General features: G+C 40.0%; 3 protein-coding genes, 1 long non-coding RNA gene and 1 pseudogene across 5 annotated transcripts; 2 read left to right on the forward strand and 3 right to left on the reverse strand.

Annotated features, from left to right (window-relative positions):
- Nucleotides 1-15201: 15201 nt before the first annotated feature.
- On the forward strand, nt 15202-60619 carry TMOD3 (tropomodulin 3). Its single transcript, XM_072808521.1, has 9 exons — nt 15202-15336; nt 20288-20444; nt 37518-37640; nt 39438-39527; nt 47920-48050; nt 49665-49772; nt 52687-52830; nt 53814-53958; nt 57667-60619. Exons 1-9 carry the CDS (start codon nt 15211-15213, stop codon nt 57699-57701), a joined length of 1059 nt encoding a protein of 352 aa, XP_072664622.1. The 5' UTR covers nt 15202-15210; the 3' UTR covers nt 57702-60619.
- Nucleotides 34096-36882, reverse strand: LOC140622790 (V-type proton ATPase subunit E 1-like; annotated as a pseudogene).
- Nucleotides 60620-63260: 2641 nt separating the features above from the next.
- On the forward strand, nt 63261-77165 carry LOC140622794 (uncharacterized). Its single transcript, XR_012022458.1, has 5 exons — nt 63261-64516; nt 69127-69288; nt 70587-70880; nt 73290-73354; nt 76591-77165. It is a non-coding gene; the product is annotated as an uncharacterized lncRNA (long non-coding RNA).
- On the reverse strand, nt 64000-80577 carry LOC140622789 (RNA polymerase-associated protein LEO1-like). Of its 2 annotated transcripts, XM_072808530.1 has the most exons (10): nt 78284-80577; nt 76107-76209; nt 75328-75473; nt 74559-74643; nt 72981-73075; nt 72358-72492; nt 70266-70401; nt 69159-69318; nt 68552-68638; nt 64000-64492 (listed from the first exon to the last, which is right to left on the reverse strand). In XM_072808530.1, the coding sequence occupies exons 2-9, from the start codon at nt 76185-76187 to the stop codon at nt 68556-68558; spliced, it is 921 nt and encodes a 306-aa protein (XP_072664631.1). In that variant the 5' UTR covers nt 76188-76209; nt 78284-80577; the 3' UTR covers nt 64000-64492; nt 68552-68555. The 2 variants fall into 2 exon arrangements, with proteins under 2 accessions (XP_072664631.1, XP_072664632.1); XM_072808531.1 differs by lacking the exon at nt 78284-80577 and having other exon boundaries at nt 76107-77951.
- A 134-nt stretch (nt 80578-80711) lies between these two features.
- On the reverse strand, nt 80712-117591 carry LOC140622784 (RNA polymerase-associated protein LEO1). Its single transcript, XM_072808520.1, has 12 exons — nt 117307-117591; nt 108268-109020; nt 105942-106046; nt 101469-101563; nt 100324-100469; nt 99466-99550; nt 93648-93742; nt 92955-93089; nt 91707-91842; nt 88957-89143; nt 86953-87050; nt 80712-80943 (listed from the first exon to the last, which is right to left on the reverse strand). The coding sequence occupies exons 1-12, from the start codon at nt 117362-117364 to the stop codon at nt 80839-80841; spliced, it is 1998 nt and encodes a 665-aa protein (XP_072664621.1). The 5' UTR covers nt 117365-117591; the 3' UTR covers nt 80712-80838.
- Between the last annotated feature and the right edge of the window lie 26588 nt (nt 117592-144179).

Consider the following 144179-nt stretch of genomic DNA (forward strand, 5'->3'; position numbering starts at 1 on the left):
CACAGTTGTTGATATGCAGCATTGCTAGAGGATAGGGTTCTACATACCCATGTATGTAAAAGGGAAATGGAGAGAGAGAGAAGAGACATTCCAGTGATGGGTTCTTTTCAGTGTGCCACTGAGGCTGTACCCTGATAGCAAAGTGGCAGGAAGGTCTGAGGGGGAGTCAGATTTACTTTTGCTGTATACCCAACTTTGCTGGTCACCACTTTTGAAAATTGAGAGAGCAACAGTGTATCAAAAGAAAATTAAAAAGTATTAAGTGTGTCCTGATTTTTAACATTAAATCTACACTTGAATATTATAGTCTCTGTGCCCTCTTTCTACTATCTTTGATTCTTGTGATGACTTAAGCATCATTGGGAAGCATTTGTGAAGTGGGGAGGAAAAAAAAACTTTTATGAAATTTTGTCATTCTTTTCCTCCCTTTCCTATGGTCCCTTTCTCCCCCCATATACCACCTCTCCAGTTCAATGCTCAACCCTACTCCAGGATAGTACGTTAAATGTAATAGGATTTCATGAATGTATACAAATATATTGATTTGAAGATGCAGCAATTGGTAAGGTTGAAAAGGGAGAACTTTTCAGAATAAAGAAAAAAGAATTTGATCTGAGCCCAGGAAATTCAGAAGGGATGAAGCCGAGGAAAGATTTTACCATTTACCTTTTGTTCACTGCGTGAAATTCAGCTTGCTCTCAGCATAATTTCTTCTAGACCTCGCCTTGTTTAAGATTTTGTATATAGTTCAATGCTTACTAACTTAGTGGATTAAGAAAATTCTTGCTAGAGGAAGAATGAGTCATAGCGATACTTCCTTTGGGAGAGAAAAAGAAAGAAAGCCCTCATGTTGGTCTCTCCATTATATACTTGGAATCGATTCAGCAGTTTGATTGATGGCTGAGTACTGTTAAGCTTCCCCACGCTACCTCATATCGTATCTGGTTTTGTCCACAGTATGACTGGTAGAAGGCTCTTTTAGGTTAACTAGCAAAGATAAAGAGCTCTGCAACCTTATTACCCCCAAGAGACATGTTCATATGATGTAATTTCTATTTTAAGATTTTTTTGAGTTTGCAACAGTTTTTAGAAAAGCTTCAGCATTTCCTTGCCTACCCAATCTACTTAACAAACCAAAAAGAAGAAGGAGGAGGAGAAGGCAATGACTGTAAAACATTTGCTTCTGAGAAACTGGGTGTGCTAAGGGTGTGACTGTTCTGGCATTCATCAGTGGTGTGCACAGAGTGGTCGCCTCTCTGACCTCGCCCTGGATCTCTGATGCCACAACACCAGCAAGAAGAAGAAAAAGCAAGGAGGTGGGCTAGGGCTGGGAGCTGGTTTGTTGCTTTGAGCTAGAGAAGGAAGTAGGGTGTGTGGGAGCCACAGAGTCTCTCAGCAGTTTGGCCAAAGATTGTTTTGGAAGTGCTATGAGCAACCTGTGAAGTATTTTTTTGTAGTAGTCACAGAAATTATCTGGCTCCTTTCTACTTCAAGGATGCTCTCAGTGACCTGCTTCCAATTAAATCTCTTCGTTTTTCTGGGCTGCCTTTAGACTTCAGATTTTATTTTCTTTCTTTATGCTTTTGGGATCTATAGATCTCATTTTTAAAATTATGCTTTTGGGATCTATAGATCTCATTTTTAAAAATTCGAGATGGCGGCAGTGGCAGGAAAGATGGGGCTACTTAACTAATCTTGTGTGAGTTGCTTCGTTTCCATGGAATTTTTACACAGAATAATCAGCCACCAGTTTCTCAAACTTCTGTGTGCAAAGCAGCTACCTCATTCAGATGTGCCCCCAACTGGATCAACCACTGCATCCCAGGAACTCCACAAAATTATTTAATATACTGTCTTTTAGGCTTCATTGCATAGAACATGTACTAAACAGAAGGATGGATTTAGCTTCCAATTTTTTCTCTTTGAAAAAGGTCTTATTTGCTATAAAAGTAATACATATTATACATACTTAGTAGTACATATTATATATAATTATTATAACTAAGAGAAAATAGTTTTTACTTTTTACAAGGTAAATACAGTGTGGATAGTGCTCTGGATGCAGTGGACACAAAGTACATGTTTTGGTTATAATTAGTGTTATCTAGAACCGTAAACTCATCAAAAGGAAATGACCTTATGAGACTCTTAAACTCCCTTGTAGTTGAGGAAGCTGCTGCACAGTGTCCCTGACAGATAGTCATACTCAGCCTCTCCTTTAATAATGCCAGGAATGAATAGATGACTTTCTTTAACTCCAGCCTTCTCCATCAAAGAGAATGTTCCTCAAACCAGCAGAGATGAAACTCAGGCCTGGCATCAAATAAAAGAGCATTTTAGATGTTTTAAATGTTAAAATCTCCAAGTGGAGTTAACTTACTTTAAAATTGTTTCCAGATTAATTCTGAAGTCAGGTTCAAACAAAAAAGAAGACGTAATGTTGATTTGAATTTCTTTTTAACCAAAGCAAATTGAAGCAGATACTTATGAAATTATTGGGTGGTGAGCTATAATCCAGTTCAAATTATTGGGTGGATATTTGGGGGATATTTTATCCTACCTACTATTATCTACTGTGTATCAACATTAAAATATTTTTTTAAAAAAATTAGCATATGTAATGGTTAAAATTTTTCTTTAGCAGGAAAAGATAATGAGACTATCAGTAGTATCTGAAACAAGACAAAGCTAAATAATACTGTGATAAGGGAAAGCTGTGCTGCTAGGTATAGTCTAAGCAGAGGAGACTACAATTTTTTATATAGGGTTTTTGGAAAATGTGGAATTCTAGGACTGGCAAACTTTTCCAAGGCCAAAATGACATCATCTGTAGAAGCATGATTATTCCGGTGAGTCTGTTTGGTTGGCACTGAGGAGTTTACTGGAGTGATTCTATTCCTGATTGGCTGACTTAAGAAGTGAGACGCTGACAGTGATTGATTGCTTGCTAAGGCAAATCCTTGGTTTTGGTTTTAGGGTTTTTTGATGACTACTTATTATCATGGCTACAGAAAAATCAGTCTTTTCTATGTTTATGGGAACTTTAGTACCCAACATCAAATGCATGTAATTACTTGCACAAAGCAAGTGTATATTTAATTTTGGGGGGGTATAACTTAGAGTAATGGAAGAAAATTTCAAGTGGACAGCTTAATAAATTGTATATACTTGTGTAATTATCACCCAGTTTAAGATATAACACATTTTCATCACTTCAGAGTGTTCTCTAAATTTCCATACTTAATCAGTTCCCCTCAATAGCTATTCTGATTTCCATCCCCATGATTAGTTTTGCCTGTTTTTAAATTTCATATACATAAAAGCACATAGTATGTATTTCATGTGTAGTTTTTTATATTCCTTTCAGCATAATATGTGTGAGGTTCATTCATGTTCTTACATGTCCAGAAATTTATGAGTGTTCTATTTTATGACTATACCATAATTCATTTGTGTATTCTCCTGGCAATGGACATTTACATCATTTCTAGTTTGGGATACTATGAATATCCCCATTAAACATTTTTTAAAAAGGTTTTATTCATTTATTCATGAGAGACACAGAGAGAGAGAGAGAGAAGCAGGCTCCATGCAGGAAGCCCGACGTGGGACTTGATCCCTGGACTCCAGGATCACGCCCTGGACCAAAGGCAGGCTCCAAACTGCTGAGCCACCCAGGGATTCCCCCCCATTAAACACTTTTGTACATCTTATTAACACACTAACATCTCTTGGGCATATGCAGTTGCTGTGTTATTATGGTACAAGTGTGTTTATTTCTAGTAGATACTGCCAAACTCTTCTCAAAAGTGTTGAATCATTTTGTATTCCACTAGCAATTTATGAGAGTTTCAGTTGCTTCACGCCCTTGTCACCACTTGGTATTGTCATCATTTTATAATTAGTTATACTGGGTTTGTATATTTATTTTTTAAAAGGCAAATTTTGAGGGCATCTGGCTGGCTCAGTTGGAGAAGTGTGGGACTCTTGATCTTGAGGTCATGAGTTTGAGCCCCACATTGGATGTAGAAATTACTTAAATAAATAAAACTTTTACAGGAGGGCAAATTTTGAAAAAAAACAAACCTAAGCCTACCAGCTTCACATGAAAAACTTAAAGAATATGGAGTGAGTTGTATTAATCGAGGGTTAAGTTTCCTATCAATTCTTACTGTAAAAAAGAAATAAGCATATCTTGATTTTTTTTTTTTTTTCCTTAAATAGCTTCCTAATTTAGAAAGATCTGATCTAGGGACACCCCAGGTGGCTCAGCGGTTTAGCACCACTGTCAGCCCAGGGCATGATCCTGGAGACCTGGGATCAAGTCCCACATCGGGCTCCCTGCGTGGAGTCTGCTTCTCCCTCTGCCTGTGTCTCTGCCCCCCTCCCCCCCTTGGTCTCTCATAAGTAAATAAACAAAATCTTAAAAAAAAAAAAAAAACTGATCTAGGAAGAATCATCCTAAAACAAAGTTACTGTCATATAAAATTAAGAGGTTAGTATTCCAATAATCTTGGATGATTCCAGGTTAGTTTATATGACTTATAAGTTTACCATTAGCATTGAAATTAATTATACTGGCTATTTTTTAGCACTTAGCATGTGCCACAGTCTATTCTCTGTTGAGGATTCAGGAGTGAACAAAACAAAGGCTTTGCTTGAATATAATTTAGATTTTAGTGACAGAATACAGATAATAAATACATAATGTCAGATAATGATATAGAGGGAAATATGGGGTAAGAAGAGATTGCCTAGAGCAGCACTGAGGGAGGGGCACCTGTGGTGTTTTTGTTTTATGTTTAATAAACAGAAGTCTTCTCTAATCAGTTGTCATTTAAGCAGAGACCTTAAGGAAGTGAGGGAGCAAGTTATTTAGCTGTGTTAGGGAAGAGTGTGCCAGGCAGAGGAACATTAAGGGCAAAGGCCCTAAGGCAAGCGTGTGCCCAATTTACTGGAGGAAGAGCAAGAATATCAAATGCTTTGAGCAAGGGTAGAAAGGTTAGAAACGAGTTGGGGCTTGCAGGGAGATCACGTAGGGCTTTGTGGACCATTTGGCTTTTATTCTGATTGAGATGAGATGCCCGTAGAAGATTGTGAGCGTGGAGTTAATGCAGTCTGACTAGTTAGTTATGTTCACACAGAAACCTGTACATGATTGTTCACTGATGCTTTATTTTTAATAGTCAAGAGCTGGAATTCATTCCCAACGCTTTTCGACGTCTGAATGGTTTTACTGCAGTACATACATATCGTGGAGTACAATAAAAAAGAATAAACTACTGATGTAGCAACTTGGATGAATCTCTAGAGATTTATGTTTAATGATATGTCAGTTTTTGATGGTTGCATATTGTATGATTCTATGTATATGACACTTTTGAAACTACAAAATTTTAGAAATAGAGGGCAGGGGATCCCTGGGTGGCTCAGTGGTTTAGCGCCTGCCTTCAGCCCAGGGTGTGATCCTGAAGTCCGGGGATCGAGTCACACATCGGGCTCCCTGCATGGAGCCTACTTCTCCCTCTGCCTGTGTCTCTGCCTCTCTCTTTCTCTGCGTCTCTCATGAATAAATAAATAAAATCTTAAAAAAAAAAAAAAGGACTGATCAATAGTTGGTCAGGGGTTAGAAAAGGAGGCGGGTGTGGTTATAAAACGGCAACACGAGGACTCCTTGTATCTTGACTGTGGTGGTGGATATACAAACCTACGGGGTGATAAAATTGTATGTGCACCCTCACCGCCATGAGTACCAGTAAAACTGGGGACATCAGAATAAGATCAGCAGACTATATATAAACATCAGTATGCTCACTGTGGTATACTATAGTTTTGCAAAATGTTACCACTGAGGGAAGGTGGACAGAGTATACAAGGGATCCCTCTGTATTATTTCTTACATATGAATATATAATTATCTCAATAAAAACTTCAGTTAAAAAGAACAAAATTGTTCTGCACCTTTGCAGAAGATAGACTAGTCTATATAGACTGTATGAGTGTTAGAGTGGGATTGTGGTCCCCAGTTAGGAGGCATGTAAGCAATGATGATGACTTGAACCTTGGTCGAAGCAGTGGAGGTAGTATGACATGATGTTTTAAAGTTAGAGCCAACAAGATTTACTTGATGAATTAGATGTGGCATGTGAGAGTAGTCAAAGTGAGCACTAAGATTTTTGGCCCAACCAACTAAAAGAATGGAGTTTATTTATTAAACAGTGAAAAATATAGTAAGATCAGGTACAGGGAAGAAAATTAGTATTTCTAAGTCTGGCATTCAGAAGAGGTCCAGATTGAAGATATTAATTCAAGAACTATCAATAATGAAGTCACCTGGGTAGAGAGTGTAGAAAGAAGCTGTCTGAAGAATTCAGTCCTGGGGATACTCCAACACTTACAGATAAGGAAAATGAGGAGGAACCAGTAGAGGAGAATGAGATGGGACAGCCAAAGAGGTAAAGGGTAACCAAGAGAAAACAGCATCCCCAAGACTGACTGAGGATGAAAGGAGTGATCTGTTGTCAGATGCTGATAGGGCTTATAGGATGAGGGATAAGAATGGACTGTTGGATTTGGAATTGTGCAGATGATTGCTAGCCATATCAGTTTGGGTGGAGTGAGTGTTGAGGACAAAAGCTAGGTTGGAGAAGGTTTGAGAGAATAAGAGAGGACTAGGGATACTGAATTTTTCTTTCACGGAATTTTTTTTCTTTTTAAGATTTTATTTATTAGAGAAAGCAGAAGTGAGGGGAGAGACGGAGAAGCAGACTTCCTGCTGAGCAGGGAGCTCAATGCAGAGCTCAGTCTCAGAACTCTGGGCCATGAGCTGAAGGCAGATGCTTAACTGATTGAGCCACCGAGGTGCCCCAAGGAGTTTTCTATAAAGAGGAACCAAAAAGTAAGACAGTATCTGGAGGTGGATATGAAGTCAAAGGAAAGGTTGTTTTTAATTTGGGGGATATATTACAGTCTGTATGCTCATGGCCATGATCCAGTAAAGAAAGGTCACAGTTACTGGAGCAGTCATTATAAAGGAGAAAGGGTGGGATGTGGTCACAAGAGGTGAGACTGGCCTTAGGTAAGAGTATAAACAGTTCATCTATAGAAACAAAAGTCCACCTGGGTGGCTCATTTGGTTAGACATCTATCTATCTATCTATCTATCTATCTATCTATCTATCTATCTATCTATCTATCTATCTATCTTCAGCTCAGGTCATGGTTCCAGGGTCCTGGGATCAAGCCCCACATCTGGTTCCCTGGTTGGTGAGGAGTCTGCTTCTCCCTCTCCCTTCCCATCCCCATGTTCTTTCTGTCTCTCTCTCTCTCTCTCTCTCTCTCAAATCTTAAAAAAAGGGGGGGCGGGGCAGCAAAAAGGAAGGTAGAGTATACAGGTATAGATGTATACCTGTAGGCTGGTAGGTGTATCAGTGGCAACTTAGATGTCCTTTTATGATTGTGTCTACAATCTCAGTGAAATATTAAGATTAGGTCTTTGAGCAGTAAGAAATATTAAGGGTTTGAGGAAGAAGAAGAGGCAAAATAGTTATATAAGAGAGTGAGGGGGAGAGTGACTGAGCTAGGGACATGCCATAGGATTACGAGGCAGCACTCTTGGATATTAGCGGTGATCAATTTTACGGCCATTCAGTATGTGTGTTTTTCTCCCACTTGATCTGTCACCCTGGTGCAGGGGAGGAATAGGAAGAAAGTTTTAACTAGGGTCGAGGTTTTGACAGAAGACTTCAGAGACAGAGGATCAAAGTTGTTGAGAGTAGTGGAGTGGTACAATTATTGATAATGATAAAGACTAGGTTACCACCATGGGAAGGTAGGTCTGAGGTAGGGCGGAGGACTGGACTATCAGAAGAGAGAAGGTCAAGGAATTCAGGGACTAGGTGTTGAAGGGTAGCTGTGTAGATCTTAAAATCACTATGATCACTGGGTGCCAAATTCATCACCATCTCTTTAAGCAGTTTGACTCTAAGTCTGGAAAATATTGGAAAGAAAATAAATTAGAGTGATTGTGTAGTATTTTTTTTTTTTAAATCATGACAAATTATTTTCTGGTTTCACTTTTTAGATTTAGCGCTTTGTAAAAGATAATACCAGAAATTGTATTAACAAAGACACGTGGGATCCCTGGGTGGCTTAGCAGTTTAGCCCCTGCTTTTGGCCCAGGGCGTGGTCCTGGAGTCCCGAGATTGAGTCCCACATCAGGCTCCCTGCGTGGGGCCTGCTTCTCCCTCTGCCTGTGCCTGTGCCTCTCTGTCTCTCTCTGTTTCTCTCATGAATAAATAAAAATCTTTTAAAAAACAAAAAACAAAGACACGTGCTTTAGTTTAGCATACGAATATATTAAAGGCCATAGCCAGCCATTGTTGTAATTAGTAATTTGCAGTTGGTTTATTTACTTTATTTGATTAGTTCATTGCTTATTATTATTCAAAAATTTGTCCAAAAATTGTTCAAAAATTCGTTCAGTAGTCACATTAGAATAGTTCACAGTGTGGATCTCAAAATCATTATGAAAATATTAACCAAGAGGGGCATCTGGGTGTTATAGTCGGTTAACCATCCAACTCTTGGTTTTGACTCAGGTAGTGATCTCAGGGTCATGAGATTGAGCCCCTCATCAGGCTCTGTGCTGACCATGGAGTCTGCTTTGGATTCTCTCTTCCTCTACCTCTGCCTCTTCTGCCTGTGTGTACCCTCTCTCCCTCTGTCTCAAATAAATCTTTAAAAAAGAAAAGAATAACCAAGAAACTTTTTTTAAAAAACAGACTGAGAAATAGAGGTGCCCTCGGCCATATTAAACTATTCAGAAAAAAATAGGTATGGAACAAAAAGATAAAACTAAATATTAACTGAAACTAACATTGGAGTCATCCCTTAGTGTATCTCTTGTCTTTACCCCTTAAAACTAATCTGTGAACAAGTCCTTTTAGTTTTGCTTCCAAATTATGCCACACATTTATCCACTTCTTTGCATCTTCACAGCTACAATCCTACAACCATTGTTTCTCACCTAGATAGCAGAGTTCTAGACTGGGAGAGCTGCTAGGGACCTTTTGGTCCTAGCTCAAAAGTCACCTTTCAGAACAGTCTTTCTGAATCACTTAAAGTAACCTTCTTGACACTCATCTCCCCATAGCATTGTCCTGGGTTTTTTCTTTATAATATTTATTGCTATCTGACATTATCTTGTTCCTTTGTTGTTTTTTGTCTGTATGCCACTTTCAAAATAAGTTAGAGCAAGGAACTGGTCTGTTGTATACAGTATATGTTTGTTGTTTGGAACAAGTCAATTCCTTCAAAATACTTGTTGAATGAACAGCAAATATATTGGAAAACAAATACTCATCCAAGATCTCCAGAGAAAATTTCTAAACTGATATATCAGCTTGGTTCAGCACCCAAGGGTCCTAGGAGAAGCCATTGAAGAAAAGACACACAGTCTTGAGCCTAGTACATCTGAAGAGTGAGGCGTGGTGCTTCCTGAGGAGGAAACTCATTTCTTTACCCAAAAGAAAATCAATTTTTCATTAGGGCTTATGTTTAACTCCAGAGCTCTGGTGACTGACCATCAGATGTGTTTTGTTTTAACTGGAGAAGATTAGATATTGGAGAACTGAATATCAAGCCAAAATGGGTTGACAGTGAGGGAAGAGAGGTGAGTGATGTAAAAAACGCACAGGATTAATTATATTAATTATCAAAGACTAATTATCAGTGCTTTTTAAATTGTGATAAGGGGAATAGAGGTAGGGAGCAAGACGGACACTAGATATATCTGGGGGAGGAAGAGGGAACTACCAAAAAAGGGAAGACTGATATATGATCCAATACAATCACATTTGGCTCAACTACCTACCACCAGGTACAATGTGCCTGGTGATGGCAACCCAGTAAGGAATGAGGTATAGGAGGGAATGTCTGTTCTTCAGGGGCTCTCAGAGTCTTATCTAGCAAGGAAGACTGATGAATGATGAATTCTAATATGTTATTGTTGGTTTGACACGAGATAGGTATCTTTAGGAGTGGCCGGCCAGCCAATCTATGCTTAGGATTTTACATGGTGGTCCTCAGCTTTGCCTTTTTAGAGACCTGATCTCAATCTACCAGCAGATGCCTAATCTCTTAAAAGTGGCCCATACTAACCACACTCATAAAAGAGTGGTACATAAGCCAAAATATCAGTTTATTAATTTACAGTGAGGAAAACTATGTGAATAGCCAAGTTTTAATGAGATTACTTGGTGAGCATGGAGAAGAATAAAGGGAAGTAATTGGGTGATGTAAGTGTTGAATGACATTAGGCTTTGGTGGCCTGATGCTTTTTCTCCATACCAGGACTGTAATTGGATGGGAGCCAGCCAGTCACATCTGCTGGTCAGGACACCGTGCCTCCCTTGTGTTTAATGAACATGGCCAGATCTTGCTTGATGACCCCCATTTTCTTTTTTTTTAATTTTTTTAAAAAATTTATTTATGATAGTCATACAGAGAGAGAGAGAGAGGCAGAGACATAGGCAGAGGGAGAAGCAGGCTCCATGCACCGGGAGCCTGACGTGGGATTCGATCCCGGGTCTCCAAGATTGCGCCCTGGGCCAAAGGCAGGCGCCAAACCGCTGCGCCACCCAGGGATCCCGATGACCCCCATTTTCTTACATCTGCATGCTTACTACCTGTTTTAATTACAATGCCATCATTCAGTAGTACTATATTCTATCCGCTTCTTTGGGAAACAATCTCTTACCATAGTATGTTGATAAATATCAGTTATACCCTTAAGTTTTGAAGATACTTAGGTGTAATTTGTGGTTTTAATGGAGGTGTATGCAAGGATAATGGCAAAATAAGTAAGAAAACCATTAAGACCAACATTTAGCTAATAGCTAACCTGTTAGCAAGGATGAGCAACAATGAATCGTCATGTACTGAATCTTCTAGGAATATAAATTGATACAACCACTTCAAAAATAGTTTAACATACCTCGTAAAGTTGAGTATTACCATATTGTTTCCCTAGCAATTCCATTCCTAGGTTTCAATAACTTGGAGAAACTCTTGCACATGTATACCAAGAAATAGATAACAAGATTGTTTATAGCAGAAAAATAGAGGGGAGAGACTACAAGTTCAGTCAAATGTTCATTTATACCATGAAATACTATGCAAAAATGAAAATGAAAGAAGTACAGCTCTAAGCATGAACTCAAAACAAGGTTGAGTGAAAAAAGCAAGTCACCAAAAGATACATGCTATATGGAGTCCGTTGGTATACAGTGCAAAAAAAGAACAAACCTTACCTGTTAACAGATATGTACATGTAGTGTAAAATTGTAGAAGAAAGAAAGAGAATGGTTAATTCAAAATGCGGTGCAGTAGCTACTTCTTTGGGGGAAAGTATGAGTCATTGTAATGTTCTCTTTCTGAAGCAAAGCAGTACATTTGTGAGGGTTCATTTTATTATTCTTTAAGCCATACTATAAATATGATTTGTGTGACAGAGTTTACTCTGAGATAAAGAGCAATCTGTTGGAGTAAGCTATTTACCCATTCCAAGGACTGTTGTGTTCTAAACCTGTAGAACCTGGGTGATAAAACATTGCCTTCGCCTCTAATATCCCATTCCTTTTATTATTATTATTATTTTTTTAATTGGAGTTCAATTTGCCAACGTATAGTATATCACCCAGTGCTCATCCTGTCAAGTGCCCCGTCAACCAGTCACCCCAACCCCCCGCCCACCTCCCTTTCTACCACTACCCCTTGTTCCTTCCCCAGAGTTAGGAGTCTCTCATGTTCTGTCTCCCTCTCTGATATTTCCGACTTATTTTCTCTCCTTTCCCCTTTATTCCCTTTCACTATTTTTTATATTCCCCAAATGAATGAGACCATATATAATGTTTGTCCTTCTCCAATTGACTTATTTCACTCAGCATAATACCCCCCAGTTCCATCCACGTCGAAGCAAATGGTGGGTATTTGTCATTTCTAATGGCTGATTTTTCTTTTTTTTTTTTTTAAGATTTTCTTTACTTATTTGAGAGACTAAGCGAGAGAGAAAGAGAGAGAGAGAGAGAGAGAGAGAGAACACAGGAGCAGGGGCAGAGAGGAAGAGGGAGAGGCAGATTCCCTGCTGATCCGGGAGCCTAAAGTGAGGCTTGATCCCAGGACCCCAGGATCATGACTTGAGCCGAAGGCAGACGCTTCACTGACTGAACCACCCAGGCGCCCCTCTCATATTGTCCGTTATAGTACCTTATTAATAGGATGACTGTTGAATTTATGGCCCATACTGGAACACTTTTGATAGTAAAGGGGAAGAGATGCTCAAAATAGTATTTTTTGAAATATTTATTGACTGAGAAATTGGCTTTATTATATACTGTAAACCTCAAAAAGAAATTCTGTCAAACTGCATTTAAAAACTTGTATAACGATTGTCTAAGCATTTAAAAATAGCATAAGCTAAATAATTACTCTTGGTGTGTGTTCATATACTTTTTATCAATTTCTTACCCTTATCTGTCTCAAATACCATTCATTAATATTTTTATGAAGGGGGTATCTCTTCCAAATGTTCTTATTTTTTTATTTCTTCCCCCCAAAATTGCCTGTCACCTTCTTTAAAATTGCATTTGATGGTTCATGTATTTGAAAATGCTTACCCCTTCTGTTGAATCTTCAGAGTGTATTATTTTTAACTGAGAAAGTATACTCTCAAGATACTTAATAAGCTTAGTATCTTAAAGTTGGAAGTATGAAGGGGAGATTTACCAAACTTAGTAATGACAACAATGATAATAATTTGTTAAAAAAAAATACCCATTAGAAAATCAGGGTAATTGCTAAACCAGATGAGCTGTCAAGTAGAACAGGTGTAAGCTAGATCTGTCTTGGGCAGTTACACAAAATGCCTGCAGTTTAACATCTGCATCAGCACAGTTCTGTTAATTTGCTTGTTATTGGACCCAGGTGGCTGCTAGTCAGGTCACTAGCTGACAGACCCTTGTGGTGAACCTTCCTTTCTTCTTAGGAGATGAAAACACGTAAAAGGATCCATAAACTGTTACTGGTTTGAGGAGGAAAATATATTTGTTTAAATATTAAGTCGGAAAAACTTGGGAGAAAGAGTATTAAAGGAAATATATATCCAGACTTTGAAGTACTGGGTGTTTTACAGAGAAAAATTGAGTCAAATCACTAAGTCAAGGATTATTTCTAATTCACATAAGAACATTTTATTTTTTTAAATAAATTTATTTTTTATTGGTGTTCAATTTGCCAATGTACAGAATAACACCCAGTGCTCATCCCATCAAGTGCCCCCCTCAGTTCCCGCCACCCAGTCACCCCCACCCCCCGCCTTCCTCCCCTTCCACCACCCCTAGTTCGTTTCCCAGAGTTCAGAGTCTTCCATGTTCTGTCTCCCTTTCTGATACTTCCCACTTATTTTTTCTCCTTTCCCCTTTATTCCCTTTCACTATTTTTTATATTCCCCAAATGAATGAGACCATATAATGTTTGTCCTTCTCTGATTGGCTTATTTCACTCAGCATAATACCCTCCAGTTCCATCCATGTCAAAGCAAATGGTGGGTATTTGTCGTTTCTAATGGCTAAGTAATATTCCATTGTGTACAGAGACCACATCTTCTTTATCCATTCATCTTTTGATGGACACCGAGGCTCCTTCCACAGTTTGGCTATTGTGGACATTGCTGCTGGAAACATCGGGGTGCAGGTGTCCCGGCGTTTCACCACATCTGTATCTCTGGGGTAAATCCCCAGCAGTGCAATTGCTGGGTCGTAGGGCAGGTCTATTTTTAACTCTTTGAGGAACCTCCACACAGTTTTCCAGAGTGGCTGCACCAGTTCACATTCCCACCAACAGTGCAAGAGGGTTCATAGGAATATTTTATGAAACAAATGATCCACATTTATGGCTAAAACTTACAGAAATACTTTATTTTTATTTTGCACATTTTGTGGGATTTATTTGAAGTATCTTTTCCTTATGGAACAGTTCTGCTGTACCTGGAAAGAGGCTGCCCATTTAGGAAAGATTAAGACAGTGAGGAAATGGCAAAGGTCCTGGTAGGGATGCCTGGGTGGCTCAGCAGTTGAGCGTCTGCCTTTAGCTCTGGTCCTGATCCTGGGGTCGAGTCCTGCATCAGGCGAGCCTGCTTCTCCCTCTGCTTGTGTCTCTCATGAATAAATAAATAAAATCCTTAAAAAAAGAAAAAAAAGAAATGGTAAAGGTCCTTTCCTATAGTGAGATGCTTGTGACCACCCTTGCCAGTCAGTGGGTAACATATCTCTGCATGGTTTGGAGTATGTTATAGAAACATTTTCAGAGGGATCCCTGGGTGGTGCAGCGGTTTGGCGCCTGCCTTTGGCCCAGGGCGCGATCCTGGAGACCCGGGATCGAATCCCACGTCGGGCTCCTGGTGCATGGGGCCTGCTTCTCCCTCTGCCTGTGTCTCTGCCTCTCTCTCTCTCTCTGTGTGACTATCATAAATAAATAAGTAAAAATTAAAAAAAAAAAAAAGAAACATTTTCAGAAAGCTGTACTTTTTCCCTTAAAAGCACCTTTTCAGAAAAGAATTTTTTGGTGTACATTTTCAAAACCAGTTTTTTCCCCTGTGCCAACTGTCCACTCCTCACTGGCAGAGTGTGTTGATATCCCCCTTATTAATATTGAGTCTGAAAATAATGTTCTCCTACACAATTTACAGCAAAAAAAAAAAAATGTGTCTTAAACGTGCTGCTTAAGCAATGTACTTTGGTAGCAATAATTTGAAAGTCATTGAAGGGAAAATTATTTTGGCACACATGATGAGTTCTTTCCTCCTAAAACTCAGTTACTAGAAATTCTAAATTCTACCAAATGGCTGTTTTCATAGATTGGAATTTTACATTCTCTCCTCCGCGTATTTTCCCAGTTGATTTTTTCATCGATGAAAAATAAAAGGTAAGGATATTGAATGATCCATAGAGGAGGGTAGTATGTGATAGATGGACAAAGAATATATGACAGGTGGAAATTACATTTCATTCCACCTAATGATAGATCTAAGTAGGTGGAGATGACTTAATATTTGAAATGTGTTTGTTCTCTCTATAGCTTTAAGAAAAAGTAGAAATCACTCTTGCCTGTACTGAACAGCAAAAAATTAAGTGACTTCCTGTACTGCAAATCATGGCACTACCATTCCGGAAGGACCTAGAAAAGTACAAGGACCTCGATGAAGATGAGCTCCTCGGGAATCTATCAGAAACAGAGCTGAAACAACTGGAAACTGTTCTGGATGATCTTGACCCTGAGGTAGGTGGTAATGAAGTACGTTTTCAAACCGTTTCAAACTAAGTAACTTCCTTTTGAGCAGTTAGCTTCTCCTGACTCCTCTGGCACTCCCCGCCTCCTGCGTCTCTCTCTATCCAAATGAACTTTCTGCCTCTTCTCAGTTCCCCCACTTCTGCCTCCACGCCTCCACTGATATGCCTATTCTGAACTATTTTCACTAACACCCTTATTTTCAAAATTCTGAAATCTTCTGTCCTGTAAGAAATGTTTTCTCTCTGGGCAGGCAGGAACATTTTTGATGTCATGAAGCAGGTGATTAGCTCTTTGATGTATGTCAACCTCTGTGCCTCTTCAGAACTTCTATACTTCTCTACTGTGTAGAGTGTCTCTAGAAGGTTCTTTGTGACCTTACCTGTTACCTTTCTGAAACATACTGACCAAATGGAATGTTTCTAGTCATTAGTAGACTAGATCTAACTAGATTCCGCAATACTGTAATACACGTGGAGCAGACCTGGATATATGTATATATGTTTTAATTTGCAGAGTGGGTGTTATTTGTCTTATAAATTACACAAAGCTAAGGTAATGCCCATGTGGCCTGAATTGTTATTCCCTGGTATATATGGTGGGGAGCGGGGGTGGGTAGTGATTGAGGAGAGAACCCAAAAGGTTACGGCTACTTAACCTGAATGTAAGGGTTATTTGCTAGGCTTCTTCTTTTTACAAATGTTTCTTTATGCTGAGACATTGATTTTTAGTGCCTTTTAAGAATTGAGATAGAGTTCGTTTTATAAAATTGTTCTTGTTACTACAACACATTTATTTCCTGCTGGAATGTTTTTGAATTTTTATTATGAATGATACTCCTTTTCTCAGCATTACTTCAGCACTTGGATAATGTATCTATACCATAGACCAAAACCCTTAACCATAATTGTTATCACAAGGAAAAGTTTGCAGTACTTTTAAGTCTGGGGGATAATTCAGGATAACTGTACTGTTTTGATCATGCCACAGCAATATCTTCTACAGGCAATTCAGACCTGTTTGAATCAAGTGGTTGTAGAACTGGCAGGCACTTAAGAGGTCATCTAGCCCAGAGTTTCTTACCCTTAACACTGTTGACATTTGGGGCTCGATAATTCTTTGTTTAGGGGTTATCTCCTGTGTGTTTTAAGTAGCATCTTGGTCTCTACTCACTATGTACCAATAGCACACCTCCCTGTTTAAAAGTGTACCTGGAATTTTGTTTTAATTAGCTGTGGTAAGATTACAAACATGGAGAAAGAGTTTATTATATACAGTTCCCAAGAGCAGGAAGCATACAGGGCCACAAAGGAAAAAGTACCTGTCTTGGTCAGGAAGCAGAAGCAAGCAGGAAGAAGCGAGTTTAGCCCACAACCTTTCTTATGGTTTCCAAGAGAAGGAACGGATGAGATAGGGTTGGCAAGTTTGAGCAAGTTTAGGATTGGATACTTAGTAATTTCAGTGGGCATTGGCCATAGGAGTAGTCTCCAGTTGTCCAGTTACCTGGTTCTGGGTGTTTTATGGCAGCAGGATGGGGCAGGAGGTGGAATATTGACTTGGACTGAGAGCAGTAAAGGAGCTAGTTTGAGGTATGAGCTCTGGATTGGTTGGTTTTCATATGTAGAGCACACTGTTGGGCAGGGGTAGGGAGAGAGAGTTTTTTGCATTAACAAGGCCCCCAAGATGGCAAAGTGTCATAAAATACAGAAGATGAAAAACTTAATACTTCCTCTCGTTAGTCATGACAACCAAGAGTGTTTTCCAGACATTGCCAGTTGTCCCCTATGGAAACACCTCGGTTGAGAAACATTTGTCTAGCACCTGTTAGGTGACTTGGCTCAGTTACTACAATCAGGGAAAGAACTGAGAGTGGATCCCTCACTGCCTTGCTGCTCTCTGGTAGAGTCTAGTGATCTTTCTTTTAAACTGCAGTGAGAAAAAAAAAAAAATAAAAAAAAAAAAAATAAATAAATAAACTGCAGTGAGACCCTTATTTTTTTTTTTTTTTTTTTTTTTTTTTTAGTGAGACCCTTATTAACACATACACTATGCTAGATGTGTATAAGCTGATGGTTTATATTTTCTTATTGGCAAAACCATGGCCTGCTTCTTGTATGGGGAAGCTTTGAGTTCTGATGTCTGGACATATTTTGCCAACTCCCCAACCCCAGTTGCAACTCCTCCAACCTCAGATGCTGTTTGTTGAGACCAGAAGAACAGTGATATTTATTGATAGCATGCCTCTTGTTGGGTAAAATTTGGGGGAAGAGTGCCAGTGAAAGATGATGTGAGGAAAGAGAACAAGGGTAGTAGCAGCTCCTTCAGGCAGAGAAACCACTGTAATGTATACAGTCTCAGAAGATAGTAAGAGAAGAACAGATAGAGGTTGTATATAGTTCCTTGTTATATTTTGGAGGACTATTTTACTCTCCTTATGCTTCATTCAATATTTTTATTTGGCAGCTTAGTGCATTTTTTCAAAATGTACGTCTCCAAGGACAGCCAGCCTAGGCAAAAGCCATTTTTTCAGTTTCAAGCTTGGAGTATATCATTACAACAAAATGCAACTGTGATGAAGAAACATATACTTTTTTAGTAGCAGTCATTCTAATGAGCTCTTTACCTGTTTCTTAAGTAATTATGATCTATTAACTTGACTAATGTATACTTCTAATAAAGTATAGTTGTTGATGGGATTATAGCCTCTAAAGCCTGATACCCATCATTTATTTTGTGTTCAAAAACTGTATTTAAGGAGTCTGGATTCCAGCTAACATATCACTTAGAACTTAAATGTTTTACATGGGCTTCAGCATGCAGGTGGAATAGTGCAACTCCATCATTACCACCATGAAAGAGCAGTTTACGCTATTAATGGTGATGGAAAGTAATTTTAATTCATTCGCCTCAACGAGCATTTTCCTTTAAAAGTATCCCCAAAACTTTATTCAGTAAATATTTGGGGGGGCAAACAATAGATTCTGATACTATATACTAGGCTTAGGAATATAAGAGTAAGCAAAACAAATATGGTCTTTGCCCTCACAATGCAGGCTAGTAGGAGTAGGGGGAGCTAGGCATTAATCAAATAATCATGCCATATTAATATAAGAGTATATAATGGAAGGTCTTGGGGGAAATGGAGCGGCAGTCTTAAAAATGAGTAGCCAGGGGCACCTGATTGGCTTAGTCAATTAAGTGTCTGCCTTCGGTTCAGGTCATGACCCCGGGGTCCTGGAATTGAGCCCTGAGTCAGGCACCCTGCTCAATGAGGGGCCTGCATCTCCCTCTCCCTCTGACCCTCCCTATTGTTGGTGTTCTTGCTCTTTCACTCTCTCAAATGAATAAATAAAAAAATCTTAACAAAATGAATAAAAAATGATAGACAAAAAATGTTTCTAGAGAAGGCCTCTGGTAGAAGGAAGTGTGTGGCAAGCACAAGAGAAGAATGAGGGCTGGTGTGGCTAGAATGGGGTGGGTGTGTCAGGTAAGGCTTAACAGATCAGGGAGTGGGAGTGAGGGATGAAGAGTATAAGACAACTGATCTAGGGAGACCAGTTGAGAAGCTAACGTGATATTCGATGCCAGCTTGATCATAGCTTGAACAACAGTAATGGTGTTAGAAGAAAACAGATGAATGAGTTTTTTGGGAAGTAAAAATGGGTAGGACTTGATGGTTCATTGGGAATGTATTCTTCATGTGTAGCTCTCTATTTAAAGTTGGTAGGTAGAAATCTTATTATGTTTCTGACAGTTTTGTGTTACAAATACACTCTTAGTGCAGGGTTAAGAACAGACCTTTGTGTTTCATATTTATAGGTGAGCTTTCTGTGTAATGCATACCATCACATGAGGAGAATACAAAGGTGAAGTTTATGAAAATAACGGTTCTCAGCAAATAGCCACAGTTGAAGTGCTGTATTTTCTAGTTATAAAATGTATATTCCCTATTATTATCTATATAAGATCTACCTTTATAATGAAAATTATACGGGAGATTCAGCATTATTGCCAACTTTGGGATGTGCTGCAAAAGAAGGCTGGCCCTTTTGTGTGACTTCTCAGGCTGCCTTCCATTTCCAAAGCAAAGGAATATCTAGGAATAGTGAGACAAGCAATATCACCACTTTGCCTTCTGTCAAGCAAAAGGATGGAGCTCATGTTGTCTCATCACTGCTTGTTATTCCTGGACTTGGTGAAAATTCAGAAAATTCTCTTGTAAGAGACAACTTTAATCCATTGCCTCCCACCCTTTCCCCACTCTCAGTCCCTCCAGGCACTCAAAAAGACTACCTACAAAAAAAAAAAAAAAAAAGACTACCTACATGAAAACCCAGGGATATAGCTCTTGCTTTGAGTACCTCTGGTGTGCCTTGATGCATGACTAGCAGTGACAGTGGTTGCTGCAAATACATCCTCTTACTGATGTGTACATACTTACATAAAAAGTTGAACCTTTTGTGTTTAAACACAAACAAGTGAACATTAATGTCCTGATATCTTACTGTACAACATACATGTTTTTATATTGAAAGGTCTTTACCATGAAATAGAAATCATTATAAAAGAATACGTGTATCATTTAAAATTCTTTTGTAATAGAATTATTTTCTGTATATGCATTTATGCTTAGCAGCTATTAATCATTAAGAAAACCTTTTTATGACCATCCAGGACATTTAAAAAGTAAAAGTATTCTTCTAGTAGAATACTTTCTGAAGAATACAGGTATATGCTTATTTTAAAAATGAGTGAATTCTGCGTAATAAATAAAAACTGTGTGTGGAACACTTTTACATTGCTACCCTAAAATCCTCTAATGAAGTGTTGTATGTTTGTGTCACATTCTGGCCTATAATTCTTTCTTAAATGGGTAATCTGTGGAAGCATATGGTGTTGGCATTCTTGGTGGTCATAATGGCTGATTCATTCTCTTTGGCAGAATGCCCTTCTGCCTGCAGGGTTCCGGCAGAAGAACCAGACGTCAAAGTCCGCCACAGGGCCATTTGATAGAGAACACCTCCTTTCATACCTGGAGAAGGAGGCATTGGAGCATAAGGACAGGGAAGACTATGTGCCCTACACTGGAGAAAAAAAAGGTAAACATAGAATTTTGAGGTCATTATTTTATAGCACTTGATTTTTCTTTCTCTAGGTAGGGTAGGTCTGGGGAAATAATGTTCTTACAGATGCATCATTAGTAGCCTTAAAGATTTGTGATGCTGTTGACTTAAAAACTTGTTAGGTAATCTGGTACTTTATTTTCATTTTCCATCAATTGGACCAGTAAGTTCCTTTTTAATGATCTGTAAGTGAGGTTTTATTATAGTGATTTTATATATAACCCTGTAGTTCTCTGACAAATTTAAGAGTGTGCTGAGGTAAAATTTAAAATTTGTGTGTGTTTCAGAATGCAAATGATGTCAAAGCACTGCTCCCCTCTAACTCCTCTCTTTAAGGAGAAATGCCATAAAATAATTCAGGCCATATTTTCAAAGACCCTTTTTTAAAGGCTATCCTACAGCATTCCTGAGTAAATCATAGCCATAAGTGTCAGCGTTTTGTACCCATTACTTTCAGGAGTGTTCTAGTCCAGATCTCTCCCATTGCAGACTTGGACCTTAGATAAACTCAGTAGAGACTGAGTACAGCTATATGTTTTCAAGTTCTGAATATAAAACAACATGAAGGAGGTTAAGTTTTTCAACTTTCAGTACCAATTGGCCTGAGAAGCCAGAATCTACTTGCACTCTTGTTGAGGGTATCTGTCTGGAGCACTGGAGAATAGTGGCAGTGGTTGCAAGATCTGAAGATTAGCTCTTCTGGCCACTGGTTTTACATCTGAATCCTTGGTTATCCAGACAGGAAGAACAGAGCATAGTGTTTCCTCCTAGTTAGGCTTTAGCTTTTTACTTGGGAAGGAAGCCCTCCTCAAGAATTTGGCCACAGCTCTGTCACATGGCTATCCTTAGTGGCAAGGGAAGCTGGAAAATTCATTTTAGCATTCTACTCTCTGTAATAGCAGAAATCTAGCAAATGACTTTTGAGTAGGTAATTCATGAGGTCTGCATTGAGCCTTTCAAAAATTATCTCATCCCCAACTCCTCTGCTCTTTCACTAGACCCCACAATTCCCTTATCTCTACTTCACCATCACTACCGTAGCTACTTGTATTAGAGTTTCCCAGAGAAACAGAAGCAGAACCAAAAAGCTGTGTATTGGTGAGGGGATGAGATTTATTTTAAGGAGTTGGCTCATGTGATTATGGAGGCTTTTTAAGTCTGAAATCTATACGATAGGCCAGCAGGCTAAAGACCTAGGGAAGAACTGCAGTTCAAGTTTAAAGGCAGTTGGCCCTAGAATTCCTTCTTGCTCAGAAGAGATCAGTCTTTGTTCTGTTAAGGCCTTCAGCTGATTGGATGAGGCCCACCACATATGGCTTTACTAAAAGTTCACTGATATAAATGTCAGTCTCATTAAAAAAACACCTTCACAGAAACACCCAGAATAATATTTGACCAATGATCTGGGCACCATACCCAGCCACATTGGTTCATAAAGTTCACCATGATACTACCGTTGAAGATGAGAATGTCTTGTCCCTCAGATATTTAGGGCCAAAAAAATGATTGAAAACCAATGCATAAAAAAAAAAAAAAAACAATGCATAGTTTTAAAGTGTGGAAAAATCACAAAGATGAGCAAAAGCACCAGTTCCTTTGTGTTTTTTATAGAAAAGACTACTGGTTATGTTTTCATCTGAATAGCCATACCTGTAACCACCCAGTGTTTATAGTTTCAATTCCGTTTATATAGGAAAACACAATTTTATGAGAATAAATAATTGGTTGATCACCTTTTACTATTATGTGTGTTTCAAGTGAACTTGGAGTATAACTAGTAAGAAGAATAGAGGTAGAAGCAGAGGGGGAAATGTGAGAAAAAGAGATGGCAGAAAAAAATGTGGAATTTGAGGACAAAGAGAAAATAAGAGATGTGAAAGAACGGAGTTTGTCCTAAGCTGACCCAGGAAGCTTCCCAGTATGCTCTTGTTTCATAATCTCCAGTTGCCTAGGAAAAGATCTTGGAGGATTAAAGGAAGTAGGAAAGAAGGTAGAGAAGAATTGTGGAAAACAAAATATTAGAGGGGAGAAATGATAGGGGCTTTCCAGGAATATGAGTGACAAGTCAAAAAACACTATCTTCAACTGGAGTGTATTAACTTTTGTTTCCTTTTATAACTTTTTAAAATTTCACCTTATTTCTTAGATTTTGGATGGATATGAAATAAACAGAAGTAATTGAGTTAAAAAAAGCAAGTAATTTTGCATTCATAATAAGTGGTTTTCTTTTTAAGATTTTATTTATTTTTTAGATAAGAGTGTGTGCACGTCGGGGAAAAGGGCAGAGGGAGAGGCTGAGAGAGAATCTCAAGCAAATTCCCGGCTGGCATGGAGCCTGATGCAGGGCTTGATCTTACAACCCTGAGATCATGACCTGACCCAAAATCAAGAGTCAGACAGACACATAACTGCCTGAGTCATCCAGGCGCCCCTCAGTAGTTTTCTTTTTATAATACACTCAGTATTTGCTGGTGGCTCAGTTGGTTAAGTGTCTGATTTCAGCTCAAGTCATGATCTCAGGGTCTTGGGATCAAACCCTGTGTTGGGCTCTGTGCTAAGCAGGGAGTCTGCTTGTCCCTCTGCCCCTACCCTGCCTTGTGTTCTCTCTCTTTCTCTCTGTCTAAAGTAAATAAATAAAATCTTTTATAAAAATACATTCAATATTTTTACTGTTTCTTCTAGCTGTGTATGTTTGTTAAATACTATTTATGGGCAGCTATGATACAGTGACTAAGACTGTGGCATTTTTAAAAATAACAAACATTTTATTGAAGCGTAACATGCTTACAGAAAATGCACAAATCAGAAGGATATCACTTAGTGGATTATATAGTGAGCTCAGCCATGTACGCAGCTGCTTCTTACTCACTTTTCCCCGTCTTCTCAGAGGTAACCATCATCCTAGCTTCTAATACGATAAGTTAATTCTACCTGTTTTGAAATTTCTATAAAAGGAATCATACAGTCTAAATATTTGCATTGCCTACTTCATACGGTTTTTGTGTGGACCAAAATTATTAATGAGTACAGTGAAACCACTGTAAAAATCCTTTACTATGTAGTCACTGTAAAGGATCATACGGGTGATGTTATTACCAAATGAGGGACTTCCATTTTTCTGTCTGAAGGAGTGGTCCAGAACCAAAGAAATGAGTTTTTGAATTTCAGCAGTCCATCTAATGGAAGCATATACTACCAGCCTAGATGGAGTATAGAGCTATACTCTGAATTTGACACTTGGAGAAATAATTTGCCCTGGTCTTTAATATTTCTTACTGACTCTCATTTTGCTTTTCTTTGCCAGGAGTCTTCCTCTGCATTTCTAATATCACACTTCACCCTTAACCTAGCCTAAGTTTTTCCCCTGAGTGTCACTTATTTCACGGGTGAACCAGAGCCATGCTGCATGCACTTTGTACACTATACTTAGGTGCACCAGAGAATTCCTTTTGAGCCCTGACTCACCCATGTGGGGCTCCTCCCTTCCTTGCCAAGCCTCGTGTTCTCCTTATTGGCCCTTAGGGTAGAGTCATCTATGCTTTTTTTTTTTTTTTTTTCCTTCTCCTTCCTGAGAAGGGAATGACTTTGGATTTCTTTCCCACAAACCGCATATGCCCTACCTTACCCTGCTTATTACTAAAGGTGAATTTAACCTTTAAAGTTTAGATTATTTTAAACTAAAAACTCCTCATACACTTTCCAAGTTATATATTGACAATAACATTAGCTTTCCAGAAAACTTACTGTAGTCACTTTCCCCTCACTTCCTTCACCTTGCTGAATACCTGATTTCTTTAGAGAAAAGGCAGGCCTCATCCCTCAATAAACTGGAAAGATGGTAATAATGCCTAAATCAACAGGATTTTGTAACTGCCAATGGGCAATTGGTTTCCACTAAATCCAAGATGCAGATGGGCTCTTATTTTTGTATTCATATCTTATGAGTCTAAACGTCCCTTATATGCACCTGGAAAAGGTGATTTTCCCTACCAACGAAGCTGATATTTGAAATGGGCTGCTTAAGTTAGTAATGCAAGATGCTGGTATCTCCTTTTCAGAATGGTCACTCTGTCTTTTGAATGATTCACTCATTACTCCTTTGGGGGTAAGGAGTTAGCCAGATGGATTATTCATCACTCATATTAAGACCTCCTTTCATGAGAAACTTTCCCTGGATAATCATACCCAGGGAATGAATATTCCTTTCCTTCTGATGTTTTTGTGTATAATTTATATACTATATTGAATACTGGTATTAATTGTTCCAGAATCATCTACTGTGAGGTTCTGTTATTAGTTGTTTATTTAGGATTGGTAAGTCCTCTTGATGAATTGACCATTTGTCATTAGAAAGTGATCTTCTTTACCCCTGGTAAAATATTCTTTACTCTGAAACCTACACTGTTTAATATTAAAACAGCCAATCTTACTTTTCATTAGTACATGGATGGTATATCTTTTCTGTTGTCCCATCAGCTCTTTGTTTCCTTTTTCCTCCTTTTGTTTTTTTCCATGTCTTCCATGCCTCTACTTAACTACATGAACCTATGGAATGTGATTATATTTATTACGTTTATTATATTTACCTGCTAACTTTACATCTGATTTAGCAATCTAAGTCAGTAATGGGTGGATTATTTTTCCTTCCTTATGGATCAAATATTCGGGCTTCTTACCGTACTGGTAATTTTTTTTTTAAATAAGATTCAGATGTTATGAATTAACTTGTTGGGTGCTGGATATTTTGGTATCTCTGTAAATATTCATGACTTTCATTCTGGGACATGATTAAGTTACTTGGGAACGATTTGATTTTTAGGGTCTTGTTTTTAAGATTTGTTTGCTGGGACTGGAGCAGATTTCATTGTAGGGCTAATTTTTTCTCTACTACTGGGGAAAGACCCTTCTGAGTTCCCTCCCCAGGGCCCTGTGATTTATGAGGTTTTACAGTCTGGCTGCTGGGAACAGGTCTTATTCCCAGCCCTGCATGAGCACAGGCACTATTATCTGGCATCTTCTCAGGTATGTTTTCCTTGGCCCAGGTAGTTTCCTCAACCATTTGCCAAGTACTGCTCTGCTGAGGACCTAAAGGCAACCCTCTGTAGATCTCCAGATCCTGCAGCTCTCTTCTGTGATATTTTGTCCTGCAGATGCCAACTGCCTTGGTCTCTCTGTCGGCTCTGTCTATTCAGTTCAGAATGTTCCCAGGCCCTGCCTGGGTTCCTGCTCCCCGTGCTGCAGCTGGACACTTTCTCCAGGCTGGAAGCTGAGCGGTCAGAGGACTCACTTTGTTTCTCATCTCTCATGGATCCCTGTCTTTAGTTGCCTGATGATTATTAGTGCCTTGAAAACTTCTTTCATATATTTGTCCGTTTTTGGGTTTCAGACATGTGGGTAAATCCTCTCTTTATTATTTCACTTTGGCTAGAAGTAGAACTCTCCAGAATCATATCTCCCCAAAGTAAAGATCTCTTATTTTCCTTACAGTGTCTCTAGTATTCACAAACTCAACTAAACATTTGTTGAATATATGAGTGTTTATTGGTGATCATATTGCAATATTGAGCAGCTATCATGTGTCATTGGGTAAAAACAAAAATGCCTTTCCAGGACCTGCCCTTCATTTTTTAATTTGGTTGACTTGAGGTTGGTGTGCATCTGCTCAACAGGCATATCCCAAAGTCCCTTGGAGATTAAAGTGGCCTAATTGCCTGTTTCTGTTCTGGAACAGGTAGCTTATAAACCAACAAGCAGTAAAATTATCTAGGACCTTTTACCTCTGTAGAAATATAATAAATAAGAGCCATCTCTGCTTCTTGTTATTATACCTTTTATATGCTCAACAAGGTTGGAAGCTATGACTAAGATAATTCTCAACATTTGTGGTAGCTATAACAGTGTCATAGCAAAAGAGATGAGGACTAGTGGAGAAAGATTCTGGCAATAAAATTGTTAACTCTGGTTAGCAATATCTCTTACTGATTTTGTGACAATAACAAGGGTCTTGGCAAGATCTCCCCACCCCCCCGCCCCCGCTTAGAGCAAACATGAGTATGGCTCAGTGCCATGCATTTAAATTGCTATTATATGAATTCTTATCTTGGTTTCTTGTATTTCCTTAGCTGTCATTCATAGTTGTATAAACATTACTGAACTATTTTAACATTCTTAGCAACCAAGAGTCATAATCCTATTTTTGTTTGTTTTGTTCCTTTTGGGAGTGGGGGTGGGGGGCATGTCATTTCATTTGTCTGAGATTTTTTTCTGATCCAGTCATTGTTTATTTTCTTATTTTGCTTTAATATAAAAAATAGTAATTTCAGTTTTTAAAAAATTCCAGTTTTGGACTTTTTCTGTGTGAAACAAGGAAAACAAAGTCATTTAGATAGCATGCTGGCTACTGAAGGACAAAAATGAACAGTAATTTCTTCAGACATTATGTTATTTCAGATAAATTCATATATTAATTTTAAGTCAGAGCTTTTTTACCATATTTCAAGGAGAGGAAAAGTACAATTAGATATAGTCCAGGATAACTCATTCTAGTCTTTTCAGAACTCTAATCATATAGATTAGTGGTTATCAATTTGAGTTATTAAATAGCTCACTAGGGAGCTTTTTCAAAAATATCCATGCCTAGCCTATTTTCATTCCCTGAGTTTAAGGACCACTGTAGAGGTACTTCGGACTATATGGTTTTCAGTCTTCTTGGGTTGTTAGTTTGTTTTGGAAAACTCCATCTCTGTCTCTGTCTCACACACACATGCAAGAAATTCAGGGGAGGGCAGCCTCGGTGGCGCAGCGGTTTAGTGCCGCCTGCAGCCTAGGGTGTGATCCTGGAGACCCTGGACCGAGTCCCACATCAGGCTCCCTGCGTGGTGCCTGCTTCCCCCTCTGCCTGTGTGTCTGCCGCTCTCTCTCTCTCTCTCTCTCTGTCTCTATGAATAAATAAATAAATAATCTTTAAAAAAAAAGACATGCAGGGGAAATAATTAATGTGTCTATTATGTTTATAATATACTAGTTCCTTCATATGTGTTAAATCATTTAACCAGAATGAGATGGAGATTTTTTTAAAGAAATAATCCATGATTTGAAAAAACAAAAAAGAATCGAGATGATCATAATAAAGTGGAATACTAATCGATTAATAGTTTTATGTAAAAGCAGTATCAAATTTGTTGTATATTTCCATACTCTACAAAAGCAACACCATAAAAAACACCTCTGTCTAATAGAAGCCTAACATTTCACTCATTCTGCAAGATATTGAGGGCACAAAACTGAACTATTATAAAGATCTATTATGTTTGTCAACATCTCATAGTCATTAAGATTTTTCGTTTAAATCTGATAAAAGACTGAATTAGGACACATGTTTAGAAACTCATTTTTTGTTACATGGAATCAATCCAGTAATTTGCTAATAATGATGTATTTCTCAGAAAACACCTGATTTTGAGTAAGAAGCACAAACCTGCTATCTGATTCAATATGCCTCAGAAAATTATCTTCTTTTTTTATATTTTAGGGAGTGAACATAAATTTCCTTGGGAAGACAGAAAACCCATATTTAATATATCAGCCCCTTAGTGGTTTTTTGAACATCTTTACTGAGATGCAATCCACATCATAAGATTACTCATTTGGAATATCCAATTTAATGGTTTTTAGTATGCTTGCAGAGTTGTGCAACTATTACCACAGTCTTCAGATTAGAACATTTTCATCACCCAAAAAGAAATCACGTACCTACCCATTAGCAGTCAATCTCCGTTCCTCTATTCCCAGCCCTGGGAAACCACTAATCTACTTTCTGTCTCTCTAAATTTGCCTATCTGGACGTTTTGCATAAATAGAATCATACACTATATATTTACAATGGGCTTCTTTCACTTAATAAAATGTTTTGGGGTTTCAGCCCTGTTGTAGCATGTGTCAGTGCTTCATTTCTTTTTATGGCTGAATCACATGTCATTTTATGGATATACCACATTTTGTCCTTTCATCAGTTATGGTCATTTGGATTGTTTTTACTTTTTAGCTATTATGAATAAAGCTGCTGTGAATATTTGTGTTCAAGTTGTTGTGTAGCATGTTTTCACTTCTCTTAGGCGTATGCCTAGAAGTGGAATTACTGGGTCATATGGTAACTATGTTTAACAATTTGAAGAACTGCCAAACTTTTCCAAAGTGGCTGAACCATTTTATATTCCCACCAGCAATATATTAGGGTTCCAGTTTCTCCACATCCTTGTCAGCACTAGTTTGTCCTTCTGATTATAGTTCTCCTAGTAGGTGTGAAGTGATAGTGTATTGTGGTTTTGATTTGCATTTCCCTAATGACTAATGATATCAAGTATTTTTTTCATTTGCTGTTAGACATCTGTATATCTTCTTTGGAGAAATGTCTCTTCAAATCTTTTGCCTATTTTAAATTGGGTTTTGAAAAATTACTTTGCTAGGTCCCTTGAGGCAAGGGAAACAAAAGCAAAAATAAACTGGGGCTACATCAAAGTAAAAAGCTTCTGCATAGCAAAGGAAACAATCAACAAAACTAAAAGGCAACCCACTGAACAGAAGAAGATACTTGCAAATGACATACCTGATGAAGGGTTAGTATCCAAAATGTATAAAGAACTTATATATCTCAACACCCCAAAACCAAATAATCCAGTTAAAAAATGGATAGAAGACATGAGCAGCCATTTCTCCAAAGAAGACATTCCGATGGCCAACAGATACATGAAAAGATGCTCATCACTCATCAGAGAAATAGAAATCAAAACTATAGTCATCTCATACCTGTCAGAATGGCTAAAATCAAAAACACAAGAAACACAAGTGTTGATGAGGTTGTGGAGAAAAAGGAAACCTCTTTCACTATTAGTGGGAATGCAAGCTGGTGCAGCCATGGTGGGACACAGTATGGGAGTTCCTTAAAAAGTTAGAACCCTATGATCCAGGAGTCATACTACCGGGTATTTACCTGAAGCATACAAAAACACTAATACAAATGGGGTACATGCATCCTTCTGTTTATAGCAGCATTATTTACAATAGCCCAAGTGTTCATCAATAGATGAATAGATAAAGAAGATCTCTCTTTCGCTCCTTTTCTCTCCCTTTTTCTGAAACACAGAGGAATATCAGCCATAAAAAAAGAATGAAATCTTGCCATTTGCAATGACTTGGATGGAGCTAGAGGATATAATGCTAAGTGAAATAAGTCAGTCATGAAAAGACAAATGCCATATGATTTCACTCATATATAGAATTTAAAAAATAGAACAAATAAGCAAAGGTGGGGGGACCAGAAAAAATGAGAAACAGACTATTATAGAGCAAACTGATGATTACCAGAAGCAAGGTGGGTAAGGGATGGGTGAAATAGACAATGGGGATTAAGTAGTACACTTGTTATGATGAGCACTGAGTGATTAAAACAAAACCTTAAAAAAAGTTATTGATGTTTTATATCAGTCAGTTGTTTTAATATTGATGAGATTTCAGGATCCCTGGGTGGCTCAGCAGTTTAGCGCCTGCCTTTGGCCCAGGGCGTGAGCCTGGAGTCCCAGGATCGAGTCCCACATCGGGCTCCCTGCATGGAGCCTGCTTCTCCCTCTGCCTGTGTGTCTCTACCTCTCTCTTTCTCTCTCGCTGTCTCTCATGAATAAAAAAAAATATTAAAAAAAATTAATGAGCTTTCTTTATATATTCTGTATACAAGTTCCTTATCAGGTATATGATTTGAAAAAGATCTACCATTCTGCAGATTTTCCTCTTCACTTTCTTGATGGTATCATTTGCCCCATAAAAGTTTTAAATTTTGGTATAGTCCAATTTATCTGTTTTTCTTTTGTCACGTGTGCTTGTGGTATCATATCTAAAAACCCTTGCCTAATTCTGGGTCATGGAGGTTTACTCCTACAGCTTATTCCTTTTTTTTTTTTTTTTTTTTTTTTTTTTTATGATAGTCACAGAGAGAGAGAGAGAAAGAGGCAGAGACAACAGGCAGAGGGAGAAGCAGGCTCCATTCCCCGGGAGCCCAATGTGGGATTCGATCCCGGGTCTCCAGGATCGCGCCCTGGGCCAAAGGCAGGCGCCAAACAGCTGCGCCACCCAGGGATCCCCCTACAGCTTATTCTAAGAGTATTATAGGTTTAGCTCTTAAATCTAGACCTATAATCCATTTTGAATTAATATTTCTATATGGTATGAGGTAAGGGGATGGCTTCATTCTTTTGCATGTAGCTATCCAGTTCTCTCAGCACCATTTATTGAAAAGACAGTTCTTTTTCCATTGAATTGTCTTGGTACCCTTGTAGACATTCAGTTGACCATAAACATAAAGGGTTTTTTTATTTCTGGACTCTCAGTTCTATTTGATTGATCCAGATGTCTTTCCTTATATACCATAACACTGTCTTTTTTTTTTTTTTTTTTAGATTTTATTTATTCATGAGAGACACAGAGAGGCAGAGACAGAGGGAGAGGGAAAAGCAGGCTACCTTTAGGGAGCCTGATGTGGGACTCAGTCCCAGGACCCTGGGATCATGACCTGAGCCAAAGGCAGATAGATGCTCAGCCTGCCTCAACTGAGCTACCCAGGTTGCCCCCATAACACTGTCTTGATTACAGTAACTTTGTATTAAGTTTTGAAATTGGGAAATGTAAGTCCTTCAATTTTGTTCTTTTTCAAGATTATTTGTCCTGGGTCCCTTGGATTTCCATATGAATTTTAGCATTACTTTGTCACTTTCTGTAAAAAAAAGTCAGCTGAGATTTTTGAAAGGGATTGTTTAAGTCTATAAATTAATTTGGGGGATCTCCTTAGACTTTGTACTTATAATATTAAACTTCATTTCTGTCTAGTTTATTCTTTCTTATAAAATTAAATCTCCTTACTATTTTCTATAACTAAACATATATATATGTTAAAAGATCATTTTTATAGTGTTATTATTAAACTAACCATGAAGAAATAGGAAGTAAAAACACAATATTCTACAATCTAAATACCTCTATATAGAGAGAATTTATTATAAAGAGGAGTGTCAGGTGAGGTACCAAACTATCTCAGGGCTGTATAAAACAGAATTTTATATCACAGGAAAATTTCCATAAGCCCTTTGAAATTTTATTGTTTTGCTTTGTTTTTTTATGATGAAATTCATTTTGTATATGTTTTAAGTATTATCTAAAGTTTACATATGGAAAAAATTAGTTATGAATAATGCTGCTAATGTAGATGAGGATTACAAAATAAACATTTTAGATTTTTATAATGCTTCAGATTCCATTGGTCCCTAGAATAAGGCATGGACAGCTATTTGATAGCTTGTGTAATTTTGTTTAGTAAGTGAATACCATAATCTGGTGGTTCTCAACCTTGACTGTTGTGCATTAGAATCCCAGGAGGGCTTTAAAAATCCAGATGTCTCATATAGCACACCAGGCCAATTAAATCAGAATCCCTAGGGTGGGACTTGTTTTAAGAATTGTTTAGGTTCCTCAGGTGAACCCAGTGTGTGGCCAATCTTTACAACCCCCCGCCACCATAGACTGTTGAAAATGTGGGTGAGACTGAAAATGTAATTATCCTAAAATGGCAATTAAAGGCATGAATTCTATGCCACTTTAATTATACTGTCAACCACTGAGAAAAGTACTATGGAGTTATCAGGATGTAATGATTTGGATTTACCTTCATCTGTGAACCAATAATAAAAGATTATCTAATAATCATTAGAACTCCAGAATTTGGTACTGAGATCAGTTATAGATTCCATCATTATACATAGGTATTTGTTTAAGGGGAAAAGTCCACTGCTTAAAAAAAATTAGATTTGAAAGCCACCAGTTTATTGAAAGAAGCACTGGATTAAGAGTTTGGGAACCTGTGTTCCAGTATTCAGTCTGCTGTGTAACTTGGAACCAGGGTATTTAAATTATACTTTATAAAATGGTGTAGTTGAACTGGAGATGATCACCAAATTAGTTATTCAACAAATTGACTTGGCTGCTGTGTGCTAGGCAAGGATGTAGCAATAAGTAGAGAACATAATAAACTATGCCCTTGAAAAGCTCACAGAAGACAGACAAAAATGCAGAATGTCTGTGTAGCTATATCAAAATGTTCAGGGAATCAAGGGAGCACAGAGATGTACTTCATCTGGTTCAATATTGAATACACTCAATAGTTGCCTGTGCAGTAACAATACACAAATCCCTTCATCCTGGCAGAACCTATCTCTGAAAGAGAATGAAAATGGCACTCCTGCGGATGGCACTCTTCCAGCGCTGGTCAGTGAAACCTGAGGAGAAATCTGGACAGCTTTCCTTTCTTATAAAAATTGACAATTATGTCCCTCCTTCCTGCCCTGACCTTGTTGCATGAGTACTTGACATTTAGTGTTGCCAAGGTCACCTTGAAACTGATGGCCTGAGAACAAAGGCCTCTATGCTGATGATAGCCAAAGAGAAAAATGGAAAGAGTCTGTATCTTTGATATCAGCACTGAGCTGCTGAACCAGGTGTACAACCACCTACATGTGGGTTTACTGAGATTATAAAAATACTTGTTGTTTTAACTCCTACTGCTTTAAAAGTGGTCTGTGGATCAGTATTGGCATTACCTCTGAGATTAGTCAAGATGCAGAAACTCAGATTCCACGTCAGACCTACTGATCAGAATTTGTACTTTAATAAGATCACCACATGAGTGAGGTATGCATTAAAGCTTGAGAAGGACCCGTTTAAACAACTTTTAATTGAGTATTCTATTATATGAAGTTAAAAACATCCTTACTAATACAGATACATTGTGGATTGACCAAATGCCATTTTTTAAATAATGCTTGACCAGGAAGATCTAACTTGGATGTAGAAAATTGCAAGAGACTATTCTTATATACTAACCCAAATGAGCAGCATAAACGCGGTATTATATTATATTATTATTATAGTTTTTAAAAACCTATCGGAGAGCTTGAGGACACAAACCTAAAATGACTCCAGAAAGTGACAAGCCCTCCATTAGATTAGTGATCTACTTCTATTCTCTTTTCTGACTGAGATATAAGGAGAAGCAGAAAGCCACCATGGAAAGGAGTCTGGAGAAATCAGCATAACTTTTAATTTTTTTAAAACCTTTTGTTTTAATAAATAAGACATATTCATGGCTTAGGTTTTAAATCACATTTACAGATGAGGAACCCTTCTAGGCCCAAACAGGCTAGCGGTGAAGTGACTACTGCTGGGAGGAATGCACGGCCCCCGTGCATTTTAAGCCTAAGAGCAGAGACTTTATGTCAGAGAACACCGTACACATCACCTCTAGGCTCAAGAACTGAAGCAGAGGACTGAAGGAAGAGCGGAGACTTGGTGAAGTTCCTGTGACCACCATGATACCCTCACCTTCATGCTACAGAATCTGACGAAAGTTGTGCTACTTTTAGATAAGCTAAAAGCTTTCCTGATTATATGAAGTGAAACTTTATCTCATTGTTACCAATTAGGATAAGAGCATTAGCTACCCAGAGTATTCACTGACAAATACAGACTATGAGAATGGCAAAGAGGAAGCCACACAGATATCTCATTTCTTCAAATATCAGAAACTTGCACACCACAGCAGGAGAGCAGTGGATGAACTCTACCTCTCCCAAAGTTTTAGTCCAAAAACTTCCTGTTGGCATTTGCACCAAATAAGGCTCCCAGTACTTCTGGCATCATCTGCTGGGCTATGAGGTCCAGCTGGCTTTCTGGAGTATTGGAAACCTTTATTTTATAATCCCCATTATAGATCTCCACTCTACCAGCTATTTCCTCAGGCAGGTAGAATTCCTGATCAATTTGGACATCAACATCTTTTTTTGGTGGCAATTTTGTACATAGGAATCACTTTTTTGCACTGCAGCCTTTACCAGAGGGAAATCCTGTTTCCTGCAACGAACAATCATTCAGGGCTCCAACAATTGGTACAAATTGTTCCAATCCAGTGCTGCTGGATAGTGCTGCTGGATGGAGGACCAGTCCATCCAGCAGCACTTGGTACCTGGTTGTATCTTTTACCACTTTGCGGAATCTGTTTTGCTTCATTTAGTAGGTCTGTAATAAGGTCATCTCTTGGTCTGCGGACTTGGAGCCTTGCTTGATTCATCAAATTAGACATCTGAATTTTCTTCTGCTCAATCTGCTTTTCTTTCTTCTCATAGTATTCCATAATCTTCAGTCTTTGGGTTTGCACAAGACAACCTTTCTCAATGTTGAACTCTTCCTCTGCCTTCTCATCTATTTCCTCTGCTTTCTTGTTGGCTTCTTGTTCAATAAAAGCCATTATATGCTTAATCTGCTTCTGCACGTCAGGATCGCTGAGGGCCATGGCGAAAGCTGTGCTAGGCCGGAAGGCCACTGGCTCGAGCTTAGTCTGGAAGGCGGCAGTGGAAAGCAGGAAAAGCACTTTTAATTTTTAATGATTATGTATGAACTGAATGATAGGTTAGAAATCCAGAGTAGCCCTACAGCAGTGCTATCCACTAGAACTTTCTACCTTAATGGAAATGTTCAGTATCTATGCTAACCAGTATGGTAGCTACATGCCAGCCAGATATAGCTATCAAGTACTTCAAATGTGTCTCCTGTGACTAAGGAACTGAATTTCTAATTTAAATTTAAATAGTCATTTGTGGCTAGTGGCTGCCATATTGGACAGTGCAGCCTTAGAGACAGTAAGACTGCACTACCCCCACTTCTTTTCTTCAGGTCTTCATTTAGGGCTAGGAATACTAGAAAAACAAAGGCAATGAAGCAGAGCTAAGAGAAAATTCCTGATGCATAGGTTTTCAGCTGGGAGACACTGAGGGAGAGGCAGGAGCTCTGGAAGACATCCCTTCCAGGCCAACCCCAACTTCACAGAGTGTAGAGTAGACAGATGAGGGGGCCTGAAAAATCTGCCAAAATTCAGGGAGTGGGACTGGAAAACAAAGAGAGTTCCCCAGTCATCCAGAAAGCTGGCAGCCTGGGCTGCATATCAGTAGAAATCTCTCTCAGTTCAAAAAAGGAGGGAACTCAGGAGATGTCCAGAACCCCACTAGGGTTGTAATCTGAGGCCTTGCAGAAGAGAAAGTCCTGATCCTATATTCAGAATGTTTGAAGCTAGTGAGGAACTGACTCAAAGTTGTGACAAAGCCCAGATTAAGCTCAACTGTGACTGTATTGATTCAGTCCTGACCTAGGGGACATGCTTCTAAGAAGAAATATCATTTCCTTCAGTCTCTGCTCTACTTTTATATAAAAATGCCTAGCATGCAAAGATCTTAAGACACATATTCCCCATACTCAAGAAAATAACAGTCAATGGAAGACTTAGACATGACCTAGATACTGGTGCTTCAGCTAGGAACTTTAAAATAACTATGACAAAAATGCCAAAGAATCTAGTAGACAAGGTACACAGCATGCATAAACAAATGAGGAATTTCAGCAGAGATGTGGAAGCTATTTTCTTTGATAAGAACCAAATGGAAATGCTAACCATAAGAAATGTATCAGAAATTAAGATCCTTTAGATGGCTTAGCAGAAAATACCTCAACAGTTTTGGCCAGATTGCTAGAAGCAGTCTGTGTTGTGGAAGGATTCCTTTTGGTTACACTGATTGATATCTCCCTTGGATAAAAAGTATACAGCACACGCTAGAATTATAAACCCACAGACATTCTTTTGATAGAGCACTGCATTGATTCATCAGGCCACATATTCTTGCATATTTTCCTGGTAGTTTCCTAATAGAAGAGAAAGTAATTGGCACTTCTGTAAATCTATGCATAGGCCTTTTTAGATCATTTAGTAAGACTTTCCACTTGTCTCGGGAGAGAAACCAGAGGTATTCTTCGTACCCAGTCCCCAACATATGTGAGTATGTCTTGTTTAATCCGCTTTTACTGTAGTTATACTGTTATCATTTTCCATTCCCTTCATGTTTTCAATCTTGTATGCTAATAAAATACTGATTTTCACATAATAAAGGTTTTAGTTTTCTAAAAGCCTATTAAGTAACCTTGTTAGTGTCTATTGAGGCTTAGAAGAACAATGACGTAAAGTTTTAGAATACCCCTTAAGACATATAGGAATTTCTTTACAATTAGATCTTGAATTTCTGGAATCATAAACTTGATTGTTGCCTCTGCCAACAGTTGTGTCACTTAAGAGTAAGAAAGTGGATCCTGGGATGCCTGGGTGGCTCAGCGGTTGGGCGCCTGCCTTTGGCTCAGGTCGTGATCCCCGGATCCGGGAGCGAGTCCCACATTGGGCTCCCTGCGGGGAGCCTGCTTCTCCCTCTGCCTGTGTCTCTGCCTCTCCTCTCAATCTGTGTCTCTCATGAATAAATAAATAAATCTTAAAAAAAAAAAAAAAAAGTGGATCCTGGTGGGTTTGTTTGTTTTTTTTATCTCTAAAGTTTTATAGATTTTTAAAATTCCTACATTCATCTTTTAATTCAGTATTTGTTGAGTAACTCATAATTACTCCAAAAAGAGCCTATTTTTATTTTCACAAATAGGACAGTATCTCAGTTGGGTTCTTTTTCCTTTATTCCATCTTGTACAGCCAAAGTATTGCTCTAGAAACTTAAAATATATATTGAGATGAAATATTATTGTAGTTGTTTATCTTGACTTTTTCCTTCAGCTTCGGTTATACATACTTTTCATAATTTTTGTTAAAAGAGTAAGGTGGGGGCAGCCCAAGTGGCTTAGCGGTTTAGCGGTTCAGCCCAGGGCATGATCCTGGAGACCTGGGATCGAGTCCCACGTCCGGCTCCCTGCATGGAGCCTGCTTCTCCCTCTGCCTGTGTCTCTGCCTCTCTCTCTCTCTCTCTCTCTCTCTCTCTCTCTCCTTGTCTCTCAATGAATGAATGAATGAATGAATGAATAAATAGATAGATGATAGATAGATAGATAGATAAATAAATACAATCTTTAAAAGAGTAAGGTGGTAATGAGTTCATAGCAGTAGTATTGAAATTAACAAACTGCTTTATTTTACAGGGAAAATATTTATCCCGAAACAGAAACCTATACAGACGTTCACAGAAGAAAAAGTATGTCTTGATCCAGAATTAGAAGAAGCTTTGACAAGTGCTTCTGATACAGAATTGTGTGACCTTGCAGGTATCTTCTAAAGTAATTTTGCGAATGAGTATGGAGGGGAGGGGAATACCAGCAGACACTTATGTGTCTGGCAGATGACCAGCAGACTCCCCCTGTTCCAGAATTCCAGCAGGAAGGCTTCCCAGGGGAATGGGGACTCCTTACCCGCTGACAGATCCCGAGTATGGCCCCAGCACAGTCTCAGATCCCGGCTGGGCCGTGGTGTCAAGAAGAAGGGGGACAGGCTAGGGAAACCGAAAGGAGCCAGAACTTGGAATAGTCATTTGTTCATCTGATCATTTCACAGCATCTCCAGCAGGCGTCCTGTGTGTGAGGTTATGAAAATGGAGTCTACTGGGCAGGACCTTGCACACAGTGACAATACAACATTAAAAAAAAAAAAAATAGCATATAGGTGCTTCCTTTGCTTAGCAAAGTGCTATTGAATCAGTAACCACATATTTGGCTTTGTTTTATACACTATAAATCTGACATAAAGGATTTCATATTTTAAAATGCTCTTAATGGTGAAATTTTTGTGTTACTGGAATATATTGTATTATTTGGCATCTTTTCCCATATTACCATATTTGAGAGTCTTTATAAAAATCTTTAGTTGGTGCTCATCTAGAAGCTGTCCCATTTTAAGCATTGAAAAAGAGTCTCTAGGGTCAACTGCTATTCCATTTTATCAGAAGACCCCAAGATGAAGGGCACCACTGGCTCAATCAGAAGATCATGCAATTCTTGATCTGGGGATTGTGAGTTTGGGCCCAGCCTTGGGTGTCGAGATTACTAAAAATAAGTAAAATAAACTTTGGAGAAAAAAAGGAAGACCCCAAATTGAGTAACTGGAAAGCAGATGAAAGTCCTGAGCTACACTCATCACTTTCCCTGCTTTCTGATGTATATCTGAAACACTCCACACCTCCCCATTATTTTCATCATTGCTGGTTTCTTATTTGGACAAGTATCTCCCCCACCTGCCTCTGTATGTACCCATTTTCCTAGGTAAAATAATATGACACCTGGGGATATTTAGCACCAAGGAACCCCAAAAGCTAACCTGTTTGAAAGGAAGAGTGATGGTTCTTCAGGAAGGACCCAGGAAAGGAACAATGTGTGGTGCTATAGCCAGAACAGGTGGCTTATTCCTTGGGCTGCTGAGGACTGTTCAGTTTGTAAATGGTGCTTTCATCAGAGTGGAAGGGGCCAGGGGCATACTGTAGCTTCTGCCATATTTATGCAAAAGGGCATTAAAACCAAAACCCAAATTTCTCTTTCCTGTCATTTTTGAGGAATGCTACTTTAAAGATGAAAATTCAGCTATACTTTTGGTGTTTTACTCTTAAATAAAATATGAATTTGAATTAACATGAAAGTTAAGAAATGTAAAAATAATGATTAAGTTGAAAATCTGCCTTATATTGCACTCTTCCTAGAACCCTCCTGAGAAGGATGAACAGCAAAAAATAGATCATTTCAATATTCTCTCTTAGCCACCAGATGGAGCTAAGTATAGATTTACCTTTAGGGTTAGGCTGGCTCCAGTTGTGTGTCTGAATTGAGAAGACAATTCTCAATGGGAGAATTGGGGAAATCTAAATATTAAAATGAGGAGGGGAAGTGATAGGGATATTAATAAAGAGATTGTAGGTGATTTTTAAAATCACATTGTTTCCTTTTTTGGCTGCAAAGTTTGTATTTAATTGAGTAGGAGAATGTTCAGAAAATGTTAAAATCTATTTTTTTGGTAATAAAATCAATTCTTTATGTTTAAAACTGATAGAAATAAAATTTATTTTTCTGTATTTATAGCTATTCTTGGGATGCACAACTTGATAACAAATGCACAGTTATGTAATATAGTGGGCAGTAGCAATGGTGTTGACCAAGAACATTTTTCAAGTGAGTACTTGCAATGCATTGTGATTCTAATCCTTTGTTAAATATATTTTGTCTTCTCCATGTATTAACTTCAGTGTATACATACCAAATGTTTTGTATATGTACTTGAAACCTAGGATTCTAGTTTGATAGTACTGACAGAGAAAACCATTATAAATAGAATATTAAATATTCTTAATAATGTCAGCAAATGTAATAGGAACCACTATAAAACGAATCAAACTTGGCTTTTGTTAACATTTTATTTTCAGTGTTACTGATTTTCAAGAAATCTACAACAATGCTGACAAAGAAACCATTTTATAAAATCAGATTCAGGAGAAACCACAGAATCATTGAATCCCTAAACCTTTTAATCTAATATTGATTTAAATAGCCCAAAGCAAGGCTTTTTAAAAAATTCATATATAGGATGTTTTAAAAGGGCCAAAGTAATACATACTTTTGTAACACAGTTGAACAATTCTTTTTTTTTTTTTTTTTGAGTTGAACAATTCTTAAGCAAATGAGATAAGAAGTGTCTCCCTTCATAGCCATCATGCCTTCCCCTCACCCCACCCCCAACCTTAACTGTTAACAATTTGGTATATATCCTTCTAGACTTATACTGTGTTCATACAAGCTTAATATATATGTATATACATACATATTATGTATATACACATATATACAAACATGTTACACATGGTCTTGTTTTTTACAAAAATAAGATCATACTATGGCTCTTTCTGGTAGCTTAATTTTTCAATAATAATACATTTAACCCTTAATGCAGGTTTGAACCATGTGGATCCAATTATACATAGATTCTTTTTTTTTTTTTCTTTTTTTTAATTTTTATTTATTTATGATAGTCACACACAGAGAGAGAGAGAGGCAGAGACACAGGCAGAGGGAGAAGCAGGCTCCATGTACTGGGAGCCCGACGTGGGATTCGATCCCGGGTCTCCAGGATCGCGCCCTGGGCCAAAGGCAGGCGCCAAACCTCTGCGCCACCCAGGGATCCCTTGAGTTTTCTATATACAGTATCATGTCATCTGCAAATAAGAGTTATACTTCCTCCTTATTGATTTGGATGCCTTTTATTTCTTTATATTGTCTGATTGCTATAGCTAGGACTGTGTTGAATAAAAGTGGAGCGAGCATTGTGTTGTATAAAAGTGGTGAGAGTGGACATCCTTGTCTTATTCCTTACCTTGGGGAAAAGCTCTGAGTTTTTCCCCCATGAGGATAGTAGCTGTGGGTTTTTCATAGATGGCCTTTATTATGTTTAGGTATGTACTCTCTAAACCTACGTTGTTGAGGGTTTTTATCATGAATGGATGTTGTACTTCATTAAATGCTTTGTCTGCATCAGTTGAGATCATATGGTTCTTATCCTTTCTCTTATTGATGTGATGTGTCACATTGGTTTGCTTGCAAATACTGAACCACCCTTATAGCCCAGGAATAAATTCCACTTGATTGTGTGAATGACTTTTTTAATGTATTGTAGAATTTCATTTGCTGGTATTTTGTTGAGGATTTTTGTATCTGTGTTCATCAGAGATATGGGACTTTAGTTCTCTTTTTTCCTAATGTCTTTATCTGGTTTTAATATCAGAGTAATACTGGCTTCATAAAATGAATTTGGAAGCTTTCCTTCCTTTTCTATTTTTTTTTTAATAGTTTGAGAAGAATAGGTATTAATTCTTCTTTAAATGTTTGGTATAATTGGCCTGTGAAGCCATCTGGCCCTGGACTTGGATTTTTTTGATTTCCTTGCTGGTAATCAGTCAGTTCAAATTTTTCCATTTCTTCCTGTTTCAGTTTTGGTAGTTTATATATGTAGAGGAGTTTATCCATTTCTTCTAGGTTGTCCAATTTGTTGGCTTATACTTCTTCATATTATTCTGTTGTATTTGTATTTCTGTAGTGTTCCTTATTTCTCCTCTCTCATTTGTGGTTTTACTTATTAGAGTCCTTTTATTTTCCTTGATAATTCTGGCTAGAAGTTTATCAGTTTTATTGATTTTTTTTTTTTCCCCAAAGAACCAATTCCTGGTTTCATTGATCCATTCTATTGGTTTTTTTGGTTTCTACATCATTTCTTTCTGCTCTAATCTTTATTATTTCCTTCCTTCTGCTGGTTTTAAGTTTTGTTTGTTGTTCTCTTTCTAGCTCCTTTAAGTGTGAGGTTAGGTTGTTTTGGGGTTTGTCTGTTTTTTTTGTTTGTTTTGAGATTTTTCTTGCCTCTTGAGATAGGTCTGTATTGTTATAAACTTCCTTCTTAGAACCACTTTTGCATCATCCTAAAGGCTTTGAACCCTTGTGTTTTCATGCACTTTTTAAGTTCTGATTTTATTTCCTGGTTGACCCACTCATTGTTTAGTAGCATGTTATTTAGCCTCCATGTATTTGTGGTCTTTCTAGATTTTTTAAAATATTGCACTTAAATTCAGTTTGCCAACATATAGCATAACATCCAGTGCTCATCCCATTGAGTTCCAGATTTTTTTCTCGTGGTTGACTCCTAGTTTCATAGTGTTATGGTCAGAAAAGATTCATGGTATGACTTCAATCTTTTTGGATTTGTTGAGGCTTATTTTGTGGCCTAATATGGGATACGTTCTGGAGAATGCTCTATGTGCACTTGAAAAGAATGTGTATTCCGTCTGCTGTTTTAGGATGGAATGTTCCAAATATATCTGTTAAGTCTTTTTGGTCCAGTATGTCATTCAAATCCATTGTTTCCTTGATGATTTTCTGTTTAGATGATCTGTCCATTGATGTAAGTGGGTTCAAAGCCCTCTACTATAATTGTGTTATTGATTAGTTCATGTTTGTTAATGACTACTTTATGTATAGGGGTGATAAATATTTACATTTCTCATATCTTGTTGGGTTGTTCCCTTTATGATTATGTGGTGTCCTCCTTGTCACTTGTTACAGTCTTTGTTTTAAAGTCTGTTTTGTCCAATGTAAGCACTGCTACTCCAACTTTCTTTTTGACATCCATTTGCATGATAAGTGTTTCTCTATCCTCTCACTTTCAATCTGCAGGTATCATTAAAATGAGTCTCTTGTAGGCAGCATATAGATGAGTCATGTTTTTTTTAATCCATTCTGTAACTCTGTCTTTTGATTGGAGCATTTAATCCATTTACATTCAAAGTAATTGTTGATAGCTGTGTACTTATTGCCATTTTATTGTTTTGTGGTTGTTTCTGATTTTCTCTGATCATTTCTTGTCTTTCTCTTTCATGATTTGCTGGTTTTCTTTAGTGATTTATTTGGATTTTTTTCTTTATTCTTTGCATATCTATTAGGGGTTTTTGATTGTGGTTATCATTAGGTATATAACATTTGCATATGGTAGTCTGTATTAAGTTGATGGTTGTTTAAGTTTGAATCTATTCTTTACCCCTCTCCTCCACATGTTCTAGGTATATGGTGTCCTATTTTACATCTTTTTATTTTGTGTGTTCTTTGATTTTTTTACAGAAATGTTCATTTTTTTTATTTTACTGCTTTTGTGTTTCCTACTCTTACAGTATCGTTTTTTATCTTTCTTTTCCACACAGAGTCCCCTTTTCTAGCAGGGCAGGTTTAGTGGTCATAAACTACTTTAGTTTTTGTTTGGGAAACTCTGTCTCTCCTTCCTTTCTGGATGATAGTCTTGCTGAGATACAGTATTTTTGGCTGCAAGTTTTTCTCATTTGGCACTTTTTAAAAAAAGATTTATTTATTTATTTATTCAGAGAGAGAGAGAGAGGGGCAAAGACAAAGGCAGAGGGAGAAGCAGACTCCATGCAGGAAGCCCGATGTGGGACTTGATCCCGGATCCCCAGGATCACACCCCGGGCTGCAGGTGGCGCTAAACCACTGCACCACCGGGGCTGTCCTCATTTGGCACTTTGAATATATTATGCCACTCCCCTCTGGCTTGAAAAGTTTCTGCTGAAAAATCCCAGTAGCTTTTATGAAGTTTCCTTTGTATAGTGACTGTCTTTTGTCTTGCTGCTTTTAATATTTTTTATCACTGTATTTTTCCATTTTAATTACAGTATGTGGTGGACCTTCTTTGGTGATTTTGTTGGGGACTCTCTGTGCCTCCTGGATCTGGATTTCAATATCCTTCCATAGGTTGGGGAAGTTTTCAGCCATCATTTCTCTTTCCTTTCTTTCTTCCTTTCATCTTCCTCTTTCTTTCTTTCCCTCCCTCCCTCCCTCCCTCCCTCCCTCCTTCCCTCCTTTCTTTCTTTCTTTCTTTCTTTCTTTCTTTCTTTCTTTCTTTCTTTCTTTCTTTCCTTTCTCTTTCTTCCTTCTTTTCTTTTCTTTTTTCTTTTCTTTTCTTTTTTCTTTCTTTCCTTTCTTTCTTTCCTTTTCTCTTTTTTCTTTTCTTTTCTTTTCTTTCTTTCTTTCTTTCTTTTCTTTCTTTTCTTTCTTTCTTTTCTTTCTTTCCTGATTTTATTATTCATTTGAGAGCGAGAGAGAGAGTACAAGGGGGAGGGGGAGAAGCAGACTCTTCCCTGAGCAGGGAGCCCAATGCAGGGCTTTATCCCAGGACTCCAGGATGATGACCTGAGCCAAAGGCAGACACTTAACCACCTGAGCCACCCAGGTGCCCCAGATTTTAGCTATTATTTCTTCAAATAAATTCTCTGCCTCCTTTTCATCTCTTCTACTTCTGGGACTCCTGTAATATGAAGATTATGTTTGGTGGAGTCACTGAGTTCCCTATTTTTGTTTTGGATAATTCTTTTTTCTGTCTTTCATTCAGCTTGTTTACTTTTCATTACTCTGTCTTCTGTGTCATTAATTCATTCCTCTGCTTCTTCCATTCTGCTGTTCATTCCATCAAGCCTATTTCTCACTTTGTTTTTTGAGCTCTTTATCTCTGGTATGTATTCCTTATATTTTGGCAGTGGTCTCACTGATGTCCTCCTTTTCTCAAGTCCAGTGAGTATCCTTATGATCATTGCTTTAAATTCTCCATCAGGCATGTTACCTATACCAGTTTTACATTGCCTTGTTCTGTTCTTTCATGTGAGACAAAGTCCTCCCTCTTCTCATTTGGTTTAATCTCTGTGCCTATTCTCTGTGTTAGGAAAGTTAGCTGTGTCTCCTGTTCCTATTCTCTGTGTTAGGAAAGTCAGCTGTGTCTCCTGTTCTTGAGGGTAATGGCTTTATAAAGAGGTCCTATAGTGCTCTACCACACAGTGTCCCCTGTTCCCCAGGGCTTGGCACTTCTAGGAGTGTCTCCAATGTGTGCTGTGTGTACTCTGCTGTTTTGTGCTGGTTTTATCCTACAGGCCAGTCGTCTGCAGAGGTTTTCTTTGCCTGTTGTGGGCAATGTTTAGTCCTTGGCCTGAATGTGCCACATTTTAACTAGATGTACTCTGATCTGCTTGTGAAATGAGACCTGTCACCACCACCACTACCTTGCAAAACATCCATGTTGGGAGACTTGGTATTGACAGGGGTTTGGGCCGGTCTTCTGGGAAGGGTGTCCGCTGTGCTGGGACTGAGATAAGTGTGCCAGGGAAGGGCAGATCCACCAGAGCACAGAGGGGTAGGGCTTGGTGTAAGCAAGTCAGGTAGTGAGTGTTGGTCCTATGCTTATGCTGAGGGGCAGAGGAAGGAAACTGTGCCTGCCAGTTTCTTTGTTCCCTGAGAATTATCTCTGTGAATGCTGCTTCTCTGGGTCACACTCTGAGATGAACAGCTAACCTCCCCACTGTGCCCCATGCATTCTGCAGATTGCTGTTTCCATGCTGTATGTCCACAAGCCGTTTCCCTGCTTTCTCTCCAATAGCATCCCCAAAGCCCTCTGAGATCTCCCACAGCCAAGCACACTGACCTTTAAAACTCCAGGTTTTAGGGGATCCCTGGGTGGCTCAGTGGTTTAGCGTTTGCTTTCGTCCCAGGGCGTGATCCTGGAGTCTCGGAATCGAGTTCCGCATCAGGCTTCCTGCATGGAGCCTGCTTCTCTCTCTGCCTGTGTCTCTGCCTCTCTCTGTGTATGTCTCTCATGAATAAATAAATAAAATCTTAAAAAAAAAAAAAAAAAACTTCAGGTTTTAAGCCCCACTGGTTGCAAGAACTCAAGAAATTTGGGCCCTCTTGCCTTCCAGGCCAGTTGCTATGGAGATTTGTTTTTCCCATGTGCTCGCCTGTGTGCTAGCCCGCCTCTCATCCTTCGCAACTGCAGCTCCTTCCCCACTGAGACGGCCGTGATCTGTTTCTCTCCCAAATCAAGTCTCTATACTTCCTACCTTCTTTGATGTGGCCTCTTCTTTGCCTTTAGTTGTGGAGTTTGTTCTGCCAGTCTTGAGGTCAATTTCTGGGGTATTTAGAATGATTTGATAGTTATCTAGTTGTATTTATGGGATGAAACAAACCCATGGTCTTCCTACTCTGCCACCATCTTCCCCTTGTGGTATCATTTTACTTATTTTTCTATCTTCTATAGTAAATAGTGGCTTTTTGAGATTCTGGTACAGTTTTTTTGTTTAGGGGCTTTAGGAGGGGCAAGAATGTTTCCTAGGTGATGATTGACTCACATTAGGAAGCATATCAAGTCTAGTCATTCCTCTTTGGGGAATGTGCCAAAATTCATCAGTGTATTCAGATGTTAGCAGCCCGATCCATCCATTTACAATGTCCCATGATGGGACACCTGGGCGGCTCAAAGGTTGAGCATCTGCCTTCGGCTGGGGTCCTGATCCCGTAATCCCAGGATCGAGTCCCACATCAGGCTCCCTGCATGGAGCCTGCTTCTCCCTTCCCTCTGTCTCTGCCTCTTTCTCTGTGTCTCTCATGAATAAATAAATAAAATCTTAAAAATCCTTTTTTTTTTTAAACTGTCCCATGAGCCTTTCTTAATAGTTTCAGCATCCCATTTGCTGGATCCATTACTTCATTCAGAAGCAGTGCTCTTTAAATGCACAATTCTGCGGAATAAGGAAAGAAATCTTTTGGTTTTATAAAATTTAGTATTGTGATAGAACTTACTCAGTTTTCTTTGTAGTAAGGAGGCTCTTCTCCAGCCTCCTTGATCTATGGTCTTGAAGAAGATTACCTTGCTGAACTTAGGTGAGAAGGAGCCTACTCTGTCCTTAGAGCAGAGCTCTGGTAGGAAGCTTATCCTTGTATTGAACCAAATTCTGCCTCCAGGCAGTCTATACCTGTTCTAACCTAGCCTTTCAGAACAACTTGAAATTTCTCTCTTCCCCTTCTGTAGGATAAATCTGAAAACAATGAGCATACTTTCTTTGAATATGTACTTTCTTTTAATATGTATGTCTAGGCTAGATATATCCAGATCTTTCCACTTTCCTCAGGAAAAGAATTTTCAGACCATCATCTAAATTGATCTCCTCAGGATGCTGTGTGTGTGCATGTGTGTGTTGTATTTGAAAAGAACAAGATACTGTCAGAGGGAATTTATTCAGTATACTTTGTCTTGAGGGAAATTTTGCTCCTAAAAGCTAGAGGAGGACAGAAAGGAAGAACTACAAGAGAGTGACCCTGTCAATCTTTCTGTCAGTTGCTCTTAACTTTTTGGTCATTTGCCATGAATCTGATGCTATAGGTTTTCTCCCAGAAAATTTATCCATAAAAGTTTGCCTATTATACTGTGTTGATGGACCTTCATATTCACATCAAAGTGCACTTACATGTCATTAAAGGATTCAAGGCTCCTGGGTCTTCTTTCAGCTTTGCATAATTGTATTTTGGCCATGTATGTGGATATGGTGAAAGATTGGGGGATAAGAATGAAGGAGGGCAGTAATTTGGGGGATTTCTGTCTTAGTAGCTCTTCTGTGTACCATTACCTGTCTCCCCATTCCCTATTCCTACTCCCCCTTTTCCCATGCATAGTTCTCCCCATAAGAGAAAGAAGTCATGTGTCCTTCCATCACCTCATTCTTCTCATGGAGGCTTTGTCTTCAAGTCTGTGATTCATATTGCCCTTACAGTAATTACAAGTTAAATCTCAGAGAAAATGATACAAGAGGATAACAGTTTGAGTGCTTTAAATACGTGTCAACATGTAAAGGATCTTTTAGAAATTGTGGGGAAGGGGCAGCTGAGTGGCACCATTGGTTAAGCATCTGCCTTCGGCTTGGGTCCTGGCCCCAAGGTCCTGGGATCGAGCCCCACATCAAGATCCAAGGGTAGCCTGCTTCTTCCTCTCCCTCTGCCCCTCCTGCTGCTGTCTCTGCTCTCTCTCTCTCTCTCTCAAATGAATAAATAAAATCTTTTTAAAAAAGAAAAATTGTGGGGGAGAACGTTCTGGTTAGTTGTATTGAACGTGCGTGTATATTCTTTGTGTTATCAAGTTCCTATATGCGTTCACTATTTTAGTATCAACCAGTGAGACTCTCCTTTTCATTTGTTACTGCAGATGTGGTAAAAGGTGAAAAGATTCTTCCAGTATTTGATGAGCCACCAAATCCAACCAATGTTGAAGAGAGTTTAAAGAGAATTAAAGAAAATGATGTTCGTCTTGTTGAAGTTAATTTGAATAATATAAAGGTACGTGTGCTAAGCAGACAATAAAGTTTTGAGTTGCTTTGAGTAAGATCTAGGATGAGAGTTGGGCAGTTTTGAAATAGTATAATTCTTTTTACTTAAAGGCAAAGGTTTTGCTCCTAACAGTATGCTTAGATTCCTTTATATTTCAGAAGTTAAAGTATATGCTTCTGACTTGCTTTTTAAAGAGTACCATATATAAATGTCAGCCACACAGATTGTCAGCATAAATCTTTCTGGCTTCCAAAGTACTGCCTACTTCTGAGAGTATTTCGTGTTTGGGGTTTTATTTTTTTTTAATCAGGTTTCTTTAGGTATTCCTTGCATTAAACCAAAGTCTGATACATAGTGAAACTCTGCCTATTTAGTGTATACTTTGATGAGTTTTGACAAATGCATAAATTGTACAGCCACCACCACAGATGTAGGACATGTCACTCCCCTTTGTTGTCATTCTCTGCCCCCAGCTCTAGTCCCTGACAACCACTGATCTGTTTTCTTTCCCTTCTCCATTTGCCTTCTCCAGAATGTCATATGAATGGAATCATATAGTATGTAGCCTTTTGAGTCTGTCTTCTTTCACTTAGCATGATGCACTTGAGATTCATCTGTGTGGTTGTATATGTGGTAGTTTGTTGAACAGTATTCTGTTGTAGGGATATGCTACAATTTATTCACCAGTTGATAGACATGGATTCCCTCTGGTTTGGATGATTATAATAAAGCCACTAAACACATGTGAACGTGTGAACCTATGTTTTCGTTTCTGTGGAACCTAGTAGTGGGCTTTCTGGGATCTTGAGTTTTAGAAAATGTAACTCTTCCTTAGAGTAAGGAAGAATAAGTTAGGAGGGCATAGGGGTGATTAATTACCAGAGTGAATTCAGATTATCTCTTGAGTATTGGTCATTGTATAATAGCTGCATTAAGAATTCCTCATTTTAAATCTTGATTTATCTGAATTGAGGGCTGAGAGAGCATCTGGGAATTACAAGAACATAGGGAATAAGACCTCTGTGCTCCTTTAGCAGGCGTTCCTTCCTGTAAGCAGAAGAAAGCAAGCCTTGGAAAAAGCTAACATTCCTAGTTGATCACTAATCTTAACTTTAAAAAATTCAGTCCTTACATATCTAAATCAATAATAAAGACCTGAAAATAACCAGACTACAGGGAATTGCAGTCTTGGTATTGAAGGGAGAAATTAGTGCCTTCTAAAATTGTATCTTTCCACATTTCAGGTAATGTAGGGTTAATCTCTCTTAATGCCTTGTAGCTTAAACTAAGTAACATCTCTCTCTCTCTCTCTAGAAAAGTGGATCCATTTTGAATACTCAGGTGTTGACGTTTTATAATCCAAATAGTTAAGTGTAGGATAATGAACAATATTTTAATCAAAATGCTAGAGAAATAGTGATACATACTCTGCTGTAGGCCAGCAGTTTGTGCAAATGTACCATAATAGAGAAATGAAATAGATATGAAGGAGGCTGTTTTCACCTGTAGACTAAATGTTTTGTTTATATAGTTTCTGAATACATTTAATGAAAAAATAGTAAGCACATTTGATTAATGGACCAAATTTCCTGAAAACTAAAATGTCATATTTTGTCTTTCAAGAATATCCCAATTCCAACCCTAAAAGATTTTGCAAAAGCTTTGGAAACCAACACACATGTGAAATATTTCAGTCTTGCGGCCACCCGGAGCAATGATCCTGTTGCTGTTGTAAGTAAGCTGCTACTGATAATACTGAAATTAAAACGCTGGCATGTTACAGAGGTGGCTAAACTGATTTTATGATCACAATTTACTTTCTTTTTTCAATCAGTGTTTAGCTCACTATTAGGCAAAGCATTATTTACTATTTTATGTTTATTTTTTCCTATTTTTCCTCCCTGTAATTTTTAAAAACATAAGTCATACAATATATGCTGTTTTGCCACTTAATTTTTCAGAGAACAGTATATCTTAGAGATCTTTTCATATCACTACATAAAGTTTTACACCATTCTTTTAACATCTGCAGAGGATTCCATTTATGGATCTACAGTATTGGATTTTGTCAAATGCTTTTCATGTATGTATTGAGGTGGTCAATGGGTTTTGGCCTTAATTCGATGTATTACATTTTTAATTTTTGCATATTAAGTCAACCTTGCATTCCTGCAGTAAATCCCACTTGATCATGGTATGAACCTTTTTCTTCACTTGGCTTTGAGGACATCACCCCCCCCCTTTTTTTTTTAATTTTTATTTATTTATGATAGTCATACAGAGAAAGGCAGAGACATAGGCAGAGGGAGAGGGAGAAGCAGGCTCCATGCACCGGGAGCCCAACGTGGGATTCGATCCCGGGTCTCCAGGATCGCGCCCTGGGCCAAAGGCAGGCGCCAAACTGCTGCGCCACCCAGGGTTCCCAACATCACTCCCTTTGATTCTCCTTCCTCCTCACTGAACATCCTCACTGGTCCCTGTGTTGGTTCCTCCTCATCTCCCTAACCCCAAAGCATTGGAATGGCCCAGGGCTTAGTCCTAGGTCCTCCTCTTTTCTCTGTCTACACTCACTTTTTGGATGATGTCCCTCTCTTGCATTGCTATGTTTTTGACTCCTAGGATTGTTCTCCCCAGGTCATACCCCTCTCCTGAACTCCATGCTCATGTCCACCTACCTACTTAACACCTTGCTTGGCTGTCTAACAGACATCCCATGTAGTCCCAAACCAAACTTCTGGCTTCCATCTCACACCTGCTCCTCTTCCACTCTTGCCTGTTTCACCAAAAGACTTAATTCTTTTATTTGCTCAAGACAAAAAGAAATGGATTTATCCTTGACTTTCCTTTCTCAACAACGCTAAGTGTATATCCAGCTTTGTCTTCCAGATATTCCAGAATCTAACCGTTTCTCACCATTTCTCAACTACCATGCTAGTCAGTCTAAGCCACTATCTTCTCTCATCTGGATTATTGCAGTAGCCTCCTTACTGAGCTGCCTGTGTCCCATCTTTCCCACTTCAAAGCCAGTTTTTTTATATAGCATCAGAAGGGATTTTTTAAAAAAAACTTTAGTTACCTCATTCGTATACTCAGAACCCTCTAGCAGCTCCCATCTCACTAACAATAAAAATCACAATCAGTGATTTTTTTCAGTGGTCTTATACTTGCCCCCTTTTTCTTTTTAATATTTGTTTATTTGAGAGAAAGGGAGCAGTGAGTGCGCAGTGGTGGAGGGGTAACGGAGGGAGAGAATCTCAAGTGGAACTCCTTGCTGAGTACAGAGACTGATGCGGGGCTCGGTCTCATGACCCCAAAATTAGACCCGAGCTGAAACCCCAAGAGCTAGATGCTCAACCAGCTGCTCCACCCAGGCACCACTACTTGCCCGTTTTTACATTCTACAGCAGACATACAGCCTCTTGCTCTTCCTCAGACAAGCCATGCATGCCCCTAACTTGGGGCCTTTATCCTTTTTTTCTTGCCTATAACTCTCTCCCTAAAGATATTTCATATCGTTTTATGTCATCCCTTTGAGTCATTCTTCAAATGTCACCTACCTGGTGAGGCCTTTCCTGACCACCTGATATAAATTAGCAACCCCACCTCTGCCCCTCCCCCCAGCACTCCTCTCTACCTGGTTTCTTCATCTATAACCCTTTTACCATCTTATTATCCTGCCCCCCCCCCCCCACTAGAATATAAGTTCCATCAGGCAGGGACTTCTATGTTTTATTTCTAAATCTACAGAGCAGTACTTAGTCAAATAATCAGCCACCAGTAATATTTGAAGAAATGTGTATATATACAGATGGATGGTAAGGGATTTGTTCTACATAGCTAGTAGTTACCAATAAAAAGTACATGTGTATGGGTATCTGTCCCAACTTGTTTCTAGAATCTTTGCCCCCTCTTGCCTTTTCATTTAACTTGACTTTAAGTTCTGGCATCTGCCTTAGGCATCCCTTCCCATCTCAGCCTTGAAAATCAGTCCATAAATTATCTTCATTTTGGCTGCACAGTAACCCAGCTGCAGTAGGACTCAAGTAAGAAAAGTTATTCCAAAGAGACCTTGATGAAGTTAGTCCTACATAGAAACTTAGAGAAAGTGTGAGACACAGGAGAAAGTAGGAGGAGTTAGGGTATCAGTGAACATAATAGCATGAATAGCAGCAGAGAATATCACCAACAGAGGATTACATGTGACACATCTAAATTCTGTGACAGGGATCCCTGGGTGGCGCAGCGGTTTAGCGCCTGCCTTTGGCCCAGGGCGTGATCCTGGAGACCCAGGATCGAATCCCATCAGGCTCCCAGTGCATGGAGCCTGCTTCTCCCTCTGCCTATGTCTCTCTCTCTCTCTCTCTCTCTCTCTCTCTTTCTCTCTGGGACTATCATAAATAAATTTAAAAAAATTTTTATAAATAAATAAATAAATAAATAAATAAATAAATAAATAACTTCCTTCTGTGACAGGGTATGTGTGAAAAGTAGATACACATGAGGCCTGTGACATAGTGTGTCCAGCCAAAACAATCTAATGAGAAACATCAAAGCAGTTATGCTAATTATTGTATCTGTCTGTGGCAGGTAGAGTATGTGATAGACACCATCAATTTTATCTCTAAATATGTTCTTTAACTTCTAGGCTTTTGCAGATATGTTGAGAGTGAACAAAAATTTGAAGAGCTTAAATATGGAGTCCAACTTTATTACAGGAGTTGGGGTTCTAGCACTGATTGATGCTTTAAGAGATAATGAAACCCTGGCAGAGCTCAAGATTGACAATCAGGTTAGTGCTCTACAGCAGTGACTGAGGAAGCCACAGCCCATTCTGCCATGGAGGGGCTTGGGACTCAGGAGGTAGGAGGGGGTCTTCTGGGGGAGCCTTTTGGGAAGGTGGTGGCCTAAAAGGAGATGAGGACATTTGAAGCATCCAGAATATTAACTTAATATTTTTAGTATGGGTTTGAACATATTTATAGACTTGTGCAGCCATCCCCACTAATTCCAGAATGTTTTCAAAAGCCCTCCCCCCAACCTCTGGCAACCACTAAGCTACTTTCTGTCTCTACACATTTGCCTGGTTGGAGAGCTCAGATACATGCAATGATAGAATATATGGTCTTTTTTTTTTTTTTTAATGTGGTCTTTTGTATCCACCTTTTTTCACTTAGCAAATTATTCTGCAGGTTCATCCATGTTTTAGTATAGATTAATAGTTATACTTTTTTATGGCTGAAATATTATATGTGGGTGGTTTCTGCTTTTTCAGTATTAGGAATAATGCTGATAGAACATTCACATACAAGTTTTTATATGAAGATATGTTTGTTTTTTAATGTTTTCATTTCTCATGGGTACATACTTAGGAGTGGAATTGCTAGGTCACATGGTCACTCTGTTTAACTCTCTGAGGAATGGCCAAGTGGTTTTCCATAGTAACTGTTCCATTTTACATTTGTCCTAGCATGTGTGAAGTTCCTGATTTTTCCACATTTTTGCCAACACTTGTTATTGTCTTTTTGATTATAGTTATCCTATAAAAATGGGTATGAAGTGGTATCTTGTTGTGGTAATCCAGTTTTTTGATGTCTCTATGAACATATACTGAGCTTTAAAGTTTTGTTTCTCTTAAGTATGTGTGTACATTGTAAGAATTGGGAAAATTTTAAATGACCAACAGAATCAGCATGTACGTGAATGTCTCAGTCTTGACTTACCTTGAAAAGTATTTTGATCTAGTTTATTAATACTGCTCTTTAATTATTCCAGAGGCAGCAGCTGGGGACAGCTGTAGAATTGGAAATGGCCAAGATGCTTGAGGAAAATACAAATATCCTTAAATTTGGATATCAGTTTACACAGCAGGGACCTCGAACCAGGGCAGCTAATGCTATAACAAAAAACAATGACTTAGGTAAGACATATGCATTTCATAATCAAATTTCTGAATTGTGTCATTAAGCTAATGTATTAGAGGAATTTTAAAACATTTTTACAATAAACTTCAACACAGATTTTTCTGGCCTTTGTTTTTAAAATCTGCATAGTCCTTTTTATATTGATTGAATTAGAGTTTGAGTTTACACACAGTGGTAGTGATTACTGGGTGAGTGAAATCTTCTGTCACGAACATTTCACAGCTTTAAGTGAACAATTTTCTACCATAAATGTGATAAATGCTTCCTGAAACAAATATTTTGTTCTCAGTTACAAGACCCCTCTTGGAGCTATCAAATATTTCAACATTTCAGGAAAATTTTTTGCCCTTTTTATCAAGCAGGCCTAGATAGAAATTAATTTTTACATGAAAAAATATGCATTATAGTTTTGATCCAGGTTTTATAGCATGTGGCACGTGTCTATCATCCTTACTGGTCTCCCTGCACAGCCACGACTGGGCAGTTTGTCTTCTTGCTGTACATATACGCCAAGGTCAGCCATTGCCCATTTTTTCCCTGGTTCCTGCTGAAAATACTGCTGAGGCTTGTGCTTCTATGTGAAATAAGTTTTCCAGCCAAGGCTGAATTAAAGAATACTATGTAGTTTTGTTTCTACAGGTTTCCAGTAATTGACTCTTTTAAGTTTGGTGTTTGTCTTTGAAATATTTTAAAGATGTGTTTAGACAAGAATTAAAGTAAGACTTCTTAAAGGGAGTAACACTTCAAAGTGATGCAGTTCTTCTAAGCTTCAGCCATATTCAAGTTTGCATTCCTTAAAGGTTTTTTTTTTTTTAATTTTTTAATTTATGATAGTCACACAGAGAGAGAGAGAGAGAGAGAGAGAGAGGCAGAGACATAGGCAGAGGGAGAAGCAGGCTCCATGCACCGGGAGCCTGACGTGGGATTCGATCCTGGGTCTCCAGGATCGTGCCCTGGGCCAAAGGCAGGCGCTAAACCGCTGCGCCACCCAGGGATCCCTCCTTAAAGGTTGCTAAAGCTGAAAAGTTACAGCTTCCTTGCCTTCACCCAGATCACTGTGAAGAGCATTAGTTGAAACCTTTCTGTCTTTGATGACTTAGTTTCCCATAGAAGATTTTAGCCTCTTGCATTTTAGAAAATTGGTGTGTGTGGTGTACTGTTGATTCGCAGTGTCCTTTGCAGTCATGCTATTTCCATCGAGAATCAACAGTGTACCAAAAGATGAGAGAACCCCGGAGAACTGTTTCCTAGGCTGCTTTATGTTGACACCGCAGCTTAGTGAGGAGGGGTCCGTGTGTAATGGAGGGTGAGGCGGCCACACTGTAGGTGCAGTCTGATGCAAAGCAAAACCAGGAGAAAGCAGTTTTTTGTGTGGGTAGCTCTCAAGACCCCCACTTCCTGCTGTTTAGGTCTGAACCAAGCCAGAGTTTCAGACATGAAATGAGAATAAAGACATTTGTGGAGTGGGGAATTACATGGATAAAAGCTCTCATTTGGGATCAAGCTAGTTATCTATATGCTGAGGGCAGCTTGCAGTTTTGAAAATGGACTCTCACTGCAGGATGCTGCCTCCGAAGTAAACTTTCAGTAAGAACTTGATGCTTGAAGCTAACACAATGGAAAAATGTTGCCACCAGATTCAGTGGGAATGCTGGCCTCTAGAAGGCACTGAAATGAGATGAGAAGAAACTTAGTTTCTTTGGATTTTTTGTGAGAGGCATTTGAGAGCCATTATTGGCCCCTGAATGTCTGATTAAAAGGATACTTCAAAAAAAACCTCTACTTTCTATTCTTGTAGGGATAGGACATGAGGTTAGAACTTACTTGCAATTGATCATAAAGTATTGAGAACATATATTAATGAAGTGGGATTTGGCAAGATATTGCCAAGGAATTGTTAATAGGGCCAAATTTATAAGCCTCTCCTGTAGGGGCTGAACGGAGGAATTGCTGGTAGCAAGGAGGGCACCGAGTGAGAAAGAGGCAGGCCCAGCACTTTGCCCAATCTTCTGCTGCGCGTGCACATGGCAGCTTCAGCTGGTTTCTCCAGCCCCACGCATTGACCTCTGCGCCAGCTCAGGGCGGCCAGCATAAAGGCCGCTTTCTTACCTGCAGTCTAACATGAAGCCACCAGAAAGACCCGTCAGACCTGTACGAAACTTGAAGCATGTATCTCCTGGGCATATAGGTTTTCTTCACCTTGCAAATGGGCCTATATCAGATCTTTAGTGTTGATTTTGATAATGTCTTACCTCTCACTGTTTCCTATTCATTGAAATAATCCCACCTACTCCCATCTCCCCAGCCGAGAAGCATCCTAGCTGTTACCAGCAGAGAGGTTCTGTGGCACACATGCAGTAGTTGCTTGAACTCGAGTCTCCTACTACTGTCCTGACACCAGCTAACCACATCATTTCGTACCTTTTTTGTTGGCTCCACGGTCACAGATCTCCTTTATATGTATACTTTTTATAACATGCGTTTTAACATCTGAAATGGTCTGTCGATAACATCCAAATTCTGCTGCAATTCAACATTTTCTTGGAAATATTCTGCCCTAAAGGGCTAATGTGATTAGCTTTTCAAATATTTGTGTTTTTCAGAGCTCTATATATATGAATTAGATTTTTATTTGGGGACTCAAGTCTTTGATTTTTTTCCCCTTTTTTCCCAGTAAACATGCAAAACTTGCTTTTCGTTAACATGGGCTAAAATTAGAGTGAAGGTTGTACTTAATTAGCTAAGTATAAAAAGGTTCATGGAAACCTGATACTTTAGCTCTCCTGGTTTTTACTTTCTAGTAGGCACCCAGCCAATGGCTGGACAAGCTTTAATACGCGTAAACTTGAATGTCTGCTTGAAGGCCCTATCTATCCTACTCTGAGTACGGCCTGCTGGTTTGGGGGTCACCAGTCTGAATTGGCTGGGGGCTCCTGAAACATATGCACCTTTCTTTTACTCCATCCGTTGAACTAGTTGAGCACTTCGGTGTCCAGTTTATACAATCGCCAGATATGATCTTACCACATCGCTAGGGTCTGAGAGTTCATTACTTTGTTTTGTCAGAACATGGTTCATTTTGTAGGAGACAGTAGAAGGAAAATTTGGAAAGCGGTAGCAAGTCATTTACCTTTAAAATGGTAAAATGAAAAAAATAAAATGGTAAAATGGCATGTTCTTTCACAAACTAAATAGGTTGCAGTGCCTAGTCAGGAGAGCATGCAAATCATTACTTTTAGTACTTTCTCTTCCCAGCTATCTGAATGTCACTTCAGAATTTAACACAGTAAATTTATAAGTCATTGTTTTATTTTTTCTTCCATATCTTTTGTGAATTTATTTTTATGTGTATAAGTCAGTTTTAATAGGTATCAATGCTTATAATAATAAATGAGACAGATACAGTGATGTGAAGTTGACTGCAGAGCAGTAGTTTAGATTTCCCCCACTCCTGTGGGAGTTCAGGTGAGATGAGGACACATGGTTCTCATTTTGAAAACCTCTCAGTTCTCAGCAAGGAAATGGCAATGATGAAGGATGTGAATATTCCATTTTAATGGCCTTTTATTTTTTTATTTAACTACAAATGGACATTTATGTGCAACTCTAACTGTATTGATTATATAGAAACTTGTTGGTTACAGGCAAGTTAACATTGTACAAAGTAACAGGGATTTCTAACCTTTCTTTTTTTTTCCTCACAGTTCGCAAAAGACGAGTTGAAGGAGACCACCAGTAAGTCCACCAAGATACAATCTTTGGGAGACTTTTAAGAGGTCACCAAGAGCTCATGTTGGTGGTGTCAGATGTAACATTTTCCTGGGTAGAAGGGAAAAGACTGGAAATCTTTTTTTTTTTAAACTACATGTATCTTCTTTCTAGTTTGTTATTAGTTTCAAATTGTAAAATCAATAGTAGGTGGTATTTTGTATTTTATAACATTTCTTCTGCTAAAATCAATTTTAATTTAGCTTATTAATTAAATGGTTTGTGATGAGTCATGAGTTTAAAAATACAAATGTAGAAGTTTAGGAAATCATTTATGTAGAATATGAACATTTTAGGGACCAATCTTTTTAAAATCAAAAAGGGACATTACTGATATGAGAATTGCTATTGTACCTGTTAGGTACAAGACATTCATCAAAGCTTTCTTTATTCCATCACGGGGAGCCCTTTCCATGTTTTAGAATACGTGAACTTGGCAAGAGTATGCTTTTTGCCTCTATCAAGAAAGCAAAATGCCAGGATTTTAAAACAGAGGACTCCAAATCAGGTCATCTGTTCAGGAGTAAAAGCACATCTCTGGGAGAGAGAAAGGTGCCTTCTGCATGTTCCAGGTCATTGCACTTGTCTGGTGTATGTGCGTCAGAAACACCTGGACTTGTTTAAACAAAGCCATCAGCACGGCCAGGTTACATACGTCGTTTCAAAATGTCTAAATTCATTGTAGTTTATCTTAATTGGGCATTATTAAATTTTTGTGAAAGGTCATATAAAAAGCATGTAAGTAGGCAAGCTATTTTCTTCCCTGTAAAAGGCATGTTGCCAACTCTTGGTAATTTAAGAAAAAAAAGGCTATTAAACATGTGTAATCAAAGATAATAAACGTGATGGAATTGGAGTCTGAGGCATATGCAAAATGGTCATCAAAACTGATGATTACTGTAAATTAGAAACTGGCCTGGGTTTGAATTACTGTTGCACAGTATTGTGAGAATTCGTGCATGTGCTGCAGAATTGCAAAGACAGTAGTGACTCAGGGCTCACTACAAATTGTCTGACCAGTAAGGAAAACTGTCCTTCATAAGCCTAATTTTTATTATGTTTCCTTTCATCTTATCTTTTTTGGTCCACATGGTGTAAAAGTAATCTCTCCTGAGAAAAGTTTCTTCCTACTACTCCTGCTCACAGTATTCAAATGAACACTTGAACAGTGTCGCATGGTGAAGGCTGCCTCCAGTGCAGGCGGAGTGACGGGATTTGAACCTGGATTCACCCCCTGGCTCAGGGCAGCTCCTGGAGCAGAAGGGCGCAGAGCTATCACAGCTACAGGAGACAGGCAGGAAGAATTCAGGCCTGGCTATATCATTTTCAGGGAGTAAAGGGAAGAACCCCATTTAAGAGGAGGGGGATAGGTCTATTGATTCTTTAGGCAAGGATTTTTTAAATTGAATTACAAAATGTTACTCCTTTGGCTTGGGCTGGACAGTTTACTTAATGAGCTAGGTAGGCAGTGTCTTCTGTGCTCTGGTTATAGGCCGCCTCAGCAGGCCAAAGCTTCCCTTATAAGAACCGAATGTCTTTGTTGTGTTAAATCAGTATCCAGTGTTTCCAAGGGGCCAAAGACAGACTTTGCACTATTACTTTTCAGTTAGAGACAACTGATATATATTTTCTCCAAGTTAGCAAGTGTTTTTGTGTGTGTGTCTCTTCATATACAACTTTGGAAATGTTCTTGATTTTAGAGACTGTACACTTGCAGCAGGGTGGAGAGTCAGTGTGGAGAGAGTCTAAGGCTACCCGTTATACTTCCAGCAAGGCTTCCTTGCTTGCACTGTCCTGTAAGTCAATGAATTGAGAAGTATGTTACCCCTTCTACTGTGAGTTTTTTTTTTAAAAATATACATAGATGGGGCCCTACACAGTCTATGTATGTACTTGAGGCTAGGATCTTTTTCATTTGTTACTTACCACAGTAGGAAGAAGTGTTTTGCTTCTACCATTCTAGTCCTGAGCTATGACAGTTCATTTTATAGCTGAAGAAACATTTCTTCATAAATATCTTTAAAAAGATGAACATTGATCCAATTGAGGACAGAAAGTCAAGAATTGTAATTACAAGGGAGAAAACTGATGTTTACTTTGATCTTTAAAATTCTGGCACCTAACCTTTCAGTAACTTCCAGTGTTCTTGTATAGCTTTAAAATGTTGTAATAGATTAGGGTTCTGAAATAGTCTTGATTTTTTTAAAACCAAAGATTTTCTAAGACCTTAAAACATTCTGTACACTAACCAGTTTAAACTTATCTAGTTATCTCATCAAAGGATATTCTTTGCATTTTTAAATTGCCTTTTTAAAGAATCTTTTAATTTCCCCATTTTGTAAAATTTTACATTCCTATTTGTCTGAAGTTCTAATTTTGCAAGTATGTCTACATGAAATTGTATGTATTGAAAAAAGCAATATTAATAACTAATACTGATATTGTTAAAAAGGATTTTGGTGCTATAAACTTGTAGCTTAAATCTAGTAGAAGTCTTAAGTATAGGCAAAATACATTTCCAAAGGGTGCCTGTCATTTAAAAGACCAAATAAACATTTTGTGTTTTAAAAAAAAACTAGCAGATTGTTAGTAATTTCAAGGAGAAATTATCTTGGTCATTAAGTTGCAAATTCCTATTTAAATGAAGTAACCCACATACTCCCTTTGTGCAATAGGTGCACTCTGGAAAAGTTACATGTAAATAGAACTTTGTAAATTGTTTTTCCATTGACAGTATCTGATGTATTTTCACTTAAAAAGGGGATTCCATGATAAAATAAAAATTTTAAAAGAAAAAATGTTTTGATAAAATGTTAATCCTGTTCTGTTGTACATTATATTTAATCCTTGCTGCCATTAAAATAAATAGTCTCATGAGGTTTCATAAAATCTGATATTTTTGGTTCTGTGCTCCCAGAGCGTGTCTTACTTCCTCTTCTTGCAGATCTGAGGGCTGTGCTTTCTCTGGAATCCTTAGCAGTAAGTTCAGTCCTATCCTTTTGTTCCTTTATCCCAACTTCATAAAAGTCTTTAAAATATTATTGAGATATAATTAACATAACTGTATTAAAGGTGTACAACATGATTGGACATGTATATATTGCAAAATATCTACCCCCAAGTTTAGTTACTGTTACCTCTCACAGCTAAAAAAAAAAAAGATTTTTGCTTATGATGAAAAATTTTAAGATCTACTCTCTTAGCAACTTTCAAATATGTAATAAGGTATGGTTAATATGTCACTATGCTGTACATTCCGTCCCCAGGATTTCTTCATCTTCTAACTGGAAGTTTATAGCTTTGACCACCTTCACCCACTCCCCGCCCCTGCCTCTGGCTATTCTGTTTCTCTGAGTTCAGTTTTTTTTAGATAGTCATATAAATGAGATCATACAGTACTTGTTCTCTGGCTTATTTTACTTGGCACGATGCCCTTATAGCCACTTCATGTTTGCAGAGCATTAACTGACCACATGGCACCCACGAGCCAAACTCATGGACATACCAGAACAACTCCTGTTGCCCTCAGACAAGGGTGTAAGTTCTGGGGTCTAATGATCTACAGAACTATCTTCTCTGTCACCTTTCACTGAGCATTCATGTTTCTAGATAATTCTCACCACAAGACTTGCTTACTAAAGAAATTCTTCACTATTTTTTAATCAAGAAAACATATTAGCAAAGATTTTTCTGTCATTTTAATTTGGTCATTCTTATCTCTTCTGCATTATAATTCAGCTCCAAAGTCTGATGCTCAAATGTCATTAAACTTGGTTCATAATAGTGAAGTTTCTTTTGAAAACTGTACTATAGGCATTTAGAACTTACCACATCATACTGAAATAATTTCAATAAAGTCTATCAAATATTCTATAGACTTGGACTTTTTGAAATATCCCTTTAGTTCCTGTGTTCTAAACTTTCTTACATACCCCTTCAGGAACAAGCTTATTTCCTGTAATTATTCTATCCTGCTCTATGAAGCCATATAAAATTGTTAATACTTCACCATTTTTACCCATAAAAATAGTAATTTCCTACAGTTGAAATCCCACCAGTACTGTCTAGTCTGGCCATAAAGGTGAATTGACAAAACATGAAGAAACGGTTCTGTGGACCTGACAGGAACCAAGCTTACGATAACCAAAGATTATTTTTACAGCAAAGCAAGAACTTTCTTACCTGGCACCCAAAGCCACCAAGCGAAAGAGAAAATCTGCGTAATGTGTTATAATGGGTTTGAGGAATCTGGTAAGTGTCAGAGGAATGAAGACCTTTCCCATGCATCTTTACTGTTGGCCGGCCTTCCGAGGATGGCTGTTGGGCTGACGTTCTCCTGCAGGAGGTCTTGATGCCCGTCCTCTTGGGCAAGTAAGGAGGCTCTGGCACTCCAGCTCCTGTGAGTACGAGTGGCCCTGGGACACAGTGTCCTCATGCCCAGCACGGTGGCCCCTGCTCTTTTAGGGACCAAATGATGAGCATGGCCAACCATATGTGGGTCAAGTCATCAAACATCTTTTGTCCTTTGTGAAGCTTTCCTTCATGTCTGCCAGGCCTGAGGGCCTAGAGATCCCAGCCTCAGGCCTGTTTGCAGGCCTAGCAGAGCCTCAAGGCCAACCCCTGTGAAAAACAGCTGACCTTACAAAGAAACGGTGCTGGTACCTCTTGGCGTTCTGAAGGAGTCTAGCCTTTCAGGAGGTAGTGCTAATTATGGATGTTTACTATACAACCATGAAATTATGCTTTTAAAGTTATAAAAGGAAGGGAAATACAATTCTGGAATTTCCTGCATGGTGAGATGATGGGCCTTTTTTTTCTTTGACCATATCTATTTAACAATAAGACATTTTAAAAGATATATCTAATTAGTATCAATTTTCAGAGATCAAGAAATGTAGGGATCCCTGGGTGGCGCAGCGGTTTGGCGCCTGCCTTTGGCCCAGGGCGCGATCCTGGAGACCTGGGATCGAATCCCACATTGGGCTCTCAGTGCATGGAGCCTGCTTCTCCCTCTGCCTATATCTCTGCCTCTCTCTCTCTCTCTCTCTGTGACTATCATAAATAAATAAAAAATTTTTAAAAAATCATTTAAAAAAAAAGTAAATATTGAATCATGAGGGATTTACATGGTCAATCAAATCCCAACCCCAGTGAGTTGAGGAAACCTTCAGAAAAGTCATATAACTTACCCAAGATAATACCGTTGGCTTGTTGGTTCAATAAATACTAGGTACCTGCTATGTGTTCCAGCTAGTGCACCAGTCACAAAGCTAGGAGTCAAATCTAGTATTTTCTTGCCCATTACCCTTTCCTCTAAATTTGATGATGACATTCATCTCAGGTATTTTGGGTCTTTCTCCATAAGGATCTACTTAACACTGTGATTGCTCCATATAAAAGATCATGACCCTTCTCTCTAAAATGCTTTTTTTTTTTATTTGGGAAGAAAAAGCTTTGGACAGAGGTCTTTTTTTTTTTAATATTTTGGTAAAGATTATTTATTTATTTATTTATTTATTTATTTATTATTTGAAAGCAAGAGAGGGAGGGAGTGCACAGAGGGAGAGTGAGAGGGAGAAGCAGACTCCCTGCTGAGCAGGGAGCCCAATGTGGGACTTGATCTTAGGACCCTGAGATCATGACCCGAACTGAAGGCAGACACTTAACAACTGAGCCACCCAGGCACCCAAGAGTTTATTTTAGAGAGTGAGCATGTGAGCGGGAGGGAGGGGTAGAAGAGAGTCGCAAGCACTCTGCACTGAGCTTGGAGCCCAACACAAGGCTCGACCCCACTACCCTGAGATCATGACCTGAGCCAAAGGCAGACATTTAATCGACAGAGATACCCAGATGCCCCCAGATAGTCAAAGTTCTTTAAACCTCAGCTTCCAAGTCTGTAAAATGGAAACTAACGATACCTGCCTTTCAAGTTGTTCTGAGGATTAGAACTGGTAGGGCCAGTGCAGCACTTGGCAAAGCACTCAGTGTCCTTAAGCCCTTCCATGCTCTACCTGCGCTGACAGGACTACAGAGCAATGTGGCCGAAGGTAGGTTAGTGCCACGCCCATGGAAATAAATGACAAAACACAGAAGGATTCCAAACCCAGCTAGGCAGGACAGGAGGACATCCCAGAAGAGGCGATGCCTGGGCCCAGCCAGGAGAATGAGGTGAGTAGAGCAACCAAAATGCACAAAAACCTAAGACCCAGAGCAAACAGTTACCAAAATAAGCTTCTTTTGGGGGAAAAATGGGCTTTCTAAAGTCATAGTCTTGCTTCTGAATATTCTTTATTCACAAGTAGGATTATGCAAAAACGACTCAATTCATCATTTCAGTCAAAACAAGTCGTGTCATCATTGCTTTAAAAGACACTTAATAATATACAGTTGACTCTTGAATAATGTTGGGGTTAGGAGTACCCCCCACTCCCCACACAGTTGAAAATCCAAGGAAACTCTAGCCAACTACTGACCAGAAGCCTTACAGATAACATAAACAGTTGATTCATACATATTTTGGTTGTTAAATGTATTATATATTCTTATAATAAAGTAAGCTTAAGAAAACCATAAGGAAGAGAAAATACATTTAAAGTACTGTACCATATTTATTTTTTAAAAAATAGCTGTAAGTGGACCCAAGCAGTTCAAACCTGTGTTCTTCAAGGATTAATACAATGTATACAACGAGCGCACATTTCATACTTCAGTCATTTTCTTCCTCTTCACCTCCTGCTTTTCTCTTTCTGGAAGCCTCAACTCCTGAACAGATACAAGAGATAAGAGGTAATATTCAGTTTCAAACATTTCTAGAAACTTTGTCTATAGTAGTTTTGAGCTATCCTCAACAAAACAGTAGCAAAGCAAATCCAACAATATGTAAAAAAAAAAAAAAAAAAAAAAATCCACTGATCAAGTGGAATTTATTCCTGGGTTGCAAGGGTGGTTCAATATTTGCAAGTCAATCAACATGACACATCATATTAATAAGAGAAAGGATAAGAACCATATGATCATGGAGCACCTGGGTGGCTCAGTTAAGTGTCTGCCTTGGTCATGATCTCAGGGTACTAGGACTGAGCTCCTCATTGAGCTCCCTGCTTAGCAGAAGTCTGCTTCTCCCTCTGCTATGCTCTCTGGTTCTCTCTGTCTCTAACAAATAAATATCTTTTTAAAAACCCATATGATCGTTTCAGTAGGTGCAGAAAAAGCATTTGATAAAAGTACAACATCCACTCATAATAAAAACCAACAAATAAGTTTAGGGAGAATGTACCTCAGTGTAATAAAGGCAACCTATGAAAAACTCACAGCTAACATCATCCTCAGTGGCAAAAAAACACTCAGCTGTTCCCCGAAGGTCAGGAATAAGACAAGGATGTCTACTCTCACCACTTTTACTCAACATAGTACTGGAAGTCCTAAGGACAGCAATCAGATAACACAAAAATAAAAGGCATTCACTATTTACAGACGACATGATACTGTATTTAGAAAACCCAGGACTCCACCAAAAAACTGCTAGAACTGATACACAAATTCAGTAAAATTGCAGGATCCGAAATTGATATAGAGAAATCTGTTGCATTTCTATACACCATAATGAAGCAGCAGAAAGCGAAATTAAGACAACAATCCCATTTACAGTTGTCCCCAAAATAAGATAACTAGGAATAAACCTAGCCAAAGAGGTGAAAATTCTGAACTCTGGAACTATAAAATACTGATGAAAGAAAGTGAAGAAGACATAAAGGGAAAGCCATTCCATGCTCATGGGTTGGAAGAACATATATTGCTAAAATGTGTATACTACCCAAAGCATTCTATACCTTTAATGCAATCCTTATCAAAATACCAACAGCATTTTTCACAGAAATAGAATAAACCTAAAATTTGTATGGAATCACAAAAGACCCTGAATAGCCAAACCAATCTTGAAAAAGAAAAGCAAAGGGGCACCTGGCTGGCTCAGTTGTTGAGTGTCTATCTTTGTCTCAGGTCGTGATCCTGGGGTACTGGGATCGAGTTCCACATTGGGCTCGCTGTGAGGAGCCTACTTCACTCTCTGCCTGTGTCTCTGCCTCTCTGTGTCTCTCATGAATAAATACATAAAATCTTAAAATTCTGGACTTCAAGTTTTATCTCAGAGTTGTAGTGATTAAAACAGTATGGTAGTAGCACAAAAATAGTCACATAGATCAACAGAACAAAATAGAAAACCCAGAAATAAACCCATGATTATATGGCCAATTAGTCTTCAACAAAGTAGGAAACAATATGCAATGGTGCATATTCAGCAAATGGTGTAGGGAAAACTAAACAACCATATATGTGTGTGTGTGTGTGTGTGTGTGTGTGTGTTAATTCAAAATGGATTAAAGACCCGAATATGAGACCTGAAACCATAAAAATCCTAGAAGAGAGCACAGGCAATAACTTCTCTAACATCGGCCACAGCAACTTTTTTTTTTGAGATAGGTCCCCTGAGGCAGGAAACAAAAGCAAAAATAAACTATTGGGACTTCATCAAAATAAAAAGTTTTTGTACAGCAAAGGAAACAACAAAACTAAAAGGCAACATACTGAATGGGAAAAGAGATTTGCAAATGACATATCTGATGTATATAAAGACCTCATACAACTCAGCACCTAAAAACCAAATAATCCAATTGAAAAATGGGCAGAAGACATCCAAATGGCCAACAGACACATGAAAACATGCTCATCATCATTCACCATCAAAATCAAAAACTGAAGAAACAAGTGTTGGTGAGGTTGCGGAGAAAAACGAACCCTCTTGCACTGTTGGTGGGAATGCCAACTGGTGTAGCCAGAGCAGAAAACAGTTTTAAGATGCCTCAAAAAATTAAAAATAGAACTACTCTACCATCCAGCTACCATCCAGCAATCGCACTACTGGGTATTTACCCAAAGAATATAAAAACACTAATTCAAGAGGATACACGCACCCTGATGTTTACATATAGCAGCATTATTTACAATAGCCCAAGTGTCCATCACTAGATGAATGGATAAAAAAGATGTAGTATATATACAATGGAATATTACTTAGCTCTAAAAATGAATGAAATCTCGACATGGAACTAGAAAGTACAATGCTAAGTGAAATAAGTCAGAGTAAGACAAATACCCTATGATTTCACTCATGTAAAAGTTAAGAAACAACAACAACAACAAAATGAACAAAGGAAAAAACAGACAACCCAAGAAAGAGGCTCTTAACTATAGAGAACAGATGGTTACCAGACAGGAGGGGGGGTTGGGGGATGGGTGAAACAGGTGATGGGGATAAAGAGGGCACTTGGTGAAGTGCTGAATCACTATATTGTACACCTGAAGCTAATATAACACTGTTAATTAACTGGAATTAAAAACTTAAAAAAAAAAAAAAACCTTAAAATAAAGTGGTCTGAACTGATGGAGGAGCCAGCCCTTCACATTGGAAGGCCACCCCGCAGCAACAACCCAGGTCCTCAGACACGATGTCTAGCTGGTCAGGCCCCATGAACCCGGGCTTCCCCTGGGCAGCTGTCAGGCCAGGAGGGACAATTCCTCCTCATTATACTGACTGACATTCTGATCATATTGCTTGAAATACATTCCCCTGCTTCCTCAGTATTTCGTTTTTTTCTATCTAAAATTTAGTATTTTAAAGCCTGTGGAAAAATAAAATAAAAATAAAAAAATAAAGCCTGTTGGTTTTAAAAAAGGACTGCTTGCATTTTATGTGTTTTCATTATACTTTTAAAGTTTTTTTTTTAAAGATTTTATTTACTAATTTTAGAAACAGAGCAAGTGAGCAGGGGTAGGGGTGCAGAGGGCAGTGGGGAGAGAATTTCAAGCAGACAGCACTTGCATGGACCCCGACTTGGAGCTCAATCTCACAACTCAAACCAAAATCGTCAGACACTCAACAGACTGAGCCACCAGGTGCCCCTGAAGTTTTAAATATATATTTTTATATGAAAAGTGAATGTCTCCCTTAGGTGACCAGTGCTTAACTGACATGCTTAACATTTCTGTTACTGTGATGTTTACTCTGATCTGTGACTCCAAACCTAGAGTGAAGCATGTTAAACATTCAGAAAGAAAACAGTGAATCAATTAAACTGGCATATGGGAAATACAGTGATTCCCTATATATTTAAGACTTAAAATTTATTTGTAGGGACGCCTGGGTGGCTCAGTGGTTGAGCGTCTGCCTTTGGCTCAGGGTGTGATCCCAGGGTCCCAGGATCAAGTCCCACATTGGGCTGTGTGGAGCCTGCTTCTCCCTCTGCCTCTCTCTTTGTGTCTTTCAGGAATAAATAAAACCTTTAAAAAAATGTTATTTGTACTTATGACATAGTGGAAAAGGAAATAATTAAAGGAAAAATATTTCAATAATGTGAAAACGGAATAACCCTCAATTACTATTATACCCAAACAATAAAGACACCCAGTTCCCAGGATGCTTCTTGCTCTACCACACTGAATTACTACTGAGCGTGGTGGTGCCTCAGGGCCCCACACGTTTCCTCACAGGCCTTTCCATCCCCCCCAGGACGCCCTCCAGGCCCAAGTGCCCTGCAACCTAAGACTTTGCTCTGAGGTCTCCTCTGAGCAGCCTTCCAACACCCACCTGAACAAAGGATCAGACTCTCCTCTGGCCACTCCTGGTCCAATCACTGCACTTATCTCCCTGAGTTTCAGTGAAGTGTACAGACATCTGTCCGTGCTCCTGGGCTGGGAGCTACTCTTCATTCCAGGAGTGGACTGAGGAAACGGTAAACCTCTAGCATCCAATAAATTTGGTTTTACCTCATCACTGGTCAGTTTCCTTGCTCTCAGTAATTTCTTCTTCTGATCCCTCATCACTGTCCGAAGTACAGATTTTGGCTCGTTCCTCTGAAAGCAAAGGAACTTCAGACGTGAGATTTTCCCTCATAGACAAAGACCTGTGTATTCCTGAGCTTTTTTCCCTGTTGTTGCTTCCCACTATACATTTTCCCTTGAGGAGCCGACAACATCTTTAAGGTTTTGATGAGATGTATATAACTTTCAGACATGCTAAAATGACTTTGATTTGAGAGATTTTGTTCTGAGAGAGAGGCAAGGCTTTTAAACACCTAAAAGGGTTTATGCACACATTAAAAATTACAAAGTTTAAATACCGGCTCAATACACAAGCAGGCAAACTGCTCATCACACATTTTCCTCTGTAAGGACATAAATTATTTAATTGACTTTACTTTGGAGGTGCCTTATTTTCCCAGCTAAGCTCTTCTGTGGGAAAGTAGCCCTAACTAAAAATAAAAGGCCTTTGTACTACTGTTCTAAGTAAATCACAGCAGGACGGGGAGTAAATGCCCATCATCAACCTCTGTGGTCCTCAGGTGATGAAATCGGATCTCCATGCCCAACTCACCTTGGAGCTCCCGTTGGTAATGGTTTTTAATGGCTTTGGCACCATCCTCCTCCTCATGGATGCTGTTGGGGTCCTGGTAGGGGACACTCAGCCGCTGCTGGCTCTGCTTCTCCCACAGATGGATTGTCTGGTGAGTAGAAGCCCTCAAACGTTCTTCTTTCTATAAAGAAGCAAGCCAACTTTTTAACTGAAAAACAACTACCATTGTGCCCATTTGAACCTACATTTACTATATTTCTTGTCTTCAGAGTACAGCTCTCTCCATTCCACACCTGCTACCAACACAGAGATCACTTTGTAGAGTTTAATTCTAAGGCGTGAAGGCAACAGGGTGAGGAGGCAGGAGGCTCCTCCCTCGCGCCAACCGCCCAATCAGGACTGGCACAGACGTGGCCTTGGGAGCCGCAGAATCCCCTGCGCCACCAGCCACTCTGGGCCACCAGCCACTCAGAGCCCAGAGAGCAGCAACCAGCCTGAGGAACCTCATCCATGCCCAGTGTGTTTCTGCCTGGGGGAGGCTGTGTCTGCCAACCCCTGAGACAGACCTCCGGCTTGATCAGGCGCCACCAAACAACACTGGTGCCTAGATGTTCCTGTCTGGGCATCTCACTCCGGAGACCTTCCCCAGAGCTCTGGATGACAAGATGGGGAGATGCTGGCATAGGGGAGGGTCCCTGAGCCCAAAGCAGAACATTCATACCCTTCCTCTGCCTGGCAATCCACACACTGCTGTTCACAAGCAGAGCCAGTGTTGGGTCAGGAATGTCTTTTTGACCTTCCTAGCATTTCCTGTCTGGCTAACAAAGTTTTATGGTATCTGTCAAAGTTGGTATTTTCTAAATTATCAGGTTTCCCCTGAAATCTCATCAACTGGAGAGTGAGCCCATGAGTGGCTGGTTTGCTCTATCCTACCAGTGGCCATTGACATGACTATGGTTAACTACACACTTGGTTTAGGTTGGCTCCCTGATAACTGTAAGAAATAAAATGGTTAGGCATTAATTGTGAATTAATATTCTGGAAAGTACAGCTTTTTTTTTTTTTTTTTGAAAGTACAGCTTTTAATACCCCCCAAAAAAATCCCAGGATAAAACATAGCCAATGTACCTTAATCATTTCTGTGCGCTGGCACTCAGGATCACAACCAGCAATTGGTAAGATTCTAATCCTCTGTGTCTTTGAGCATCTATTACCAAGTGGCAGGGTCATCTTTCTCTGTGTGGCACAGTCTATAGAATGAGGTCTGCTGGGACATGGACAAGAATGTGTCACTGTAGACTAAGAACATTTAGAGGTGATTATCTCAACGGCACAAACAGCTGTGGACAGTGACCACTTCCCCTGCAGCAGATGAGGGAAGCGGGGCACAGGTCCTGGGGCTCTGAGGCTTCCTCATTCTCTGGTTCCAACCTCCGTCCCATTTCCCAGGAGATGCTGATGGGGTGAAGTGCAAGTGGAGGAAGGAAGAGAACAGGTGGCAGGGTCAAGGACTTGTCCAAAGAAACCCCCGACAACAATCAGAGACAGAAAAAGGATATGAAATCTCAGTTCCATGAGGGTGCTGCAGAGGCCAGAAGTCGCAATTCAAGAAGTAAAGAAGAGTCTCTCCATCTGAATACGATCAGAAGGAGGGTCAAAGCAAGGAGGCCTCAGGACAGCCCAGGACAGTACCAAGAACAGGAATCACTGGTGCGGAAAACGTACATTCCTGACTAAAGGAAGGTAGGTTTTAGTACATCAGAAAGAAGAAAGGGTGATCCTCAGGAGGGGGTCTCTGAAGCTGTAGAGAGATGGGACTTAAGGAATGTGGAAAATAGGCCACAATGGAAAAAAGCAGGCTGTAGAATCGTTTGTCTTTTATAGCAGCATTTGAGAAAGCTCATTAAGAGGCTGGACTTGAACAGCATTTATTATGCCAGGTCTCTGCACTGCATGACATCTTATGTATTATTTGACTTAACTGACAAAATATCCCTGTGAAGTAGATATTATCGCCATTTTGTAGATAAGGAAACTAAAATTTAGTGAGAGTGAAGGGCGTCTGGATGGCTCAGTAGGTTAAGCATCGACTTTTGGATTTCGGCTCAGGTCATGATCTCAGGGTCGTGAGATTGAGCCCCCTGTCAGGCTCTGTGCTGAGAGTGGAGCCTGCTTAAGGTGCTCTCTCCCTCTCCCCAACTTACCCTCTCTCTCTACAAAAATAAAAGAAAAAAAAAGGTTGTGAGATTGAGACTCTTCTTCAGCTTAAACAGAAGTGAGGCACACCCTCAAAACTGTCCATTAGTCTTTAAAATGGAGTAACATTATATTGAGCATAATTTACATACCATCAAATTCACTCATTTTAATACACAATTAAATGATTTTTTAAATTACAAAGTTGTGTGACCATTATTATAATCTGATTTTATTTATAAAGATATTATTTGAGAGAGAGAGAGAGAGACAGAACACAAGTTGGGGGTGGGTGAGAGGGGCAGAGGGAGAAGGAGAAGCAGACTCCCCACTAAGCAGAGCCCGACACAGGGCTCCATCCCACGACCCTGGGATCATGACCTGAGCCAAAGGCAAACCTTTAACAGAGCTACCTAGGAGGACCTACAATTTGCTTTTAAAACATTTTCGTGATCTCAAAAAGAGACCTTGTGTACAGGTAGTCTGTTAAGTGCCCCACTTCAAGGAGAGCCACACGAAGGACAACAGCTCTGTGTCCTTAGAGGGAAGGTATGCTAAGGAGCGCAGGGAGTAGTGTCCAGTGAAGAGGCTGCAGCACAGACAGGGAGCACCTGCCTGCCTGGGGTCAAACTGCAGCCCCTCACACCATTTAGCCCTTTCCTCTACTCTGTGCTCACCCCGACAACATGCTCATGATCGGCTGGCCTCCCAGCTGAAGGGAAAGGACACAGACCGGCTGAGCAGCACAGACCAGTCTTCTAGGCCTCCTGCCAGGTGCACCAACCAATGTGAATTCATTCACTGGTCTGGTTTACACAGTGGTCGCCTGCCAGTTTTGACATTAACTGGCTCCCTGAGAAACAGCAATTCGTAGTAAAGGTGAAAAAAGAGTGTGGGAAACAGACCACGTCCCTGGTGAGCACCCTGAAATCATGTCAGTCAGGGCCAAGTCAGGCTCTCTGCACAGCTCTCAGCCCCACTGCTCTCTACCTACCAGGAACAAAATGTCAGCAGGAACGGTTACCTAAAGGTGAGTTTGGACTTAAAGACGGCTCGTCCCTGTAGACCAGTGTCTTCTCGAACGAACAGGTGATTGTGATTGCCCTGCATTGGGGCTTTGTAGACATCAAACACTTCATTGCCTAGATGCAGGGAAAGGCTGCAAAGAAGAAACCGTTCAGGACTGGGGGGCGGGGCACTGAACAAATCCTACCATCTCCATGTTCCCCTCCTGGCTTTACTTAAAATGCTATGGGACTGTATACTCAATTCATGAGAAAAACAGAGATGCTATCAATAACTTACTCCCTTTAAAGCAAAAGGTGGTAAAATGCATCCTTCTTTAACCTGAAATTGTTTTTGTCATTTTCCCAATCTCTACCATGTCGTTACTAAAACAGAAACATTTCTCCCCAAAATACCAATTTATACTGTGCAATGGCACCTCATGCATGTGAGCTAGCATTACGCTTTCACCCCAGTAAGGCAACTACCATGAATCTGATCACATCTTGAGCCTACTCCTAAAGTGTCCTCCTCCCAGAGGCCTAGATTTTGTTAATTCTTTAATGGAAAGATGGCCCCAAAGTAAGGTCCTGCACAGAGAACTCTGGGTCTTTCAGTGCTCTTCGGGTATTATGGGCTCACCTCTCATCTGACCACTTGACCACCCGAGCATTGCTTTCCTTAATTTCATTTCCGTCCTCATCCCAGCGTTTCCTCCATCTTATCGTATTTTCCACCTGGTTCAAAACACAAGGGCATTAGAAAACCAATGTAACTAAACTGCATGTTCTTTTTTCCTCAAGTGACTTATAATCATGTGCCAAGAATTCATAGGTAGTGACAAAGGAAGCTCACAAAATAAATAGCCCATCAGGCAACACTGAAACACTCCTGCCACAAATATCTAGAAATATTGAGTAAACTAACCATTTTGTTTAAATCTTTCCTAAGCTCTAGTTCACAGCAGTGGAAGCAGAAGCTGAGTACAATGCAAGATGGAAGTATTATCACACACAGTAAGAGCTTCTTTTATTTTTTTTTTAATTTATTTATGATAGTCGCAGAGAGAGAGAGAGAGAGAGAGGCAGAGACACAGGCAGAAGGAGAAGCAGGCTCCATGCACCGGGAGCCCGACGTGGGATTCGATCCCAGGTCTCCAGGATCGCGCCCTGGGCCAAAGGCAGGCGCCAAACCACTGCGCCACCCAGGGATCCCAGTAAGAGCTTCAAAAGAGAGAAGATGAGACTTTGGGTCCACGTGAGGTAGGCAGTTAAAATGGAAGTCTGCCTATTGCAAGTCTATGAAGGGCTATGAGCCCAATGAAAGAGGGACTAGTAAGCCTGGCCTAGTAAGACAGGGAAGCTCTGGGCATTAAATTAAAAATAAAATAATAAAAGAATGTACAATTAAAAAATTAACAAATTAAAACCTAACACTTACACTTTGCCCTGTTTTTAGCTCAAATTTGTCCTACCCATGTAGTAGGAACTCCAAATCACAAAGGTAGCAGAAAAATTGGTTCTGCCTGGGATGCCTGGGTGGATCAGCGGTTGAACATCTGCCTTCGGCTTAGGGCGTGATCCTGGGGTCCCGGGATCGAGTCCCACATTGGGCTCCCTGCATGGAGCCTGCTTCTCCCTCTGCCTATGTCTCTCATGAATAAATAAATAAAATCTTAAAAAAAAAAAAAATTGGTTCTGCCTGTGACAGAAGCTCATACGCAACCCCAAGCAACAAGACAACATCCCTGTGACAGCACTGGAGTGTCCTGCCATCCCAGGCCTTCCTGAGAGGAATCGCCTGAAGAAAAGGCATCTCCTTGTGCATAATCTGAATTCCATAAAGAGTCTGCGAGATTTCTACTGTCGGAAGTTGTGAGAAGCTACCCACTATAAAAGTAGAGGCAGTTCCATATACCTAACTATATTTATCCTAAAGGAAGTAGCTAACAACTTTCAAGAATTTTTATTGTTACTTTAATTGAAAAATTACAACTGTGAGAAAAAGGTTAGAAGAGTGACAACTGCAGGGATTAAAAAGAGTATGTAACTTCTCCCCTAAAAAGATTCTGAAAAGACATTTCAGTCCTTGTTCCAAACAGTTATTTGTTGACTGAAGAGTAAACATAAAAGAACATTTCATAATCTCAAGTCTCAAATCATTATCTCTGTTTTAATGAAAAACCTCAAAAAAAAAAAAAAAGGAAGTATAGAATAGTACCTTTAATTTCAACCTGGTTCTATCTTCCTCATCAAGCACTTTCTCACCTTCAAATTCATCTTCATAATTCTGAGGATCAAAAGGTCTAAAAATCGTTTTTTAATCACATATTAGCCATATTTAGTAATGAATATTATTAATGCCATAAAATAATCTTTACAACATGTACCAATATATTAAAAATCACAGGAGGCAAAGAGCTTCATGTATGCCAGTTTGCATACTTTCTTGAAATTTGATTTTAAAACATCTGAAATAAAATCCAACTGTGACTAATAATTTTAAGTCTTGTTTGAAGAAATGTCTTCTAAAATAAGACATAGTCTACCTTTCTATTTTTTTAAAGAAAAGGTATCCTGTTTAAACTCATGAACCTTCATGAGAAATACTCATCAATACTATTTTGTTGTCCAAAATCGTCTTTTCTAGTTACAGTGGCTTTTGCACTGAATATTTATGATTTCTCTAGCAAACTTTGTCAATCTCATTTTCTGATTTTTCAGCTTTATACTAATGAAAAACACCTTTACCAGCTGTCAAGTCTGTTTATTTATAAGTGCCAAAATGCTGGAAGAATCATTCACTTTAAAATTCTCACATTAGTAACTCATCATTTTTCTACCACAGCGCATCCTAAATTTACTTTTCCAGAGGTATATGAGGAATCCCCCTTCTTTATAATTAGCCAACTCATGATAAGAAAAAACATTTATATTCCACATGTTTTTATTTAAGATCTTGAAAATAAAACTTTAATCAGCCCTCTTACTTGGGTTCTATGCTGAGAAATTTAGGTAGTTTAACAAAGTACAATTCATTTCCTAAATCAGAGTTGATACTGGGGATTTCTACTTCTATTCTGGTTTCAGAAATCTGCTCTTCCTCCTGTTGGTCCTGAGGCAATCCATGTTCATCCTAAGAGAGGAATCAGAATGTGAGGGTTTGAAGTGAAATTAAAAATGCTCCAGCTCTTCTCTGGTACTAGGAGATGTAGGTATAACCAGAAGTAAATTCAGACGCCATTTTAGGGACAAAGCAGTCCATAACCCCTTCAGGCCTCTCCCTAAAATTTCATCCTCTCCCCCAGAAATACCACCACAGAAACAAGATCTGTTAGCCCTCATTACCAGAAAAAATATCTATTTTGTTGACCTATCTAGTTTGCATAAGACATTAAATGAAAGAACTGTGGAAATGTGTAACCTCTCAGTACTATTAAAATCAGAGCAGAAAGTCAAATAGCACATGCTTTCTGGCACAAGTTTGTATTAAGAAAAACTTAAAGGTTTTCAAATAATGAGTCCTCACAGTTTAGCCCCAAAAGTTTGGCATCATCCTCATTTTGATCAGTTTTTCTGTGCCCTCAAATGCCCACAATTCCCAACAGAGCTGAGAAAGTCACCCTGATTCACCAAGTGTTTCAGACCACTACTCAATTCTACTCAATTATCAATGTCCTCTTTTCATAGGAGGCAGACCCTTCAGCCTTTGAAACTTTCTTTTTAACCTTGAATAATGGAACCTGTTGAGGTTAGTGATTGTACTTACAACAGCCTGCCTTGGAATAGGTTGCTCATTGTCCCCATCACTCTCTGAAGAAATGTCATCTATGTCTCCAAACAGATCCATGGTCCTACTATAATCTTCAATGCTGGGAGAACACGTACAGTATTAATTTCTCTGACTGAAGTTCTTTACACAGTTCTTAGCCCATCACTTCAACATTTTCTCAAGATTCAGAAACCAAATCTCCACTAAGCCAACCTTGATCTGGCTCCCTGAGCCTAGCCCCCAAAAGCATAACAAGCATCTATAGAGAAGGAAGGTGGCCAAGATGGTTGGTAGAAGGCAAAGCTGCTGTGATAGCCAGTTTTCAACATAGTTCCTGGTGGTTCCTGCCTGATATTCCTGCCCCCTGCAATCTCCTCCAACACGTGTCATGGTTGGTTTATGTGATCAACAGAATATAACTTCACTTCCAAGGCTAGGCCACGACATTATGGTTTTTCTGCCTTGCTCTTTCTCTCCTTAGGTCACTTGCCCTAGAGGAAGCCAGCTGCCATGATGTGAAGACACTCAAACTGCTATGGAGAGGCTCATGTGGCGACAAACTGAGGCCTCCTGCCAAGAGCATATTAGTGAGCTGTTTTTGAAACAAATCCTTCAGTCCCAGGCAAACCTATAGAGAATACATTCTCAGAGCCAGTATCTTGATTGCCACAAAAACCCGGAGCCACAACTCTCCTGCTAAGCCAATCACGACCGTCAGAAATTATAAAATATTAAATTAAATGTTTGTTGTTTTCATCTGGCCTTCTCAGGGGATGTAACTGGAGGTGAGGGGGTGATACGCATGTAACATAAGACATGTCTAATCCAACTCTTATCTCCCTACGCCTTTGGATTCCCTCCACACAATGCCAGGGAAGCTTCATTACAAGTAGGCCACCAATGAGTTTGTTTAAGCTAACCAACTATGGAGCCATGTCTTGCTATGAAAACATCGGATCCTGAATATATAAGTGTGCCCAAAGCAGTCAATTTGGCCCAATAGTCTGTCCTTCATCTCACATTCTTAAATACGCTTCCACACATATTCCCTCGGCTTCTCCCTATATCAGCAAAGGCTTGTAGTTCTTTTGGTATATAAGCTATTTCTTCTTCAGAGTTTGTGCTTTCTCTGTCAGAGTATGCAGAGATCCTAGTGATGGGTCTACTGGTAACAAGTGGGTCAGACAGCATGCAGCTGGCTGAGTCTAGAGAATGGAAGCTGCCCCAGGTGACATTACAGTGTTTTCAAGCAAGGAAAACCCAGTTTCCTCAGGTACAGGGGAGCAAACTGCTTCTCATAGGTAAGGGAGGCTCAGGGTGACTAGGAAATTGAATTAGGAAATGTGTCATGAGTCCAAACAGATATCTCACTCCCAGCTTCTTTCTCTATGTCCTTTCGGGGTGCCTGGAGGAGCTCAGTCAGTTATCCATCTGCCTTCAGCTCAGTCCATGATCTTAGGATCCTGGGATAGAGCCTTGCATCCAGCTGAGGCTGAGCACGGGGCCTACTTCTCCCTTTTCCTCTGCCCCTCCCCACAGTTCATGTGCTCTCTCAAATAAATAAAATCTTAAAAAAAAAAAAAATTAAAAAAAAATGCCCTTTCATATGAGACTTCAAAATGCTGGGAATTCAACTAATGTTGCAATTCTGTAACCATACAATTAAATGTTTAATATTCAGTTATCTCAGCCCTCTGACTATGAGATAGGAGATTCTTTTAGGGCTGTTAGGAAAGCTCACTGGTTCTCTGACCACGACCTGAGCTGAACACGTTTAAAGACCTAAGCTTGTAATTTCCTTCTGTAAGGCACTCAGAAGTATCTACCCCATACCACAGTCCACACAATCACTACTGCCTAAGCCACTTGAGCCCTCAACCAGGGGGGATAATCTGATTTATCATGCCACCATACCATGCATTACCACCACACCCTTTCACACCTTTCAGACCTGCATTGAAACCCAAACTAACCTACAAATCACATCTTTAAGGATTTGTCTCGACTACTCAATTAGGTCTGAGTTGGGCAACAGAAAACACCAGCTGTCTGTACATATAGAATTTAAAAATTTTTTACTTAAATTTTCCACTCACTCCTAGAAATGAGGGAACAAAATGAAGAGGTGGAATTATTAAGCTTAAAAAATTACAGTATGGAGCTGAAACTCATACCTGAGGAAGAGAAGTATCCAGCTGGCACTGATGCCTCTGGGGGGCGTAGGGGGGGGGTGTTTGTCACTGAAACTGGCTCTCCAAGTGTTGGTAAAGCTGCAAACTGTTTGAGCTGCTGTAGAAAAGAACTGCTTCTGCTGAGGTAATGAAGTGTTTGTGGACCCTCTTAGAAAACCTGCAAGTTGACAGGAAGCTTCCAGAAAGTTCCATAAACAAACAGGAAGGAGTAATCTCTTCGTTGTTATTCAATCTTCCAGTCTCCCTCCAGCGCCCCCTAACAGGGGGCAGCTGGCAAAGATGAAATGTGCTTGCAGAAGCACATCTTGCCCCAGTATCACTGAGCTTGCTATAAAATGGGTCGGTTTGGAGATGAAAGAAAAGAGCTTAGTAACAGATACACATGACTATTAGTTAAAAACAAATACAAAAACAAGAAGTATATTGCCTTAAAAAGGACAGCCAGGATAAAGGCTCTTAAAAGCCAGGCATAGGAGTTTCAACTTGATAAGCCAACAAACAGCAAGAGACTGAAGAATGGCATAAGGAAAATGGCACATTGGTGATTTAGGACCTTCTTCTTTTTTGATGTCATTTTTCTTTCTCTATTGCTAGGCTTCAGGTAAGCCTCCACAGCCACCACCCCAGATTGTACCAACAGCACTAGAAAGGAAGTAGGGTAGTCCATCTGTAAGGGAAAGATTAATTAGTACATGTACAACACCACAGAAAAGACAAGTATGTGTGGTAAACTTAAAACATACCTGCAGGGGTGCCTGGGTGGCTCAGTTTAAGTGTCCAACTCTTCATTTCCACTCATGATCTCAGGTTTGTGAGACTGAGCCCTGGGCATTGGGCTCCACACTCAGCAGGGAGTCTGCTGGAGTTTCTCTCTCCCTTTCCTTCTGCCCCTCCCTGTACTTGTGCGCATACGCTCTCTCTCAAATAGATCAATAAATCTTTTTTAAAAAATCAAATTAAAAAAATACCTTTACCATTCCAACCATCAAGAGGTACCAAATTTCCCTCCCTTTGAATAAAGGCTCACCTTAAGGACTCACTTTAAATGAAGAGATTGTGTTGGATTTTTTTTTTTTTAATTTTTATTTATGATAGTCACACAGAGAGAGAGAGAGAGAGGTAGAGACATAGGCAGAGGGAGAAGCAGGCTCCAGGCACCGGGAGCCCGATGTGGGATTCGATCCCGGGTCTCCAGGATCGTGCCCTGGGCCAAAGGCAGGCGCCAAACCGCTGCGCCACCCAGGGATCCCTGTGTTGGATTTTGATGTGACTTTCCGTGCTAGCCAGAAAACCTAAAAAAGGTAATACAGCTTTTATGTGGTTCCCTCTCTGAGGTTGCTCATCTTTGCATCCCAGCCATCATGCTGTGAGAAAGTAGGGCCAGGACTGGGATGCACAAGTGAGACACTTAACCTTGGGTGAAAAATATAAGGGGTGCCAAAATCTCAGTCATCAAGATAAATGATACTGCAATACAATCTTTTTAAAACTTCATTTGAAAAAAAAAATTAAAATAATAAAACTTCATGTGAAAAACCATGAACAAAATATCGAAAGTTTAATTGAAGTGGGGATCCATCCAGCTCTGTATTTGTGCAGCTCTAAGTTGCCTTACCCTAATTCCAGCCATCAGATCCTTTTTACATAAAATTCTGACATTTTGTCCATCATGGTTTTTTGCATTAGTCCAATTTTTTAAAATGTTGTATCACAATTTTATTTATCTTGATAACTATAATGGGCTAATGAGGGGCACCCTTTCCTCCCCCTACCCCACTCTGCCGCCAAGTTCATGTCTATCCAGAACTTCAGAAACTGACTTTATTTGGCAAAAGGGTTTTTGCATATAATTAGTTAAGATTAAGTCCACTGAATTAGGGTCAGTCCTCAATCCACTGATTCCTTCGAAAGAGAAGATCTGAAAGCATACAGAGACGCAGAGCAAACGAAGTTTGGAAATGAACCATGTGAAGACCAAGGAAAGACTGGGGTTATGCAGCCAACAGCCAACGACTGCCAGAAACCCCCAGAAGCTAGGACAAACCACAGCAGCATTCTTCCCTAGAGCTTTCAGAGGCAGCCTGGACCTGTCAATACTTTGATTTAGGATTTCTAGGCTCTATAACTGCAAGAGATTACATTTCTGTGGTTTTAAGCTACCCAGTTTGTGGTACTATGTTATAGCAGCCCTAGCAAACTGAAATGATTAGGGGTTCTTTTGGGGCCCCCTTTAAATTCTGCACCTCAGAGGAAAGCCTCGCTTGCCTCACCTGGCCCCAACTAGGAGACTTCTCTGGGGTGGACAGGGGAGAGGCAGAGCAACAGGAACTCACTGAAACCTGAGATTTCCTGCGAGGCTGACACAGAATCAACTTGCTTTAAGAAAAAAGTAGATTTCCTGAACAGATACTTGCTTTAAATTTTTTTATTACAATTAAAATTACACAAAAGCAAATCAATTCATTTCCATCAAAATAACTCATGTTTACATATTTAATAAACTGTACAAAAAATACATAGTGTTTCCACATTGTGCTTCAATCATCATCTTCTTCTTCTTCATCACTGATTACGTACTTCTTATGCTTTTTACTGGTTTTATCATCATCTTCAGCTTTTCTCTTTCCAGATGGTTCCCCTTCCTAAAATAAAATTTTTAAAAATCTAAAAGTCAATAGAGAACATTTCTAGGAAGATTTATCAAAAGTAGCTCTAAGCTGAATAATTTTCTGAAAACACAAAATAATTTTTTAAATAAGAACATTCACCAGATAAATAAAACCAGTGGTAAAGGTCATGGCCAGTTTCCAAATCTACAAGTACTAGAAGCATTTAAAAATGACAATTATCCAGAGCTAATTACAAACTAAATATAAACAACCCAACTTCAGGACTACAAGGACGAGCTAAGAAATTATAAGCAATCTCTTGGAAGGAAAGCCTTGTACATGGAGAGAAGGGGCATATACGAAACCAGAAACTAGGACTGGGAAGAGTCAGGGCTGTCCAAAGAAGTCTGCCTGTATAACCACTGGCCCTGACAAATATTTTTATTATGAACAGGCAATTAATTAAAGTTCCCTCTGCTTCCTTAGCATTTCACCTCTTCATTATCTAAAATTCAGTATTTTAGGGCATTTGAGTCAGTTAAGCACCTGCCTTCGGCTCGTGTCATGATCCCAGGGTCCTGGGATTGAGTCCCACATCAGGTTCCCCGCTCAGTGGGGAGTCCGCTTCTCCCTCTACCCTTCCCCTCTGTTTGTGATCTCTCTCCCACACATGCTCTCTCTCAAATAAAATCCCTGCTCAGTGGGGAACCTGTCTTTCCCTCTCCCCCTGCCCCCCTAACCCTAATGCTCTCTCTCACTCACTCTGACTCTCCCTCTCAAATAAATAAAACCTTTTTAAAAAGTAAAAGTTCAGTATTTTAAAGACCAATTTTTAAAAATAATGATTTCCTGTTTTGAATATACTAAAAACTCACATCATACAGGTATAAAAAATATTTGAAGAAATTAAAGGCCTATTATACAAGTCTGCATTATTTAAAACCATGTACAATGTTCTAATAGAAATAATTCAGGAAGTTATCTAAAAACAATTTTTACAGACAGAATATATCAATATCTAAATAATATCGAATATTGACTAAAATGAATTGATAGAGAATATGACACTCCAGATTTGCCCTAACTAGCTTCCTCAGCGAAAATAAAACAGGATGAATAGCCTGAAGACTAAAGTTGGGGAAGGCCAAGCACCTCTCACGATGACCAGAGAATGCTTCTGGATGTACAAGCTGGCATATCTATTTTTTCTGATGGTCTCTATGGCTGGCTCTCTGAAGAACAAGATACCATCCCACACTTGTTTCCTGCCTTCTTATTCCAAATGTATCTCCACAGACCTGAAGTGCCATAGGAGAATTCAAAGGGAAAGTTATGAATCCAGAAGAGACTCAGATGTCCTCCTACACTTAGTTCTTCCCAGGTGACAACAGTGAAGTTATCCAAACCTAGGTGTCCCTGGATACCACTTTCTAAGTAATCCTCAGCAGGTCACCTGCTCTACCTAAGAAAGCTGAGGACTGGTCGTGATCCTTTCTTTTCTGTTTTCTTTGTGTTTCTTTACACTTGAGTCTTTCTTTTTCCAGTTTCTCCTCTTACCCATTTTTCTACCTTTCAAGTTATTTAGGTTTTCTAAAGTTGTTATTGCTTACAAAAATAAGGAAGGATAAAAAAAAAAAAAAAAAAAAAAGCTACTTTTCTCCTTTCTTGTAACTTAGACCCTGTTGGGGAAGGGAAACTAATATTTCCTATTCAGATACTACATGTCACTGAACTAAGTACTTTTGTATGTGTTATTATTATGCAACAACTTTGCAAGCAGCAAGCATAAATCCCATTGAAGAGAGGAGGGAACAGACATAGAAATGTGAGAGGACTTGATCAAGGCCATACAAGTGACCAAGATTCAATAATCCAGTTCATTATAATCCAGACTCATACCCTTTCCCCCCCCCATATCACAGAAAGCTCTGCTAATAATGGTAGTTCTCTGGGAACTTAGAATCTGCAAGCTCCCCTGCATCTCACCCAGGCTCATGCTGTCTGGATGGAGCTTAGTGTACAAACAGGGAGAGGGACCTAAAGCAGGTTGGAGCCCTTAGCCTCTCTCTCCCACGGTCACCCACAGGAAAGACTTTAGTGAGGAGAAAGTGGCCACAGGATGTGAGGTCCAGGCAGAAGAAATACATCTTCGTTGTCATGAAAGGGGAATGGACGGATATAGGAAGACCTACCAGAGTATTTGGGTGAGGAAGGTAGAGGGTAGTTCCCATAATATGATAGCTAGGAGGCATTCACAAGAGGCATTTTTAAGTCAGGCAATTACAGGTTTTAACCAGCCTAGAAGGCAGATATTTGATGGATCACATTTAAAAATCTCATTTCTGAAAATACTAGAGATAAACAGAAGTTCCATGGCAATTCTCAATTTTCATTCACAGCTCCTGCTTGCCAAGAAATAAAACAGTAATCTGCTTACATGAGGCTTTCCACTTGCCAACAGTGCAACACACTATAAAACCATCATTAAGATGTTTCCTACCTAATTTAAAACAAGTGCAGAGGGACGCCTTTGGCTCAGGGCATGATCCTGGAGTCCTGGGATCGAGTCCCACATTGGGCTCCCTGCATGGGGCCTGCTTTTCTCTCTGCCTAGGTCTCTGCCTCTCTCTCTGTGTGTGTCTCATGAATAAATAAATAAAATCTTTAAAAATAAAAAAATAAAAATAAATAATTTAAAACAAGTATATTGCAGAATAATGGCAATTTCTGTCCAGTTATCTTCCATAGCATGCCTCTTCCAACAATGACTGGCAAACAGTAGCTGTTGTGATTAACCAATAATAATGCAACACAGAATTCTGCTTCACATAAGAGTGTCATAGAAGTTTATAGTTCTCAGAAACCAAAATGATCAAAATACATTAAAACCATGGATAACAGAAACACAACATCTATTTCCTTCAATATGACAAAACAATCCCTCTCTCCCATGGAAAATAACTAACAATAATGAAAATATAAACAAATCAATATGATGGCAAGAAAATAAAGTATAATGAAAGAGAAGCCAAAAATTAGGTGAAATCAAGAGGTAAGTAGAGTACTAACATGGGCTTTGTCCTTGAAGGCCTTTACCAAACTGTCAACATGAGCTTTGGTTTTTATGCTTTGTGGGTGCTGGGGACAGTAGACAAAGGCCAATTGGAGCAGATTATAGAGCAGACCCCAAAGCACTAATGCTTTAGTATAAAGGCAAACCAGAAATAAGCCCAGGCTCACATCTTTGAGGAAGCGGTCAGTGAATTTTTTTGGTAAAGGACCAAATAACAAATGTCTTAGGCTTTAGTGAGACATACAGTTTCTGTTTTAACTACTCAACTCTGACACTGTAGCAAAAAAAAAAAAAAAAAAAAAAAAAATCTATAGACTACATAAATGAATAAGCATGGTGCTTTCTAACAAAACTTTACTTAAAAAAATGGTTGGCAGGCTAGATTAGATCAGTGAGCTGTAATTTGCCATAAGCAAATTTGTATGAGCAAAGCATAACATATACTTGTTGAATCACTATATTATACACACTTGAAACTAATGTAGCACTGTGGGTCAACTATACTTCAATTTAGAACAAAAAGTTGGCATTCTCAATTTTCTCACATATACAAGTTTGTGTGCAATTGAGTTCTTTGAAGAATGAACAGGATTCTGGAGGAAAAAGAATAAACTAGAACTAAATACTATGAGAAAGCTGCTTTCACAGAATGAGAGTTAAAGCCACTGTTCACATCAAAGAGTTATCTGTCATCATTAAAAAACAGAAAAATTAACTAATTGATTCTGGGAAGATTAATAACTTCAAGTCAGAACTCTTATTTCCAAGTAATCTAAAAAGACTTCATTCCAAGAGTATATATTTTAAAGTGATCCTGGGTGGCTCAGTGGGTTAAGTGTCTGACTCTTGATTTCAGATCAGGTCATGATCTCGGGGTTGTGGGATCGAGCCCCATTGGGCTCTACACTAGGTGGAGACTGCCTGAGATTCTCCCTCCCTCTTCCTCTCCCATTCCCCCTCCCTTAAACAAACAAAGTGATCCTAGGTGGCTGATGCTTAACACAACAGCCAGAGGCAAATATAAATCATCTTTATAGGAACCCATCAACCTAGGTCTCAAAAATTCTCATTGATCTAAGTAAGTAAATCAATCATTTAATCACAGAACACAGAGAAATAAGTCATCAAGAGACAGAGCCAGTAAATAGGCAATAAAATCACATTTGTCAAGATTTCAGACAATGGAATTATCAGACATAAAAGACTATATATATAGGTTTAAAACACTTAGACATAAAAAGGAGAAATTGGTAATATGAGTTAGGGGAAAGGAGTTTTTAAAATGACCAATTTGAAAAAGAAACAGCAACTAAACATTTTTTAAATGGCCGATTTGAGAAAGAAACTAAACCTCTACAGATGAAAACTAAAAGTAAAAATTCAATGACAGAGATTAACAACATGAGATACAGCTGAAGACGGGGGCAGTGAACTAGAAGGCAGCCCTGAGAAAATATCACAGAATGCAGAGACCTTTAAAGACAAGGGAAACATGAAAGTCTGAGAGGCATAGAAGACAGAGAAGGAATAACATGCATTTCATCAGTTTCATAAAGAAAGGACAGAAAGAATGAAGAACTGATGACTGAGAAATTTTCAGAACTGGCAAATTCACATTCAGGAACAAATCCCAACCAGAAAAATAAAAGGAAATACAAAATAGGTATCACAGTACAATTTAAGAACATCAAAGATGAAAAAAGATCTAAGGGGCACCTGGGTGGCTCAGTCGGTTAAGCGTCTGCCTTCAGCTCAGGTCATGATCTCAGGGTCCTGTGGTCAAGCCCCAAGTTGGGCTCCCTGCTCAGTGGGGAGTCTGCCCCTTCCCCCCACTCATGCTCTTTCTTTCTCACTTGCTCTCTCTCAAATAAATAAATTCTTAAAAAAAAGAAAAGAAAAAAGATTGAAAAAGGTTCCATTAAAAGAAGTCCTGGCAATGTAAGGTACAGCATGGTGACTATAGTTATTAATAACATAGTATTGTATATATTTGAAAGTTGCTAATAGTATAGACCTTAAAAGGTCTTACTACAAGAAAAAAAGTTTGTAACTATGTGTGATGAATGTTAACTAGACTTACTGTGGTGATCATTTTGTAATATATACATGTATTGATTCAATCATTATACTGTATACCTAAAATTAATGTCAATTATAACTCAAGAAAGACTTAAAACTTTTCAGCACATTTACTCTTATAATTTGGAAAGAATACTGCTAAAAATATATTTTTAAATTACTTTGAAATATTATTTTAATAGCATTTTAATTTATTGAATTACTCAATACTATTCAAATACTACTTCCTTTAAAGAAAAAGAAACAGGTTTTTCTACCCGAAGAATTGTTTCTATAATTTAAAAAAATATATTGATGGGGGGCCTGGGTGACTCAGTTGGTTTAGCATTTGCCTTTGGCTCAGGTCATGATCCCAGAGACCCAGGGTCAAGCCCCACATCAGGAGCCCTGCTCAGGGAGGTGTCTCCTTCTGCCCTTCACCTTGCTTGTACTCACTCACTTTCTCTCTCTCATGCTCTCAAATAAATAAATAAAATCTTTAAAATTAAAAAACATTAAAAATACATAGAAAACAAGAGAAAGACGACATAAACCCTCTGATCTACCCGCACTGAATGATTTCTAGTCACTAGTCAAGTCCTAATATCTCAGGGCCCCACACGTTTCCTCACAGGCCTTTCCATCCCCCCCCAGGACGCCCTCCAGGCCCAAGTGCCCTGCAACCTAAGACTTTGCTCTGAGGTCTCCTCTGAGCAGCCTTCCAACACCCACCTGAACAAAGGATCAGACTCTCCTCTGGCCACTCCTGGTCCAATCACTGCACTTATCTCTCTGAGTTTCAGTGAAGTGTACAGACATCTGTCCGTGCTCCTGGGCTGGGAGCTACTCTTCATTCCAGGAGTGGACTGAGGAAACGGTAAACCTCTAGCATCGAATAAATTTGGTTTTACCTCATCACTGGTCAGTTTCTTCGCTTTGAGTAATCTTTGAGCCTTATCTTCTTCTGATCCCTCATCACTGTCTGACGAATAGATTCTGGCTCGTTCCTCTGAAACCAAAGGAATGATTTGTGAGTGACTTTCAAAGACAATGATTTGTTCACTTCTGGATTTTTCTTCTGACGGATGTCTTTAGGTCCTTCTGTACATTTTTTCCAAAAGAAACAGATCATTAAAATATTTTTGATTTAAAAATGTAAGATTTAACATGTTGAAATAAAGCACTTACCCTCTCCAAATACAAGAATGGTTCATCTGACCAGTTTTAAGTATTAAAAAGGCTGTGTGCAATGTCACTAAAGACACAAACACCACTACTTCTCCAGAACAAGCTACTGATACCCGAGTCATTCTTTCATGATGGATAACTGAATTTCAAAATAAGCTTTGAAGATAAAATCAAGTGGAGGCTTCCTAGTCCTATAAAGACCATTTGTTGTCTGATGGACATTTCAAAAGGAGAGAGACAAGTACAGTCTGCACTGATACCCCAGGCTAGATGAACCTCAGGATGGAATAAAATACAACTAAACTGACTTTAGACCAACCCCTTTGCAAGAAAACCCAGAGCCTTCCATGGAACTGAAAGCTAATGAACATATCAGTTAGGTTTATAATCTCTGGTATTATAGATCTCCCTCCCTAAGAGCACCCTCAATTTTTTTGTTTTTTAGTTTTTATGTGGTTTACTTCCACAATTAATCATTTCTGCGAGAAATCAGCACTAACAACAACAAAAATAGTCTCTGTACTATAGTCCCAAATTAATAAGTAGGCAGGAAGGGTGTAATAGCTCACCAGAACAAATGCTGTCACTAGAAGAAAAGGAGAAAGGAGTTTTATAGATGGTAGAGAAGGGAAATTTGAGTGTTCTTAAAATTTGTCACTCGATAGGGACAAAACTAGGATGCATGGTCACCTGTGGTATACCTTACACTGTACAGTGGTTCCAAAAGCTCTATCAGGCTAATCTAGAGAAGATTAGAATTTCATTTTACAGATGGGAAACACGATATTCAGAGATATGAAGTCAATTGCCTGAAGCTAACAATTGGTAAGAATAGTAACAATGGTTTTAGGTTACATTTATTTAGAATTCATATGTGCCAGGTGCTGGGCAAAGTATTTTATGTGTATTATGTCATTTAATTATCAAAACAACCTCATCTTATAAGTACTATTATTATTAATAGGTTGGTTTTCTCCTGATGAGGTAACAGAAGGTATGTATTACAACTTTCCAAAACTCATTGCACTAAAAAGTGGCAGAACTGAGAGCAGGCAAGGTCGGGTCAGGGATCCAGGCCAAGTCTTCTACTTTAGGTTAAGTCTACTTTTCAGCATGTCACCTTGATGCAGGGGAAATCCGTGATGTGGGGAAATCCCTGGATGCCCGATTGTGGTTAAGACAGATGCCTCAAAAAAAAAAAAAAAAAAAAAAAAAAAGGATGCCTCAGAAGTCAGATGACCCTAACTCAACAACTGTCCACTTACCAACTCTGTCTTTGGGCAAGTTACTCAACCTCCCGAAGTCTCTGTTCCCTCAAAAAGAACAAGACAGCAGTTCCCACCCTTTCAGGCTCACCAAGAAGAATTCTGCAATGTCTTACTTAGTTCAGTAGCCCTTGAAATGTATCACTCACTGACACTGGTTCCTTAAAAGTAAAATGTCCAGGAGCACTGGGTAGCTCAGATGGTTAAGTGTCCAACTCTTGATTTCGGCTCAGGTCGTGATCTCAGGGTCGTGAGATCAAGCACCAGCTCAGGCTCTGTGCTGGATGTGGAACCTGCTTAGGATTCTCTCTTTCTCCCTCTGCCCCTCCCCCCTGCTTTGCTCTCTAAAAATAAATAAATAAATAAAATACAATGTCCAGTGACTGGGCATTCAGAGTAGGCCAAATGCAAAAATAAATTCCTGAACCCAGAAATTATGAAATGTAAGCTCTACATACTCACCTCGAATGCCCCCTTTATATCGGTTTTTAATGGCAGCCAAGCTGATGGACTCCTCGCCTTCCTCCTCCTCATCATAGCGATCAGGTTCTAGGTAACTAGCACTCAGTCCCCGCTGGTGCTGTTTCTCTCTCATTCGGCGCTGCTGAGATTCCCTACGAATAGAGGCCCTCAAACGTTCTTCTTCTTTCTGTAAAGAAGCAAATAAAATACTGAACTTTAAAAAATGAACTAGCTTAGGGACACCTGGGTGGCTCAGTGGTTGAGGATCTGCCTTAGGTTCAGGGCATGATCCCAGTCGGGAGATCGAGTCCGTATCAGGCTCCCTGCGAGGAGCCTGCTTCTCTATATGTCTGTCTCTCTCTGCGTCTATCATGAGTAAATAAAATCTTTAAAAAAAAAGAAAAAGTGAACTAGGTTACTGACCACTTGAAACTACTTTTACTATAAAGAACACGTAAATGCCCAGCCCAGGATAATACCTATTTCTGCAATTCTCTCCATTTTAACCCTATTACCATACAGAGCGATCCTGTTTAGTTTTAAGGAGTGAAGACAACACAGGATGTGGAGGCAGTAGGTTCCCTCGCGCCAACCACCCAATCAGAACTGGCACAAACGTGGCCTCGGGAGCCGCAGCATCCCCTACACCACCAGCCGCTCAGAGCCCAGAGAGCAGCAACCAGCCTGAGGAACCTCATTCATGCCCAGTGTGTTTCTGCCTGAGGGAGGCTGTGTCTGCCAACCCCTTTGACAGACCCCCGGCTTGATCAGGCACCACCAAACAACACTGGTGCCTAGATGTTCCTGTCTGGGCATCTCACTCCAGAGAGCTTCCCCAGAGCTCCGGATGACAGGATGGGGAGGCGCTGGCATAGGGGAGGGTCTCTGAGCCCAAAGCAGAACACTCATACCCTTCCTCTGCCTGGCAATCCACAAGCATTTATAAGGTAGACAGAATAAGAGAGGTCAAGGATATTATAGCATTTCTTTGAATTCTTAATTTAATTGCTCTGTATTACTGCACACAACTCTATGTTGCTAGACATTCCATGCAGCAACTTTTTCATTAAGGTTATACAGAGTATAGAGTAAAAATCACTATTGGTAAAAGAGGTAGTAAGAACAAACTAGCTCACAGGGTACCTGGGTGGCTCAGTAGTTAAGCATCTGCCTTTGGCCTAGGCCGTGATCCAGGAGTCCTGGGATTGAGTCCCACCATCGGGCTCCCCACAGGAAGCCTGCTTCTCCCTCTGCCTATGTCTCTGCCTCTCTGTCTCTCTCATGAATAAATAAAAAAAAAAAAAAAAAAAAAAAACTAGCTCATTCCTTGTGCATTTCCATGGAAACTGGGGAAGTGGAAGAGGGCTCTTCCAATAATGCTGAGACTGAGGCCTAAAGGTTCCTACAGCTACCTTGGCTTGAGGAGAAAAGGTAGGGAAATGGAGCAAGAAGTCAGGTTCCAAAGTTAATGCACCTACATACCACTGGGTTAGGGAGTGCTGTGAATCTACTTTAGTTAACCTGCCTCTATGAATGAAACATGAGGATGAAGAAAAAGCAGGTGCGTAGGGTCAGACCATCAGCAGAGTCTGACAGTGAACCGGTAAGAAATACCCTGAGGCAATCAGCATGTCTTCACCTCCCTGGTGCACAAGGGAACAGAACTACATGAAAGCAGGCAGGGAGATCCAGCAGTTATCAGAGAAGATGGAGAAGACAGAGAATAAAACTATTCTGCTGCATTCGGCTTCTTAAAGCAAGTGCTGCACAAAAGGCCAGTGGTGTTGATACAAGCCTACGCTCCCATCACTGACAGTGCCCCAGAACTGAATTTGTGCCTAACTGGTAGCTGTGTCTAAGTCTGAAAACCTAACAGGTAGAACATTATAAATGGACCTTAAAAACTGCCAGCTGCTCTTTGTTTGATTCTCCTTAGGCATATTCCCAAACTTTTGATCTATTTTTATTCTATTTTACTACATCTCTAGCATTTTCACTAATTATTGACACAGATTCTAAGCCAGACATAGCTCTCTAAATCATCTTTGAAATGATATGCCCAAGCTCAGATCCTTTAGTCACCAGCTTGTTCCTGAACCGTCAGGACCTAGTGAGAAAAAACCCAAGCCCTTGTGTGTTTTAGGACCATCATCACACCACTCGTTTGGCAAATGCTCAGGGAATTAAACCAGCTCTCAGTTCACGCTGGCGAGAAAGAGAAAAGGTGGGTCAATAAGAGATGGAAACAAAGTTCTGGGAAATGCTATTCTTAACATACAGCTATATTTCATTTTAGTGCACTTTGCAGATACCGTGTTGTTGTAGTTTTTACAAATTGAAGGTTTATGGCAACCTTGCACCGAGCAAGTCCATAGGCACAATTTTTCCAACAGTTTTTGCTAACTCTGTGTCACATTTTGGTAATTCTTGCAATATTTCAAACTTTTTCATTATTATATTTGTTATGGTGATCTGTGATAAGTGGTTATGACCTGCTGAAAAACTCAGATGATGGTTAGTAAAAAAGTTTTAAATTAAGGTCCATACTTTTTTTTTTTTTTTTTTTTAGACATAATGCTACTGCACACTATGGTGTAAACATAACTTTCACATGTACTGGGAAACTAAAAAATTCATTTGATTCATTTTATTGTGATATTCAATTTATTGCAGAGGTTTGAAACCAAACCTCAAGTTTTTCTGAGGTATGCTTGCACCAAAAATCCCAGGATAAACCTTAGCAAATGTACCTTAATCATTTCAGTACGCTGGCATTCAGGATCACGACCAGCCATTGGTAATATTCTAATCTTCTGTGTCTTCGAGCACCTATCTGCAAGTGACAGGGTCATCTTCCTATGTGTGGCACTGTCTGTAGAGTGAGGTCTGCAAGAAATGAACAAAAATGCCTGTTTACCAGGTACATCTGTGAGCCAGTCATATCGATATCACAAAAACAAGAGACCAGAGACCATTTCCTCTTCCCTAGAAAAAAAAAAACAAAAACGGGCATATACCAGGTGAAGGGATTCCAAACTTTCCCCACTCTGTGACTCACCGAGACATTCTTATCTTACAAGTAAAAAACAAAAGCTGGAATAAATAAGTCTTTGTAGCACACAATTACCCTCCAGAATCATAAATACACAGGTTCGGGGAGCATGTACTGAAGACTAAGTGCCAAGAAATGTGCGTCACATTTTACAGGTTCTACATCTTCACTGTCACAGCTAGCCTATAAAACAATTATTACATTTTATATGTATTAGGAAAGTGAAGTAGAGGGGTTGAGAAAGTTGCACAGGGCCACACAAAGGGAAATGGGACAGACATAGAGGTCTGATTCTGAAGCCTCTACTTCTGACCACAACAATTCTCAAAAAGCTAAGTCATCAAGATTACTGTGCCCTCTGTAAAGATACCCAAGGAGGAAGATCTGCTTCGAGTCAAGAAAAGAAAAATATAGACATTTCAGTGTAGTGTCTACCACTTTAAAGAAGGGGAATGCTCTCTCACCAGCTGACCTGAGTGTCCTGGGCTGCTTGGGGGACACATCCCTGGAGAGGTATTGGATGCAGCAGCCTCAGGAGGATGACCCCGGCCTTCACACCTGACTCACTGCCTTTGCTCTGACTGCATGCACACTACCAGCCTCCAGTTATCAGTCTTTCAGATCAATTTAAAAAAAAAAAAAAATAAGACACACTGACCAGCAAGTATTCTAGGCCCCCTGGCAGTTAAGTAATCACTGGAATTAATAAATTAACACTGTAGTTTACATAATAGTCTCTTTCAAGTTTGATTAGCATGACCTGGTTCCTTATGAAACAGCAACTTTTGGTGCGCTTGACAAAATAGCCTTTGAACCTTCAGAGTTGAGAACCAGAACTTGGTCTTTGGTGAACTATACAGAAGATTGTCAATCAGGCGTGAAATGATTTTGGACAGTATCTATATTCACTGCTTTTACTGTAAAAATAGTAGTTGACAACAGTTACCTGAATGTGAGTTTGGTTTTAAAAACGGCTTGTCCCTGTAGACCAGTACCTTGTCTTATAAAAAGATGGTTGTGATCTCCCTGTAGTGGAGCTTTGTAAACATCAAACACTTCGTTGCCTAAATGCAGAGACATGCTGAAAAGAAGGAACACTTCACGTATTAAAGTCATAAAGCTTTCATTCTACCATTTTACTTTAAATTGATTCAATTGCTACTATCTCTCCTTACACAGAGTTCAGAAGAAAAAAGGAGGCATGATGTGAAAACCATCTACATAGAAGTAAAACATGTTGTATGTTTATGTTTAGACACACAGCATGTTGAGAAGAAAACCGTGCTCCAACATGTACTCAGTCTCTATTACTTTCCCAGTGAAAGGGAATTTTACTAACATGTCATCTTACAGTAAGTGGCTTGCAATGGGGAGGGGAGATAGTTGAGTATTTCCAAACCACTATGCTACAGCTAGAGAGGATGACCACGTTCTTGGCCTACTTTAAATGTCTTTCACCACCCTGTCTGACCCTCAACTACCTATTTACTTCTTTCAGGTCTTCTGTGCAATGGCAGAGACCAAGCAATAGAAATGCTTTAATATGAGATATGCCCCAAATAAGGTTTTATTGTGAAGTTTGACCCCCCACTAGCCACATTCTAGTATTTCAATTCTCTTCAAGGCATTTTGGGCTCACCTCCCATCTGACCACTTGACGATCCGAGCATTGCTTTCTTTGATTTCGTTTCCTTCCTCATCCCGGCGTATCCTCCATCTTATCGTATTTTCTACCTGGTTCAAAATACAAGTGCCTTAGAATGCTGTAGTTTATGATTCTTTTCTCCTCAAGAGACACATAATCATAGAATTTCTGTCACACACTGACAGAAAAACAGACAACCTCAAAACCCTCTTGTTTTAATCACCTAGTGACGTTGAATAAATTAACAACAGGAAAAACAATTAGCTCAATTTCTGAATTCCTAGAGCTGGAATCACAAAGGAAGTGTGTGCCAGAGCATTTGAGCTAATGCTAAATCCATAGTAGCACTGGGATGTGTTACGAAACAGTAAGAGCTATAAGAACAGAAGATAAGGCTTGAGGCCATAGGAGGTAACAGTTTAGATCTATTAAACAGGTTTTCTCACAGAGCTGAAAACTGAAGAAATGTGGGACCAAAAATCTTGCCCAGGGAAAAGAGGGAAGCTCCCCAAATATGGGTTAAGAAAAAAGCAACACCCTAGGAAGAATAAAACCTCAGGTTTTTGAGGAGGTTTAGAGTCTAACTTTACCTTGATTGCATGTGGAGGAAATACCAGGTAGTTCTGGAAATCATTCAAGAGCTTCCTAAAATGAAAATCACTGCTACTGAAATTTAAAAACTCAGTGGGAATGGGATGCCTGGGTGGCTCTAAGCATCCAACTCTTGATTTCAGATCAGGTCATGATCTCAGGGTTGTGAGATCAAGCCCCGTGTCGGGGCTCCATGTTTAGTGGGGTGTCTGCTTGAAATTTTCTCCTCCTCTCTCTGTCCCTCCCACCACCCCCTGCTCAGACTCTCTTTAAAATATATAAATATGGGCAGCCCCGGTGGCCCAGCGGTTTAGCGCCGCCTTCAGCCCAGGGTGTGATCCTGGAGACCCGGGATTAAGTCCCACGTCGGGCTCCCTGTGTGGGGCCTGCTTCTCCCTCTGCCTGTGTCTCTGCCTCTCTCTCTCTCTCTCTCTGTATCTGTCATGAATAAATAAATAAAATCTTTAAAAAATAAAATAATAAAATAAAATATAAAAGAAAAATAAAAGAAAAAATAAATTAAAAATAAAATAATAAAATATATAAATAAATCTTTAAATGGTAAACTCATCTTCAACAAAGCAGGAAAGACTATCCAATGGAAAAAAGACAATCTTTTCAAAAAATGGTGTGGGAAAACTGGACAACATGCAGAAGAATGAAACTAGACCACTTTCCTACACCATACATAAAATAAATTCAAAATGGATAAAAGACCTAATGTGAGACAGGAAACCTTCAAAATCCTAGAGGAGAACACAGGCAGAAACCTCTGTGACCTCGGCTATAAACAACTTATTAGACACACTGCCAAAGACAAGAGAAACAAAAACAAACTACTAGGACCTCATCAAGATAAAAAGCCCTGCACAGTGAGGAAAACAAACAAAACTAAAAGGCAGCTTACAGAATGGGAGAAGATATATGCAAATAATATATGTGATAAATTATAAAGGACTTGCCAAACTCAACACCCCCCAAAAAGAAATTATCCAGTTAAGAAACAGGCAGAAATGAAGACACTTTTCCAAAGAAGACATCCAGATGGCTAACAACATATGAAAACATGTCTACATGACTTATCACCAGAGAAATACAAATCAAAACCACAAAGAGATACCATCTCACACCTGTCAGGCTAAAATTAACAATACATGAAACAAAAGGTATTAGTGAGGATGTGCAGAAAGTGGAACCCTCTTGTACTGTTGGTGGGAATGCAAATATGCAGCCACTCTGGAAAACTTTTTAATTTAAGAAAGTTAAAAACAGCTATCCTATGATCAATTGCATTACTAGGTATTTGCCCAAATGATACAAGCGATATTGAAGGGGTACATGCACCCCGAAAATTATAGTAGCATTATCAGCAATAGCCAAACTATGGAGAAAGTCCAAGTGTCCATTAACTGATGAATGGATAAAGAAGATGTGGTTTATATATGTGTTTGTGTGTATGTGTACGTATAATAGAATATTATTCAACCATCAAAAAGAATGCAATCTTTTCATGCAGTGACATGGATGGAGCTACAGTGTATTATGCTAAGTGAAATAAGTCAGAGAAAGACAAATACCATATAATCTCACTCATAAGTGGAATTTAAGAAAGAAAACAGCATATGGGAAGGAAGAAAACAAAAAAAAGGGGAGAGAGGAAACAAGCCATAAATATCTCTTAATGACAGGAAGCTGAGGGTTGATGGTAGGTGGAGGATGGGCTAGATGGGTGATGGGTATTAAAGAGGGCACTTGTGATGAGCACTGGGAGTTATATGTAAATGATGAATCAATGAATTCTACTCCAGAAACTGATCACTGTATGTTCACTAACAAAAATTTTTTTAAAGTTAAAAAAAATTAAAAATAATAAATCTTTAAAAAAACACTCAGTGGGACCTAGCAGGAAAATACAGCACATGAAATGCATGTAGTTTATCACTGCTGCATCCTGGAAACCCAATGAAATGGCAGTGAAGAAATTTAAAAAGGCTATAATCACAAGAATAGAGACTATGAACCAAGATGGCAACAAAAAGAAGTCAAGCCCATGCTTCCCTATGCCTATCCCCTCAACCTGAATAGCAGCAGCTCCCTTTCCCACTTAGATTTCCTGGATCCCCACTATTAGCTGAGAATGTCTTTGCAACAGGTCCTAATGGTTCTCTTCCAGTTTTTTTCCCTTTCCTCTTTATTCCTCACTAAATAAACAACTATGGGGGTGCCTAGCTGGCTCAGTTGGAAGAGCATGTGGCTCTTGATCTCAGGGTTGTGAGTTTAAGCCCCACACTGGGTATAGAGATTACAAAAAAAAATAAACTAAATAAATAAATAAACAACCATGAAGCTAACTGATGAAAGAAATCAATATTCATTAATTAAATATGATATATATCTGAGATTGTTTCAAAAGTCTGGGTAAGGTGGGGTAGAGAATATAAATAAAACAAGACTGTTCAGGCACCTAGGTGGCTCAGGTCGGTTAAGCATCTGCCTTCAGCTCAGGTCATGATCCCCGGATCCTGGGATCAAGTTCCATGATCAGAGCAGAGAGCCTGCCTCTCCCTCTGCCTCCCTGTCTCTTATGAAAAAATAAAATCTTAAACAAGAAAAAAGAAACAAGACTGTCCAACCTGACAATCACTGACATGAGTGATGGATACATATAAGAGTTCATTATATGGTTCTCACTTATTTGTAAGGTGTTTAAAATTTTCCTTAATAAAGGGATAAAAACAAAACAATCACTATTCCTACCTTCCTTCTGACACAAAAAATATGCCCACACATATGGGCCATTACAAACTGAGAAGCCATTTTGAAAAATGCTATTACATAAAGTGATTCAAATTGTAATGATGCTATGATAAGATACACTGCTAGGTCTTACCCTATTGGGGTGAAAGACACAATAAAGTACCTTTAAGACCGAGGACCTCATAGAGATATGTAAACTATACCTGGTTCCTTATTATTTACTTTTTTTTAAGTTCATTTTCTTTAGTACTCTCTTACCCAACATGGGGCTCAAACCCGTGACCTCAAGATCAAGTGTCGCACACTCTTCTGACTGAGCCAGCCAGGACTCAGGTTCCCTATTCTTTAAAGAATTAAACCACCAACCCACTCTCTAGGAATGGTCATCCTGGGGGGCACCTAGGTGGTGCAGTTGGTTCAATGTCCAACTTATGGTTTCGGCTCTGGTCATGATTTAGCAGTTGTGAGACTGAGCTCTACTTCAGACTGTGCGTAGTGAGGACTCTGCTTCAGATTCTTTCTCCCTCTCCCTCCTTCACCCCTCCCCTGTGGTGCTCTCTCTCTCTCAAAAATGGATAGTCTTTTTAAAAGAATGATCATCCTCATCTCAGGAAATTCACTCAAGAAACAAAGGGCCCAGGGTTATTTTTGATCACACACCCAGGCTTAAAAAAACACCAGTCTGTTATACACTGACCTTCTGTACTCTAAGCACTGAGGGTTTTTTTTAAAGACTTATTTATTTAAGAGAAGGGAGAATGAGCACACGAGGAGGGAGAGGAGCAGAAGGAGGAGACAAGCAGATTCCCTGCCCAATGTGGGGCTCAATCCCAGGAACCTGATATCACGACCTGAGCTAAAATCAAGAGAGGGTGCTGGGGCAACTGGGTGGCTCAGTGGCTGAGTATCTGCCTTAGGCTCAGGTCATGATCCCAGGACCCTGGGATCAAATTCCGCATAGGGCTCCCCGCAGAGAGCCTGCCTCTTCCTCTGCCTATGTCTCTGCCTCTTTCTGTGTGTCTCTCATTAATAAATAAAATCTAAAAAAATAATAATAAATCAATTAAAATAACACTTTCTAAAAAAAAAAAAAAAAAAAGAGGATGTTTAACTGAATGAACCACCGAGGCACCCCTAAGTATCAAGGTTTTGGAGTAAAATACTCATTTCTAATCTTTGATGCCTATTCTAGTCTGATACTATATGGCCTGAAAATAGATATATTGATATTTCCTGCATCCTAATAGAAGGTAAGACAAAACTGCAAAAATCAATATAGAGTAAATAAAGAACTACCACATTAATTTATATAAATGATGAGAAACAATGAAAAGCAGAATAATATCAGAGGCACTAAAACAGACATGAAAAGTTCACAGTGCTAACCCTGTATATCAATAGATACACATGCTCAAAGGGAAAATATTAACAGATGAGCTAATGGAGGAAAAGAATAGGTGAGAAAAAGGAGAGCAAAAATAAATAAATAATAGTTGAGAACTATACCTATTAACTGTGTCCTGGAGCAAGTTATTGGTGTCTATTACCATTTTCTCATTTGATTTATAGTTCCATTAAGAGTAAGGAGTAGTGGAGGGGAAAAAAAAGAGGAGTAGTGAAATTTCACTAAAAAGCTTTGGAAGCCCACACATTTTGGATAGAAACCATCTTGTATAAGTTTTCTTAGATATTATAGATCTATCACACTTGAAGAGATGGAATTATTTTAATAATTCAGCCCCTGAACTGTAAGAACGCCAGACTGCCACTTCTTACCATTCAAACACCATACACAATACCCACTGAGAAATGAAGTATTTACAGGAAATCTTTTGGATTTAAGAATTCAAAAAGCATATCTCCAGTTATAGTACCATGAGTTCAACTGCTTCTCATTTTCTGGTATAACTCAGCTTTAAAGCATCTGCTTAACCTACATTCTCCTTGATGAAAGGAAGATTAGAGGCCCTCCTTGAACACACACCATAACATACCAAAGAAAAACATTAATAGGAACGTAGTTCAATAAAAATCGCTCCTAGAAGTCAACAAGAGCAACTGGAAGGTACTTGTAATAAATTCTCCTTCTTGTATGATTTGTTTATCCATGGAACAAAGAGCCTGAAGGATTTTCTCTTGTAGGAAGTCACCAGAATGTAACCCACAGTACATATGGAGGTAGTCACTCTAAACACCAAACCACCATGCAACTTATTCTGAAGGAAGAAACTAATAATTTTTTAAAGCATTAAAAAAGTATAAGATTGGGAAAAAATGATGGAAAAGTGCCACCTTTACAGAGAAAAGGCTATATATTTTCTTCCTAAAAATATTCTGAAAAGACAATTCATTTGTCTATAAAACAAAAAAACAAAAAATCATTTTTAAAAGCTCAAGTTTCAAGTGACTATCCCCAGGTTTCACTTTACAAAAGAAAAAAACTAAGTACAGCCTGGAACAGTACCTTTAATTTTAACCTGGTTCGACCTTCTTCATCCAGCATTTCCTCGTCTTCAAATTCATCTTCATAATACTGAGGATCAAAAGGTCTACAAATGTTTTTAAAATAAACTAATTAATCATATTTTTAAAGAATATTGTTACAGCTAATAACAATCTCTCTATAATAGACACCATTATATTAAAAATCATATTATAATTAAAGTCATAATGGTCAAATATCTTCCTGTTCAACTTTAAGGAAGTATTCAAATCACTCCATCTTCTTAAAATTTGGTGTTAATATATACTGCTTGAAAAGCAAGGCTAAATATTCAAAATATTCTTACTTTTATATAAGTCGTCCAAAGAACAAGTCACACATGCTGTAGCTTTCCACATCATTTAAAAAAAAATTTAAATCTCATGAGAGCTTCCATGTTACTTAGTGAATAATACCCAACAACACTGTCTTAAAATGTTAGCTTTTCTAGATCCACAATGGCAGAGTGGACATTTGTAGTTTCTCTAGCAAATTTCACCACCACACTGGATTTCAGCTATTTCAGGGCTGAACTAATCAAGAACACCCAAAGGCCTGTGATGTCTGTTAATACATAAGAAAGTATCAAAATGCCATAAACAATTATAAGCATTAAAAGTAATGGTCCATGCTTTTTCTTTTTCTTTTTTTTAATTAAAAAAAATTTTTTTTGGTCCATTTTTTTTTTTTAATCACAGGATATGCTTGATTTATTTTTTTCAGAGACACATGATCAGTTTTCCATTTTGTGATCAGTCACCTCGTGTAAAATCAGAAAAATATCAACATTCCACATATTTCTATCCAACATGCAAAAACACTTTTAACTGATCCCCTTACCTGGGCTCTACACTGAGAAAGTTGGGCAGTTTAACAAAATATAAGTCATTTCCTAAATCAGTGTTTACTTTGGGTATTTCTACTTCTATTCTGGTCTCAGGAATTGGCTCCTCCTCCTGTTGATCCTGAGGCAATCCATTTTCATCCTAGTAAAAGAGTCTGAATTTTAGAATTTGAAAGATCTTAGAAATGGTCTATTCTAGCTCAACTTCCATACTTTAAATGACCGAGGTAGACAAGAAACATATTGAGACTCTGGAGCTAAAGCAGCCCTCAATCCCTATCTCTACCCACCCAAGCCCCCACCAAAAACCACAAGGAAAACAAGATCAGTTTGGAAGCATCAATATAAGAAAAGATCTCTTGTGATAAATCTGTGTTCTACATATTCACCAATAGAAGCCACTCTATCAATTAAAATCAAGGATGATTTTCAACACACTATACTTCTTGGCATGAACAAGAAAAACACTTAAATCAATGGTTCTCAAATCACAAATCCTTGCAGTCCTGTCTCTTCGGGTGTGACACCAACCTCATGCTAGGCAGTTGTTTCTTTTTTTCTTTCTTTTCATATCTAGTTTCTCCCAATGGTAACATTTTGCAAACTATATAGTACAACATCACTAACAGGAGACTGATCCCGATACAATCAGATAAAAAACATTTCCATCACCACAACGATTCGTATCACCTTTTCATTTAGCTACATCCACTTTGTTCTTGCCTTCACCCCTCCTTAATCTCCTTAATCCCTCCTTAATCTCAACCATTAATCTCTTCTCCATTTCTATAGTTTTGTCATTTTAAGAATACTATGTCAGTGGAATCACACAGCATGTAACCTTTTGGGATTGGCTTTTTCTCACTGTGCATATCCTGGAATTTCATCCAAGCTCTTGCGTATATGAATACTTTAATCTTCTTCATTGCTGAATAGTATTCCATGGTATGGATGTACTAGGGTAGTTATTTTACTCCCACTTATAAACAAGAGTTCCCTATAAAGATCATCTGTTCCTTGTATTTTCATATTGCAAATCAGTTAGCAACTTCCTCTTCTTGGTATAACTATGACTTGAAATCTCTGAAACATTTACTTGGCCTTCAATAAGAGCCCAGTTCACACTGGTCATTTTACTTACAACAGGTTGCCCTGGGGTAGGTGGTTTATCTTCTCCATCACTCCCTGAAGATATATCATCTGCACCTCCAAACAGATCCATGGTTCCACTGTTATCTTTAATATTGAGGAAAAATTCACAGTATTAATATCTATAATAAAGCTATCAGTTCCACATATTCCCAAGGTTTCTGGACCAGGACCAGAAAACCACACAGGAAACTGCCAGGAAACCGCCAAAAAACCACAACTCTGAAACCGGCTCTCAAAGATATGACCAGACTGCCTAGAGAGAAGGGGGCAAATTCAGTGAGGCAAAGCTGCACAGGAGCCAGGTCTTTTTCCCTTCATTTACTGCAACCTTGTTTTCCATTTTCCTTTATTCCCCAGGAGCCCAAACGTGCTCCTATAGTCTAGATAATCACATTTGGGACTTAAGCACTCAATACAGGCCTATCTACATATTCCCTCAAGTTTTAAACCTGCAGACCCCTGTCTACCATCTGAGGCAGAACTTCACCTAGGTTTGGCAAAACAACAACAATAATCTGTAATTAGTAAACCAAGGTGGGTAGAAGAGGTAAAAAGAAAGATAGGAGGGTGAGAAAATAGACTGCTTGCAACCAGGATTTTAGAAGAGTTACAATTACTGGCAATGACATAGTCTAGAATAAAACGCTACTGAGACAAGGTGGGAAGACAGATCACTGAAAAAGAAGAGTCAACCTATTGAAATGGCCCAAATCCAGAATATGGACAACACCAAATGCTGGCAAAAATGTGGAGCAACAGGAACTCTCAATCATTGCTCCTAGGAATGCAAAATGTTATGGCCACTTTAGAAGACAGCCTGGAAGTTTCTTAAAAAACTCTTACCATATGCTCCAACAATCATGCTCCTTGGTATTTACCCAAAAGAGTTGCAAACTTATGTCCACACTAAAACCTACACACAGATGTTTATATCAGCTTTACTCATAACTGCCAAAACTTAGAAGCAATCAAGATGTCCTACAGTAGGTGAATGGGTAAATTGGTACATCCAGACAATGGAATGTTACTCAGTGCTAAAAAGAATGGTCAAGACAGGAACAGACATGGAGGGAATACATATTACTAAGTAAAAGAAGCCACCTGAAAAGGCTACATTCTCTAGGATTCCAACCATATGACATTCTGAAAAAGGCAAAAACTATGCCAGTCACCAGAGATGAAAAGGTAGAACACAGAGGGTTTTAGGGCAGTGAAACTACTCCAGAGGATCCCAGCTGTCATACCATAATGATGGACACTTGTGATTACACCTATGTCCAAACACACAGAATGTCAATACCAAAGTGAACCATAACAAACTATGGGCTTTGGATGATAATGATGTATTAATGTGGGTTCACCAATTCTATCAAATGTACCACTCTGGTGGAAGATGCTGATAATGAGGGAAATTATGCATGTGTGGAGGAAGGAGGTATACGGGAAATCTCTGCACCTTCCTCCCAATTTCATGGTGATCCTTAAACTGTTCCTAAAAAAAAAAATAAAAAAAAAAAGACACCTGGATGGCTCAGCAGTTGAGCATCTGCCTTCGGCCCAGGGCATGATCTTGGGCCCCACATCGGGCTCCCTGTATGGAACCTGCTTCTTCCTCTGCCTGTGTCTCTGCCTCTGTGTCTTCCATGAATAAATAAATAAAATCTTGAAAGAAAGAAAGAAAGAAAGAAAGAAGAAAGAAAGAAAGAAAGAAAGAAAGAAAGAAAGAAAGAAAGAAAGAAAGAAGAAGAAAGAAAAGAAAAGAAAAGAAAAGAAAAGAAAAGAAAGCAAGCCATAACAAAAAAAAAAAAAAAAAAAAGGCAGCAAGGAAGGTCAGGGTACTGAAAGTTATCTATATGATAAAATAAAAATGAAAACCGCACCCACAAACACTCTCATGTCCCCCCCTCTTTTTAAATTTATTTGAGAGAGGAGCACCTGGGTGGCTCAGTGGTTGAGCATCTGCCTTCAGCTCAGGTTGTGATCCAGGATCCTGGGATCAAGTCATACATCAGGCTCCCCTAGGGAGCCTGCTTCTCCCTCTGCCTATGTCCCTGACTCTCATGAATGAATAAATTTATTTGAGAGAGGGCGCACACATGCATGTGTGTATGCACAGTGTGGGGGGTGCTGGGGGAGGCAGAGGGAGAATCTCAAATGGCCTCCCCATTGAGCACAGAGCCTGATGATGGCTTGATCGTAGGACCCTGATGAGATCATGACCTGACCCAAAATCAAGAGTCAAGACGCTTAGCCAATTGAGCCACCCAGATGCCCCTCATGTCCCACTTGATTTATTTTTTCCTAGTTCTTATCACCACCTGACATACTACATATTTACTTCCTGTGTTATTGTCAATCTCTCTACCCTACCCTGACCCCACCAGAATGTGGGTTCTACACGGAAAAGGCCTTTATTTGTTTTGACCATTGCTATATTCCCAGTGTCCAGAAGAGTACTATTGCACAGTAGTAGATGCTTAATAAATAACTGAATAAAATCAAAGAATGAATATATCTAATTCTAATAATCCACAAAGATGGTTAGCATCATCCCCTTTTATACATCAGAAAATTAAAGTGTAGTAAGTAATTTGAAAAAACTCATACAGCTGGAAAGGAAAGCCGTAAAAACCTTAACTTGGATCATCTGATAACTTTTCTTTCTTTTTTTTTTTTTTAAGATTTTATTTATTTATTCATGGGAGACAGAGAGAGAGGCAGAGACACAGGCAGAGGAAGAAGCAGGCTCCATGCGGGGAGCCTGATGTGGGACTGATTCCAGGACTCCAGGATCACGCCCTGGGCGGAAGGTGGATGCTCAACCACTGAGCCAGCCACCCAGGGATCCCTGGGTCATCTGATTCCAAAGCCCAGGCACATAACTACTAGCTACCTTTAAGTAAATCCCAAAGCTTGCTCTTCTGCAGCTGTCTCCTTTTCTCTAGTTGACCCTCTAATTACTTGCTTTAGTTACAGTATTACTTATGATAATTTATATAAGCTATATAGCATTAAAGTCTAATTACCATTCAGCACAATGATGGTTGTGCATAAACAAACTATCAAAATTATATTTAAAGAAACGTTTAACATCCTTATTGTATAGCAATCTGCCATTTGAAACAGTCACACATAGGGGCACCTGGGTGGCTCAGTCAGTTAAGCATCTGACTTTGGCTCAGGTCATGATCCTGGGGTCCTGGGATTGAGCTCCACATCAGGCTCCCTGCTTAGTGGCGTGCCTGCTTCTCCGTCTCCCTCTGCCTCTCCCCACACCAGCTCATGCTCTCTAATGAATAAATTCTTTTTCAAAAAAAAAGTTCCAGGGGCACCTGGGTGGCTCTATGGTGGAGTGTCTGCCTTTGGCTCAGGTCATGATCCTGGAGTCCTGGGATCAGATCCCACATCAGGCTCCCCATAGGGAGCCTGCTTCTCTCTCAGCCTATGTGTCTGCTTCTCTCTGTGTCTCTCATGAATAAATACATGAAATCTTAAAAAAAAAAAAAAAAAAAAAAGTTCTCAGGCACCTGGGTGGCTCAGGTCATGATCCCAGGGTTCTGGGATGGAGCCCTGCTTCAGGCTCCCTGCTCAGTGGGGAGCCTGCTTCTCCCTCTCCTTCTGCCCCTCCCTACCCTGCTTGTGCTCTTCCTCTCACCCTCACTCTCTATCTCAAATCAGTAAAATCTGAAATAGTCACACATGGAGATGAGTAAGTCAATCTTTTATCCTTACAACAAACCTCCTTACCTAACCCTGGGTTTTTATGAATTCTTCATCTAACGCACAGCTTGAAGAATCAAGTTCTTTATGTTATTAACTTGTTAAGGACTTGATGGTACACCTGGGTGGCTCAGCGGTTGAGCGTCTGCCTTTGATTCAGGGAGTGATCCCGGTGTCAAGGATCAAGTCCCACATTGGGCTCCCTCTGCCTGTGTCTCTGCCTCTCTCTGTGTGTTGCAAATAAACAAACAAATAAAAAAATAAAATCTTAAAAAAAAAAAAAAAAAAACACTTGTTCTTAAGGACTTAAGAACAAATTGTCCTAGAACTATCAGTATTCAAACCAAAGAACTGAAGGTTACCACCTCAACCAGAGACTTAGCCTCCTAATAACATATTCATCTCCCTATAAATGAAATGTGGTTGGGCGGGGCGGGGGGGGGGCTCCTGGCTGGTTCCATTGGAAGAGGAGGAGACTCTTGATCTCAAGGTCATGAGTTCAGGGCCTGCATTGAGCATACAGTTTACATTAATAAAAAAAAAAAAAAAAAAAGTCTCTTCTTCAACTGATTAAGCACAGTTTCTAATATGCATACAACTTCCCTGTGTACACCAAATATATCTACACTCTTTTTTGTGGGTTTTGCAGTCTGGGGTAAATGCCTAGAGTTGGCAGTGCACTACAGTGTAACGCAGAGAGACAAGTATATACATATGTATGTAAAAGAAGCAACTGGAATACCTTTTGGTACCTCGGTGTCACTATCTGCTTCTGAGTCAGAGGCAATTGCATTCTTGCGTTTCATTCGTAAAACTTCATCTTCACTATCACTGCCTCTTGCAGATTCTGTAAGAGTAGAATTTTAGGTTCTTCATAATCACAATCATTTCTTTGAATTCTGTGCTTTAAAAGGAACAGTGGGGATAAACCAATTGTGGTACAGCCTTATAATGGAAAACTACTCAGTAACAAGAAGGAACTATTGATACATGTAACAATTTGGATGAATCTCAAATGCCTTATGCTAAGTGAAAAAAATCTAAATGAAAGAATAAAGGCTACATACTAGATGATTCAATTTTTCTGATGACTTTCTCAAAAAAAACAAAACTGCAGTGATAAAAAGAGGTCAGTAGTTGTCAGGGGTGGAAAAAGGATGGGACTAAAAAAGGGATAGAACGAGGGAGTTTTTCAGGGTGACAGAACTGTTCTGTGGTGGTGGTTACACAAATCTATACATGAATTAACATTAATAGAACTGTATATACACATACAAACAGTGGTTAATTAAAACAATTAAAGTAACATTGGTTTCTATAAGCAGAAAAACTTGATAGAATGAGAAAAGTAGTAAACTTATGACCTAATTTATATGACTCATTACAAAAAAAAGAAGTAAAAATATTGCCAAGGAAGAGATAAAGTTTATCTTTGAACAACATGGGGGCAGGGGCACAGAGTCCTCCCCTCATCCACTCACAGTCAAAAATCCATGTATGACTTTTCAAAAACAACTAATACTCTACTATTGGCTGGAACCTTCCCGATAACAAATAGTAGACAGATATTTTGTATGTTATATGTATTACATGCTGTAGTCTCACAATAAAGCTAGAAAAAATATTAAAATAGTAAGAGAAAATACATTTACAATAATGTACTGTATTTAATGAAAAACCACGTAAGTGGACCTTGTGGTTCAGACCCATGTTGTTTAAGGGTCAACTGTATATCATTAGCTCTGGATGGTACAATTGTTCACCTAATTGTAAACTTCAAGAAAATCACTGTTGATGTAGGGAAGAGTTAAGCAGACTGACAAACTGTAAGATCCTCTACCATAACCCTATTCTTGTGTTAGTCTGCTAGTATTGGGTAATGCATGAGCTTTAATGATTCTGCTACTGGTAAAAATAACTCTATAAAGAACTGGTTACTGAATATTTATTGCAGCCCTGTAGTCCAGATCGATCTATATCCATCTCTTCAAAATTTTCTGGCCTCTTCTTGTAAATAATGCCAAAATGTGGTCTTGAGTGCTATCCTATGAGGTATGTATGACAGGATTAAAGACCTCCTCCCCCATATTTAAGCTAAAACAGGATCAACATGTAATTATAATCAATCACATATGGAAACGAAGCAATCCAAGAATTACTTGAGGAAGAATTCTAACCTAATCATTTTACAATATAATGAAACAAGACCTCTAAATTTAATATTCTATATGAAGAATGTGTTAACTTGAGAATAGTGTAAATGGCTATTATAAAAGGTGGTCAAGAAGCCAAAGTTTGGCTATGTGTTTTCTATAATCTCTAAGGAATAAATATTCTGACCAAAATATATCTCTCTAGGAAGATGCACGTATCAAGCTACGATAGTTCACTGAGATCATCCAGCCATGTTTTCACATTTTCTGGATGTTCTACTCTGCAGGCAACCTCCTGATACTATCATTTGGCATCTAATGTCGATTTTCCCCAAGGGCAAGGATACAATGGACAAGAGAGAAATAACCGATCCTCTTGAAACAATTTTCCATCTTGATTTTTATAAACTAGTTTGTAATGCATTTGATTAGTCTAAGTGAACTCCTTGGAGCCTAATTACGTCTGGATGATCAAATTTTGGGTCTCAAAAAACTGAGCTGGAACATATTTACACCTCAGTACAGCTACCCTATGGAGGTATTTCAAGAGCACTGCTTTTTCCCCCAAGCAAATCTATTCTCACCTGAGGCATGCTTCTCAGTTACCCACAGAAAAAGAACCAACTCTATTCATTATCTAGCTACTTAAGCACCATACATCTTTCCCTAAGGCTGTCCTTTTTTTTCTTCTTCTTCTTGACCTATCATCAATTAACAAATGAAAAAGGATAGAAATAATAAATGGATTAGGAAAAAATGTTTAAAGCAAAATGTATAATTAGAAAAGGCTGAAATTGAGGGACAGAAGAGAAAAACAGGGTACTAAATAAAAGTGGGAACATAGAATAAATGGGCCACTGCTGCATCTGGGTGCTTGTACTAAACCATTCTGGTTCTCCTAAATGCATTCATTACCCGATTTATGATCCTGTTCCTCTTCATCATCTGAATGCCTGTGTTCTTCGTCTGAAGCCTGTGGCCTTTCATCATCAGAATTTTGCATTTTCTCCTCATCAGACATTTGCGGCCGTTCCTCATCATCAGAATTCTGTTTCTCATCATCATTATCAGAAGCTGCTGGCCGTTCATCATCAGAATTAGCCTTCTCTTCCTCAGACAGTTGTCTCTCATCATCTGAAAGCTGAGGCCTATCCTCATCATCCGTGTTCTGAATTTTCTCATCATCATCAGAATTCTGCAGCTTATCTTCATCAGATCCTTGTGCCCTCTCTTCATCATCAGAATTTTGTAACTTTTCATCATCTGACTGGTCACTTTTATCTTCTCTGTCCCATTTTTCATCATCTGAATGTGCTTTTTCAGAACCTTCTGCTTCTGAGTGATGGCTCCCTCCATCTGACCTATGACCTTCATCTTCATCATCATTATGGGCTTCTGATCCACTGTGCTGATCTACATCTGAGGGGTCATTATCTTCATGATCAGAACGCTCAGAAGCTTCTGATCTATTGTCTGATCTTTCAGAGTGATTATCACTCCCACTGTGATGTGAGGCTCCCTCATCCTCACTGTCATCTCCAAACAGTTCCTTATTACTTGGCTTTCCTGAATCACCCCTTTCATCTTGATCGCTTTCACTTCCAGAGGCATTACTGCCAGATGCAACATTGTCTTGATCAGAATCCGAGTCTGATCCAGAATCAGAATCTACGAGATCATACAAATACAGGGTGATGTCAGTGAAAATGACAGAGTAAAGAACACCAAAAGTCAATCGCAACATAAAGCAACAAAAACACATGTTAAAAACTGTCAGAATCAATTTTCTCTCTACTCAGGAAACTAATCAAAAGTTAGAACAACCAGGAGTATGCTTAACAAGAATAAACAGCTGAATCTCAATAAAACTTTGCAGTGTTTTAACTTGTTCCTCCACCCCAAATCTCAGCTCCCCAGCTCAATAATGCCTTAAAGATAACCCAAATTCCTGGGGCACCTGGGTGGCTGAGTGGTTGAGCATCTGCCTTTGGCTCAAGTCATGATCCTGGGGTCCTGGGATCGAGTCCCACATCAGGCTCCCCACAGGGAGCTTGCTTCTCCCCCTATGTCTCTGCCTCTGTGTGTGTGTGTGTCTCTCATGAATAAATAAATAAAATCTTTAAAAAAAAAACAAAACCAAATTCCTGGTACATGGACCACTACTAGAGGGAGCAGAGGGACCTCATTCACAAAGAATCATGGTTGTTTGTTCTGATCTACCCGGTGGATCAAGAGAATAGCTCAAAGGTCTGATTTTAGCTCACTTAGGACTTCCTCAGTGCTGAAGCAATTACCCAAGAATGTCAAAAACATTTACAGGCAAACATATTAGTTGCCTCTGCCTTGGACAATGGATAGTAGTAGTCGGAGCAACTAAAAAGCTTGGGAGGAAAGGCTAGAGATTTACATACTAGGGGAGTAGGGGCTTTTAAAAGCTCTCACAGGGATCCCTGGGTGGCGCAGCGGTTTGGCGCCTGCCTTTGGCCCAGGGCGCGATCCTGGAGATCCGGGATCGAATCCCACATCGGGCTCCTGGTGCATGGAGCCTGCTTCTCCCTCTGCCTGTGTCTCTGCCTCTCTCTCTCTCTCTCTCTCTCTGTGACTATCATAAATAAATAAAAATTAAAAAAAAATAAAAATTAAAAAAAATAAAAGCTCTCACATATTACTAGAGATCTTGAAGGCCACACACTTGCCCAAGGGTGTGGACATGCTCAGGAAAGAAGTGAGAGGGCACTAAGCTCTCACTTCCAGCTGACTTTCAGGCTCTGCACAAGCAAGAAATGAAGGCAAAAACAGGTGTAACTGTCCAGTTGAGTGTTTAAAGCATGTCCAGTACAGAGAGCCAATCAGCAAAGCCTGGGAGGGGTTTTTGTTTTGTTTTTTGCTTTTAGGCCTAGGCATTTTGGGAAAGTCCAATCACAAGCTGACCACTAAGTTAACAGGACAGATTTTAGTGGCCACAAAAAGACTGTGCACTTTACTGAATTAGTTCAAAAAAATCACTAAACAATAACTATTACAACAAACAACAACAAATTCTGAGGAGGGGAGAGAATGTGTTTTCCTGAGTTTCCACATTATAATACTCAAAATGGCCAGTTGTTAACAAAAAAATGTAAAGAAATGCAAAGAAACAAGGAAGTATGGACCATATATATGAAAAAAAGGCCAGAAACTGTCCTAAAGAATCCCAGACATTGAAAATGTCTTACCAAATAGAGAATATCAATAAAAAGACAGATATTTTTTTTAAAAGATATTATTTTAAAAGAGCCAAACAAATTCTGGAGCTGAAAAATACAATAAATGGAGTGAAATTTTCACTAAGGGAGCTAAATAGCAGATGTAAGCAAGAACAATCAGCAAACTTTTTTTTTTTTTTAAGTTTTATTTATTTATTCATGAGAGACACAGAGAGAGGGGCAGGGACATAGGCAGAGGGAGAAGCAGGTTTCTCCCTGCATTGGGGGAGCCAATGTGAGACTTGATCCCAGGACCCTGGGATCACACCCTGAGCTGAAGGCAGACACTCAACCACTTAAAAATAGGTCATTAAAGGGGATCCCTGGGTGGCTCAGCAGTTTGGCGTTTGCCTTTGGTCCAGGGCGAGATCCTGGAGTCCCGGGATTGAGTTCCGAATCGGGCTCTGGCATGGAGCCTGCTTCTCCCTCTGCCTGTGTCTCTGCCTCTCTATCATGAATGAATAAATAAAATCTTAAAAAAAAAAAAAAAAGTCAATAAAGATCAAGTGAGGAACAGAAGAGAAAAAAATTAAGAAAAATGAATAAAATCTATAAAATTTGTGGGATATCATCAAGTGTACCAACATACACATAATGGGAGTCCCAGAAGAGAAAGGGCAGAAAGATTATTTGAAGAAATCATGGCCAAACACATACCAAATGTGATGAAAGGCATTCAAGAAAATCAGTGAATGCCAAATAAGATAAAGAGATCCACACCTACTCACATCATTATCAAAGTGTTAAAAAGAAAAAAAAAAAAAAAAAGAATGCTGAAAGCATCAAGAGGAGCAACTTGTCCCATACAAGGAATCCTTGGTAACAATGATTTCTCATCAGAAACCATGGCATATTCAAAGCACTGAAAGAAAGACTGTCAACCAAGAATCCTATTCCCAGTAAAACTATACTTCAGAACAAAGTGTATGAGTGACATAAGAGGAAATAGGTAAATTAGACTTCTTCAAAAAGAAAATTCTCTATGCAACAAAAGACATTATCAAGAAAGTGAAAAAACAATAAAAAAAATGGGGGGATATCTGCAAACCACATATCTGCTAAGTGTCTAATATCCAAAATATATAAAGAATATTTACAACTCAACAAAAAAGGCAACCAAATTAAAAAATGGACAATGACATTTCTCCAAAGTTATACATACAAATATTTGGCCAATGAACACATGAGAATTTGCTCCACCTCATTAGTCATTAGGAAATGCAAACTGAAACCACAATGAGATACCACTTGACACACATCAGAGATGGCTACATTAAGAAAAGAAGAAATGTAGAGGTGCCTCGGTGGCTCAGTCAGTTTAGGATCCAACTCTTAATCTCAACTCAGATATTGATCTCAGGGTTGGGAGTTCAAACCCCATGCTGAGCTTCACACTAGGCATGGAGCCTGGGGAGGGGAGGGGAGGGGAGGGGAGGGGAGGGGAGGGGAGGGGAGGGGTTGGGAAGGGAAGGGAAGGGAAGGGAAGGGAAGGGAAGGGAAGTTAACTATATGTTGGCAAGGATGTGAAAAAAATGAAACCATGAACATTGCTTGTAATACTGTAAAATGGTCCAGGCACTGTGGAAAATGGTTCGCTTACTTGTTCCTCAAAAAGTTAAATAATTACCATAGGACTCAGCAATTCCACCCCTATGTATATGCTCAAAAGAATTGAAAGCAGACACTCAAATACTTGTACACAAATATTCATAGCAGCACTATTCAAACAGTCAAAAGATGGAAATACTGTAAATGTACTAAGTGCCTCTGAATTGCTCACTTTAAAGCCGTTAATTTTATGTTATATGAATTTTACCTCAATAAAAACAAATTGGCAAAATTAAGACATTCCCCTATAAACAAGAGTTTGTTGCAAGTAAGCCTGCCTCCTAAAGGTAGCACTTCTAGTTGAAAAGATGACAGCAATTTGAATCCACATGAAGAAATAAAGAAGAGTAAAGGTAACTAAATAGGTAAGCATAAAAGTCAATATCAAGGTACTTCTGGTAGCTCCTTTTTTGATGAGGTTTAAAACACAGTAACACAAAACAATAATCATAAAACCACATTACTGGGGAGACAATGTATAAAGATGTTAGTTTGTGGCAATGACAACATGAGGTAAGAGAGAATGAACTGTAGAAAAAACTGTTTACTACTAAAATTAAGTTGGTATTAATCCAAACTAGATTATAAATTAAAATGTTATTTGTAATCACCAGAGTAAATGCTAAGGAAAAAACCCTAAAAACTATACAAAAAAAAATAAGAAATCAACAGTACACTAAATGAAAATCAGTCTTAAAAGACTGCAGTAATATAGAAATTGAAGAACAAAAAAAGATATGATATATAGAAAACAAAATGGCAGAAGTCCTTATCAGTAACCATTTGAAATGAATTAATTTCACCAATTAAAAGGCAAAAATTGGCATTTTAAATTGGATCATTTTAAAAATGATCCATCCATATCCTTTCTACAAGTCTCACTTCAGAACCACATACCCAAAGAGGGTGAAAGTGACAAAGATATTTCATGTAAATAATAACCAAAAGAGTGCTAAAGTGGTCATACTAATATTAGACAAAATAAATCTTAACACAAAATTGTTAGGACATTATGAAATGATAAAAGTGTCAATGTGACATAAAGATATGTTATGCAGACACCTAAAAACAAAACTGACAGAACTGAAGGGAGAAACAGTCCAAAGATAATAGCTGGAAACTTCAATATCCCACTTACAATAAGAGCCAAAACTAGACAGAAGATCAATGAGGAAACAGAGGACTTAACACTATAAACCAACCAGACATAATAAAACACTCCACCACCACCAACAGAGTATACATTCTTCCCTCCAAGTGCCCATCGAACATTCTCCAGAATAGACCGTATGTTAGGACCCAAAACAAATCTCAGTAAACTTAAGAAAGTTGAAAACATATGAAGTATTTTTTCTGACCACGATGGAATGAAACTGAATTCAGTAACAAAGGCAAATCTGAAAAATGAACAAATATCCGGAAATTAAACAGTGCACTCAAGAGCTCAAAGAAAGCACAAGGGAAATTAGAAATATTTTCAGATAAATGAAAACACAGGATACCAAAAAGTAAGGGAAGTAGAGAAAGCAGTGCTGAAAGGGAAATCTTAACTGTAAACACCTACATTAAAAAAGAAAAGTCTCAGGGGAGCCTGGCTGGGTCAGTCCGTTGAGCTCTTAACTCTTGATCTCGGAGTTGTGGGTTCAAGCCCCGTGTTGAGTGTAGAGCTTAAAAAAAAAGAAAACTCTGAGACTGATAATCTAACCTTTCATTTTAAGGAGCTAGATAAAGGAAACTAAACCCAAAGCAAGCAGAAGTTAAGAAATAAAAATTAGAGTAGGAATCAATGAAATTGAGAATAGAAAAATAATCAATGAAACAAAAAATTTGTGCTTTGAAATAGTAACAAAATGGATAAACCTTAAGCAAGACAGACCAAGAAAAAGATGACTTAAATTACTGATAGTGGGAACATTAATACCAACCTTACAGAAACAAGGATTTAAAGAGAATACCATAAAAATTCTATGCCAGCATATTACATGATTTAGATAAAATGGATTAATTACTATAAACAGACTACCAAAACTGACACAAGACAAAACACAAAATCTGTATAGGGCTGTAACAAGTAGAGTTTGAATCAGTAATCAAAAAATTTCCAACAAACACAGGGCACCTGGCTGGCTCAATTGGTAAAGCATGTGACTCTTGATTTCAGGGCCCCAAGTTCAGGCCCCAGTTGTGTGTGAAGCCTACTTTAACAACAACAACAAAAAGAATAAATAAAGAAATGCCCAGACTGGATGGTTTCACTGGTGAATCCTATCAAATGTTTAAAGAATTAATGCCTATCCTTTTGAGTCTTCCGAAAACTTGAAAGGGAATACTTCCTAACTCATTCTATGAGGCCCACATTACGCTAATACCAAAGCCAAAAAAATGATGTCCCACACAAAGAAAAACTACAAGGGTGCCTGGGGGGTTTAGTGGATTAAGCATCTGCCTTCGGTTTAGGTCTTGATTCCAGAATCCTGGAATAGAGTTCCATATTGAGCTTCCTGCTCTGTGGGGAGCCTGCATCTCTCTCTGCCTCTGCCTCCCTCCCTCTCTCTCATAAATGAATAGATAAAATCTTAAAAAAAAAAAAAAAAACTATAAACCAATATACCTTTTGAATACAAATGCAAAAATACTAAACAAAATACTAGCAAACTGAACCTAGCAGTATATTAAAAGGATATACACTATGACCAAGTGGGAGTTATCCTAGGAAGGAAATGGTGGTTCAACATCAATGTGACCATACTAACAGACTAAAGAAAAGTGAGCATCTAAAGTGATGCAAAAAAGGTATCCGACAAAATCCAACACCCTTTTGTGATAAAACTGCTCGACAAATTGGGAAGAGAAGGGAATTCCCTCAACCTGATAAAGGGCATCTACAAAAACCATAGCTAACACATGTAATTGTGATAACACGGATGCTTTGCCCTAAGATCAGGAACAAGACTAGGATGTCCATTCTTACCACTTCTATTCAACATTGTACAGAAAGTTGTAGCTGGGGCAATTAGGCAAGAAAAAGAAAAGCACCCAAATTGGAAAGGAAGAGGTAAAACTATTTGTATTTGTAGATAACATGAGCTCATATGTAGAAAATACTAAAAAAAAAAAAGAAAAAAATGCACACACACAAAAACAATTAGAGCTAATACAGTCAGCAAGGTTACAAGATACAAGACTTGACACACAAAAAATCAGCTGTATTTCTATATGCTAGCAATGAACAATCCAAAAATGAAATAATGAAATTAAGGTAACAATTTCGCCTGCAATAGAATCCAAAAGAATAAAATACTTAGGAATAAATTTAACTGAGGTCCAAGACTTCTACAATTAAAGCTACACAACAGTGCTGAAATTAAAGACACCTGGGACAATTACATATAAAAGAAACACGTTGGACCTAGGTAAAGATTCTACCCATTACAGGGCAAGAGATTTGTCAGGTGTAGTTATTTTCCACAACTCCCTTAGTACGGGGAGATAATGAAATATGCTAGGCCTAACAGGCATTACTGTGTCACAGACCAACAGCAACCTTCAAAGCCAGATTTGGAAGTTAATTCTATAGCATCCCATTATCTAATGGTAACATGGAAGAAAGCAGCAACAGACTCAAACGAAAGTAAAACATGAAGCCCAGAGAAGCAACCATTTCCATGCATCACTTCCCCATACACCGAGTTTGCCATAGTTAAATAATGAAGGGTGCACTTCACTAAACCATTGCTTCTACCCGTCCAACTATCAAGTAGGTATTAAGCACCCACATAAGACGGTGGGATATGGGGGAGACAATCTTTTCATCATTCTATTCCCAACACCTAGCAAAGTAGCTGGAACAGGATATGAGGCTCAATAAATATTTATTGAATGAACAACTTCACGACAGTGAGCCATGGGATAGTGCACATGGAACTGCGCCTTGAAAGGCAAATGGGATACTGTCAAGTAAAAATGAGGGGGAAATGAAACAACAGTATACAAAACTTTATATTTCCAGGTTCATTCTGCCTAGAACCTCCTGGATACCCACCTCCATAGAGCCCTCACGTTAGGTTTCTATCTAGGGCTCCCCTTCACTATACCCTAAAAAACACGAATAAACTGGAGTTAGAGGAAAAAAGAATAATAACACTTTGCTATATTTAGATACGTTACTTTGACGGGTGCAAGAATTTTGAACTTGATCTTGGGGCCCTTAACTCCCATTCCTCTATCTTTTCTTTTTATCTCTAAGATCTATTTACTTGACAGAGTGCGAGCGTGCGTGCACCGGAGGGAGAAGCGGTCTCCCCGCGGAGCAGGGAGCTCAACGCGGGGCTCGATCCCAAGACCCTGAGATCAGGAGCTGAGCCCAAGGCAGATGCTTAACCGAATGAGCCACCCAGGCGCCCCTCCCATTCATGTTTCAAATTCAAACTACAGTCCTTGTGCCAGAAGTACTTTCATGCATGCACTAATGAATTCTTTATTTCTCCTCTGCAAGCACTGATCCCATATGCTCTCCAATCTAATACCATACAGTCAAGAAACTGCAGTTTTTGCACAAGCTCTCAGAAGACACATTGTTTCCGGCGCGTAACGCCTAGGGAAAGCCCTAACCGCGTTATCCTGCCAGTCTTCCCCGGCCAGACATTTCAAACTCCGCATCAGGCCACACTCTGGGCTCAATCAAGCGGGTTTTCCGAGCCCCTCTGCAGATTCATCCGTGTCATCCCCCTGTTCCCGAGCACCTAAGGTCCATTCATTCGCGGGGAGCTCTCACTCTGCGCTGGCTTGTGCAAGCAGGACAGAGCAGGACCGCAAGGTTCCTCCGCGGGCTGGGCAGGCTCGTCGGCGCCCCACACGCCCCGAGCCACCGCATGCTCCACGGACACCAAGAACCCCGAGGCTCCCGCTGTAAGCCGCTGTGTTCCCGCCAGCCGCGAGGCTGGCACCGCCGGGAGTGCAGGGGGCGCTGAGGAAGGAGGAAGCGGCGCCGCTCGCCCGCAGCGCCCAGGGGTTCGCAGACCCGGAACTGGACCGCCGTCGGGCTCCCACCGCAGAAACCCTCCGCGCATCCCCCTCCGCCCCCAAGCCCAGCCGATCCCACCTTTACGCTCAGCATCGCTGTCGGCGTCGCTCCCGAAGAGGTCCTCCATATCCGCCATTGCCCCGCACGTCTGCCGCTGCCTCGGCCGGGGGCGGCTCCGCGACTCTCTTTACGGCAAGGAACCAACGAAACGCGACAGTGTCGCAAAGACTCATAAACGCTCCTTTCCTTCTGTGACCCGGTTTTCCTCTGCAGTGGGAACCTCTACGTGAACGCTGTTCTACGTCCGCTCAGGGGACAAATCCCGCCCTCTAGTCGGCATCCGTAACTATTTGCAAGGACTCTCGCCGAGGGCGGGGCGTCCCCGGTCGCGGTCGCGGTCGGCGGGGTGGGTGGTGCTTGAGCGCTCGGCTGAAGGGCCTCGGACCTAGTTAAACCTGCCACGAGTCGGGCCCGAAGTCCTTTGTTTCATGTTGACCAGCGATTCTCCAAAGGAGAGCTCCGAAGCGCTTTTCCTGTAGGTTGTGTCTCCTGCTCTTTACCGTATTAGTCATGAAAGCAATTAAATTCAAATATTAAGTTTAAATTCAAGGTGTTTTAAAGAGTAAGCAGGTTAACATAAATAGCATTTTAAAGTCGTAAATGACCATATTCCTTCCAAAACCAAAACATCAGAAGAGTGGAATCGTTTTATGATTTTGAAAATATCTTTAATGCCTGACTTTAAAGACGACAGCTTAATTGTCATAGCTGCTTCTACATTCAATCTACTGGAGAAATGTTTTGGTTGAAGCATGTGAAGAAAATCTGGCTTCATGCAGATAATGCGCGTAATTAAGGGGAGGGAGGATCTCAACCTCCTTGAGAGGGTCTTCTTCAGACCACCTTTTGACAACTGCAGCTTTAGAGCAGCGTATCAAATTTCCCATCTCAATTCAAGTACACGTTGAATGTGTAAGATGAAATAAATATTTCGCAAAACAACACTTCTTTACCACTAAGGTGCAGTCTGGGATTTATTATTCTTTTATTCTATTTCAGCTTTTGTTACGGTTTGGTTTTAAGGCTCGCAAGGGGTCTGCCCACTAAATTGCTTTTGTGATTTGCTAATGGATTGCAATCCGCAGCTAGAAAAACACTATTCAGAGAGTTCCATTGTGTTTATTTTGCTGGCAAAAAGTTTTAGTTTTGGTAGGAAAGGTAGGAAACCTCTTCGGGAGCGACATACAATATATAATTGTATGTTGTAAAACCAAACAGTAATTTTCATAATAGGGCAGTGCTAGGTAAACCTTGCTTCACAGAAGCTTAGAGAAATGAAGTAACTTGTTAAAGATTAGGTTTGTTTTTTTTTTTTTAAAGCTTATATTTTGGCTTTTAAAAAATGTACATCTTGTGTTAAATTATTATCTGATTAGTCTCATAAGGGTTTTGATGTTGGACCAGCCATAATGGATTTTTAGTTTGGAGATTAGGAGATATATTTTTGTTGCAAATAAAAGGGCCTGACGGGGTTCAAATGGGCAAGTGGTAGGACCTGGTGGTTGGACTGGCTGAGAGATGGGGGCGACCAAAATGGAGGACATCTCAAATTGGGTCAAGATGGCTGATATTCCCGCCAAAGCAGCCGTGACCACCACGTCATCTCCTGTAAGTCAAAACCTAGGGCGGGGGGTGGGGGTGAATGGGTGACGGGCACTGGGGGGGGCACTTGACGGGATGAGCACTGGGTGTTATTCTGTATGTTGGCAAATTGAACACCAATAAAAAATAAATTTATTATTAAAAAAAAGTTAAAAACAAAACAAAACCTAGGCTTTCCATCCGGGACCCCCCCACCCCCCCATCGTCTGGACTTTTCCCACCCCCAGCCTAAATTGGCAAGGGACCCACCTGGATCCAGACCCAGAACCGACAAGGCTTAAAAAAACCCGCACTCCCCAACCCCGGCGCGACTTCCCTGACTCTCCTCTCCCGAGTCGCCGGAACCTCGCCCGAGGGTGCTGGCAATAAAGCTCATCCTACGGATCATTTCGCCTTGGGGTCTCCTTCATTCGACTAAAAAACCTTACATCTGGTGCCGAAACCCGGGAGGAGATCGAGCCCCCACCCCGGTGAGGAGGCTCCCTCCTCCCCATCCGGGCCCGGTACCGCTTCTCTGAGCGCCGTTCTCAAGCCTGCGGTGAGTGTCCGCAGCCCCAAGCCTCCTCCTGACGCGGCCGCGATTAGGGCAGGGCGTCCCCCTCCGGCTACCAGGTGGCCTCCGGAGCTCCAAAGAATCGGGAGACGTCCCCATTCTGTGGCAGGTACACCCCTCTCTCTGGTCTGCGGTCCAGCACACGGACGAAGGGACGCTCTCCTCCGTGGTCTGAACTGGTAGGCGAGGCGGCTATGGGAACGTCCCAGTCCAAAACTGATCCAAAAACGCCCTCGGGTTGCCTTCTGGCCGGTCTCAAGACCTTAGAGCTGGACCAGGACCTGCGCAGGCGGCGCCTCATACGCTACTGTATTGTCGCCTGGCCCCAATATCAGTTAGACAGCCCATCTCAATGGCCCCGCGAAGGCACCTTTGATTACCAGGTGCTTACGGATCTTGACAGCCTCTGCAGATGCCAAGGCAAATGGTCTGAGGTTCCCTACGTCCAGGCCTTTTGGACCCTACGTTCTCGCCCTTCACTATGCTCTCTCTGCTCTGCATCTCAGGTTCTCCTTGCCCGATCTCCTCCTCTGACCCTCCTGTCTACATCTCCCAAGGATCCCGACCCCTCTGCTCTCTCTCCCCTTTCCGAGCCTCCCGAAATCTTATCTAGCCCCCCAGTGAGGGCCCCTCTCCTACCTCCTCCTCCACCCTATCACTCTCCTGTCCCCCAGCCTCCCGTACCCCTCGTTCCTCAGCAAAACCCCGATCCAACCCCTATCTCGCTCACCCCTACCACACCTGAAACCCCCCAACTGAAGGCCGCAGCAGAACCCACCCCTCAAGAGGACCCCCTTCCATCCCCTCCTATCTCCACTCGCACCGGGTCTCATAAGCCCTCTCCAGACTCAGTCTGCCCCCTCCAGGAGGTCGCAGGGGCAGAAGGGGTTGTCCGGTCCACGCACCTTTCTCCTTCCAAGACCTTTCCCAAATAGTGAAGCGTCTGGGTTCCTTCTCCGCCAACCCAGACAACTTTATCAGAGTTCCGATACCTAGCTCAGGCCTACGACCTTACCTGGCACGACCTCCACGTTGTCCAAACCACCCGCTCACTACTGAAGAGAGGGAACGCATTCAGGCTGCGGCCCGAGAACATGGTGATCAGGTCCGCCTCTGACGCCGCCACGCCCGCTGGCACTCAGGCGGTCCCAGCTGGAGAGCCCGGGTGGGACTATCAGAATGGCCAAGCTGGCGCCGGCATCGGGACCACATGGTCCAGCGTCTCACTGCCGGCATGCGGGCAGCCTCCAACAAGGCGGTCAATTATGACAAAAATCAGAGAAATTATCCAGACCCTTGACAAGAACCCGGCCGTGTTCCTCAGCCGGTTAACCGAGGCACTAACTCAGTACACTCACCTCGATCCGGCTTCACCGGCAGGGGCGACCGTCCTGGCTACCCATCTTATCTCCCAAAGGCGCCGGACATTCGAAAGAAACTAAAAAGGCCGAGGAGGGACCCCAGACGCCCATCTCTGACCTAGTGAAAATGGCCTTTAAAAGTCTTTAACTCGGGCAGCCCAGGTGGCTCAGCGGTTTAACGCCGCCTTCAGCCCAGGGCGTGATCCTGGAGACCCGGGATCGAGTCCCATGTCGGGCTCCCTGCATGGAGCCTGCTTCTCCCTCTGCCTGTGTTTCTGCCTCTCTCTCTCTCTCTGTGTGTGTCTCTCATTAATAAATAAATATAATCTTAAAAAATAAAAGTCTTTAACTCCTGAGAGGAGGCGGCCGAACTTAAACGACAGGCCAGGCTCCAGCAAAAGGTTCAGTTGCAGACCCAGGCCCTGGTGGCAGCCCTGCGGCCGGCCGGCTCCGGGAGCCAGCAAAAAGCAGGAACTAACCGTATCCCTCTGGGGCCTGCTTCAAATGCGGGGCCGAGGGACACTGGGCTCGTCAGTGTCCTAATCCAAAGGACCCTACCCGACCGTGCACTCAGTGCCGACTGATGGGACACTGGAAATCAGACTGCCCAAGCCTCAGGGGATCCTTGGCGCCTCAACGCGGGGGAAACTCTGAGATGGTGAGTCCTGCCCTCCAGTTGCTTGGATTGGAGGACGACCGACAGAGCCCAGACTCGACACCCCTCTCACCCAGGCCGAGCCCAGGGTGATACTCCAGGTAGCGGGGAAGTCCACCTCCTTTCTGCTGGACACGGGGGCTACCTATTCAGTTCCGCCATCCTACTTGGGACCAACCCAACCCTCACCGTCACTGTTATGGAGATTGATGGGACCTCCTCGTCACCCAGGGTAACTCCTCCCCTTACTGCAGCCTGGAGAGGTTTCCCTTCTCACACTCCTTAGTCATTCCCTCCTGTCTGGTGCCCCTACTAGGAAGGGACATCCTCCACAAACTGCAAACTACCATCTGCCTCTCACCTTCTCCCTTGACCTCAGAATGTCTCGTTTTACCCCTACTCTCTACCTCGCCGTCCCCACCCCCGGTGTGCCTCCCCTCGGTAGACCCAAAAGTATGGGACACCTCTAAGCCAGTCATCGCATCCCATCATGCCCCCGTAAAAATACAGCTGAAGGACAACTCCCAGTTCCCCTCCTGGGGGCAGTTTCCCATCCCCCTGGCCCACCGGCAGGGCCTTAAACCCATCATCGACCGCCTAAAACGGCAGGGACTCCTCATTCCTATTAACTCCCCCTGTAACACCCCTATCTTGCCTGTTCGCAAACCTACCAACTGGTTCAGGACCTGCAACTTGTTAACGAAGCCGTGATCCCGCTCCACCCAGTTGTCCCTAATCCCTACACCCTACTATCTCACATCCCACCCAAGACCTCTCACTTCACGGTGCTGGAGGATGCCTTCTTTACCATTCCTCTGCATCTCGACTCCTACTATCTCTTCGCCTTCACCTGGGAGGACCCCGACACGCATGCCTCGGGGGATTCCGGACAGTCCCCATATTTTTAATCCCCATACTCCAATATGTGGACAATCTTCTCCTCTGTAGCCCATCCCTTTCCCTATCCCGAGAAGATACTGCCACCTTACTCAACTTCCTAGGAACTAAGGGATACCGGGTCACCCCCTCTAAAGGTCAGCTGTGTACCCCCTCGGTCACCTACGTGGGGATTTCCTTAACCCCTACTAACAAATCCCTCACTGGAGACTGCATCCTTCTCCTCTGGGAACTCCAGCCTCCCCAGAACGTGGAGGAAATTCTCTCCTTTCTGGGACTAGTGGGCTTCTTTAGACACTGGATCCCTAATTTTGTCATCCTAGCCCAACCCCTATACCAGGCAGCAAACGAAACCCCCCAAGGACCCCAAACCAATTCCCACCTCCATCCGGCGTCTATTTTCTAAGCTGCAGGACTGTCTCACCATTGGACCAGTCTTGGCACTACCCAACCCCTCTAAGCCCTTTCACCTCTTTACTGATGAATGCTCTGGCTCAGCAACCGGCCTTCTAGCATAACCGGTTGGACCCATCTACAGAGCCCTAGCCTGTCAAAGCAATTGGACACCACTGCTCAGGGATGGCAGCCATGCCTCAGAGCACTGGCAGCAGCCTCCTCTCTTACTAAGGAGGCCCTTAAGCTCACCCTGGGAAGGTCTCTCACAGTCTACTCTCCCCATCGACTCTCAGATCTGGTTAGTCACCAATCCCTGGCTCAACTCACCCCTTCACGCCTCCAGCTGTATCATCTACTATTTATCAAAAATCCTCTGGTCTCTCTCTCTCCCCTTGTCCTCACCTAAACCCAACGACCCTGCTGCCAACACCCTCGTCCACCCCTGAGCCCTCTCATTCCTACCCACAACTCCTAGAAGAGCTAATCCCCTCCCTCCCAGGACTCTGATCAGCTGCTTCTAGTCCTGACCGTGTCCTTTTTGTGAACGGGAGCTCCCTCCCCACCCCAGACGGCCAGAGGCGTGCAGCTTATGCAGTGGTCACCTCAGATGCAGTGGTAGAGACGGCCCCCCCTCCCCATTGGGACTGCCTCCCAAAAGGCCGAACTAATAGCTCTACCCGGGCCCTCCACCTGTCAAAGGGACAGCGGGTCACAATTTACACAGACTCTAAATACGCCTACCTCATCACACACACACACACACACACACACATACACACACACACACTCCATCCTCTGGCAGGAGCAAGGGTTTCTGACCACCAAGGGAACTCCCATAGTCAATGGACCATTTATCACCAAATTACTTGAGGCCCTCGACCTCTCTGCTGAGGTTGCGGGGGTCCACTGCCGCGGACACCCGGCCTCCAGGGACCCTATCTCTCTGGGAAACAATAAGGCTGATTCAGTGGCCAGGCAGACGGCTCTAAATACCTCCTTGGCCCCGATTCTCTTCCTCAACACCCCTCACAGCCCATCATACTCTGATAAAAAAAAAATACAAACCCTCCAAAGTTTAGAAGGAAAGTCGGGAGAGAAGGGGTGGATCTATATTCAAGATAAAATTGCCCTACCGGAAGGCCTGGCCCACACCCTGATAACTGACATCCATCCTCCGTATTGGCCCAGAGGCTCTCCACCAGTTCCTACCACCCCTCTTTCATCACCTCTCCCTCTCCAAAGTGATAGAGGCAGTACATAGAGCCTGCAAAACCGGTGTGGCTGTTAATGCTCAAGGCAGGATCTGTAGGCCAGGACCCAACCATCAGCTTGGTAGACACCAGCCTGGGGAAGACTGGCAACTGGACTTCACCCAAATGCCCCGTCACAAGTCCTTCCAGTACTTACTAACCATAGTGGATACGTTCACAGGGTGGATTGAGGCATATCCCACAGCCCAAGAGACAGCGGATGTCGTGGCCACGGTCCTCATCGAACACATCATCCCAAGATTTGGACTGCCTCGAACCCTGCAGTCGGATAACGGACCTGCCTTCATTTCCAGCGTGACTCAACCAGGTTGTGGAAATTCTTAATATCACCTGGAAGCTCCACATCCCATACCATCCCCAATCGTCGGGTAAGGTAGAAAGGGCCAACGGGTTACTCAAGGACCAACTCACCAAACTTACTTTAGAAACCTGTCTCTCGTGGCCCACCTTACTGCACCTCACCCTCACTCGACTCAGGGCAACTCCTCAGGGGCCCTAGGGATTAAGTCTGTTCGAACTCCTGCATGGCCGACCATATCTCCTAACCCACAAACTTCCAGGCTCCCCAACCAACCCCTTCTTTCTTACTTACCTAACTATTCTGCGAGCCCTCTCAAGAGCCCATGCTGACGCGATCATACCTGCTCCAGACGACCATGACGAGAGGGAGGTCCCTGTTCAAACCCTGTTCCCTGGAGACCAGGTCCTCCTCAGGGACCTGCGGCCAGGATCCCTGCAGCCACGGTGGTCAGGACTGCATACAGTCATCCTCACCACCCCAGCTGCAGCAAAATTGCTGGGACATCAGCCCTGGGTACATATTAACAACCTTAAATGAGTACCAACCTCGGACGAGTGGACCTCCCAAATGGTGGGCCCAACCCAACTGCTAGGTAGTACTGCTGCTGGTACGTACTCCTAATCCTGACCCTTCTACCCACCCTGACTGAAGCAGCTGATTGTAGCCAATGCATGCGCGGCATAGGAAAGGACTGCTATTTGCTATTCCCAATCCTATACTTTCATGCCCCAGGACTGTTATCAGGGAAAAACTCCAACCACATGCACTTCCTCCCATGCCCCGGGAAAAACTTTCTGGACCTCAGAACTTAATACAAAGTAAAAAAGTCCCTCTGCACGCAGTACCCCAAAACTGGGACAGTCTGTTGGACCTATTTGGCCCAGATGGGACTCTCCGAAGGGGGAGGGGTCCAGGACCAGGCTAAACACAATCAAACCAAGCGGATGATCCAGGCCGTGTATACCCAATTGCAGGCTCAAGCTATCCCCACCTACAAGGGAATCAACCTCAATAATTTACAGAGATCTTCCCCCACTGACCAACTAACAATGACCCTCCTTAACTCCAGTTATAACCTGTGGCGGAACCCATCTCAGGACCGCGACTGCTGGATCTGCTTCCCTTTCTTTTTTTTTTTTTTTTTTAATTTTTATTTATTTGTGATAGTCACACAGAGAGGGAGGCAGAGAAACAGGCAGAGGGAGAAGCAGGCTCCATGCACCGGGAGCCCGATGTGGGATTCGATCCCGGGTCTCCAGGATCGCGCCCTGGGCCAAAGGCAGGCGCCAAACTGCTGCGCTGGGGGATCCCCTGCTTCCCTTTCTCTACCAGGGATCCCCTGCTTCCCTTTCTCTACCATTTCCAGTATCATCGGGATCCCCATTCCGACAACGTGACCCCTACCCAACACCACCATTACTAACCAGACGGTCCACACAGGGGCCATAGGAAGACCCATACACACGTATTCTTAACCTTTCCTCAACTCTGGACATCCTCACCATCAACTCCTCCACCGCTACCTTCTCTCTCCCCTACTGCACCCCTCCTGGGGTATTTCTTTCATGCCCTGGAGGAATCTACCGATGCTTAACCGCCAATGACTCCCTAGACCGCATCTTCATCTTACTGTCTGCTTCCACTACCATCTATTCCCACTCTCACCTCATGTCTTATTCCCTACACACCGAAACAGACGGGCAGCCTTCACTCCCTTACTTACTGGGGCGGGCCTGACCACAGGTGTTGCCACCGGAGCGGCAGGCCTTGGAACCTCAATAAACTTTTATTACAAGCTTTCCCAGGCACTTAATGATGACATGGAGCGGATCGCCGATTCCCTTAGCGCCCTGCAGACGCAGATTACCAGCCTTGCAGCCGTCGCCCTGCAGAACAGGCGAGCCTTAGACCTCCTAACAGCAAAAAAAGGGGGCACTTGCCTCTACCTAAATGAAGAATGCTGCTATTATGTTAACCAGTCGGGCGTAGTCATCTCCAAAATTCGCGAACTCAGAGACCGGATACAATCCAGACGCCAGGATTCCCACCTGTGGAGTCCAGACACCCCCCCGCCCCACAAACACACACTTGGGTAACTTGGCTCCTCCCCTAGCGGGATCCCTGTGCTTAATCCTGTTCCTAACCTCGGTTGCTCCCTGCCTTGGTAGGTATCTACAGGAACGCCTGGGTGGCGCAGTGGTTTGGCGCCTGCCTTTGGCCCAGGGCGCGATCCTGGAGACCCGGGATCGAATCCCACGTCAGGCTCCCGGTGCATGGAGCCTGCTTCTCCCTCTGCCTGTGTCTCTGCGCCTGTCTCTCTCTCTCTCTGTGACTATCATAAATAAATAAAAATTAAAAAAAAAAAAAAAGGAACGCCTTCGAGAGATGGCGCGAGTTTCAGTGAATCAACTCCTCCTACCCCTGCTCTCGCCGCCCACCTCCCACTGCCCCTATCACGACGCCCAACTGTCAGCAGGAAGTAGCCAGAATACAGTCGACGCCCCACACACCATTATATTAAAAAAAAAAAAGGTCGGAATGTTGGGCTGGCCGAGAGACAGGAGCACCCAAGATGGCCGACATCTCAAATTGGGTCAAGATGGCTGATCTTCCGGCCAAAGCCCCCGTGACCACCACGTCCTCTCCAGTAAATCGAAACCTAGATGAGAAACCGAAACTTTCCATCCGGGACCACTCCCCATCGCCTGGACTTTTCCCACCCCCAGCCTAAATTGGCAAGGGACCCACCTGGATCCAGACCCAGAACCGACAAGGCTTTAAAAAAAAAACCCCACACACCCCCAACCCGGGCGCGACTTCCCTGACTCTCCTCTCCCGAGTCGCTGGAACCTCGCCCGAGGGTGCTGGCAATAAAGCTCATCCTACGGATCATTTTGCCTTGGGGTCTCCTTCATTCGCCTAAAAAACCTTACACTGGAATGTTATCAATCCTAGAGCTGTTGTGTATAAAGTGGAAAATGGAAGACTTGGTAGATGGGATCACTTTAAAACTTCTGGAAATAGTGGAAAAATAAGCATTCTATTTGTGATTCAGTTTCATTCAGAGTACTCTTTGAAAAGTGCACTAAATCTCAACAAATTGAATTATAATGAGGTGTTACTGCATCACTGTGCCTATATTCATGACTAACAGAATTTGTATTTATTTCATATGAATAGTGCAAAGCAAAGAACTCACAATTCTTTAAATTTTGTTTTTGTTATACTTTATGCTGATCATTGTTCTATTCACTTTCTTCATACAGACTTCAGTACATTCAGTTAGATTTCAGCTAAATCAGTCACAATCATATATGTATGATATGATATATGTATGTACCACTTGCCTGAGGCTACACTCAGGTCATTTTCATTGTTGAGTGTTGTTTTTTTTTTAAAGAAACATTTAAGATTTTATTTATTCATGAGAGACCCAGAGAGAGAGAGAGAGAGAGAGAGAGAAGCAGAGACATAGGCAGAGGGAGAAGCAGGCTCTCCACAGGGAGCCTGAATGCAGGACTGGATCCTGGTACTCTGGGATCGCACCCTGAGCTGAAGGCAGATGCGCAACCACTAAGCCACTCAGGTGTCCCTGTGTTTGATTAATTTAAATTTGGTTGTTAAGATTATACCTTGATTTGCCCCCGGGGATGGCAAATTTCATCTATTAGATGAGCAATTAAACAACTGAAAGCAGCTTTCCCTTGTTTCCAGAATTTTAAAAGATTATCTCTTTTTCCCGGTTTTCTGCCTTCATAAGGTCACATTCTCAGAACTGTGACCTTTGAGACACCACAATATCCCCAAAGAACAGAGATTCAATCAACAGGTTGATTACATAACACAACACAATTATTGTATCATTTCATTACATTCTTAACAAGGTGACAAGAATACCTTTGAGATATATAAAGTATATGCTCACACCAAGTTGCAAAACAGTATAACATCTTAAAGACTTAGAGGGAAAACAACAGCATGATTAAACAATACATTGGTTGAAATTTCACTCCATTTCTGGTGAACTGTTGCTCCACAGGAGGATCATGTGACTTTTTTCTGAGTACTGTGGAAGGAGCTAGCCTTTAAAAGGGACAGGTTGGGGATGCCTGGGTGGCTCAGCAGTTAAGCACCTGCCCCTGGCTCGGCGTGATCTGCAGTCTCGGGATCGAGTCCCACATCAGGTCTGGAACCTGCTTCTCCCTCTGCCTACGTCTCTGCCTTTCTTTTTCTGTGTCTTTCATGAATAAATAAATAAAATCTAAAAAATAAAAGGGACAGGTTGATCTGAACTAGAGAGGAAGAGAGAAGTCCTACACTTTCTGTCTATAGCAGTAAATCAACAATGGGGCAGCTTATTTCTTGGAAGATGGAGAGCATTCACTCACAATCTGTCTTAATTAGATTTTTTACTGAATTGGGGCCCTGCAATCGGTACTATAAGGATATAAAAATAATAGCAAATATGGGATATGTATATGAGTTTGAGGGAAATAAAACATAGTCTAAAACATCTGAAGCATTTAAGTTTTAGAAGTAAATTATAGGGGCACCTGGGTGGCTCAGTAACTGAGCATTGCCTTTGGCTCAGTTTGTGACCTGGGGTCCTGGGATTGAGTCCTGCATCAGGCTCCCTGCAAGAAGCCTGCTTCTCCCTCTGCCTCTCTCTCTGTGTCTCTCATGAATAAATAAATAAAATCTTTTTAAAAGGTAAATTATAAGCTATGCACAGGTTGGGGCATCTAGTGGTGCAGCCAATTGAGCATCAGATTCATGGTTTCAGCTCAGGTTGTGACCTCAGGGTCATGGGATCTAGCCTCAAGTCAAGCTCCTCGATCAGTGCAGAGTCCACTTGAGATTCTCTCTCCCCTTCCCTCTGCCTCTCCCACTCATGGGTGTGTGCATGTGTGCTCTTTCATTCTCTCTCTCTCAAATCTTGAAAAAAAAAAATCAACTTTAAACTACATACAGGTGCTGAAGAATGGAAAGCCAGAAAATAATCAACATGAATGGCAGTAAAGTTTTCTCAGTCTGAATGTCTGTGTCCCCTCAAAATTCATGTTGAAATCCTAATGCCAAAGTGATGATATTAAGAGATGGGAAGTTTGGGAGGTGACTAGATCATGAGGGTGGAGCCCTCATGAATAGGATTAATATTCTTATAAAACAAAACCCACAGAACTCTCCAGCCCCTTCCATCATGTGAAGATGCAGCAGAAGGTCCTGGCTATGAACCAGGAGGAAAAGAGGACCCCCACCAGAATGCAGCCATGCTGGCACCTTGATCTTGGACCTCCCAGCATCCAAAACTGTGAGAAACAAATCTCTGTTCTGTATAAGCTTCCCAGTCTGTGGTATTTTGTTAAAGCAGTCCAAATGGACTCAGGTTGAATCAAAGTAGATTATTGAAGTAATGGGAAGGAGCCCAGTTTTGGGGGTATAAACTTAAGCAGAACCTAAAATCCAACCAAGCAAAACTTCCATTAACTTAATCAAATCTATTCCCTGATGTATATGAAATTCCAAAATACAGTTGGTAAAGAGAACATTTTAAAAGCTTCTAGAGAGAAATATCAGCTGACATAGAAAGGATTTGGGATTAAAATGACATTGGACTTCTCAACAAATTTTGAAAGTCAGAAAACAAAATCCTGAAGGGAAATGATCCATTCTAGAATTCTATACCCACCAACCTATCATTGAGTACAAGGAAAGAAAAATGATATTCTGTGTAAACCAGCCTCTATGTAAGCAGTCTAACTGCCCTGAGGCTGCCATGCTGGGAAGAAGCCCAAACTAGACACACAGAGACCAAATGGAGTGGCCCCAACTATATAAAAAGAGACACCTTAAAAAAAGAGAAAGAGAAAGGGAGAGAGAGACGTAACCAGCCCTTAGCTGCTGTAGACTTCCTGTGTTTCCAGCTCCATCTGAATACAATCTCAATGAGAGACCCCAGGCCACAAATGCCCAACTGAGCCTTTCTAAAATTCCTATTTCAGAATCAAGAATACAATGAGTGGGTGTTGGGGGAGAATGCCACTAAGTTTTGAAGTCATTCATTATATGGCAATAACAGTTTGGAAGGGTTAGTAAAACATTTTACAATCTATGAATTGTGACCCACCAAGATGAAGAACTAAACCAAGGAAGAGAAAAAGGAAGCCAAAGATTGGAAAGAGGCAAAAGGTGGGGTGCTTGGGTGGCTCAGTTGGTGGAGTGCCTGACTCTAGATTTCAGGTCTTGATTGCAGGGTCATGAGGGCCCAAAGGTGGGGTGCTTGGGTGGCTCAGTCGGTGGAGTGCCTGACTCTAGATTTCAGGTCTTGATCACAGGGTCATGAGTTCAAGCCCCATGTTGGGTGTGGAGCCTACTTAGAAGAAGAAGAAGAAGAAAGAGAAGGAGAGGGAGAGGGAGAGGGAGAGGGAGAGGAGAGGAGAAGAGAAGAAAAAAAAAAAAAAAAGAAAGAAAGAAAGAGGCACAACCAATCCCTATTATCCTAGAAGGCTGCTGGTCCAGAATGGAGCAAGAGTACAGAATGCTCTGTGAGAGAGCAGTCTGAAAAGGAAACGAAGCTAATAGAATACCTGCTACACTCACTCATCCAATAGGGATTTAAGTGCCTTCTCTTTGCCAGAAATTATTGTAGGCACTTGAGATCCAACAGAGAACAAAATAGACCAAGCATCTGTTCTCAGAAACTTGCATTTTGGTGGAAGATGAGACACAATAAGGGAATATGCTAATACATTTATATAAATATATATACACTCTTAGTTTTGTATATTTATATCTGATGCATTTGAATTTTTTGAATGGGTATTTTTCTGTAATTAGTATATAAAAAATTTGTACCTGATACATTAAAACTAAGCAAACATAAAAACAAGGCAATTGGGGACCCCTGGGTGGCGCAGCGGTTTGGCGCCTGCCTTTGGCCCAGGGCGCGATCCTGGAGACCCGGGATCGAATCCCACATCAGGCTCCCGGTGCATGGAGCCTGCTTCTCCCTCTGCCTATGTCTCTGCCTCTCTCTCTCTCTGTGTGACTATCATAAATAAATAAAAATTTAAAAAAAAAAAAAAAAAAAAAAAAACAAGGCAATTATTACCTCCAAGAAAAAGAAAATGAATGTACATACAGAAGGCTATGTGGCTTGGCTGGTAATGATAATAACCAGTAACACATAACACTTATGCCTTGTGGTAGGCATGGTTTTTAGTGCTTTTTATATAGGTCCACAGTCCTTTAGCCAAAATTCTTGGAGCCATATGTGTTTCAAAATTCAGATACTTTCCCAGATTTTAGAAAGGGAATACAGCACATATATAATCTTTATTACTCAACACATCCAGTTAGATCTGAGGAATATCCTAAATCAAAATTAAATTTCTATGGTAAAATGTACAGAAATCCAAACTAAGAGGGAAAAACAAAACTTTAAATAGCTTTAGGGCAGTTTCAGGCAGGCTTTGCCACCAAATGTCATGTACCTTCTATCTCAGAGCTTTTTGGATTTCAGAATTGTAGATAAGGGCTTCTGGGCCAGAACTGACATATTCAATCCTATTATATTCCTATTTTATACATAAGGAGCCTGAAGAAAACATAGAGAACCTAAGTGGCTTTGCCCTTGGTTACACAGCTAACAAGACTGGCTTAGTCAAAATTATGTAAACACTGACTGTTTTAAGTTTAGTAGTACTATTTGACTTTTAAAATGTCACACACACACTCATAATTTTAGTGAGGAATATTTTTACGTTTTAATATGGAAAGATCCAAGACACATGAGTTCAGAGAAAAAAACACTCTGAATAGTGTATATATAAAGCTACTGTCACATTTAAAAATGTGTGTGTGTAACATGTAAATGGATACATTGTCTCTGGAAGACTGCAGTAGAAGCTGGGAAACAGAGGAGAACATGCAGGCAATTGGAGGAGGAAAGAAAAGAAACCTCACTTTTCACTGTGACTTTTCAAAACGTTTGAATTTTATACCCAGTGACTGTGTTCAAGATTCAATCAAATTCAATTTAAAAACAGTAAGAAGATAGATACCAATATATCAGTACTGCTTAGTTAACTCTGGATGCTCAGATTTTATTTTACAGTAATCTTGCCTTATTCTTGCTTTCACCCCCCAAGGTTTCAGGTACTCACAGACAATGCCATCTGAAAGTAGACAATACCCCTTCTGACAGTCCTCAGAAGGTCAGTGATAGCCTAACATATATCACAAAGCCTACGTCATTCACTTCACTCCAACTCATCACGTAGGCATTGTATCATCAAACATCATCACCAGAAGAAGAATGAGTCCAAAATAAGATATTTTCAGAGACCATATTCACATAATTTTTATTACAGTACATTGTTATAATTGTCCTATTTTTTCGTACTAACATTTTTTATTGTTGTCAGAAGAGTGAAAGTTGTATTAGAAGCTCCACAATCACACAAAATTCTATGTTAATGAACATGAACAGATCAGAAACCAAAACAGCAAAATGAGTAAATGAACTAAAGATTACAAATAGTCATCCTGCAGGAAAAAAATTATTGTGATAAATAATGAAAGAGCACAAAACAAAACTTCATATTTGAATTCTATGAAGTCACTAGTAATGCTAGTTATTAGTTTTTTTTGTTAATCTCTTACTGTGCCTAATTTATAAGTTAAGCTTTATCATATATATGTACAGGAAAAATAGTGTATATATAGCATTCACTGGAGCAGATAATGAGGAAACTAGAGTATTTCATTCTTTCCTATGTGTTCTACATTTTCTATAATAAGCATGTATTAGTTTTAGACTAAGTGAGGAAAAATCTTTCTTTAGGAAGTACATTCTTTATTCAACTATATTGTTCCTACTACTTTGCTATCCAGGATCCTATGAACATAGAAGTCTTTGGATTCTGAAGAATGAGTAAATCTTGGACTCTTCCACTAACAATAAATGACAATTGTTGTTATTGTCACAATCCACAGTGGGCCTCAAATAATTTTTTATAGAAGCTCTAACTTTTTTGTAGCTGCAAAAGTTTTTTGAATGACTGGGTGGCTCAGTTGGTTGAGCATCTGACTCTTGATTTCTGCTCAAGTCATGATCTCAGGGTTGTGGGATCAAGTCCTAAGCTGGGCTCTGTGCTGGGCATGAAACCTGCTTAAGATTCTCTCTCTCCCTCCTTCTCTGCCCCTCTTCTCTTAAACAAACAAACAAAAAAGTTATTTGAATTGTAAAGCTAATTACCTCATGGAATGGTTTTCCAGCTACCAGGAAAAGACAGAAATATACATTTCATAATAAAATGTAAGCTGTTACTGCTGGGGATTTACCCCAAAGATACAGATGCAATGAAACGCCGGGACACCTGCACCCCGATGTTTATAGCAGCAATGTCCACAATAGCCAAACTGTGGAAGGAGCCTCAGTGTCCATCGAAAGATGAATGGATAAAGAAGATGTGGTCTATGTATACAATGGAATATTACTCAGCCATTAGAAACAACAAATACCCACCATTTGCTTCAACGTGGATGGAACTGGAGGGTATTATGCTGAGTGAAATAAGTCAATCGGAGAAGGGCAAACATTATATGGTCTCATTTATTTGGGGAATATAAAAAATAGTGAAAGGGAATAAAGGGGAAAGGAGAAAAAATGAGTGGGAAATATCAGAAAGGGAGACAGAACATGAGAGACTCCTAACTGTGGGAAACGAACTAGGAGTGGTGGAAGGAGGGGAGGATGGGGGTGAATGGGTGACGGGCACTGAGGGAGGCACTTGATGGGATGAGCACTGGGTATTATTCTATATGTTGGCAAATTGAACACCAATAAAAAATAAATTTATAAAACACAAAACAAAACAACAACAAAATGTAAGCTGTTTTCCAAAATGATAGCCCTTTTCCCAAATCTCTTTCCTCTCAGCATCATTAATCTAACTCACTTTTATAAGATTCAAGTATCATCTCCAAAGCACTAGTCAGTGATTGTTCCCTATGCAAATGAGAGTTTGCACAGCAAATATGAGCTTGGAAAATGTTCCCGTGCACTTCCTATGAAAATTTGCACTTATGTCAAGAAAAAAAAAAAAAAAAAGAACAGAAGAAAAGTAATGAGTCAGATAATGAAGCACTTCTCAGGACTGAAGCAAAGGTTGTCCTTTTGAAATATTTCCTCTTGAATCTAAGGTTAGGTTTAGAGAGTGGCTTCCTTGAATAGGTAGGATTTAGGTTTCTCCCTGAAGCTTCAGGGTTACCAGGGAGCTATGTCCTTGAAAGACCTGTGCAGCGAGTACATGAGGTTGGTGCACTCGACACTAGAAGAGCCAGAACAACAACTACTGATTGGGGGAAGGAATTAGAAGGAACAAAGAAAGGACACAGAGAGGGGAGGCGGGGCGCTGTGCTGGTGGGTGTTAGCAGAGGAAGCCAAGGAAGTAAAGTGATATGCAGCAAGGATAGCAAAGAAGCAAAATGAGAAGCATAAGGAAGGAAAGAAAAGAAGAAATAGATTAAAGAGACAAAGGGAAAGAGGAACCATCCACAAGAAAGGGCATGGAAAAAAAACCCCACTCTTTTTTAAAGAACATAATAAAATAGTACTAAAGTGGAGGACTATTGAAACAAAAGTAAGAAGGCATTCTCAGCATTATAACATTATAAACAAATAGAAAGACAAGTTAGGCTTACAACCTGCCCTGCCAACCAATATTTTCACAAATCAAAAGGAACCACTGGAACAGATTCAGCTCAAACCTAAAACAGAACTGAAAATGTCACTTTCCAGTAAAGCTACTCTGATAAAAATCTCACTAGATTTCCTTATTCAATTGGTTGTTTTAGAATCAGGTGAGAACACAGCACAAGTGCAGAGATACCATCTCACTGCAGGGTGGGAACTCCTGGCATGCGGGCTGTATCTGGCCCTGGGCATATTTTATCTAATCCACAGAAGGATTACCAAAAGGAGATACACTGTATTTCACATTTGCAATTGCAAAAAGAATTCCGGTATTAAAACCTTTAGTGGTGGGACGTCTGGGTGGTTCAGTGGTGAGCGTCTGCCCTAGGCTCAGGGTGTGATCCTGGGGTCCTGGGATTGAGTCCGGCATCGGACTCCCCTAAAGGAGCCTGCTTCTGTCTCTGCCTCTTTATGTGTGTCTCTTATGAGTAAATAAATAAAATCTTAAAAAAAAAAAAAAAAAAAAAAGGAAGTAAAAGTAAAACCTTTAGTGGTAATATGGCAAAAGGCCACAAGATGGTGATGGTATACCCTGGAGAGACCTTATTCATCAGCAAAATTCATCAGCACGCGCACGCGCGTGCACACACAGGCACTCACACACCTTTATTAGCTCTTCCTTAATGAAGAATTGGCCAAGGAAATGACAGTGGCATGAAGGAGAGAAGAGATTTGGAAAACACTAACTTCAGATAACAATAAAAACATTTCCTGTAATAAAACTTACTTATATCTTTGGTTTCTCTTCTTTTCCCAATTAAAAAAAACAAAAACAAAAACAAAAGCAGTACTCTTAAGACTGGTAGACACCAAGAAAATTCTTTCTGTATCTGATTATTATGTATCTACTGATAAAGTAATACATTAGAATAAAGCAACTATTATCTTTCTTGGAAAATTTCAATTTCTTCCTTGGGCTCTGTAAGATGAAATTTTCCTAGACTCCAGTAAAGATTTTATTTCCTTGGCTGCAATTTATTTTCTTACTCATCAAGGAAATGACAGAGTTAATCCCATAAATGGGTGTGACATTTTTGATTAACAATGATTCACATTGATGTATGCATACCTTTAATTTTCCAACTTGCAAACACACATGTACATACTTTTTATCTGCCATTTAAAACAGAAACAAAATTTGGAAGGGGAATAGGATAGAATCCTGGGTCTAAGTGCTAAAGAAGAAACTAAAAGGAAAATAGCATAAAGGTTATTTGAGGGCCACAAGACTTTATTTCCAAAGACAATCGTAGTCATTAGAAAATTTTTTTTTATTATTTAGCAGCAAGTTTATTCTTAAAAACAACTCTTAAGTTCCAAATACTGACCTGAATCTGATAATATGTATCAAAATGTTGTAAACATATTCTTACCTTTGACTCTGTAATTCCATATCAAAAGCTTTATCTTGGGAAAATAAGATATTTGCATGAAGATGTATAGGGTATTTATTATAGCATTATTTATAGAAATGAGAAATATTAGGGACACCTGGGTGGCTCAGCAGTTGAGCGTCTGCCTTGGCTCAGGGCGTGGTCCCGTCCCGGGTCCAGGGATCAAGTCCTATATCGGATTTCCTGTGAAAAGCCTGCTTCTCCCTCTATGTCTCTGCCTTTCTCTGTATGTCTCTCGTGATAGATAAGTAAAATCTTTTTTTTTTTTTTTTATTTATGACAGTCACACAGAGAGAGAGAGAGGCAGAGACACAGGCAGAGGGAGAAGCAGGCTCCATGCACCCGGAGCCCGACGTGGGATTCGATCCCGGGTCTCCAGGATCGTGCCCCGGGCCAAAGGCAGGCGCCAAACCGCTGCGCCACCCAGGGATCCCGATAAGTAAAATCTTAAAAAAAAAATCAGAAATATTAGAAACACCATAGCAGGGAATAGATCAAATAAATTAGCAAACATTCACAAACTGAAATCCTATCCAACCATTTAAATTACATTTTTCAGGGCATGGTCATATACTGGTGACGGTAGTAATAAAATGAGACAACTTTTGAAAGAGCACTTTGGCACCACCTATTTAAATTGTAAATGGGTATATGCTTTGATTCAACATTTCCATGTCTAGATATTTATCCTGAGAAAATAATGACAGATATCCAAATATATATGTACAAAATATTCACTGAAAGTTTGTTTATAATAGCCAGAAATTGTAACCAATCAAAACACCCGTCAGTGAAGGATTGTTCAAATAAATTATAATGCAGTTATACAGTGAAATACTAAATAGCAAGGATTAGGTAGGTGAATGTGTATTAAACAGAGGAACATTATATATTTTTGGATTGCCAAAACCAGTTAGAGAATGAAATGTGTTTTACAATATGAGGGTTCCTCAAAAAATTAAAAATAGAACTAGTATATGATCCAGCATTTCCACTTCTGGGTATATATCCAAAGGAAATGAAATTGTTATTTCAAAGACATTTGCACCCCCATATTCACTGCAGCAATATTTATAATAGCCAAGATGTAGAAAAAAACCCTGTGCCCCTCAGCAGATAAATGGATAAAGAAAGTTGGTAAATATACAATGGAATATTATTTAGCCGTAAAAAAGAAGGGAATCCTGTCATGGCCAACATGGATGAAACTTAAAGACATTATACAAAGTTGAAATAAGTCAGACAGAGAAATATAAATACTATATGACCTTCTTTATGTGTGGAATCTAAAAAAACAAACAAAAAACAAAACAAAACAAAACAAAAAAGGAACTCAGAAACAGAGCAGACTGATGGCTGCCAGAGTCTGGGAAGGGGGTGAGGGGAGGGGAATAGGTGAACTGGGTCAAAAGATACACATTTCCAGTTATAAGATGAGTAAGTCCTGGGGATGTAATATACAGCATGGTGACTATAGTTTAAAATATTGAATTGTAGGGGTAGCTTGCAGACTCAGTTGATAGAGATTATAACTCTTGATCTTGAGGTTGTGAGTTCAAGCCCAACACTGAATGCAGAGATTACTTTTTAAAGATTATTTTTTGAAAATGATTTTATTTATTTCATAGAGAGAGTGAGCGAGCACCAGTGTAAGGAGGGCCAGAGGGAAAGCAGACTCCCTGCTGAGTGGGGAGCATGATGTGAGGTTTTGATCCCAAGACCTCAAGACAGTGACCAGAGCTGAAGACTGACACAACCAACTGAGCCATCCAGGCACCCTAAAAATAAAATCTTTTTTTTAAAGATTTTATTTATTTATTCATGACCGACACAGAGAGAGAGAGAGAGGCAGAGACACAGGCAGAGGGAGAAGCAGGCTCCATGCAGGGAGCCCGACGTGGGACTCAATCCCGGGTCTCCAGGATCACACCCCGGGCCTAAGGTGGCGCTAAATCGCTGGCCACCAGGGCTGCCCTAAAAATAAAATCTTTAAAAAACATACTGAATTGTATATTTGAAAGCTGCTAAGAGAATAAATATTAAGTATTCTCACCACACACACACACACACACACAAATTGTAACTATTTGAGGTGATGTGTTAACTAACCTTACTATTGTAATCATTTTGCAATATATACACATATCAATTATTACATTGTATACCTTAAATCTACACAATGTTACATGTCAATTATATCTCAATAAAGCTGGGGGAAAGAGAAAATTGAATATTTTCTATGTTTATATAAACAAACATTTATATACAAAATGTTTAGGAAGATATACATCATCATATAATGGTAAAAGTAACATCCAGCTCTCCAGAATATAAAGCCTTGATAAATGATGTTTGCCAATTTCCATTGTGTAAATACTCTTGCAATGGCTGATTTCAAGCTATAGTAATGCAACATAGATCTGGGAAGAGATGTACACAATTAGCTCAATGAGTCTATGTGAGCCTGTTCCAGCATATCTCTATACCTTTGGAGGTGACATTATGAGAAAGTGTTCAATATTCTACCTTAACTACTTCTATATTTGTTTGCATTAAAAATATTTTATTATTTATTCATGAAAGACACAGAGAGAAAGGCCGAGACACAGGCAGAGGGAGAAGCAGGCTCCATGCAGGGAGCCCAATGTGGGACTCGATCCTGAGATTCCAGGATTACGCCCTGAGCCAAGGACAGACACTTAACTGCTGAGCCACCCAGGTGTCCCTTGTTTGCATTTTTTACAATGAAAATGTACTATTGCAACCAACAACAAAATGACAATTTGGAAAAACAAAGATTTTTAAAAGAATATTTAGGAATGCCTAGGTGGCTCAACCAGTTAAGCATCGGATTCTAGAGCTCGGTTCAGGTCTTGAGCTCAGGGTTATGATTTCAAGCCCTGTGTTGGAGCCTACTTAAAAAAAATTTTATATATATATATAAATCATAGTGTATATAGATTTATATATATACACACACATATTTATATACATGGGAAAACGCTTATGACACATTATCAAGTAAAAATTATATGTTACACAGCAGCATCTTGTATTATCTCTATTTCATTGGAAAAATATATATGTATGTTCCTTTACACAAGAAAATGTCTGAAAGGAAATAAGCCAAAAATCACATGGTGGTTATGGTTGAGTGATGGAATTCTGGGTGATTTTGTTTTGTGCTTTTTATTTTTAACTCATTTATTTGACAGAGAGAGAGCAAGCATGCACAAGCAGGGAGAATGGCAGAGAGAGAGGGAGAAGCAGGCTCTCCACTGATCAGGGAAGCCATAGGCAAGGCTCAATACTGGGACTCTGGGATCATGACCTGAGCAGAGGGCAGATGCTTAATCAACTAAGCCACCCAGGCTCCCGTGGAGGATTTTGGGTTTTGTTTTACTTTTCAATATTTCCCTTGTTTTCTACAAATGCTTTTAGAAATATGTAATGCTTTCATAATCAGAAAAGACATAACTGTATATAAAAATACTTACCCCTGCTATCACTGCTTAGAAAGCAATTCTTCCCTTTAGGATTACTATTACTATGATCAGAGCACGTGACTATCTTCAAATGTGGGTAAGTGGAATCTTTCCTGTTTTTCCTCTCTCTCAAAGGTAAAAGGAAAAATTAGTTTTTATTTTTATGGCCCAAGATCTTGAACTACATATATGTATTTCCTGACTCATACTAGAAAAATCTCCCAATCCCTTACTTTATCAGTTATTGCAATAGACCCTACCCTAATTTTTTCCCAGATTATTGTAACAACATTTAGTTACTCTTTCTCTTTGTTTCCATCTCTCTGCTCAGTACAGTCCATACTGTAATTAGGACAGATTAGAGAGATCTATGAACATGTTGCCAAAAGACTAATCATCTTAAAATATAGTCTTCCTTTTTATTTTGCTGAAAAGTCTTTAATGGCAGGTTGCAAAATAATATTTACAACATGATCCCATTTGTGTAATAATTATATAAACATACTACTATATACACAGAAAAATTCTGGAAGAATATATACCAAGTTATTAGCAAAGCTTTTCTCTGGGAATACTGGAATTATAGGGGAATTTTACATTCTAGTTTTTATGTCTCTGAAATGTTTTAAGAAAAACCTAGATTACTTTTCTACTGCAAAAAATAAATAAAAATAAATAAATAAATAAATAAAACGAAGAGGGAATTTGTTACTGAATTCTCATTGCCCAGAGGATGAAATCTAAACTCCTCTCCTTTAGTCCAAGCGTGCCTACCTTCAAAATCTACCTATGCAGGGCAGCCCCAGTGGCGCAGCGGTTTAGTGCCGCCTGTGGCCCAGGGCTTGATCCTGGAGACCCGGGATCGAGTCCCATATCAGGCTCTCTGCCTGGTGCCTGCTTCTCCCTCTGCTGTGTCTCTGCCTCTCTCTCTCTGTGTCTCTATGAATAAATAAATAAAAAATCTTAAAAAGAAATCTACCTATGGATGGGGCACCTGGATGGCTCGGTGGTTAAGCATCTGCCTTTGGCTCAGGTCGTGATCCTAGGGTCCTGGGATCGAGTCCTGCATCAGGCTCCTTGCAGGCAGCCTTCTTCTCCCTCTGCCTATGTCTCTGTCTCTCTCTCTCTCTGTGTCTCTCATGAATAAATACAATCTTTTTAAAAAAATCTACCTATACAGTAAAACCCAACTAATCTATTCTAACTCCTCACTAAAAATTCCTCATTTTTCTGAATTTCTACAGTACTTCCTGACTTTGGCATTTATCTCTGCATTTTACCACCCACTGGGTCATATATTTTGCAAACTATTTTTGATTTAATTTATAGACACTAAAGGATGGAGTTTATGTTTATTCTTTATGTCCTTCTCCCACAAAGTCTATAAGTATTAGCTTCCTGTGGCTGCTGTAACAAATTATCACAAGCTTGGTGGTTTAATAAACAGCATTTATTCTTTTATGTTTTGGGAGGCCAGAAGTTCATCAGTTTCACTGGCTTGAATAAATGTGTCAGCAGGGCTGTTCTCCCTCCAGAAACTATAGGGACAACCTGTTTCTTACCTCTTTCAGTTTCTAATGGGTGCCAGCACTCCTTGGCTTGTGATCCTGTCACTCCAATCTCTACCTCTATGGTCATAGTATCTTCTCTTCTTCTGTGTGTCAAATCTCCTTCTGTCTTCCTATTCAAAGGATACATGTAATTGCATGTAAGATCCACCAGATAATCCAGAATAATCTCTTCATCTCAAAATCTTTAATCACATCTACAAACTTTTTTTTTTTTTTTTTTTTTTGCCATACAATGTAACGTTCACAGAGTCCAGGGATTAGGGCGAAGATGTCTTCTGGGGAGCCATGATTCAGCCTACCACAGGTATCTATCAGAAGGAGTTCTTTATTTTATTTTTTTTAAGATTTATTTATTTATTCATGAAAGACACACAGAGAGAGGCAGAGACACACAGAGAGAGGCAGAGACACACAGAGAGAGGCAGAGGGAGAAGCAGGCTCCCCGCAGGGAGCCTAATGTGACTGGATCCTGGATCCGAGGATCATGCCCTGAGCCAAAGGCAGACGCTCAACCGCTGAGCCACCCAGGCATCCCTCAGAAGGAGTTCTATTAGTATACAGGAAAGCTCTTCGTGGAACCCAACCCTTTTTTTTTCACCCAACTCTTACTATTTTGTGCCATAATATAAAAAGAGAAGTCTAAAATTCTTCAAACTGCCAACTCTGAAACCTTGGTGCCATGTCTATCAGACCACTAGGGATGAAGAGAGGTCTAAAACCAGTAGGATCAAACATGAGGAGAAAAACAACAGAAGTTCATATTTTTGGCTATTGAACACAGTAAGATCAGTAGTGATAGCTTAAGGAAGCAAAGCACTCTGAGAGTAATTTGGCAAAATTATTCATTACACGTCTATAGCGTGCTATTATCATACACAAAATAATACAAAGGAGTTAGAAGACACCTCTAAGTCTAAGTGTTTACAATCCAATGATTGCCCTTGAAGTAAACAGTTAAATAGAAAAAAAATATGACAAAGCAGCCTAGATTTTTGATAATGCCCTACTTTGGGACAGATTATGAGAATCCAGGCTAAGACCAACACAAAAGAAGCAGGTCGGTCTCCTCCTGTAGTTACATAATTCCTATGGGGAGTGAGGAATTGGGGCCATCTCTCTGCAGATGAAAATATGATTTTATTCACTATGCAAAGTAAATGCATATGTTCTAAAGACAATGTCAATATTTAACAGCTTCAAAACTGGAGACTCATTCTCCTTTTTTTCCTTTCCAAGTCTCCTGAACACTCCATCTATATCTGTTCTCAACAAACTCTGCTTTCACCTCCAAAGGAAAAAAAAAACTTCAAAACTTAGAATGCCATTTGAGCAGGATAAAAATACAGGTGTCCATAAGCAAATATGAATTTACTTTGAGAGTAGATTTTATCTCTTGATACATTAATGCAACCTAGTGCATCACACTGGGAAAGAAGACAAACATCTTCATTTTCTTGTCCTTTAGATGATAAAAGTAAGCATCTTTCTCTTCTATAAGGTCAAAAATTTAGGTTCTTATGCCAGAGAGGACTACTAGAAAGTTTAACTGTTTTGAAGACTGAACTATGCAAAGAAGAAATGATATAAAATAGATAAGCCTTTATTATGTTTCAATTAAACATGTATAGGGCCTCTACTATATGCAAGTCCTTCATGGAGTAGATATGAAAAATTAATGGTACCTGTACCTAGGGAACTAGTTTCTGGTTTCCTAAGAATGATAATTAGAATATGTCAGAAAAGAATATTTATCACAGTTGCATACAAAGTTCTGTGTGTGTGTGGTTCCTGAATTGGGGATATTGGCAAAGGCTTTGATGGGAGGTAGCATGTGAAGTATACTTTGCAGGATGTAGGGCTTTGACCTTTGGAGAAGCAATGAGAGGTTGGACTGGGCAGAGGTGCCAGCATGAATAAAGGCACACAGGTAGAACAGCTTGGGACACATTGAAGAGGAGTGAATAATCCATTCTTACTGGGATCTGGGGTACATAGAGCTTTAAGACATTTAAAGTACCTTCCTATGAGAAAAAGGCTAGCAGAAAGTTAAAACAACTGAGGTTCCATTTAAATGACCCTGACAGAATTAACAGAATATTGTTAGGAAGAGGAGGAAAGGAAACAAGGAGGAGAAGTTGATAGTATGGAAGCAAGATGCCCTTCCTCCAAATAAGCATGCCTATATTTATGTCTTATCCTGAAAACCTCACTGAAAAGAATGATGAGAGAGGGGGATTTTCAGTTATGTATTGGCCTGAGTGAGCCATAATGTTTCTGGAAGAGGAGATGATAATTGTCATAGATAAGGAATGACCTAAGCAGGCAGCTTTGGGTCTCCTGGCAAATATAAATTTAACTGACATGATGACAGAAATAGATCTATCCAAAAATGAAAATGGAAGTGAATCTCAGAAAAATTACATTATTAAAAATTAAAAGGTGAACTAATGTTCTGCTGCCTCTTCCTCCATTTTTCCACTCTCATCCTTCTTCCTGCACAAATGAGTCCAAAAGTCATTACACAGTCCAAGAAAGGAGGATGTCTTTGGTAGGGGTGTGGAGTCATGGTGGTCAAGAGGTGAAAGGAGGGCATCTAGGTAAGAGGTCAGCCTGGTGCTAGTGTCAGAACTCAAGAAGGGTGAGAAA

The sequence above is a fragment of the Canis lupus genome, chromosome 32 (genome assembly GCF_048164855.1).
Source record: "Canis lupus baileyi chromosome 32, mCanLup2.hap1, whole genome shotgun sequence".
Classification (NCBI taxonomy): Eukaryota; Metazoa; Chordata; class Mammalia; order Carnivora; family Canidae; genus Canis; species Canis lupus.

Bases quoted from the DNA above. Each gene is read 5' to 3' on its own strand.
- TMOD3 (XM_072808521.1), top strand. From the start codon at position 15,211: ATGGCACTACCATTCCGGAAGGACCTAGAAAAGTACAAGGACCTCGAT. The intron at 52,831-53,813 runs GTTAGTGCTCTA...TAATTATTCCAG, and splicing joins AGCTCAAGATTGACAATCAG to AGGCAGCAGCTGGGGACAGC. The intron at 53,959-57,666 runs GTAAGACATATG...TTTTCCTCACAG, and splicing joins AACAAAAAACAATGACTTAG to TTCGCAAAAGACGAGTTGAA.
- LOC140622789 (XM_072808530.1), bottom strand. From the start codon at position 76,187: ATGGATCTGTTTGGAGACATAGATGACATTTCTTCAGAGAGTGATGGG. The intron at 74,644-75,327 runs GTAAGAGGGCTG...AACGATTTTTAG, and splicing joins TTTCTCAGCATAGAACCCAA to ACCTTTTGATCCTCAGAATT. The intron at 72,493-72,980 runs GTGAGCCCATAA...TCTTCTTTGCAG, and splicing joins GTCAAGTGGTCAGATGAGAG to CCTTTCCCTGCATCTAGGCA.
- LOC140622784 (XM_072808520.1), bottom strand. From the start codon at position 117,364: ATGGCGGATATGGAGGACCTCTTCGGGAGCGACGCCGACAGCGATGCT. The intron at 106,047-108,267 runs GTAATGAATGCA...CTACTCTTACAG, and splicing joins GGAACAGGATCATAAATCGG to AATCTGCAAGAGGCAGTGAT. The intron at 91,843-92,954 runs GTAACTGTTGTC...CATTTCTTGCAG, and splicing joins AAAACCAAACTCACATTCAG to ACCTCACTCTACAGACAGTG.